The sequence below is a fragment of the Pezoporus wallicus genome, unplaced genomic scaffold (assembly GCF_028554395.1).
Source record: "Pezoporus wallicus isolate ANWC-B61680 ecotype Strahan unplaced genomic scaffold, APGP_CSIRO_Pwel_v1 contig_593, whole genome shotgun sequence".
In the NCBI taxonomy this organism is placed as follows: Eukaryota; Metazoa; Chordata; class Aves; order Psittaciformes; family Psittacidae; genus Pezoporus; species Pezoporus wallicus.
In genome coordinates, this window is record NW_026642342.1 from 4868519 (window position 1) to 5012697 (window position 144179).

The 144179-nt window shown below is 36.8% G+C and overlaps 1 long non-coding RNA gene across 1 annotated transcript; it reads left to right on the forward strand.

Moving 5' to 3' along the window:
* Nucleotides 1-61413: 61413 nt before the first annotated feature.
* Nucleotides 61414-118224, forward strand: LOC130609787 (uncharacterized). The gene is made up of 3 exons (XR_008974871.1): nt 61414-61855; nt 90794-90907; nt 118024-118224. It is a non-coding gene; the product is annotated as an uncharacterized LOC130609787 (long non-coding RNA).
* Nucleotides 118225-144179: the final 25955 nt, after the last annotated feature.

Genomic DNA, 144179 nt, shown 5'->3' on the forward strand with positions numbered 1-144179 from the left:
ACAAGAAATAAAACAAGTTGTTTCTAACAAGAGCTTTAGGAGAGACTTTGATGAAAACATAAATCTAATTATAACTCTCATTTTCAGCACAATAAACTATATAACGGTAGTATTTTCACCTCATACATTATAAGGAAAAAGGAGTGGGCATAGCATTACACACAGCCTAAACCAGCCTGTAGTTTGAAAGAGAATCATAAACCAAATTTGTATATTCCACTTGATTTAATTTCCTCCATTTAAAACTTCTCAATACTCAAATCGATCATCCTGAATATGTATCATCTCTAAATTTAATATTAGCCGCTTCAGGAAATGTCTCTCAGGCTAACAATCAGCATGATACCATAAGCACTGTGTAATATCTCATGTTACTGAACAAAAAACCAATCCAGCATGTGCTCTATACTCAATGGATAGTACAGATATTTATGATGCATTACTGAATGTAATTTAGTCTTGCATGACTTCTAAAATACATATTTAAAAAGATTCTAGCATACAAGTCTGCGGTTTCCGTAAGTGCCATGAACTTTTTCCTTGCCCCTTTTCTGGCTTATTTATTAAGCAATAAATTCAAGTACTGAGAGAACTCACAGTTTGTCCATCTAGCCACAACAAACATGTAACAGAAAAAAACATAACCATCTTCATAAAAAGAAAAGCTAAATGTTGAAAATTGCATTATACTCACTTAATGATGTGTTTCATCCATGGTGAAACTGCGTTATTACATAGGTAGGCTGATTTTCAAACCTATATTAAGGACATATACACTGGTTTCTTGAGAATAAGGCATTCAAACCTTTTGAGTGTTTAAACTGTTATCCACTTTATGAAGAATTAGGGCAAACATTGGTTGCCAGAGATAGTTTGCACTGCCAAAATCATTACAGTTCTAAATGTCACCAACATTCTGTTCTGCAGGTGTGAAAGGAAAAATTCCTATAGGAACACTATTTTGTTTGAAACATCCACATACTTCCAATAAAAATTCTTCAATTTTTCAGTATTACTGAATTATGCAAAAGAAATAACATCTACTTACCAACTCTGTTTGGATATGTATTGCACATTTTAGGTTCAAGTATTTTTGGTAAAACAGGTTTCCAAGCATATAGAGGCATTCAGAGATTTTGTAAAAGACAATACAGGGGAACATCAATGTTTTTGCAGGGTCTATTTTTTAAGAAAGCTACAATATTTCACAGTGTGTCATAAATATTAGCTCTAGAACAATTCTGAAAACCTCTTTTTTTTTTTAAAAAAAGGGATTTTCAATGCATGTTTTCTATTTCACATAAAGTCTGTCTGTCACGTATAAGGAACACTGTGTCCTGGAAAATGGGAATTTTATTTTATTCTAAACAAGAGAACAAGAATTTTCAGATACAATAATCAGTTTCCAGATAGCACAGTCATTAAAGAATGAGCAATTCACTAGGGTAACATATGCAGGAGCTTGCTTGTATATATTGTCTTCTGCCTGAAAAGAGTTAAATAGAGCATATAAATGATGAATACAGAGCATCTTGGGATACAAAACAACTAAAATGGGTTAATTAGTGAAAAACATGCATCAGAGTGTAAAGACTGAACTGTAAAGGTTATGTTTTTTTAAACCTATTATATCTGCTGATTGTATTTAGGATTATGGGTAATACCAAAATAAGAGATGTTAATTTTCTATCAGAGTTGAGTAGAACATATTAAAGAGTAAGAAACATTCATTGTCTGAATAACAGTTCAGATGCATTCCCATTAAACATACATTAGTGAATATATTTCTTTGACATGCTCATATAGAAGCGCAATATGTAAGTGACCTAGATAATACAGACCTTGTATAATCAATGACAAAAATACTGAGACAGATAAGCCCTGAGATCTTTGATCAAATATATTCTTTGGCAAATAAACAAAACATGTTATCCTGACAAAAAATATTCTTTGGAGTATTGGAACTATGAATCCCCCAAGCACAGTCCTCAGAGGCACTCTGCGGGAGGCTTGCTGTCAACACTAGATGGGTGAGAAGATACTGGTCTGGCTAACAGCATCCCCCTCAACTCCAGTCCCCTTGTGCAGGGGAGTGCCCTCATTCCTGTCTGACGCTGCCTATTGCCAGCTTTCTGAGTGAAGACTGTATATCCCTTTGTGCTTTGCCATGTTACATAGAGCTGACCCGGCTGCTGTCATTTTGACAAACAAGAAATACACTCTCAGGCTGGTAGAAAGATAAGTCTTATACAGAGAAGTAATAATCTGATTCCTCTCTGCTTAAGTGCTGGCAAGGTGTGTTAGGATTTTAAGGACTTTTTCCTTTTATCTAAAAGGGTCCTCCTCAGTGCTGTTGCTTCTAAATTGCTATGCTGTTCTCTCCACCAAATTAGTGAGATGTGTAGGTTCTCTGAAATGCATGCTAATATGCCATTTAATTCAAAATGCTCCAAGTTTTCTCCTTTGCCTCTCTGCTTGATTTGCTGTGTACATATCTGTGGGCTTTGGAAGGAAAAGTCATCAAAATATTTCTTTAGAAGAGATAAATCTCCTCAAAGATCTGTAGACTCATGAGAGCCCAAAATACACTAACTCAAGACAACAGCAGTCATTTGGTTAAAACTATCTCCTGGAATTGAGAAAATTTGCAGTCATAATACTGTTTTGTAAAGTCTTTGGAATGTAATGCATCATGACATAGTTGTGTGGCTATCCATTACCTGTGATCACCCTGTTAAATTTATCATCTGTATAATGAGCTCATAGAGAACCCTAAGCAGGAGACAAGAACAATGCTAATAAAACGTGAACTCATCAACAGAGCAGTAAAGTTTGCCATGGTTTAAATAAAAGAATTAGTGACGTTTTCAGTATTTAAGAAATACATGTGGTTTTTAATACCAACACTGAAGTAAAACTGTTAAGCCTTCTTTTTAACACATGCATTTTAAAAGTAAAAACCATATAACAATTCTAAACATGTAGACGAAGTCTTTTTTTATATGGATGTTCTCAATTTGGGTTAGGCAACCGATATTTTAAATAGGGGTTGGAAAAGGATATACATCAGAGTATGCAGATAGAAATGTTAAAATACATATTTTATTTTGACAAGTAAAAGCTCTGTCAGGAGGTCTTTGATTCACAGAGCTGGAATACATTCACAGTTTTGAAACATGATCCTCTATCATATTCATTTCTTAGACAGGTTAATGTCTTAAATACAAACAAATGTACATCAGACAGAATCCTAGCCTGATTGCTTGAAGGGCTGTAAGAATAATAAAAAAGCCCCATTATTAAGTAGATTTAGCATGAAATGGAGTGATAGGTGTTTTTTTTTTCAATTTTTACCTATTTCTCTGAAAAATGAACTCTGCCATTATTGTGTCTAATACAGGAGGTATCTAATAAATGCATACAAATTATCACTTTTTTCATTCAAATGTGCTGTCTAAATATTTCCTATTTCCCAGATATAACTGAATGGCAGTATTACAACCAAATATTTCAGAACAACCCAAATAAATTCACCATACAAAGAAAATAATTATGGTTTATACTAAAATATTTCCATTGGAGAAACAGATTGCAGCTAACATTCAGTAAGAGAATTATTTTTTTAGGAGAAGTATTAAATCACTGGTTCTTCTGAAAGTGCCACCTTCCAGTGCTAACAGTATTCCAAACTGTTTTCTTAAACACTGCAGATTTTTTTTTTGTTTTACTTCTTACTTTTAGTCATCTTGTAAATCATCCAGATAGATCCAATATGTAACTAAGTATGTATAAAATACATAGAAACTAAGAAACTATCAAAAGTCCAGGTTGTTTTTTTTTTTTTCCTTCTCAACAACTTTCCTTTCAAACAACTGAGTATTTACCACCCCCAAACACAGTGTGTAGCTCATTATTATATCCTAGGAAAACTCCTTTACTTTGAGTACCAATGGTGTGAGCTTTGTACCATCAGCACTAGCTGGCAGGTCTTCAGGGCCTTTGGACTGATTTTGTTGTACTTACTAACGAGCAAGAAAATCATGTGATAGATTTTCCTGCAAAATTCTGTTGATAAGCTTATGATAGTGTCCCAAAGCTACTAATTCAATTAAAACCACACTGAAAACCAAAGTGAAGCTGCAAAGTTGCTGTGAGTCGGTGCCTGAACAAGCTGCAGATCTTTTTCCTCACAACTATTTTGTGATGACAACATGTAATAAATAAAAATGGATACAACAGAGCAGAAGTCTACCCAAGGAATTTGTATTCCCAAAGCACAAAGTCACTAGACACCATTTTATCTGTGTTACTGTCAACATCATCCCGATAAATGCTAACATTCTCACTTACCCATGGATAATCTTTGAATCAAATACAGATAATCAGCACAGAGACTACCCAGTACAGTTTTCTGTAGTTTCAGAAATGTGATTATCTGTCAAAAATCTGTATCATTTCCAACCCTTAACTTGAGCTGGCTTGAGGCATGGCATGTTTTAGAATCATAGAATAGGTTGGAAAGGACCTTAAGATCATCTAGGTCCAACCCCCCTGCCATGGGCAGGGACACCTCACACTAAACTATATCACCCAAGGCCTCGTCCAACATGGCCTTGAACACTGCCAGGGATGGCGCATTCACAACCTCCCTGGGCAACCTATTCCAGTGCCTCACCACCCTAACAGGAAAGAATTTCTTCCTTTTATCCAATCTAAACTTCCCCTGTTTAAGTTTTGACCTGTTACCCCTTGTCCTTTGACTACAGTCCCTAATGAAGAGTCCCTCCCCAGCATCCCTATAGGCCCCCTTCAGGTACTGGAAGGCTGCTGTGAGGTCTCCACGCAGCCTTCTCTTCTCCAGGCTGAACAGCCCCAACTTTCTCAGCCTATCTTCATATGGGAGGTGCTCCAGTCCCCTGATCATCCTCGTGGCCCTTCTCTGGACTTGTTCCAACAGTTCCATGTCCTTTTTATGTTGAGGACACCAGAACTGCACACAATACTCCAGGTGAGGTCTCACAAGAGCAGAGTAGAGGGGCAGGATCACCTCCTTCGACCTGCTGGTCACGCTCCTTTTGATGCAGCCCAAGATATGGTTGATCTTCTGGGCTGCAAGCGCACACTGACGGCTCATGTTCATTTTCTCAGTGACCAACACCCTCAAGTCCTTCTCTGCAGGGATGTTATGAATCACTGCTTTGCCCAACCTGTAGCTGTGCCTGGGATTGCTCTGACCCAGGTGTAGGACCTTGCACTTGCCATGGTTAAACTTCATGAGGTTGGCATCAGCCAACCTCACAAGCGTGTTGAGATCCCTCTGGATGGCATTCCTTCCCTCCAACATATCAACCGAACCACACAGCTTGGTGTCATTGACAAACTTGCTGAGGGCGCACTCAATCCCCCTGTCCATGTCAGCGACAAAGATGTTAAACAAGACTGGTCCCAACACCAATCCCTGAGGGACACCACTCCTTACTGGTCTCCAGCTGAACATTGAGCCATTGACCACAACTCTTTGTGTGCAGCCATCCAGCTAGTTCTTTATCCACTGAGTGGTCCATCCATCAAATTGATGTCTCTCCAATTTAGAGACAAGGGTGTTGTGTGATGTTCTATTACAGTATAAGCAAACATACACTCAAACTACTAGCAGGTAAACTAGTGAAAGCTAACCCTTCTCCTGGTTTGCGTGCTCATGCAGTCAGCCACAGTATCAGGACTCTCTGAAAACAGCAGTGAAAGCACTTTCCCACCTCACATTTAGAAGACAAAGGTGAGCTCTGCCATACCTATCCCTCTTGAAGTCAAAATAAAAGCCAATATCTTTTTAAGTGTTACACTGGATAAAAAGGTTATGCATAGCCTCAATAGCAATATCTCTTTTATCCCTATACAATCAGACTCAGTGACCTGTTTTTTACTACAAAACTGCATAAGGACTTAGATAAATTCATATAAAAAATCCTTTGAGCTGATAAAACCATCAGCAGGTGTAGAGAACGAAGTCAGGGAAAACATGAGCTCGTATAAAGAGAGATTTGTCTGGTTTTATCTCCACTGCAGGGGACAGGGAATGCATGTGGGCTCAGGGTTGCAGGAGCCCCTGTAGCTACACCAGAGCTGCTCAGGCTCTTTGTCAGAGGTAGTGTTTCAGGGAGGGCTGGAGTTGTTGCTTGACTGGAAACATCAGATACCACATTGATACCATGGCTATGCAGAAGTCAGAAATAGGCAGGCAAAAAAGCAGGATATGACCTGTAGTGTGAACAACCAGAGGCTTCACTTTTGGGAGACAAGATGATGACAGCAGGTTATTTCTGCAGCAATTAGAGGAAAGAAAATTCCTGTGTACTTTCAGTACACAGGAATTGGATGTAGAGTACTATTACTCTATTATTGGATGTAGAGTACTATTACGGCCATGGAACTAGATCCAGTGCCTGTACATATACAAATGTACCTCAGTGTTGTTTTCTTGGGAAATTCCCATACCAAATACAGAGTAAACTGAAATTATTTCAAAGGTATATATGACAAATAAGTAATTGGTTTTGCTGTGCAGTTACACAGAAGTAAAGATGTCCCACACCTATATAATAAAACTCCACTGAGCACTGCAGCATATGTGGCAATTGGCCAATTGCACAGCTGGGACACATTGGCACTACGTTTCTCAGTAGATGGGTCAGTTAAGTTCTCAGGACATAAGGACCATCTGCCTTTTTAAGTTCATATTTTTCCTATCTTGCTGTCTATCACTCCATACAGCGATCATCTGTCTCTCTTAGGGTGCATTTCCCCACTTTTATGGTTCAGTAAAACTAGTTTAGGTTCTTAACCTGTTGCTGTCCTGCTGGGACTGAGGGAGAGCTCCCTGCCCTACCCCTTTACTTATCCCTTTAGTGACTGAGCCTATGAAGCTGCTCCTGACACTGCAGAAGAGGACAACCTCTGCAACTGCTTGTGGACTGTATATAGGTATAACAAGCTTTTTATATTCCTTTGTATCACAGCGATGCCCCAGGTATCACCAGAAAGACCCATTCAGATAGGTAACAGGAGTTAGATGTTTTAGGAGTTAATCAAGTATTTCTGGAATGGATAAAAACTCTATCACATAACAGAGCTAAATGACAATAGCCTTACCTTATTCTGGGCTAGAGACTTCAAGAATCTTCTCTTACACTACTACTCTAAATGAAGGAATAAAACAAAGCAGACTACGTAAATTGTCTACTAGAAAAGCTGCAATTAAAAATATGACCAGGCAGGAGTAACCCCGCCTTTAAAACATAATTGCAAAATTTGCCTTATTAAAAATCAAATATCCTAGCCACAGCCACAGAGCAAGAATCTGGATCTTCAAAATAAAATTTCTATTCCATTAAAAGAATATTTTCCATATTAAAAGCAATTGATTCGCTGCAATCAAATTTCAGTCTCTCATTAAAAGAAAATGCAAGAATCAATTAAATACAAAGAAAAGTTAGAGGGAAAAAAAAAACAAGATGGAATGTTAGCAGATGCAAACTCCAGAGTTTAACCTTTTCTTGTAGATGATCAATATGCTCAAATTATTTAATTGAAACATCACGTGTCCTACAACATGGTGTTCCTTAACCAGTGAACACATACATACTATGTTTGCAGGATAGAAAAATTCTTGGGAATCATGGCTTTTATAGGGAGATGAAAATAACAGATGCATTTTAACTTGAGGAAGGATACACAGATCTGGGGAATTAGCAATGGTCACTTTAATTAAAAGCATGGCCATATGACCTGTTTATATCACACAAGAGTATTATGAAAACATTTAGATAAATGTTTGCACTCTCACTTTTTAAACTTTGTCAGACTGCATATAAACTCTAATTCTAATAAAATACATTGTAAAACCTTGCAATCACTATAACAAACAGCCTTGTAAGTGGATGAGTAATTCCATTATTCCCTCTCATATTTAACTTCCCCATTAGCAGGGGTGCAATCTGATAGAGGAGCAAGATGTGTTAAATATTTTGGTTCAGCTTATTCTAAGTGCCATTCAAAAAAAACCCAACACCTCAAACAGTCAAATACCAAGATTACATTCCAGCAATTACAGAAGAAAAAGACTGCAGGTTTGATTTCATAATACTTTATACTAATTACAGTATGTTTTCATCATTCATATGTCAGAAATATGGGCCCTTGTCTTGGTGCACAGCTACATCAGGACAAACATGCTGCCAACATATATCCAGTAGTTTGACTTGAACCTGCACGCTCATGAAGTAAGCCAATAGGAATCTTCTCCTCCCCGCACGCCTTGGCATGTAACTGCCATTCATAACGGTGGGATATGTGCACAAGCTTCCAAGTGGGAAAATGTGTTTCTGCCTTTTATATTCCACACAGTGCAGTCTGTTTACTGAATATTGGTTAAAGATAAACCATCTTTCAGAAAGCTTTATTGCATTCAACATGTGAAGGCAAGTTAAATAAGACCAAGTAAATAATCCTATTTTAAGTTGGCAAAAGAAGGACTTGGGTTTTGATACTAAATTTACCATAGAAAATCAATGGTCTGTTTTTATCCTCTCTTTAGGAAGTTTTTTGGTTGCCAAGGATTTCCTTGTCTGGGTTCACCAAATACCACCTTCTGTAACTGTGAGTGAACCTTTACCCAAAGAAATCACCTCTGAACTATAAAGCAACCTTTCCATTCATAACTGGCCAGCTGGCAAACTCTGTATTGACCTCTATACTGATCAGTTCACTAAAGTAGATATGGAAGTTTGAAAGAAGACACAAGGAATAAAAATTAAATGTAGCAAAAGGAGGCATGCTTTGTGTCTACATAAAAGCAACAAACAAGACAACTCCTTTTGTGCTGCAGTCGTATGATGCTCAGAGAGCACCACTTCTATCATGTAAGAGGAGTATAGGGAGGCCCTAGATTTGCTTGGAGGTTACACTATTGTAAAGGGAGACGGGAACAATTAAACACACTTGGCAAATTCTGTAGGATCTGAGTATATCCTGAGGGCTTCTAATTTTGCCTAGTAATTTTATAATAAACTGTAGAGAGCCTTTAATCTGTGCTTTGTGTTCAGTGAAGTCACATCAAAGGAAAGAACAGATCATTTACAACCATATGGAAGCTACTCACCATACACCTGGGCAAAAGATACTAAAGCACTGCTAAACACCCTATCCTCAGCAACCCCCCTCCTTCCCTCTGTCATTAAAAGGAAAACTTGCGTACATATAAAATCAAACTTCAGGAAGTTTGATTCAGCAGACCATGCTCCCTTTGTTCACCTCTAATTACTCAAAGTCTGCAGCCTCTAGAACCTCTCACACCAATCACCATAGTTTGCACTCCCAAGCTTCTGCCCAGCCATTTCAACTCTGGGTTATGGCAAATTCTTCACATTCAAGCAATGAGATGCAACTGTGATACTGACACCTTCTAATTGCTGACTTAACACGTTTGTAGTGCATCTGGAGTCACAATGAGGTCCCTGAGCTCACTTCTTTCTTGAGCATGCATGCAACTCCATAGGAGAAAAGGATCAAAGTTTAGTGAGAATTTTCTCTTAAGAAGTTTAACAAGGAAGGAGAAGAGTTGATGTGATGCCATTTTACATCCTCTAATGAAACTCTTTGTTCAGTTCTAGGAAAAAGATGACTGCTTTTCACAAGGGAATATTTCTCTGTATCAATTAGCACTGATTTTTGAGCCTCCACTGAACAGGTGGAACAAGGGGGCTGTTATAACCTCTGTATATCTTCAAATTCTAAGTAATCTTTCTGGCCTATAAGAATCAGCTCATTAACTCAAATATCTCGTCAAGTTAAAACTGAGCTAGCTCATAAAAAAAAGCTTTCTGTGAGCTACAATCAAAACTTCAGTTAAAGACAAGAAGTTTCTAATTCTTTTAGTCATGAAGATTACATTCAAAGTTTCAAAGGCAGTGTTCTAAGAAGCATATAGCAGAGGTGATAGTTTTGAGAGGGATTAGTTCTGTCAATTCACCAGAGGGAAGAATTAACTTCAAATCCATTTGATCAACTGAAATATTGATGCTAAAAGAAAATACAAAATTAGAAACGTTGCTGCTCACAAGATCTTCATGCATTTTTGTTATATAATTTTCTCATGTACTGAAAAGAATTTGTAAAAGTTCCAACATTACTAAGTTCCATTAAAACAGATTTATTCTTTTCTACACAACTGTATTCTCTTTCTGTTTTCCTGCTTAATAATTTTTACATTCCACATCTACCAGTCAAAGGACTTATTGATTTAAAGAATACGACTGTTATCACTATTTTTCTTTTTTTAAACACACATTATTCCATTAACAGTTTCCCCACAAGTGTCATACCATATATATACGTGTATATACACATTATATATATAAAAAATAGTATTTCACAAGCTATAGCAAGATCTTTCAGAAGGGTTGACGACTTCCAGGGACAGAAAATGTCATACATCCATAAGTAAAATCACACCATGTTTACATACTAAAAATGCGGTAGGATCGATTTCTGATGTAGACACATGTATATATAATAGCAATCTAAATAATTAAAAATTAGAATTGCAACTTTGATATAAAATATGTAAAATGTAGACAAATATTATGCTAAATCTGATTAAAATAAACCAAAATAAAACTGAGTGACTATTAATCAACTGTCACTTCACCATAATTTTGTTTTAATAATAAAATATTAGAGTTTGAGAAATAAAAATAATCAATGACCAGAAGTATTAAATGTTTTAAAATGTTTCAGAAAGCGGTATGACATTTCTCCTAAATGCCAAATAAAACCATATGACTATGTATACTGTGAAAATAAGGCACCAAGTCTTTAAAAGCCAGCAACAACTACAGCAATAAAATGAGCTCTTCTATAATAGCAACAACTTAAACAATGAGCTTTTTTGGCACTGAGCACACGAGAAAAAATGAAGCTCAAGCATCTCCAGCAGTGTTAAGTTTTCACAATTTGGAAATGCAGTCATCAATTCTGCTGAAAAACAGCCACCGAATCAGGCTGTGTAGAACAGCGCCTTTGTTGCACTTGGTATGCACTGACAAAAGACTAATTCTTTGCATTGTTAGAAGGACTAGCTGCTTCAGAACAAACCACTACTATTCCAATCATCAGAACAAGCTTAGAGAAAACTAGATAAGAGCACTTGGGTGATCTGTACAGAGAGACAATTGAATTGGAAGTGAAGTTACATACACGAATGAACTGTTGTGTGGTACTGCTTTAATTGTCTGAAACAATTCCTTGGTCTTGTTTGTAATGATGATATTCTGTTTACTAAATCTCTTATTTGATGGATGTTTCAGGACATACAGCTTGCATGCTAATGGTCTTTAACAAATAGTATGCTGGCAACATGTGGTGCCAGGCACTTCCTATACAGTATGGAAACATTCATTTCTGAAATATGCAAGCTTGTTTGAGTTTAATAGTAAATGAGGTAATTTATGATTTTAAATACCTGTGCCACACAATCGCTACACAATACATGACATTCAGGAATGGCTATAAATGGAGATTTCCTGTACAAAAACCCAGATCACTATGTACTGCACCTGTTGCTACCAGTCAGACAACCTTGCACTGTAAGTCGAATTAGTATTTAGCTGTTCTTCCCCAACAGTTGGTATAAACTGAGGCACATACATCCCTTGAGATTTGAGCCAGCAGCAACCTAAGCACATACATTACTACATGCATACTTGTAGCCTCACTTGGATGTCAAACAAACTTGGAGCATAAAAGAAACAGGTACATTCATTTAATGAGGAGTCATCTTTGTACCTGTAAAACTCTGGCTGGAAGAGGCTTCCAGGGAAAGCGAGTTTTCTCCAGATGTAACCTAAGGGTGGAGATCTTTTTCCAAGTGACACAGAGAGAAGGGACGTAGGGGCACTCTATGTCAATGCTGTAAATCTAGATTAGAAATTAAGATTTCGAAATAAAGCATAATGACATGCACACAATCAGCCAAACATACTGTCCCAGATAGTGTAAGTGAAAATGAACATACAGGATCAGATTAACAGAAGTGGTATTTTGGGGGACAGCTTTCCAGTAAGAGGGCTCCAAAAATGCATAATCAGAAACACCAATGCTAAATAAATATGCTCCTTCTGGTACTGTCTATGTAGTTTACTCACTTCAGTAGAAATAATGGCTACCTAATCCCATGCAATATTTTCTGATATCAAATCATTCCTCGTTCTTCCTTTTCAGCAAGTACGAGCTTAATTAGTTTTATATTATGTGTATATATCTAACTCTGGTTGATATTTATCTGATTAATACTTATAATATTTTCTACTGTCCAGGTACTAACAGGTACAACTGGATCAAATAATAGATTTCAGTGCATCAGCACTTCCATACCAATAAGCACTTCATGCTTATTTTCATGTTTGGAAGAAGCTGAAATGTTATGTCAATAAACATCTGTAAATAAATATATAATACTCTATTGGGCCAAATGGGCCAAGAGTCCTGCACACAGAAGGGTGAAAGAATTAAGTCTGCTAGGAAGTACATTCTGTGTTTGATGTTTTTACTCCAAGCTTAGGAGATAACATCAGACACCTGTTGCATTTCTCAAGTTCTTCAGGAATTCTCATTTTAGCTATGAAAGGTTAATTTCCTTGCATTGTATTTCTTAGTATTTTTCTTACATGCTAGATTGATATAAATGCTGGGAGGAGGACAGCATGATTAAACAAATATATGTTTTTATCATTATAGCTATTTTCACAGCATGATGAATTATATTTTTAAGGGTAAATAATACTACTCCTGTAGAATTCCACATGCATAACAAAGGTTTGCTTTACAGAAATCCATCTACAGTAATACTAGTTGTGGTAGGGGTTCGTATCCTAATAGTTCACATGAATCTTCATCCAAATTAAATATTAATATGATTTTAAAAAATTAAACTCTCATGTTTTGTGCCAATTTCCTTTTGTGATTCTAATTTCCTTTTATTGTGGGAGCATAGTAGCTGACAGCTTATTCCTGAATTAGGTCCTGCATACTGTTTGCGACAGCCGTAGACTTGAATCATCCCCTGTGTGAGTAAAACACAAATTTCCTAGACGTGCATCAAACTGCGTTCAACCAAAATGTGAGATGACTGTTAAAACTATAGCCCCCAAGCCTTCAGCAAACATAAAGCCTGTCATGTGAAATTCAATGTGGATCTTAATGTGTGGTGTTCTATTGAGCTACTGTACTTGATTTGAAACTAAATTTAGGTATCGGAGAATAAAATTATAATCACAAAGCCTTAAGGGGAAAAGAGAGAACACGAGAATAAAGCAATATTTTCTTAATGTAGTGGTAGTGAAGAACCATTCCATATAAAGATAATGCCTTTCTTTCTTCCCTCCCTAAAAAATCTATGGCCAAATTTATTCCAGATATTATTCAATGACCTCATTGCTGCTGCTCCTATAGTCTTAGCTGACATTGCCAGCATTTGCCACCTTTGAAAAAAAAAAAATATAAAAAGGTATCTTGGTTCATATATGAAATGACTACACTTAGAAAGGGAATTAAAAAAAAAACAAAAACCCTACCTGATCTTAGTCATAGCAGGCAATAAACCTCAGGGATCAAAATGTCTGCTGAAAGGCAGGTTGAAAAAGTGTTAATGCACAAACAGAAACCCGAGTCAACTTTCTGAAGAAACCTTGAAGGTTTCCAGAACATCACTTGAACCTGAGATACAATATACAAACTTATGGTATAAACTTTCATTGGTTTATGTCTATATTAAAGTGCACAAAAACTTTGTAAAAGCTTACTGAGGCTGGAAAAGCATCAGTATTTTTATATCAAAGCTTCCTCATTGCTTCCAATAAAGGGAAAGAAGTTATCTTGCACCCTCAGCAAGCAGACAGGCATTTTCTTCAAATCAGCCATTGCTGTTAGGTGCTGGATAAAACTATGTGCTACTTAATTTTCCAATACTCTCGGCTTTCACAACTCTGATTCATTTACTCAGAACATTAATTTCAGCTTAAAAACTCTACATAAATTTTTAGTATATTTCAGGTTTGTTTGGTATTTATGTGCTTTTAAAATTTTTAAGATGTAAGCCTTCCTGCCATTTACACTATACCCATAGTTACCAAATGTATTAATAACTCTGCAGAATTATTTTCAGCCCAGCAAGTTTAAGAGACACGGGGATATCTAACATACCTGGGAGCATGGCAAAGGAATCAGGAATAACAATATAGGGAGCAGAGCAAGTGAAGGGATACAGAAGATAAGGGCAGAAGGAGTTTAGTGATGTGGGATGTAAATCCATCGGATTTACAGGATCCATAAAACTGGACTCTGCTCTTCATAGAATGACTTGCTTGGGTTAGCCATATAATGGATGGCGTCGCTTCAAATAAGTTAACATGTATAAATACTGCAAAATACACCAAACCACGCTAGATCTATACTAGCAATAACTTCTGCTCCAAAGCTATTTCCATCAAAACTCAAGAATCACTATATTTAGAAAGGGAAAGCAGCCACAGGCTATTGTAAAATTAGAGTTGGGTGATGTTGGAGTCCAATCCCTTTCAAATCTTAGCATTGGGCCTTTCTACCTAGAGGGGGTGAGCTGAAATCCAAGATGGAGCTAACTTCTCACACTGGGAAAGTCTGGATTCAGAGCTTCTGACCTTTTGGGGTTTTGGTCTTACACAGTTTGTGAGCTGGTGTGGAGATAATACAACAGAATTTAAGAAAAAGATCATAATGGTACTACAGTTCCTTTCCAGTGCTACTGAAACATTAATTGTTTAAGATAGCAATTAAAAAATTCCCATCTGAATGTAAAACCATTGACTTACATAGCTATTAATATGGGAGCTGAGAAGATTAAAGCCTGGGAAATGCCACAGTGAAGTACAGACCTGAATGAATCCAAGTAAAAGAACAACTCCTTTACCTAGCAACTCCATCACCTCACCCTCTGTCAGACAGAGCATTAGGAACATTTTCCCTTCACACTTCTACAGGATGCTGTCTCCCCTTCAGGCCTGAGGAACATTACTGGTAAGTTAGCCTGATTCAAGGTTTTCAAGCTGCCAAATCATGTTCACTCTCCGAGTATACACACGGAAACTCCTGTCTGCTTAAAAATACACTAATGCTAGAGTTTATATAAGGCTCGGATTAAAAGAGTTGGATTAAACAGCAATATATCCATCAAACTGAAATTAGGCCTCTTTCAACATCTGAAGCAGAAAGGAAGTGGGTCACTCAATGCTCTATCCTTAAAATTAGGCATTTAACTTATATCAGCTTATACCAAACTCTTTAAATCATTCATGGAAATTTACCCATCATTCAACTTAAATATCTGAAGTAATGAGAACTAGGCATCTAGAGACAGACATTAATTACACATCGGTTAATAACCAGGTTTTGATTTAACAATCAAACATGCATCAGACTTCTCAAAGGTACGTTTAAATTACCTGTGTTTTGAGAAGGAAGGAGTAAAACAATTTTCTTCTGTTTTGCTCAGACCTATGTAGCTGAGAGGAGAAAAACAGTCTCTGTGAGGAGAGCTAGGCTGCTCAGCCTCATCACATTCTCAGCACAACATGTTCAGGTGTGACAGAGAAATGGGAATGAAAAGTGTAGGGTATTAAAAGGTGCTCAACTTCATTGCTAATGCTACAAAGGTGGTGTTAATAAAGGTCTAATATAGGACCTTACCTTATGTTTCCTTAAAGTTCAGAGTACCTTAGAAAGACCAAAGTCAGGCTAATAGATACTAGTTTCAGTGAAGAAGTATCACTTAAAACAAGCCTATACTATTAACAGGTGTGATTAATCACCACCTTGGATAATTGTTGTGGTCAAATATTATTTACTCAGAAATAGGCCACTCAATAATATTCGCAAAAGAAAATACTTAATACTTAAATACCTCAAATTTGCCATTAACATTTATTTTTAGTTTTTTATTGCAAGAGTATTTCAGGACATGTTTAACGAGGAGACTGTCCTAATGATACAAGTGTTCTTGAATTCTGGTTTTGCTTTATGCAACCGTAATGGGAGCCAGCTGCTGATGTTAGATGTGGATTGGTTTTGATCTTTACCAAACACAGGAGAAGTACGCTTTCTACGTTTCTTTTTAGTTCTCAACTTCATGGTCAACAGAATCCAGAGAAACTCATGTGTCTGACCTAACTGCTCAGTGGAAAGGGGTACAGCGCACATGAGAGGCAGCTCTCTGCAGATACAGAACATAGGTACACTCAGTAAGGGGGTGACAGGATGGTTCAAAAGGACATTTGCAGCAGGATCTTGCAGCTTTTCTTTCCATCACCTACTCTCCACAAGGTGACGTAATAGCTAACTTCTGGGGTGTTTTTCTGTGGAAACGTAGCTGTGGCTAGAAATAAGAACAGAACATGTTAGCTGATATAAAGTCCCTGAAGCTTGTGTGATGCTTGGCTCAAGCATTTACAGATTGCCAGATTGCAGCCAGGAAGAAATTTCCCCCTAGGGCTGCCTGGCAGAAGTGCCTGAGCTGTTGGTCTCCCCTGCTAGAGCAGACCCTGACTTGCATCTGAGGCTCACCTGGAAATTTCACTTAGCAAGCTCCCTGCTACTGCCGTGTCCTGTGATACCTATAAAGCTTCTGAGGTCTCCTGCCTTCTTCCTATGGCACATTGTAATAGTGACCACAGATCTTTTATCATGGTTTTAAGCTTGTTACAGGGTATTAGAAGCGCTGTGCAGCCTCTGGGAGGAGGAGCAGATGATGTCCCCTGGGTCCGCCTGGATTAACTGCTTGTTACACAATTGTCAGTCTGACAGCCCAGTTGGTCCTTCTCATGCTCGGTTTTCTAACGTGTAAATCATGAACCCGCCCTAGTTACAAGAAAAAAATTGTTGATTTTTTTTGGTGATTTTGTTTTGTTTTCTCTTGGCGTGACCTTCTCTCGATCCACTTTCTTTTATTTCCCTCCTGCACAGCAGTTCTCTTCTGAGACAAGACACAAGCAAAATCAAGCTTAAGCCTCCCCCCCCAGCCTGTTCTAGTTAAACAGATGGCTTAAAAACTAAGGCTTAAAATGTCTTATTAACCAGTGTAAAACAACCTTTTTGAAAGGAAGAGATACATTTCATAACATTACACATATCTTGCAGAAGCACAGAAACTGAAGCTAGAATCCCACCACATAAATTATTCATTCCCTGCCAAGGCAGTTCCTTGTAAGTTTTGAATAGTTGAAAAGTTAAAAAGGTTTTAAACTTAGAAAAGTTTAGAAGTTAGAAAGGTTTTAAATACTTGCCAATATAGGACAGAAATCAAGCATTCCATAGCTTCTCAGCAAGATAAACCATACAGATATTAAAGCACTATTCTAGTCTCCCTGTTTATGTTTCTGTCTTGGACTGTTTTCTTTTGCTAAAATATAGTTTTTACTCAGAATAACAGATTATTTGTTGTTACTTTTCTCATAACAATGTAAATGAAATAGTTGTATGCGACAGATTTATGCTGCCTTCTCAAAGGAGGAGCAGTAGTTTGGATAACGAATTCAGGAGATGAAAAAAATACAAACTAAATTGCAGACCTCCCTAGTTGTGATAAAATGACACACATAAGTAGACCAGACATGCAGTTTCCTGTTCGTTTCATTTCAGAGAACAAGGAGGTTGACAAACATGTTTGTAAATATAATAATACAATGTTAGCCATCTTCTATCACTGGATCTTTTCAAGTCAAGTAACATTATAATGGCAAAAAACATTAAGATTGTACATTTTAATAGCCAGAAGTAATGATACTGATCTGACATTTACTTACTACCTGCACCCTTTTGTATACATGTCCATAACTTCTGCTCTATCTTTATAACATGGATTTCTGCATTGCAAAGACCATTTGCTTAATAAAATTTAAATTTCTGTCCAATGAATAATGAAACTGTATGCTCACACACTATGCAAAAACAGTGGCCAAACGAATTCAATTTGGGTAGCACCATTATAAAAGATTAAATCACATCTTTGTTAGTGGTCTGAGAAATCTTGTATATTAAGAACGTGTCTGACAAGTTTCTGTGTGTAGATTTTGAAACTCTGCTGTAAAGAGCCCTTTCCCCTGGTTAAGAACTAACAGTATTAGGACAAAGCACAAATCACTTTTATTTGGCAAATATCACTTAAGGGTGCCAATAAACAATAAACAATGTATATTTTATGTACTATTCTTCCAGCAGAGGCCATGCCTGCTGCACAGCAGTGCAGGCTGAATAAGGATCCCCATTTTAGATGCCAAAATGTTGCAGAAAATAGTATCTTTGAGGCTAATATTAATTCTAATTACAGGGGAAAAAAAACAACAGTATTTTCAGGGCAACAGAAAAGAAAGATTATTCCATTCCTTTGAAACTTTGAAGCCATACAGCTTTTTAACGTCTCACTACCTAGTGGGTGAGAAATCCTGAACAACCTGCAACAGTCAGCTTCTACCTGATCTGTATCTCGGTGCCTAAACTAAACAGATTCATTTTGGAAAAGCCTATACAAGGAAAGAGTAAAAACTATTGTGCTTGATTTTCTTCATGACAACTGTAGACAAACATGCTCCTCCCTCATTTTCCACGCAAGGAAAACAAGTCTGAACTACATGTCTATCCTGATGTATACAAATTGGAATAAAACTCTTCCTTGTTACCTTGTAAAACCTGGGAAATAAAGGGTGAGGAAAGAGCTAGTAGTATTGTACACCTCCCCCACTACATATTTCACAGTCAGGTGAAGGTGAGGCTGCATGGCTGCCCCTCTGCCTCACCCTCTTGAGCAATATGGCTAGTGACCACCTAGTGTGTGGTTCCCACATCCTTCATTCTTCTGCTCTAAGCAGGAATTGAAACTTTACCTTCATTCAGTTTATGCAGGGTGATACCAGGGTTTGTTTGTGTTTGGTTTTTTTCTTTTCCCCAACTCTTTACTGTTCCATTTAGAATTGCAGCGCAGAGACTGTATGTCTGATATTAATTATACAGTAGAATTTAATGCCCTTCCCAGACTTGTTACGTGACTGTTATCACGGAAGGGAATTTTATGTTTGAAGTCTTGTGCAGACTGAATAAAACTGCAGATTAGGTCAAAGAGAAGGTTTGTTTTAGATAACTTCTGTCATAACTTCCCAGCAACAGTGAGCATGCTCAAATACATCCAGTAAATTCCCTTTAATTCTCAGTAGGGTAAAGAGGAGTCTCCCTGTAATTGCAATGGTTAACACATATAAAAGATGTCTGATGCTTGTTAGAAAGGACAGTAAGTCTCATTCCTGGATTTTCCTTTTCAGGTTATTTATAATTCAAATATGCTTTCCTCATTCACTCATTTAAAAACAAGGGCTCTATCAAAAGGAAACAACACACTAGGAAGAAGCACTGTGCTACATAATCAGTTTTCAGCTGAGACTTCATTTACCATACTGAACTAGTTTCACACAATGAGACAACCTTATGACCAAATGAGACAAAAGAAAATCCCTTGTGGGGATGTAGCACTGATCAAGGGAACTCCTTTTGCCAGAAAAGACAGTTTCATCATGGCAGTTAGGGGCTTTCTGACTAGAAAGAAAATTATGTTGGACAAACAATTCTGCTAGAATTGCATGTACCGCATTGTTATGACAGGGGCTTTAATTTATTTTGTACTCTACTGTAGTGTAGCCCCACATAACAAAAGAAAATATTACGGGATATGCTTATGTTCTAGTACTGAAAGGAAATGACATCTTTACATTAAATGCTTTTCAAGTTAAATATATGTATTTTGATTCCACTGTGATAAACTAACACTATAAATTGTCCTTTTATTTCCAATAGTCTTTCAGTTCTTCAACTTAAAAAGCTAAATTTAAATAGATCCAGGCACAAAGACTCACAAAAATCTAAGTGATCCCAAATCTTGTGGCAGAATCCTCCTTCACAGCATTCCCATGGTAGAAGACAGACACATGTTGAGAGTTTATTGTTTCAGACTGCTTCAACCTTTGCTGCAAATTTTGGTAAACATTCAACTAAGTTACTAAGGCTTTGGTGGTGTGGACAGACATTTACCATGCCCAAAGGGGAACCTTTAACTTTCTAATCTTAACAGAAACACTAGCCTGCACCACAAAATAAAACCCATAAAAAAAGAACATACATATTTTATTGTAGGTTCCCATATTGTTCCTGTAGCTACATCACAACAATGAACTCTGTATTCTTTCATCACAGCATATTGTCATGCTGGTCCTAGCTCTTGGAAAAAGGGAAATACAGAACACACATGTGATATAAAAGTAAAAACATATGCTTTAGATTAAGCTGATCTCAAGATGTTAAATCCCAGACCAGCTTCATAGAGAAGGAAAAATGGGTATTAGCACTGTATGATAAGCATTCAGTTTAGGACTAGACCATAAATTGTAACATGGTGTATTTCCTAGATAATGCATCCTAATTTGGTTCCATCCTACTTCCGAGACACACCGTCTCGTCAACATTTATTCAGTTACATTCATTACACCAGTAAGAAGTGCAGCTATTTTTCTGGCAGCCTGCTGCTCCCTCTTTTTATCCAATGTTGAGTGAGATCATTGTTCTCATTTGTTGAGAGTCAAGCAGTGAGCTACTTATGTCTCTTGACATTAAATATTTACTGGGCTACAGAAGTTGATTCTACAGACACCTTTGGTTTGGTGTTCAATTATAATGTGTAAGGTTTAAATAATATTTGACATTTCCCTAGAAAAAAATTTTTGGTTTAAGTTCACTTTGCCTTATCTATTCTTCTACTTTGTTATAGCTGAAGAATTAAATATATTAGATTTTCATACCTTTTCTTACCATATGCATATTCACCCACAAAAACAGTATTTACCCTCATTATTAAATTCTTCTGATAGTTTTTTATATTTTTAATTGAGACTGTAAACTGGCTAAATCACTACTATATTTCTTAAATGCTCTTTGGAGCACTTCCCCCTCACAGTCCAACTTTGGGTGACTCATAAGGACAAATCTTCCTAAAACAGCTGTGAAACAATAGGTACATACGTATATCTTAAGAACGCGTGCGCAAGTAACTAATAGACTTTCCTAATTAGAATGACATAATTTGCCAGAAATATCATTAGACAATTCACCAGAGAAGAAGAGGAGAGGAAACAATAGGACTATATGAGATCTAATGTTTACCTCTAACTAGGTCCAGTTGAATATGACTGGCAAGATACTGAGATTACCAGGTTTACAGCATTTTCTGATGTTCCGTAATTTGTTCTATTACACAACAAAATAAAACAGACTCTTCACAATCAGTTAAAAATACAGTAAGATTAAGAGTGGTTCACTTGTTTTCTGGAGCAAAGCTTGGACCTTGTGTCACCACATGTCAGGTAATTAACACAAATACCTGGGCCTTCTGGGCTCCTCTGTTCCCCCTCTCCTTATTTCCAGCATAACCCCCACCAAAGTCAAGAGCTTCCCATGAGAAGCTCTGTTTTCAAGTAACCAAGGCTTCTGGACAGGGGAATGCTTAGTTAAAATATTTCTCACATAGTATGGTTTAGTTTGGAAAGGAGCTCTGAAGATCCTATGGTCCAACTCCATGCTCAAAGCAAGGCCAACTTACAGTAGCTTGTTATATTATTGGTTTAAATGTAAATGCTGATAACCTTTATAAAGACTTTTTACCTTCCTCAGCTATGTTCAATAATTGTGCACCCCCTTGCAACTGTAATTATCAGAAATAGTCTGATGACTATCAGTAGATCATTTCTAGTCAACACCTACGTAGAAAATCAGTTGAAGAGATTATATTTCAGGTAACACTACATCATAAATTTCCCCACTGGGTTTATTAGAATTATTGGTGCAGCCAGCACTTTCCAGTCACTCAACAACTCTCCAGCTGCTCCGTCAGGGTACTGTAAGGAACAGTTTGCGCTGTGTTCAAAGGGGTGTGTGTAAGAGGACACATTGGTGAAATTGGCCACAAGCCAGTGTTACACGCTTATCTTCTATCACACAGCTGGCCCAACTTTTGGACAGTGCTCTACAATATTATTACTCCACAATATTTACATATCCTTAAAATACATTCAGTCCTTCAAAATGTGACTATTTGTACTGGGAATGTTCAAAATTTTAGCAATGTGTAGGTACTTTCCAATAGATCCAAGCGCGAAAGGGGAACAACCACAAAAATTGCGCTGCTCAAAGTTTATGAACTGTTTGCAAACAATACAGCAAGAAAATTATTTATCCTATCCATTCAGTGAAATTGAGGAATAACAAATACATGTGCAGAAAGAAAACTCCTTTCCAAACCAGGCCCTTTAATGTTTGGTTGGTTTTTTTTGTTTAAAAACTAGCCAATTCTTCAGATAGCACAGTGACTTTAATAAATGAATATCAGCAGCTTGACAATCTAGTTACTCAGACTTTGAGATTTAAACATGACCTGCCTAGAATTTAAAAAAATAATTAAAAAAGCTTCAAGTACTAAAGTGTTGTCATTGTTGTTTTAAATGACAAATTAGTGGGATGGAATTCAAGACACTTAATTATCACATTAGTTAGCCAGATGGTTTATTTGAAATACCAGCAGATGAATATCTGATTTTTGCTTTAAGTTGTGCTCAGCAAGTTTCCAAAGGCAAAGGACAGCAAGAGTATCTGACTTCCTTTTGCTTGCTTTAACAAAAAAAATTTTGTCTGCTCATCCCCCTGAGCAATGTTTCAAAAAGAATTTATAGCAATAGTGGTAGCCAAAGGAATATGAATGTTCCATGACTTCTCAGATATCTTTGATCACTTAACAGTCTTGTTACCTCTCTGATGCTAATTTTCCACTAACTTTTTCAAAGAAAGGGATTTAGAAGAAAACTTCCATAACAATAAGAAGTGTTTTAAACAGTCTGCACCATCTTTTTACTGTCCCCTAAATGTTTTGGAAACAAATAAGATTCCTTGTTGGATGACTTCAAGGGTGGTGTGCAGGAGAGAAGTCATGCATCAATAATCACAGAATAAGAGCTGCTGGTATGGCTTGGCTTGACTATGCTGTTTCAGCAGTTTGCTCTCTAGTGGCTTGTTCAAAAGGTCTCAGCACATTCACAAGAGTTTCCATTAGTGTCTGCTCCAGACGTGAGAAGAATCCATCAATTTCATTTTCAAAATGTCATAGCATGTAATAACTGCCTTTGCTCAAGCTTCTCTTAATAAAGAATGTTAAATTCTGTCTGGTAACTGCATCCCGAATAAGTTTGTCTTGGGGAACAAGTCATTATTCTTGGAAGAGTTTCAGAAGTTTTTTGGCTTTCACAGGCTGCCTGAACTATGGACAGATAGCATCTGCTCTTATAAGAATACACATCTCCAGTGTATCATCATACTCATGTAATGAAGTATATAGACTAGACACAGAAGGGCAACATCTTAAATCCCATCTCCACTGTGAAAGTAAGTGGAAAAGATCTTGGTACTTGCTTTCATTTAGTGGTTGAATTAGAGGAGTTGAGATATTAACAGCAATTAAATGACCCAAAAATATTTCTCAGATGACCCTTTAAGAACAGAAGTGGCACCTGATGTACGCAGTTAGATGCAGCCCTTTACATAATCTCTAAAGTTATAATACTGGTACAATACATGGAACAGAATATATGGCAAACACACTAACCAAAGATATTTTCCATACAATCATAAATACGGTAGCCTCTGTAAGGCGATATTCTCAAGTAGAGAAATATGACAACATGCCTTTCCTTAGCGGATACATGAAGAACAGAAATATTAAATGACTTTTCCAAAATGACACGGGCATCTGTGTCACAGCAGAGTCATGCCTTGTTTCCCATGTTTCAGGCCACATACCTTTTGGATATCTGCCCAAAGAAGTTAAAACTCTTGTTTTATGTACTGCTCTGATGTAGTAACTGGTGGAATAATGAAAAAAAAAAACAAAACACAAAAAAAAAAAAACACAACAAAAAAAAACAAAAAGCCCAAACCAAAATAACCAACCTCAAAAATTCCAATCCTAGGGATTTTCAACGAGACTAAAATTTTTTAGTGATGAAATACAAGTACTTTGAGGTGTTGCCCAGGAGGAACAACACGTGGAAATATTAACACAAGCAAAACATTAACTAGGATTTCCAGTAAAGACAACACAGTCAATTGAGTTCTCTGTATCAAATAGCAACATCTGTACTAAGCTAGGTGTATACTACCCCCATCACTTTTATTTCACATAGAATGCAGATTGTCAGTATGAGAGAGATAGGGCAGGACATTAAAGTCAAGCTAATGCATACCAAATACATCATCTATGTTTTTTTATAGTGCTGTGGTTGCCTGCATAGTAGAAAAGTTGTTTTTCTCTGAGATTAAACTTGCAGAGGCTAGATATCATGAAGAACTGTAGACTATACCATGTCCCTTCTTTCAGCGGGGGGGGGGGGCCCTTCTTTTCAGTTAACATACAGGTGCTCAGTTTTGCCTAGTCACAACAAAGTTTTTTTGATTGCTATCACCCTTCAGGAGCTTTATTCTGAATGACTGTAGCATAGAACTCGAAGAACCATATCCCTGTAAAAGCAATATTACCTAAAACCCACAAGTACCTCACTTACTATGACCATAGTTTGGGAATAACCAAAGTAATCTACAGTAAAACCACAGACTATTTGAAAGTAAAATTTCCCAAAAGGCCCCTGTCTATTATTGCCTTGAGAACCTGAATTCCAACAATGTCAAATTAATCCTGTATGGCATTGCTGAGTTTCCCATTTTCAGTTAGGCTCCAGCTCCTGACTGTAGCAGTCTGCAGCTTTGCACCTCTCAATATCCGTGAACTATCATGTCTCTGCCTTCTTTTTCACCCTTTAGCATATGACATTGTGCAGCCTATTCCTAGCATGCACATTACTCCTAGATAAAACCTTTACCTGTTAAATTAGAAATATGCATCAATACAGGATGTCACAAGTATCTCGAAACCAAATATTATAAATTAATTTATGGAAATACACAACACACAGAAACCTGATGCTTGCACTATAGAAGGAAGATAAAAAATAAAATCAGTTTTGTTTAATATTTAAGACACCTACAAATCTTAGATCATTAATTAGCTCTTGGAGAATATATTTGCGCTGCGGTTTTGCTTCAGAAAACCTCTACAAACATGCCACCCATACGCAGGTCAGTTTTCCTAGCACTGGAGAGGAGCAGCTCTTCAGTGTGTTTAAAAGACACGTTGATTTGAGTGTCACAAAGAACAATAGGATGTAGCTTCTACTTAGAGGTAGGGGGAAGACAGTCTGTTCTTTACAGAAGAATGTCACTTTAAACTGTTATTGAAAAAAACATTTTTAAACCTGAAAAGAAAATGATCAAAGGTGGGACTGCAAGTCTTGCCATTACACATACACAAAGAGACATTCACTACACAAGACAATTTACTAAATGTTGCTCCAAAATATAGACCAAAAAAAGTAGTGACCACCCTTGCCTTGGAAAAAACAAAAGCAGAAATGTCTTCTCTAAGATGATGTAACAGGCCAGTAACAGAAGTAGGACTATAAAATGCACCATCAGTTAAGTGAATCATGCACTACTCTTATAAACTATCATATTGTTTCCCTTAAATCTTACTTGAAAGAAAAATATTGGCTTAAAGAACATGCTGGCCTGCTTTGTCTCCAAATACATACTTCAAAGAAAACTTGCAAATATTTATTCCAAGGGTGCTAGTGGGCAATATTTTAGAACCAGAATAGCTACCAACAATATGTCATGTGAAAGAAGTGTTGAAGTTACTTAACGGCAGAACATTGGACATTTATGTGGGAAAAATAATCTGTCTAGTTTTTGAGACAGACTAGCAGGAAGAGGAGGAAAAAAGAGGAACTCCGAGCTCTCGGCTCAGAACCCTTGTAGGTAACTGAATGACTTGAAGACAGAGGGAAAACTTGCCCAGTCAGAAGCAAAATGTAATAGCTGAAAGAGTAAAGAAATCACGTGACTGGGTGAAGAGGAGATACTGTCATAAATGGTTTTAAATGTGATTTTTGTGTAAGTTTCACTGGCATTACTTACTGGCAAAAATGTTTGTAATAAATTAGGGAGCTATGTTCTTTTTCAAAAATCAAAGATCCACCATTTAGCTTTCACATTTTGTCATTTTCTTTGCAAAGCTTGAAGGCCATCCTGTAGAAATTTGATTACTTATTTGCAATTTATTGTTTCCTTATTGTTAAATCCATCTTTTCTGTGAAAAAGCTGAGCCTTTGTGAGAGCTGTAAAAGGACTGCAGCTAATCAGTCCTTTTTCTGGAAGGACTCTCTTAGCTAGAAATGAGGTATAAGAACTGTGGCTTTCAAGTTCTACTGCCTAAATTGTTCTTCCGCAACAGCTGGGGAAAATGCTTTCAAGAGTTTTATGTTTCTTCCTGTGTGGTGATGCAGCTTTCCTCTAACGACTATTTCCCATCAATACCCACAGACACCTACCTTCTTAACCACTGGTTTAACGGTTTGTTACCACTTCCACCTTTCCGGAAAAAAAGATAAAAAGACAAGACTTGTCTGGGAGAAGGTTTACAAATATCTGCACACCAGGCTGTTGAGGGAGATAGTATCTCGGTGAACTTCAAATTAGGTATAAAACTCTTGTCTGAAGAAAATAAACCAAAACTGTCCTGAACGTGTGCAGACAGCAGATGTGAGCAAAATGATCAGTATATGCTCTTTCCCATGCTAAGACTACAGTGGTCTACACTGAAAACTACACAGCAAGAAAAAATAAATGACCTTTTTCCATAAAGGTAATTATAGAGATAAATAGAGTGAAGTCTATTGCTCTGAATTATCCCATATTCTTTTGATTTACAAGAAACTTTGAAAAGTAAGTGTTTCTTAAAAGCAGCAAAACACATCAAAGCTCTGTTTTTTTTTTCTCCAAAAGCCTCTTGGAAAGCTGCTACTGACTTGTCTGGGAAAACAAATGTTTGCTTCATTTTCCAGAAGACTCTGGAAATCCACCCAATAAACTCATCCTGAATTAACAGAAGTATATTTAACCTTCTTAGGGTAAAATTTTCACCTACACATTTATTAAAAATTGGAGTGAAATATTTAACTAGCTGGTGTTTCTTTCGATAGTAACTGAGTGTACCATAACAGCCCAGTAAATCAGTGTGTTATAATACTGACATATACAATATTTGAATAATTAAGAGTATGCTCTCTCTCACATCTGGTTAACTTGTTGTAAAGAAAATTAAAAAAGACACCTGCATCAGAAGAAGCCTGTACATGACAGTCTGGTAACCGTTCATACAGACCACTCTTCCGCGAAGCATGCCTAAACTTCATTTAGGGTCAAAGATGATTACATGATTCAAAAATTCTAAACTATCATCTGTTTTTAGACCTGCTTCTAATGAAAATACAAACCAGTTTCTATACACAATGCTAAGGATTGCCCCCCCCCCCCCCAAGAAAAGAGAGGCATTTCTATTTAAATCAAAACATGCAGAATAAGAGTGATGACAAAATATCACAGAAAAGCTTTTATGCTTTATAAAATCAAAGGCTAATTAAAAGAAAGAATATAAAGTCACTGCTGATATCCTCTGATCTCATAGAACACAGATTGCTGACGTCACTAAAAGAATAGTGAGTAGACAGTAAAGACTAAAGCTGAAAAGTGCTAGCATTTGCTGAGTAGTAGGGATATTTTCTGCAATCAAAGGGGAAATAAATATTAAAATACCTATTTTAAAACTTTTTTTTTTCCATCTGAAAGTAGAAGGTTGTTCACAACCAGAGGATTTCAGTCAGTCAAACTAATACAGAGAAGTGGATTAAATGTAGATTAAAAATAAATTCTTATTATCCAGAAAGGTCAGTTTTGAGACAAAGAACAAGACAGCAAAATGGATGATCAGGGTTGACAGAGAATCTGTAAAGATCTGATCTGTGCATCTACATCAAAACAGTCCAGTACTCTGGCATTAAAAATCATGCCCAATCAAGAACCTCAACTGCAGCTCAGTAGCTACTCAGCTACTGCCAGTGTGGCAGCTGGGAGCACTTTCAAGGTTGGTCTCTGTGGCTCTTACAGACTTAAGGGGGAAAAGGGCATTCTAATCAGTTTGTGTTTATTAGCATCACTTGATTATGGAATGCTTTTGCTAGTGCTTAAACACAACAGTCAGCATCTCCTCTCCCTCCAACAAAAAGCATTACAGAAAAAGCTTTAAAGCAATGTGTCTTAACATTAGAAAGAGATGCTGCAAATTCAGTTTGCCAGGCTAGAGAATGGATTCAAATTTATTAATTCCATTATTGTAAGAGGCTCTATATTATAAGAAAATGGGAAAAATGAAGAATGACTTTTGTAAAAATGACAAGACCAGAAGTTAGGTGAATTGTTCAAATCTAAGTGGAAATTCACAATGAATTGAATCCTTAGAAAGATTTTTATGGTCTAAGAATGAGAACCATTTGTGCTTGCTTGCCTACTACAGCAGTTCAGCAAGGTGTGTTGGATACTGATTTGGGGAAGTTAGTAATAGAGAAAGGACTAAAAAACTTATAGTAGGAGGAGAAGAATCGCTCAACAAATATTCAGCAAAGGCAATAATATAAGTAGGTCACTATTTTTATTCCCTCTACTTATTTAGGAGGGTATCTTGAAGAAAAATACTGAAATCCCAGGTTTGTATTTATCACAATAATTCTTATCATGCAAAAATCTGAAGATGATTAGCAGCAATGTTTTCATAGCACTTAATGACAATAGATCTACTTCCAATGCATAATTATACGGTATGATGTCAAGGTTATTCATCTACATTAATGCTTGTGTTAAAACATCAGACAAGTTCATCCTATGGTTTATGTTTTCACTTTTCTAATTCTTAAAACATTTATTGTTTTCATGTTAGAAATTCAGATGAGATACTTAGTAGAACTGACACAGAATTTTTCTGTTGCAAAAGTCTGTGTCATTTTCTGCCTTTACTACTCACAAAGAAAGCAATTCATTATTTAATATTTGCTAGTTTTGTATTTTTTTACATTAACTAAAGTTATGGATATGACCTTAATTCAACAGAAAGTTTTAACTTAGACACTAAGACCTTATTTAAATATTATTTTTAAATAGAAATTTTATTTTCTAATCTTTTTCAGTGAATGAGAACATTTGCTAGTTTTCAGAGACAGCAAAGATCATAGACATTTTTTCTTGCAAAAATCTTAAAAATTAGGACATTTTAATTATATTGTGCATGCAACTAGACTTGTAAAGAAACAGCCACTTTATACATTTTTGTTTCATTTTTTAAATAATAAAACTATAAAGTACTAGAATTAGAAATAGCTCATTGTTTTGTGTACAAACCATATGGCTGTAACAAAATGAGAATCAGTTTTCAACATGCACATTCAACAAGTAAATTTATGCCCTTATCAGATCATAAGCATTTGACTGTTTAGCTTTATACTTCACTAACAGCTTATTTGAAAATTTCTTATACACAGATATGCATATATTTGTCAGTGCAAACACTAACCACTAGCTTGCTAGCTACCAGTTCTTCTCTTCCTCCATGACAAAACATGTGCAGAAACAAATGGACCCTTTTGTCTTTCCAAGCTCACCAATGATCTGCCACAATGCACTTTGTCAGAGCACAAAACCTAGATTTCCTTCTGCATTTCCATACTTTGTGTAAACTCATTTTGCAATTTGAAGATAGAGTTTAGATTTTGTAAACAGCATTAAAAAAAAAAATTAAGATTACAAGAATGTAAAACAATCTTTTCTCATTTCTTCTTGTGCCAGCAACTGCAATAAGATGAGGAGCTTTCACTGACACTCCTTTCAGGCCTCATTCACTGCTCCCATACACTGTGTTATTCACAATTTATCCCTGCTTTCATGGGTAACAATAGCATCAGCTGATAGTATGCCAAACCAATGGAGTCTTGTTTCATTCACTTAGGGATAGCGTAAAGTCTTAACTGGTGGATTTTTGGTTTTGGACTAAAAAAGCAGGGTGGAGGGAAGGCTGGATTTTAGAATTCACATTTAGGATTCACATGCTTTCTTTTGTGAAGCATTAGCAGAAACTGAGATGCAAGCAGTTTTTGAAAGTAAAAAAATTAACATACATAATCCAAGGAGACAACACAATAACTTGAATAGCACCCATTCACACAGAAAACTGAGTAAAGATAATCCGCCTGTACTGTAGATATTTTATGCCTCCATCTGTACCTGGTCTTTCTGTAGATGGCTGATACACCAACCCTTATTACATTTCTCTAAAATCTCATGGCAGAGAGAAAACTTCTGTTTATCTTTCAGCTCTCTCCCCAAAACAGCCTGCAGACATCTCCATGCCTTCAAAACTGTTAGGAGATGACTGACAACACCACTGCAGTTTTAAGGTGATTTGTCCAAACTGCACCAGAAGGAACATCCATAAACAAGGTGTACAGCATCCCAAGGTAAATGTGCCAATACATCTCATAAGCTTAGTCTCCACTAGGATACAAGCATGACAAATTACAAAATAACTTGCAATTAAACTTCCTTTGAATGTGTAATTTGAAGTTGAAGAATTCAACCTTCGGTCATTCACACTTGCAGATGCTACTTTCAGCTCTCACTGTATGAATCAAGTCAGGACTCAAACATCTCATGTTACTGCCTGCCACCACAAGAAGAACTCAAATCCAGAGGCACAAAATTCCAAATAGGGAGGGTCACAAGAGTTTCTGCCATTCTACTGTATATTTTACGTTAAGTTTTCTACCTCAATTTATTCATCTTTGGTGAGATGAAAGGTCGGTGGTAAGATCTCGTGAATTCTCACAGGCCACCAGGCTGGCATATACAGCTGACAAAATACATGGCTGCCTTCCTCCTTCTCCTCCCATTTGAACATAAACCAAAAATATTACCTTTGTATTACACAAGCAATCCTTTTCCTGCAGAGTCTAGAGCTGTAAGCCTTCCATCAGTCTTTTTCACCACACTTTTAAAGCCACTTCAACATCAAGGAGCTCCATAACTGCATGGCAACTGGCTGGCTGCCAACCAGCTGCAAAACAAACACCCCTTGTATTGACATTAGATGTTCCTTGATCATATTCAATAAAGCACCTTTGATGTTAGCACTATTGGCTAATATCATCTTACAGTCTTGAGGGAGAGCTTATTGAGTCTGTAAGACAAATCGTAAAGCCAGAAAGGACCCTATAGTGTTAGAATAAAACAAAGTTTGTGTCTCTTGAGGCAAGAGTAGTATTTATAGGTGAGAAAATGTCAAAATACACACATCACCTATTTTTTGTGTAACATTTGGCAAACCACAGATACTAAGTCATATTCTCTTGATATCCAACCTTAACAGAGATCTCCCCACAGGACACTAAACAACCAGCCATGCTTGGGTTCTTTTCTGTCACTTCATATCCCCCTGACTGTCATCCCATATCCTCCTGACCTTCTTTACTGTAGCAAGGCAGCTGCCTCTTTCTTCCCCTTTTTGGCATGCTCTCAGAGCAAAATCTGTCACCCTGCCCACAATGTGGGACTTCAACACTCAGCAGACACAGAGCAAGACTTCTAGTGCTCTGGCAATGTGAGCTGTCCTGTTTAGTGACACCTCTTTAAGTACATGAAATTGTAAAAGCAGTGAGACTGACAAACCTCCTGAAAGTTTCCAAAACAAAAGGAACGCTGGCCCAGGAAATAAAAAGACACAGTGCCTTGCTTCAGCATCCTCTGGTCTGGGGAATGACCTCTGGAAGCATTGAAATCTTTCCTCATCATTTACTGAAATATGGAACCTAGAAGGTTTTGGTGGTGGCAGAGTCGGCTTTATTTCTCTCTTGCTTCATTACCTTGCATGCCCAGCCCTGTAGTGGAAATCATCTCCACTGACAACTCAGTGAAATCATCATCATTTCGTCTCATTTTCGGTTTTCTGCTCTGCTGTGGGAAACACCCCAGAGGTACAGGCTTCTTGTCCTCTTTTTCAGCTATCACAAAATTTCACCTTTCCCAGCCCTCTAGACCTGGAACAACATCTAGTTAAATGTCATTGCCTGGAAGATTCCTTCTAGTACTAAACTGGAGAAAACAATTTCCCTAAGATATAGTATCTTTTTGGCCATATCATTTTATTCTGGGCCAGGTCTGTTTTCAAGCAGGTAAAACGACCCTAATGGAAGAACCTGAAGTGTTGTGGCCTACCTCCAGCATTGCTATCAACAGATGTTAGTGAACAAGTACCAAAACAACAGGTTTTCTGTTATATGCTTCTATTTTGCAATAACCAGCGGTTTATTAGCTCACAGACGACAAAAAAAACAAAAACAAAAACAAAAAAAAACAAAAAAAAAAAACAAAAAAAACCAAACTAAACCTCTTTTCCTTTCTGATAACAGATAAAATTCAGGAAAAGGCTGTAATTTACAAGAGAAAATAAGACATTCCTTTTTGTGAAGCTACACAGACACAGATGGAGATCATCATCATCTGTTAAATGCTGGATTACACTCTCATATAGGCCTGATTTATTCAGCAAGGCATAGTCATTCTCTGTCATTACACCTAGCCCCATATGAAACAACTGACATTATTCTGTTCCTTGCGCCAGTTCCTCCCTCTTACTCCTCTGTCTCCCTAGTTTAAGGACATCCGTTTTGCTTTTTCAGTCCCACCACCTGTCCACATTCAGTGATTTTTTCCACCACAGGCTCAGCACCTTGGGCACATGTGGGTCTGCAATACCTCCCACCTCATGAACACTGATAGCACAATGCTGTCCACTTCTCAACACTGGTGAGTAAAACCCTGGGAACAGCAAACTCTGCAATATAACTCACTCTCATATATCACAAAAACAGTAGAAAAGGATTTCCAGCAATAAAAATATTTCCTCATAAATTTGCACACTGGGAGGGGCACCTGTGTGTTTATTTCCCAGCCTCCTAAATGAGATGTTTAGCCTAATGATTTGATGCTATCAGGCAGATATTGTAGAACAAGTAGCAGGTGTATGCACTTCAGACATGAACTATTCAAGTTATTATACTGCATCAAGCCAGCATTTAAGCACTGTCCCACAAAACAATCTTAGCAATGAGGAATTTCCCAGTGCTGCAGCCTCTGAAAGAAGCAATAATGCCTCATTCCTGCATTTTTGTAGGATTGTTCTCCTTCAACTACATTCTTCAGGTGAACATGCGAGTTATTTTACATTCACTTTGGTGAGAATTTCTTAATAGGACTTGCTTTCTTTGAAATAGAAAACTGTTGAATAAAATAATCAGAATAAACTATGACCATACTACAATTAAAAATCCTTTTAGCAGAAAAAACAAATCATAAATGAGTAAAATTTCTAATTTCTGAAAGAACTGAGTAGGTACCCATCTCCACAAAGAGTTAAAAATGTAAGATTACCCCAATTTTTTTTTATACCATGACTATGGCTCAGTTGCCCTTTAGAAGTGTGTATTCATGAAATCATTAAAAGTTGTCAGTTCTTATTAAAATTCATTAAAAAAAAAAAACCAAAACACAACACCACCAACAACAAAAAAATCAACAAACAACCAAAAAACAACAAACCCAAAGGAATAAGAAATTTCCTGAGATTCAAAAGCAAGTTTCTTCAGAAGAGGGGAAAAAGGAGACTTTAGGAGTAGCCAGCAAATTTTATAGATGGAAAGAAAAACAAATGGTACACCCAATAGGATTATTTCAACTTCATAAATTAATTTTAACCACCCTTTCCAAATATTCACTTTTGAAGTGACTCTTCAGGAGGAATGAATTCACTGAATGTTCTCAATAACTCAATACTTGGGTGCTGTTTTTTAAAAATTAATCTTCTCAGGCTACGTCCATGTCCCCTTGGCAACCAGCTCCATGTAATAGTCTACAGGACTTTAAGCTCAAATGCTTGCGGAAGATAAGTTCAAAGGCACACATGTAAGTAGTCAAGGAAGGTATTCAGGTTCATCAAAAGTATTTGCAACAAGAGTACTTATCCACTTGAAGAACAGAAGCTTTGTTACAAAGATTAACTGACCATCCTAATTCCAACAGCACACACCAATTGCTTGCACAGAACACCTGATAGTAAATCAAAACAGGATATTGCTCCCAAACAACTCTAATTCTCCCCTCCCCATAAATCAATACATTCTGGTAAGCAATTTTCTGAGCACCAGAAAACACTTCTGGTAGGGAGGAAAACCCTTAGAAGAAGGAAGAGAGGGTTGCAGTTGAGCTGTAGCGGAAAAAAAGGGTTAAAGAACAGGAACCTCTGGAACTGTCTTTTTCAGTATGTTTAAGAAGGGGTATAGAGGCATAAAAAGGCAAAAATCCTACGACAGTATCAAATTGCCCTGACCTGCAATAATCATTAATGATTTCAACTGGTAAAAAAAAACCAAACCCACATGTACAAAATAATAATGTCTCTAATGGTTGGTCTCCTTTCTAAAGGAAATCAAAAGTAAATAGCTTAGAGAACATTGACGACTACTTCTAATTGTGAAAGCTTATTAGAGATCGAAATGAACAGCTGAAAAGTCTAAAGAACCCAAAGAAAGGTACTTCCAAAGGCAGACAGTTTTCAGGGGAGTAAGTGAAGAAAGAAGAAAGTGGAAGAGTTCGAGTCCTGATACTTCTAAATAATTTAACAAATTTGAGTTGAGCCAAAATACAGCAACCAGTGTGCTTTCAACATTGGGTGAATAAAATTAGATCTTTTAAAAATACTGAAAACGTTCCCTGCTTTTTTGGTATTTCTATATCTGATTTGTGGCATATACTAAGCTATTATTTTTGTAATTCTGGCTTTACACACCTGATCTCCACTGCTGCTAAGACAGAAAGAAAACCAAAGGATCCTCCTCACATTAGACAGGATTCGGGTAAAGGGTTAGGAGCAGAAAATTCATTAAAAAAACTTAATGAAGTGAGATAACCATTTTAAGTATTAGTGTTCCAAGAAATTCAAAGTTGTCTAGTTTATATGAGACTTATCTGTCATTACAGGTAGTAAATGTTGAAGATAAGATGCCTACTGCCTACTTTCATTTTCCTATTAAAGTCTTTACAATTTATAGTTGTATTTTTTCTTTAATTTTCTTTCCATAACCCTATAAAATCAAAGAGGTATCAGTGATTTAGCACATTGCTTATATCTGACAAACCTTAATATGTAAGAAATAAATGGTATTTGAGAACATTTTAACAGCTAGAAGGATCTGCACTATGGACATTTAGTTTTTCACATTTCTGTAAACCAGACAAATTTCCTTTTTAGAATTGCAATTTAGTATAACAGTCATTTAATATTAAATACTAATGTTAATAATGGAATTTTAAAAGGCAGGACACTTGTCTTCACTTAAGTAACTACACTAAAGATGAAGATTTTTGCTTCTTTAGTGCAAGACGAGTTTTTGGTTCACAAAATAAAAAAGCTGAAGCCAACAACCTGGGCGTTTTTGTTGTTGTTTTTTTTTTTTCCAACCTACTATAGGTTTTTCTAAAATAACAAATTTAACCCTCAAAGATGAGTATGGCATAAAAGAGGCAGTCAACTGGTAGTTTACTTTACTTTTTATAGGCACATTACTCTTTATTTTCACTGAACAAGGCCACACAGCAATTTTAAAGCCTGATGACTGTCTTTTTTTAGTGAAAACCCTCAGCCCCTCCCTGTCTCCTCCCCAGATCCTCAGACTGTCTGGTGACTTGAACAAAGTATTGCTTTTTCTGCGCAAGCGTCTCTCTCCTAAGTCAACAGCTATATACCGATCCAAACACCGCAGCCCAGCCTATACCCTGGTGAAGGTAGCTTGTCATTTCCTGTCATAGGATACACTTCTAAATTACACTTTTCTTTTTAAGAGTTCAGAAAATCATGCTTCAAGAAATGACCATTTGTATTTCCTTTCTGATTTAACATGTTAAAAATAAACACCAGCCATTCCTGTTAAATCCAGAGCTAGATGAGGTTATTGTATATCAAAAAAATAAACACCAAATTATTTCTTCTCCCAGCTATAACAACTTACATTTGAAGTTGCAAAAGAATGCAGTCTCTAGGCTGGATATCTTCAAAGGTATACAGAAAAGTAGAAATGGTATTTGAACAAATTGCAGCAAACTGTTTCCCCTCCTTTTATGTTGGAGCATGCATTCTTCATTGATAAAAAACAAATGTCTACAAGAATGCTTAATATACCTCAATTTTAAACTTTAGTAATCCAAAAGGTGTTGAAAGTAAGAGTAGTTAAAAGTTGCAGGCTTTCACACCAAGATGTTTTGCCTTGGAGTGGCCATGGGTTTAGACTCGGATGAGGAATTGCCACATATGCTGTACAGTTTTCACAATTTTCATCTCAGAGGAAAAGTTACAGCCTCAAATTCCAAGCAATGAAACTGAGAATGGAACTTTGTGAAAAATGGATCTCTCAGTAGAGTGGCCAAACCAAAAACTTTTAAGCAATAACAGATTTAAGCCAAATGGTAATAAAATATCTTCATTTGCAAATTAACTAACCTTTATTAAAGCTTCATTTCCACTATAGTTTCAACCTAAGAACGTCCTTTTTAAACCTGCAAAAATTTACTTAAAATCAAATCATATCATTACAGCAAATGAGCTATTCTTTCACATTTTCCTTGACAAGGAAGTCGGGATACCTCTTGATCCATTTTATTACCAATTTACAGGTCACTAACAACACCTGGCCAGGCAAACCCTGCTGCAGCAGAGCCAGCTGAACTTGCCAGGATACAGGCTGGCCTGTGCCTCACGGTTTGGTGTGCAAACATTCATTTAGGACACATGCTTACCCAGAAAAGAGAGATCTTATACAATCCTAAAACCATTGGCATGGCAAATTGAGGACTTCGATGCAACTTTCCCATCTCTACAGTTCTGGTCATGCAAATATGTCAACACATGTTTAGCCTCTTACGTTTGAGCAATCCTATTTATTACCAAAGTTAAGCACATGTAGATTCTGATTGTCAGTTTCCATACACAGTTAATTTTATGCCTGTCAAGATAATTTTAGAAATATCTATGTTTTAAATAAGGTCATTAATAATCATTCACCCAAAATTACAGCTTTAAAATACTTGTTGAGGATTACAATGGAAACAGAAAGTGTTCAAAGTTCTCCCATTTCTCAACTCTAACCAATGATGTAAAACTAATAATATTACAAAAGTCTTTGTTTACTAGTATCCTTAATTTCTGAATAACTTGGTTTTTTGTTTTCACATCTGTTTTATATTGACCTTTCACTAGAGATTCAAATGTGGTGGTGGGACTAAACAAATGGTCATTCTTTCTTCTCTAAATCATAAGGCAAAGCATCAACATGAACAGTAAAATGTCTCATGCCAAAACAAATATATGCACACATTTTAAAACAGGGGTGTTCTGCACAGTCCCTAATTAGTCACCTCATTAATTCATCTAACTTTTACTATTAAGCCTGCTTTAGTGTGTTGGTCAGTTTCTGAGGTCTCTAATAAGGCCTCCCATCACAAGAGTGGAATTTTTCTTAAATCTGTTGAAGGTTATTGAACATGAACCTGACTGCAGGAAATTCCCTGTTATAGAAAAGCACACAGACAATTTTCCAGAAGTGAGAAAAAGCATGGGTTTGATATACTGTTAATTTAGGTTAAGGAAATCTGCAAATGTGTTAAAATCAGATCACGACTACAGATGTGTTTTCCACCTTTACTGTATCTATCTAGGTCTCACATATGACAGATCTTCATTACATTGGCTGCTCCTTTGTTATTAATGAACACTCCAGTTTTACCTCTTGTTGTATAAGAAAGGCTCATGAACTTGCAGAGACTGCTTTTCTTCTCTGAGATAACCGAGGTCATTACTAGCACACTTGGACTAATGCAGTGCTCTGTATACTTATTGCCTTTGCTTACATTTGACAATGTTGAGATTTCAGTAAAAACATTATTGGTGCAACAGTAAACTCGGCATAGGAAAACATTATCATTGGTGTTTCTTTTCATTATGAAGTGAAAGAAAAGCTTTAGGGTAAAATACAGCTTTTCCGTTAAGCTCCTTTTCCAGCTATTCAAAAATGATTTTGTAAAAACTACAGTGGCTTTTCTAATTCAGTGACTGTTAATTTACAATCAGATCAAAAGGTAAGATAAGGTGTTTGAATTTTCTCTTTCCTCACTGACATATTTTAACTAATTTCACCAAACAAAACATCAGCCTTACTTTAATAAAACCTCATTACTTGCTAAAAAGAAAAGTTGAGTAGTTTTCTATTTGGATCCTCTCATTAAGTTTAAAACAGGTTCCAGCTCAGGCATCTGTATGTTAGTAACTAAACAACCAAGAAAGATGGATGGCTCTTATAAAGCTGGGGGCATTTGGCATGAGCTTTTTGCCACTTAGCATGTTAACATATGGGTATCAATGACTTGGAATACAAACAAGAGGCATCACAGTATTTCACTGAAGGGACTAACAGCTACTGAAGTCCTTAATTGATTTTGATGAGAGGTCTGCAATTTTTAAACTCAAGAAACCTAAACAGATAAAAATCCCGTTGTAATATCTGAATGAATACGGTCTTAAATTCAGAATAACTGCAAATATTTACAGATGCCTTTTATTTAACCTTTATCTTTAACTGTACAAAACCCAAATGTTCTGCTGTTTGTTTCTATCCTTCCATGTTCTCAGCTTTTCCTCTACACTAGAAGTCAAGCATTACTTCCAATAAGGGTTAATAAGTAAAAACACATAACTGGCTTTTTTTTTTTTTAAATTAACACCAGACAAATTCAAATTTTATTACAGTAAATTTTACAATAGAAGATCTAGCTTTGAGCATACTTTAGCTTTGCTTTTTAATTTCTTCAAGAGAGAATTTTGTATTACTATTTAGAAAAGTAAAATCCTGATGTGATCCTTAATTTTAAATCACGAAAAATGCCTTTGACTTTAATAAAATCCCACATGCAATTAAGACAATAATTGTGCATTACACACCCTAGACTTTGTCACAAAATTTCATCCTAGTACTGCATGTTCACAATAAGCCACTTATACATGTTGACATGTCAGGTTACTTTTGGGTTGTTTGTTTTTTTTTGCTCATGCATGCAAGTACATAATTAATATTTGAAAATTAATGCAATCTACAGCCATAAACACAATGTTTTCTACACCTATATTACAGCAAAAGAAGCTGTCCATGCAATGTTAATGAATACCTTCTAGTGTGACCAAAATAATTTCTGAAATGATGGAATGTGAATTAATAGGCATCACTGTGATTTACATAAACAGGCTACAGACACCAGCTACAGTGAGCAGAGGCTTGGACTATGCTTCATAGCATCCCTACAGAGAAGGACTTGGGGGTGTTGGTTGATGAGAAACTGAACCTAAGCCAGATTCAGTGTGCCTGAGCAGCACAGAAAGCCAACTGTATCCTGGGCTGCATCAACAGGAGCGTGACCAGCAGGTCGAAGGAGGTGATCCTGCCCCTCTACTCTGCTCTTGTGAGACCTCACCTGGAGTATTGTGTGCAGTTCTGGTGTCCTCAACATAAAAAGGACATGGAACTGTTGGAACAAGTCCAGAGAAGGGCCACGAGGATGATCAGGGGACTGGAGCACCTCCCGTACGAAGACAGGCTGAGAAAGTTGGGGCTGTTCAACCTGGAGAAGAGAAGGCTGCGTGGAGACCTCATAGCAGCCTTCCAGTATCTGAAGGGGGCTTATAAAGATGCTGGAGAGGGATTCTTCATTAGGGACTGTAGTCATAGGACAAGGGGTAACAGGTTCAAACTTAAACAGTAATAGTTCAGGTTAGATATAACAAAGCTCTTTACTGTTAGGGTGGAGAGGCACTGGAATGGATTGCCCAAGGAAGCTGTGAATGCTGCATCCCTGGCAGTGTTCAAGGCCAGGTTGGACTTAGCCTTAGGTGACATGATCTGAAGTTCCTTTCCAACCCTAACCATTCTATGATTCTATTATCTATCATCATTTGCCATAGACTAATTCACCCGCTGCTAGCCACATACTAATAAAAGCACTAACATGGTAGCTAGACTTTCAAATCTGCAGTGCTTTTGCATAATCCCCTCTTGCACTGCCAGCAGTGTGCAAAATAAATATATAAAAAGCTTACCATGATTAATGGTAGCCAGAGGAAAAAAAGATGTAAAAGAGTGGAAGGACAGAATCAAAAAGCTTTAGACTTGAGGGAGTTACCTACAATTTGCAAAGTGAACTTTTTATTTCAATTGTGATTTAAAATTATTGGTAATCAAAAGACCGAGCTGCCAGTGTGCTCTTCCTCAAAGAGGTCCCAGAAAGCATATAAACACTTGCTCAAAAGCCTTCCCTCCCTGTCATCAAGAATTCCTTTTCCCGTCACATTCATTTTATACCACTCCTCCATTTTTCAAGCCTCCCACTTTTCCTCTTTTATGGTGGTAAGCCCTCAGTGTCCTGACATTTTCTTCCTAGTCATCGACGTTTTCTACCAAGAGGTTTCTCATTACCTCTAAGGCTCACTTTTTGCACAGACAGCTCCTATGCTGCCCTCCCTTCTCCCCGCCCCCAAGCTCAGTGCCAGTCAACTGTGCTAAACCCAGACATTCCAGATGCCACAGATACTTGTCCATTACATTATCTCCCTTCAGCCCATCTGCTAAAATCAAATTCGCTGGACTGAGGACTGAACAAATGCTTCCCCTTCCCTGGCCTCTGGTAGCACTAACAGCAGAACTTTGAACTCTGGACTTTTGGTTTTGCCTGAAGATGACCAACTCAACAGATTAAAATTAAATGAACAAATAAGCTCTCTAATCATATTAAGTACTGTTATTTGTTTAAAAATATTTCCAAAACCTCATCTTTGCACTATAGTAGGATATAAGTTCAGTGTTCAAGCCCTAGGATGGAATCAGAGCTTCTTAAATAAGAAGTGGCTGTATTTGTCAATGCAGTCAACTTCATAGTCCTCAATAACCACACTACTATTTTGTATACACATACACTGCATACCATCTGCTGATGCTTATTGTAATTCACCAGGAAAGGTCTGTGTTTAAGTTGGAATTTAAGTGACAGAATCAGAACAAAAGGAAAAGGGCAGCAGAATAAACTGAATAAATTCCAAATATGACTTGTAAAGGCAGACAATATAAAAGCTATAATCTTAGTTTAATCCCTGCACTTTTTAAACATAGTAATTACTAGACATCTGCTGGTAACACAGCCTTGCTATTGGATAACCTTAATTACCCTGTAATATTTCCTGACACTCCCCAAAATATGTCCTATGGATAATAATTAATTCACAGTTCAGCCCCATTATTAGCTACTAATTCAAATAATCAAGACAAAGACAATGAACAGATGACCTTGAACAATTACCCACTCACTGAACAGAATTTATTTCATGCTTTTCAAAGACTTTACTGCTTTTCTGGTTTCATAAGTACCAGTCAAAAATTAACAAAATACAAGCAAGAAAAGAGCTGCAGAATAAAAGGAGATTTGCTGGGGTACCCCTGTTCCCTTAAACATCATTTTCTTGCATTAACAACATAATGGCTACTGCAATAGATTTCATTTTCTACGATTAAATAGAGACCTAGGCAGACTAGGTGCAAAACCCAATATAATTGTTTTATTATACTGTATTTGTAAGCTTTTTACTTATCTGCAAGAAAAGTATTGGGAAACTTGGAAAAAATAATAAAATAATTAAATGCATATAGGTAAAATGAATGGAATTCAAGCAACTGTTGCAGAAGCAGATACAGCATCAGTGCTGAAACAGATGACTGCAAATGTCTGAGGCTTCTCTGTGGGCTGCCCAGGAAATATTTCAAGCCACAGATCACACTTTTTCCTCATTTCAGCTGCCATAACTTCATGCCCTTCTTTCTGATTGTATAGATAAAATTAAATCCATACAATGAACCATTAAGCCAAATAAAACTGATCCCTAATATTTTGGATGATTACTTGTCTTATTTTGAGAAATTATTGTTTTAATGAACATTAAAGGGGAAATGGCTTTAAAAATTATTATTATTACTGTAATCAGGTTTTGGACATAATTTCTTCATCTTAAGATAAGGATAAGGTGTGAAAAGTTATACTTTTCCCTGTACCTCAATTAATTCTGTCTTTGAGGCTCTAGGAGGTCCGTTGCAATCTATCTGAAAGCCAAAACATTCAGGTTCAGCTGGAAATAGGACTTGAATTGCTGAACTGGTAGGAAAATAAGGTTAAAACAAAATCCAGGAAGAAAAGAAAATGTAATTGAAAAGTCTAAGTCAAAATGACATCATCATTTCTGAAGTGGTTCTGAGAATGACACTGTCATTGTAGGAATCTATTTGAATTCCTTAAACACTTAAAGTAAATGGCAGAAAAAAAGATACTAGAAATAAAATAAAAATATAGATGCTACAAAAGTTCTCCTTGTCAAAACCAAAAATATAGTAACTTCTAAAACCAATTTATTTTTTTATACACACAAGTCATAACTACTTTAAAGATAAGATTTTTTAAATGTAAAGTACCTAAGAATGAACAACCTTTTGGAGCTTAGAGCAGCAGCCAGTTCCAGCCAATCTGAAAGCCACAGGTAAAAGGACAGCTATAGTTCTCCTTGATCTTAAAAGGTATGCAGTCTGTAAACATAAACCACTCCAAGAAAGATGTAGTGGAAAAGGATTTTCTTCTCCAGTGAAAAACACGGGACTGCAATATCTTCAAAGAAAAATAGTTGTGTCCACATGGCTTTACAGACTACTTGAGGCTTCTTGTTGAAGCTATGGCCCTGAGCATGCTTTACTTACCAAGAATGCCTAACAAAACTTCTAATATTTAAAAGTCCACCTCCCAGAAACGAGGCATAGGTGATGAAATTTTTCTTCTAGTTCCAAGCAGATTTTTCAACTTTTCCACTGCACATCTGAACATTGTTTTTAAGGGCAGCATTGAAGTGTTAGCACACCTCCCTATAGTGCTGTACTTTTCTACTGTAATAAGAAATGAAATTCTCACTTCAGGACTGGACACCCTAATAAATTATTGCTTTCAAAGCATTTTTAATAGCAATACACTGGATTATATTTGATTAATTTCTCCTGGCCTCAAAATTGATTAATTATACCAACATTCCTCCTAAACTTTTCTTTTGGCCATTACATGATTCACATACAAGCATTTAGAATTTTCATGACGAATTACATATTTAATATCTAGAACTTCTCTGGTAATGGACATTTGACATTTCCTTTCTCGAACTAAAAGTAGCCTTTCAGGTCATAATCAAGCATCTAAGAAACAAACCTGTTATCAAGACTTTGTAAGAACATTATGCTCTGTTTCAAAAATCACTCATGTAATGGATTGCCAACATCAAATATTTTCATGTGGATAAATCAACAAAACAATCTCTTGGCCATGGGTCAGGAATGGCCTTTTCTAATGCATAAATATTCAAATTATTATTTTTTTATGGTAAAGTTTGAAGTACACTTGTTATTAATTTCTATACAGACCAAATTAATGCAACTTGCCTGAAGCTCATGTCCTTGTTCATTCAGGAACTGAAATGTCATGTACAGAAGATAATCTTTTCTTCTAATTAATGTGGTCATGAGACAAATGAAACACAATAGGCAAGTAAGAGCTATGATAATTAAAGAAAATGTTGTCGCTCCAGGAACAAAACACTCAAAATAAACTAGATTCATATAGTTGATTTTGAAAGGCCCATCTGTTAAAACTGAAAGTGTTTTGCTTAAATTACTGGTTACTAATAGGTATTGTGTTCCAATTATTTCAGGGAAACTTAAAAGTCTCTGTTAGAGTTCAGGTCCAGAACAAGCTGCACAACTAGGTTCTTGTGTGTTTAATCTTAGATGCTGGGCCAAGCTCAAAATTAAATTCACATTTCTCTTCACATCTAAGAAGCTTCCTAGCAAGTCGATATTAATCTAGATAATTCCTCTAAACAAATGTGATGCAACGAAAAGACACATTAAAGAATACAGAACCTCATTTTTAAACCCTTAATCTTATGATTGCTACAAAATGGCACAATACCAACACAAAACAACCAAACTTATTTAGAGTGAGAGGTCCTTAAAAAATAGGATCCTAAGAAAAATTACCATTTTGCATCAGTGATTACATTGTTATTTAGCATGTTTGACCTAATATCCTGGAGCACATAATAGTGAGTGTCTTCACAATTACTTTAGAAAATACCCATTTATTAAATGAATGGTAGAAACAGGACAGAAAAGTGACCAGATTCACCATCAGGAATTCTGATTCAAGCATTTATTTAGCCAACTACTTCAATGGCGTCCGCTCAGACTGGAAAAGATCAAGCTGGTTACTAACATCTTCATATCAGGAATTAGACCTTCCTCCATGTTATCCAATGTGAGTTATGACAATGGATCTACAACCAGTTTTACCTACTGAACCCTTCTGGGGTGGGACATCACATACTTGTTCAGTAATCATCTGTTCCTCACTGAAGCCTCAAAGAAAACGGCTCCATCCTGTGACCCTGGAAATTTTTGGTTTTAAAAATATTCCATTTCAGTGATCTCTTTCAAGATGAAAACAAGACAACTCCATTTCCTCCAGAAAACCCAGAAAGTGACTCCAGTTGCCTGGCATACAAGAAACTAACATTTCCTGGAATGAACCAGATACAATAAGACCTGGCATGCAAATTTCTCCATCATAATCACTTGTTCTTACCACCAAACTGTGCTCTTTGTTTCACCAATCTAGACAGAGAGACCTTTTTGAATACAACCCCCATCAAAACTGTGATACTCCCAGGAGAAGTCTTAATGTCAAATTATTGGTATTTTTCAGTAACATACTTCTGCTTGGTTTTTCAAATGAGAATACGAAGCCACTTAGAAAATTACAGGTACAGAAAACAGTCTCATTGCAGTGAGAAATTAACCATCATCAGTATAGGCAAAGACAATATTCTAACAAAATATACCTTTTAGGTGCAAGAGAGATGTCCAGACCCAGAAAATGCTTTGAGAGCAGCACAGTTTCTTTTCTTCTCAGCTAGACTGTTAAGCAATCAAGGCTTCAGATCTACTAAGGCCTAATCTACACAACTCAATGAAAGAGCTGAACTTCAATTGCTACCACCTGCTTTTAATTTCTTGTTTGTTTTTTTCTTGTTTTCCCCAGCTCCCCTTCACATGAAAGCTTATTTTTCTTTCTTAGACTCCATGTTTTTTCCTGCTTATGGTTTGGTTCTCCTTCCTGGAGTCATGACTGCTTTTATATATAAGGTAGCCAATTCCTAGTTTATACTATTACAATGTATGTTTTTTAATTGAAATAAACAAACCTGTCTACTTTCGCTTCTCACTGCTTCTAATATCCCCTCTATGGTGCCAGATTCCATCCTCTTTTCTTAATTTCTACCTTTTTTTCTTGAAAAATTGATTTGCTATATCATGTACACCATTATTCCTTATTATCTTTATTATATTTTTCTCCCCACCTTTATTTTCATTCACTGTTTCCAATGTTCCAATTTGGTTTAGATTTCAAGGCTGTTTGGGTTTTTGTATTTGTTTGGAATTGTTTTTGTTTTGTTTGTTTTCAAAAATAATACTTTCAATTCCTTGGCTTCATGTTGAAGCAAAATATGTTTGGTTGTTTGAAATTAGCAGATATCATCCCACCTTCTGAATGGTGGATACCAGCTTGAATCATTCAATCTTTCCTCTCTGAAGCTGTGTGCTAAGATTTCTGAAGCATATTTAGAAGTTGTGTCTTTTAGTTTTGCCACTGATATATCAGTCTGTTTTCTAGTTTTTTATCTGATGTGAAATCTCCTGTGTACTAAACATTCATAATTTTAACCTATTGAAGTCTGACTTGAACATTTCTTCCTGAAGATTTTTACATCCGCTCACTACAATATAACCCGTACCACTGCAATGGGCAGAAATTATCAATATCAGATTTTTATTTCATATATTTTCTATGTGAAATAGCAATTATGACCATGCATAAGAAGCCATTGCTGGTATAAGGAGGCAGTTTTAGCAAAAACAATGGTTTTTCCACTGCTTATGTTACCCACTGAAGCTCAAACATTGTCTGGCAACTATCCTCGAGGGCAATTGTTTGGCCAACTTAACAGTGGGCCCCCTGCCATCCTAACAGATGGGCACCAAGTGTAAGTAGCCATAAGACCATATAAGTGCATTTAGTGTGAAACTTGGGGCATAATTCCCAGCCTTGATCACCATATGGCTTTTCCATACTGGGTTTGTGATAAATGGGATGTGCAGTGCTAACCTAACTTTTAACATGAACAGCATTAAGTAAAATAATAAGAATAGCTCTCACCATGTAATATGCAGGGACTAAGTTTGGAATTAGCAGGAGCAGTAGAAGAGTAGGATTATTATATGCCAATATCTTTCCCCACCCTTTTATTTCTGTTGATCTGCTAAGCTTTCCATGAGAATCTCAACTTTTTAAAACAAGGAAATCTGCTCCTTCACTTCCTCCATACTCCTTTTTCAGGGAAAGAGAATGCAAAAGTTGTGAAAAACAGCGCCTTCAAGAAAAAACCTTGAATTGATTCACTTAGTCTTGCAATTGGACTGAATCTATATTGCACAGTAACTTCAATCTTGAATTCTACAGGTCAGTTTTACAAGAGAAGCTCAGGATAACATAGACTCATTTACCACCCACATATTAAAGCTTTTACCATGTATACTGATTGGATATGGAATCCCAACCATGTCACTTCAAGGAAATGTTTTTTTCCAATAACTGCCAAGTCTAATGATCATGTTAAAAAGAAAGCCAGTATAGCCTATGTTTGCGCTCACCATCTTTATTCTAAGTAATTCCAAGTTGTGTATGCCTCAGTGAGTGTGGATTTCAGTTATTGTAAAAAAATTCATTTGGATTTGTTAGCAGGAAGGATTGAAAACAAACAGCAAGTAGTGAAACACTGATTCAGGTCCAGGAATGTGAATCTTTTAAAATTTATACATTGGCTTTGAGTATTTTTAAGCAGCACTTCTGAATTCTAGTTACTGTCAAAAAAGATGCTGTTTGTGACCTTTGAAGAATGAAAATGATAAAATTTCATCAAATCTTGAGAAAAGAGTGGGAACTTGGATGAATGATTCATTCAGATTTAAGAGTTTAAATTACAGGAAACCATATAAAAAAAATTATCTGGTTTTGTTCTTGCCTTTTCTCTCTATCACACCTTAGGGCAGAATTCATGCTTGATTTACACCAATTTAAAACCATTAAAAAGGAGAAGTCTCACTTCTCCCATCCCCAGTTATATATTTCTGCTGGAAAGGGCAATGCTGCCTTTCAGTGAGGCATGACTTGAGTAGTTTCAAGTATTTGCAGAAATATTGTCTTAGATAAAAACAAAAGAAAGAGAGGCTTACTCTGGTGTACAGTAATATAGGTGGTGCTGGAAAGTTACAGATGTGCAGCTGGAGGTCTAACAGAATATATCTCTCTAGGTTCACTTCCTAGATCAGAAAGAACACCTTTCATGAATATTCATGTGAATTTACTTGCTTTCCAACTATACTCAAATAGTCAACTCTGTTGGCCTGAACACAGAAAGCAAATGTCAAAGTTGCTTATGTGAGCTTTTCTGGAAGAAAAAAAATAAATCTGGCCCTCCAAGAATGTTGGCTGAAACATTTATCTAATTAGGAAGAGAGATAACTGACAGGCAGCATTTCATCAGAATCCTGAAGCAATCATAATAGAGAATCAGAGTCATGCTTTTGGTTGACATATATGAACCCTTTCTGAATTAACATCCTACTTACCTGAAAAAAAGAATTAAATTAGTGCCTATTAATGTACTAGTTACTTAGGCTACCAATATTTTTTCTCTTATATGGTTACATATGACTAGAGCTCATTATGTTAATTTCCTCTTAAAAAGACTGGATCTTCTCATTTTCTTTTTAACTATTAACATATAAAGCCTGAAGCTGAATCAGGTTATGTTTTGAAAATCTGGGAATTAACTGGGCATAATTAAATAGTATATTTTTGCAGACCTATGCATCAACAAGAGGCTTCAAATGCTTATTTAATAGCTGAACAGGTGGGAGAGACAAACCAAACATACCAATAGAATATGTCCTAGTCAGCATCAGAGTACAATTAATGCTGTAATATCTCCTTGGAAATACAAGCACTGGGAGATCAAGTTCATGACAAAGAGCACGTCTGTGTGCTTCAATTCCGGCTGTGTTGAGAAATGTGTCTAGAAGTGTCACCACTTCCTGTTTATTATCTTTCAGAAACTTCCAGGTCCAATTCACTCAGTTTATCTGAAAAATATTTTCCTCCATTGTCAGCACTTGAAGATTGACCTTAAATATGAGCCAAATCATGGACTCCTCATGATGAGTGCAGCAATGAATGCAGTACTGAAACCCATTGCTGGAATTACCATTACTCCCCTTTCCTGATATAAATTGCTCTATAATCTGTCCATTGTGAAGACTTAAGCATGCCAATTTTGTTACACAGAAAGAACAAAAGAAAAAGGACTTGACTAAGATAAAGCTAGGCATGAGTGAAGTAAAAATAAAAGGCAAGAAATGCTGTAATAGGCATTTATTGGCCTATAAAAGCACAAATACTGTACTTCTGATAAAACTGAAGTTACAGAAGTTCTCTTTTGGTTACAAAGACAGGTACTTTTCTTACAGCATAACTAAACCTGCAGAACTCACTACCTACAAGTGATTAAGCAAACCAAGAGTTTCATTTTTTTAACGGCTCAGATATTTGTCTATATAGTGAAATTAAAGAGGGTCTTTGCAACAAGAGAACAGTGCTCATCAACCCACTGTTCCATGTCATAAATCACAAGCTTGTGTGAGGCCAGGGCTGAGCATAAATTTCCTCAGTGGACAGCTGACGTGCAGAAGTTTCTGACGTTGGCAATTATAAGAGCAGCGAAAGTCACGCACTGAAAGTCACACACTTCTTGGCTGCATTTACAGGGTTTCAGCTTCTTCACATTCTCCACTTAGTTGAGGTGTGCGGCTTCACTGCCAGCACAGATCATGATACAAAGCAAGCCAGGAGGGACACAGTCCTCCATCTGCACCCTGTTGGGCATCTGCAAACCAGCACAGTGTACATGCGCTTTCCAATGCCCATGTGACCTCAGAGGTCCAAAATCAGAATTAAAGTTATGAACCTGCTACAAAAGTAAATTATAAAATATTGTGTGCAGCAGATACATTCAGAATATTACCCACATTTTCAGAATTAAGTAGCAACCTACTCTCTTGGAGAAAGCAATACATCTTTGAATGAAATTGCATTGCATACAAAACTATCAGAAACACACTTACAAACTTGTGGCAATTGTAGAAGTCTCCAAAATGCCTTATTTCTGCTTGTGTTTGCTAGTATGGTTTCAATCGTTGTCAGCCAAAACAGCAATGCATTGCAATTTAAGCCTTTAACTGCTGGGATCCCGTCAGTGGCCCGCTAACACTGACTGGCTGCCCGTTTGCTTTCCCTCACTCACAGCTGTACCGAGGGGCTCCTGAGCGCTGCTCGTCTGACCCTTGACACAGCCGGGAGCTGCAGAGCAGGGGGGCTGAGGAGGCTGCGCTTGCCTTGCTGATGGCAGTGCTGGGCCTGGGGCTCTTCCTCCTTCTGCTGCCCCCATCCCTGCACCAGCGGTTCACAGCAGCACAATGTCTCCAATGCACGCCAACATCCAAAATGCTGTAGGTTGCTGCTACTCCTCACTAATACAAAACACAGTGGAACCCTCATCAGACAAAACTAGACCCATAATGGAAAGAATGAGGGAATTCTAGTTTGTTTCTTTGTTTTGCAGTATTCATCTCGGGTCATAGTTTTATGTAGTCTACTGAATAACCTGGTGTCCTTTGCTGTAGAAAATAGGAATTAAACTTCTTAAAGACCTTTTGGAAAATTAATTTCAGAAATAATACTTCCTTATTGCTCACCTTATAATAAATTGGCAACATTTTAAAATGTGTCCAGATTTCTCCCTAACAAGTTTTGGTATAAAGTGTTAAAGACCCTGAAATGAGAAATAAAGGCAATAGAAGTAAGGTGATTGGTTGTTGTGTTTTGGTGGGGGTTTTTAATGACATTTTTCTTTTTTCCAAAATATTTTATTTTCAAAGGAATTGATCATTTGTTAAAAATTGCAAACTGGACAGTACACTGCCCCTTTCAGATTCCACTTTTATAATCCACAGAATCTTTGTGGTTAATCTTCTGTTAGACCCTGAAGTTCTTTGATGCATGCACATTATTTTCTAGAGATCGCCACCACATGAAAAGGGTGTTAATCCTCTACTAATTAACAACTTGTTGAGGTCGGTGGGGGTCAGCACTTTACATTTTTGACTTGGTGAATTTTTTGTTCATTGGAACTTCTTGTTCTCAGCAGTTCAGCTATTCCATCTTTTTTTTTTTTCTGGGTGTATTTTGTTCCATGTCAGCGATAGCATCTCCCTGTGCTGTTAGCCCACTAAGAACATACTAAAAGCTATTGGTTTGACATGGGATTCAGTTTCTTGTGACATTTGAGTAGCCATAGTACCTATTCTACAATTACTCTGATTACAAAGCCTGTTGCTTCATGCAGTTTAGGTGTTTTGTCTAGTTAGGAAATGGAGTTTCCACTGCTTTTGACAGCCATACTATGGACACATTTCACTGCATGCAACATTCCACAATAAAAATATAATAGAATACTTCCTCAAAATCATTAACATATTATAAAAAGTATAAAAAATGTTGCTATGGTAGAAACAAAAAAGTTAAAGGTCATCCCTTTTTATATAATTGGTGATATTTATATAAATATTTATTAACCTGAATTTAGTTTAATTAACTTCAGATAATTCTCTTTCACCATTGCCTTCACTGAGTGCAATGGCTTACACATACTTGAAATTGTATTAATCAGATTTCAAAATCAGACTTATTTCCCTTGGTGGCTTTCTTTATGGAAAACGATACATGGCAAAAGTGTTCTTATATAAGCAACATCAACAAGATCTACCTTAGTTTTTCCATAACATGCCAGCGAATCCTGTTTGTTTTCCAAACGACCACATAACAACCTTTCAGAGTACTGGCGAAATATAACTGCTGCCCTATCTGTATATATTTTTTAAAAGGTTCTGCAGTTTGAAGCAGTGTAGATAGCAAGACAGTAGATGTTTTGTTTTGCATTCAGATCCCTCAAACTGAGAAAGGTACGTGAGAAAAGGCATCATAGACGCAGATTAACAAAACTTGATGGGAAGGGGCGGGGGAGAGACTATGAATGAATGAAGAACAAAATAGAAGAGCATCAAAACTGTCTGTATCCATACAGTAATTAAGAAACAGGTCTAACCTATGACTCTTCAACAATTTAATTACACATTTTATGAAAAAGCACATCCTTTCCTAAGAAAAGAATTTGATTTTTCTATATTCAGATTAGATAGAAGACCTCTCTCATCCCTTTGGAGACAGACAAGGAACATAGGCATTCCCAATCTCTCTCCTCTACAAGCTTCAGTATTTGGCAATTTTAGTTTCCTCATGACTCATTTTAATTCTTCTGCCTTCTTAAATAATCAATCATTATCTCTGCAGTCTCCTTCACCTAACTCCCCCCCCCCATTTACTCGATTGCTTTCGTCATTATTTGAACACCCATATTTCTAAAATAGCCTAACAAGAATGAGGAAATTCGTTTTGGAAGCTTGTTTCTTGGTCCAGCTTAAAATAAATGGAAACTGCTTAGAAAGAAAAACAAACAACAAAACAAAAACACTAAAACAAAATTCAAGGGAGCCCTGTGGCTTTCACTCATAATGCCTTCAAAAACGCTTTAAAAAATACTAAACCATCATCTAAAACTGAAGTACAGATGCAGCAACATGCCTGCCTAGACACTGTGACTAATTACATGTTATGTAAACGGTATCTCGCAGACAGCACTGTATAGATGATAGACCATTAAGACAGTTTACAAAGGGAAGTGAGTGATCTTACCCTTCTGAATCTTGATTAAAGGAAAAAGAAAATTGTATAAATTGCTTGTCTTAAAATGATTTTGTTATCTGAAGCTCTGTAAGATCTTAGCACAACAGAGGTGACTCATGATCCAGAACTTGCCCTTTCTTTTGTTTTTGACAAGCAAAATACCTCCAGGGTACTGAAGCTCTGTGACTCTTCCTCAGGCATTATGAATGATGGGAGAATGAAGGTTTCCCTGAAGTACCTCTTATGAGTGCACACCTTTGGCTCCTATTACACAAAGCACTAATTATCTCCATAATTATTTTTGAACAGTTAATATTGGCTGTTGAGAAGAAGCAACTTCTGAGATTCCATTTATGCAGATGTATGTAAATATTAAAATAGCTGAAGAAAAAAAACAAAACACTTGTCTTCCTTTTCAGTATTCTCTTTGCAGAACTTCAGGAATTTCCCCTTTTTATTTATCAGCATCACTTTTCATTCCTTCACCTATTCAACAGTAGTAATAGATTTTCATGCAGATAAACTAATAATTCATTTGAAAGGCAATTCTTTCCTCAGCCTGTTAACAAAGTAAAGAATTTCCGTGTAAATATTGGCATTAAAACAGAGCTATCATTTCAGCATTTTAAAAAGTTTCATTACTTGAGGAACTGAAGTATTAGATAAAGTTAAATTAGGCCACAAGAAAATATTTTTTTTTAAAAAAGACGATGACCTAAATGGTGAATTGCGACAGCAGCCAAGTAAATAAGTTAACAAGAAAAAGCTTTGCAGAATATTGATTTAATGCATCACTTAAGCAACAGAATATCTCAAACCCACATTATCCATGCTCTATTTCCCTGTACCTTGGACAGTTTATCTATTCACCTCTCTCAAAGGAACAAGCACATATTTCTACATGAATTGTTTGCCTATGATGTACAGTTCTTAACAGTATGATAATTTTTAGTAGAATTCTACTTTTGTGAAGGATATTCCTTTATACCAATTTTAGCATACTGGAACAAAAAAGCTACAGAACTTTAGCCAAGATACCTTATATATTAATTATCATCTTTACTCCATGAAAAGGTATCACTGCAAAATAAGGATTTTCACTATGTCAAAGGACTGTAAACCGCATAGCACAGAGTTTCTAAAAAGGCATTAAAAGAATGCCAAAAATCTGATACAAAATTACACTGATTTTAAATCATGGCTTGAAATGTTACATTCAGGACAAAGACTGTAAAGGCAGTGCTGTCTCACAGGAGGAGGAACCAAAAGCAGGAAAAGGTACTTACTGTTTTAATTTTTTTCTTTTTTTTGTTTTTTTCCCTCCTTTTTTTTTTTCTTAAGAAATTAAAGATTTTTTTTCCTAACAGCCTGTATTATTACCCAAAGTAAAATCTTTCTGTAAAGATTTTTTTCAGTGGAAATTCACCATTATCAATGTTAGGCCATTTAAAATGCATAAATGACAGCTTGATAGCTGGAGAGGCATCCAATCTGAATTCTCTGGTTTCCTTTCTGTGGCTGCGGAGCTGAAGCTACTACTGCCTGACTCCATGGCACCCAGCTGCCACATCAGGTTCTGCACGTAGACAGGACTGCTCTAACATTATACAATAACATAGTCCTACCAAAGCCCTACATGGATGATGAATATAATGAGTGAGGCCCTTTCCTACATGCCTGTCCTGAAGAAGTGTTTAAACCACCTTTTATCCAATAGTTTTGGTTTTCCCTGATTAACCACTCAGTTTTATGTGAAATGGGCTAAGAAGATGAAGTTACTCAGCAGGTGATACAGGAATTGCACAGGGCAACAGAAACCCAAAGGAAACTATCATTTTTATGGCATTTTGCAAAACAGTAAACGGTCAGAACATTTTCCCCAGAACAGGTTTTGAATCTCTATTTGTTCGTAACATCCTCAGTAATTCCCATCACTGCTACCTAGTTTAAAGATTTCTTACCGGAAACCAGCAAAGAACATGGAGGTAAAGTTAGTGCTGATGAAATGAACTGCAGCTGAACTCGTTTTTAGCAACTCCCATTTCACCAATAGAAAAACTGGTTTAAGTTTTCAGGTCTCTTCTCACTCTTAAATGAGGTACACACAAGATCTTACTTATTTCCCTCCCCCTTTCCCTCCATGCTGTGGTAAAAATCTCCCAAGCTATTTGTATTCGACCCTTCGTGATATCTGCTAAGCAGATTTAAGGAATTACAGAAGTTACCTCCTGGTCAGTTTTATTTATCTTTTACAACTAAAGGATGCTCCAAGAGTATTGTGGGAGCCTATTTGACCACCCTTAGTGATCTCCCCAGCTGAGCAAGGCAGGGAATAAGACTCATCTGTTCACCTCATGTTGATTTGTCATTTGACATCTGTGTCAGAACAACACTCTCTAAGAGCAGACACTTTGATGCCACTGCAGCTTTATCTCTGTCAAAACTAGAGCTGGGTGGACTATTACTGTGAATAATTTATTCAGCAGATTTCACCCTTTCTTCAGTTTAAGAGTTCTCTATACACATCCTAATTAAAAGAGATAATTGGCTTAATACTCAAGCACTTCATTCTTGTTCTCTTTGTCCAGAGGTGTCCTGAATAAAGGCAGGGGTGAAATCCTGGAGCCACTTAAGACACTGAAACCCACTTTCCTCCTTGATTTCACTAAGGTCAGGATCTCGGTCAAGGTCCCTCAAGCAAGAAGCTTCCAGTTTCTACTGTGATATATATGAGGTCCATAATTAAACAGTGGGAAGATACAAAAGAAATGGAGCAAGGGATACAGTAATAGGATCTTTAGATACCATCATGTCAGCTATACTTTAAAAAAAATAAAACCCAAACAAAAAAAAATAAAACCAAAACAAAAAACCCCAAACAAAACCCCAAAACAACGCTATAGAGATTACTTAAATTAGGAGGACATTTAAGAGGGCTCAGGGTTGGATTTTGTTACCATACAAGAACCAGACAAACGTGTGAGAATACTTTGGTGACTGTAATTATTTGAACAAGTGCAGTTTGAATTGACTTCCCCCTCTGCCTTCCCACCTTCCTTCCCTCTGCCAACAACCTATTTTTTAACTAGGATCAAAACACCCCTGTTAAAGGAATTATGTGGTCTTTAGTGTATAATAAATTCATTAATCAATATAGAATATATAATGGAATATATATTTAAAGATTAAAAGTCATTACTAGAGTAGCAGTTCTGTTCAACTTTTCTGTTCAACTAATAATCTATTTCTGAAAGCATCTCCACCCTGCATGCACCTAGCAAGGATCAGTGCCTGAAGGCAGCATTGAACTATATTCTCTGAAATGTCTAGTGTTTTGCTAGCAACTTCAAGCTCCTCTGTTCTTCAATATTCAGTCACTAAACTATTCTGCTTAAATTATTAAATCCTTTTAATTTAAATTTTCATAAGCTACTACAGGAGAAGTGCACATCCTTAAAGTAACAGGTCTGGCTTCTTGCAGGAAAACTATGGTATTAGTATTGCATTTATGCAGTATTAACTCCCCTTAAGAAAAGAACAAAATAAATTATTTCATTAAGGAGTAAAATGTGGAGGGCAGATGCTTAAAAAAAAAAAAAAAAAAAAATACAACCCTTTTGAAACTCTCTTGGTTTAAGACCACCCAAAATTGGAACAGAAATGGGACAAACTAGTTACTATCTAACCCCTAAAAGACTGAGATATCCAACAGGAATAATGAATCAAGAAGTCACAGGTCTCTTTAGATCAAAATTATTGAAAAAGAAGAAAAATCATTTCTAAGATGTATTATATTGGTCCCTGAGCAAAAGCTGACTTTTAAAAAAAAGTTGTAATATATTTTAATTTTAATATATACCAAAGAAAATGTTGCAAGTGCTAATGATGTGTTTCCTTGCAATGCTTTAATCTCACCAATAACACTGTAATTCTTTTGCTGACAGTACTATAGAGGTAGGACAATGGAAGGATTCCTCTATTAAATTCTGTTACATATAGTGTAAAATACATTCATCTATTTCCTCAGTGAAGAGATTATTTATCCCAAGGATTTATATATTAAATAAAAAAAAAAGTATTCAAAACTAGACCACCCATGGCTTTTGAATGAAAAGACTTCAACATACAAACCATGACCTGCTAAATACTATCATTCTTCACCAAATACTGAATAACACAAAATACTGATACAGTTCAGATTTTGAATCCAAGAGAATATCTTAGAACAGAAGGAAATTAGAATATAAAATGCCACTTGCAGACTTCTATAAGGAAGTAGCAGTTTGATAGAAAACTTATAAAATACATATGTTTATTTATTATTATGGTTAAATTGGGAAAGAACTTACTTGAAAAGCAGAAAAAGCTATGTAACCTGTAAAAGTAGTCTAAAGAAAAAAGACCTGTTGTGATCACCAAGTCAGGCTGCTCCTACAGAGTCAATTGGTTTTGTTGTTGCAAAAATTGGGCAGGCTGTTTCAGGCCTGTGTATTTGAGGGAAAATAGTTTATCATGAAAGGAATTAAGGGAAAAAGATGACCAAAGAAAAAGAATAAAAACGGAAGGATTCAACAAAAAAAAGTCACAAAGGAAAAATAAATATATAAATAAATAAAAGGAGCATCATTTAAAAGAAATCATTAGACTTCCTGGAATATGCAGATGTGATATAAAAATTGTTCAAGTATCTTTCATTTCAATAGTACCTTAATGGTAACAAGGGATTTTATCTATTTTAAGCTTGAGGTATGTCAGCTTAAAAGCATGGCTGATAACTAGCTTTACTGATCAGATCTTTATGGGTGTCATAATTCTATGGCGCCCTAAATTTAGCCAAGCTTTCAGATGTTTGCATCACAGTTTCATCTGAGCAGTATTGCAGTTACCAATCCACTATTTACATAAAATTCTGTTTTATCTAGAAATTTTCTCCTCAAATACATTTGTTAACAGATTATTTTAATATTCACTTGTGTAAACGTGTAAAAATTTTAGAATCAAATAGCTGAAAATCACGGATTTTTCCTGATGTTATCAGTTCGTCTGAATGAGATGTTGACGAGATATGAATTCCCCACCAACAGTCCTGTAGCCAACATCAGGTTTATAAATACAAAACTTATAGCTCAAACTATACATGAATTTCAATACATAAAGTTCAATAACCTACTGAATCTGATATGGTTTTTGTAGTAGGTATATCTAGATTACCTAAACTATCCACCAAAACTTGGCCCTAAACAGATCATGCAGCTAAAACAGGAATACATTTGGACCTTCAGTAGTAACTGGATACTAGTTTCCTCTCTACCTGCTAAAAATCTTCCCAGTATCTCACATGGTTTCATTCACTTTGTCTACTGAAACAGAAAAGACAGAGGTATAAAAAAAGTCTAGGTTGGAAAAAACCTCTACACACAAAACAAACTCCCAAAAGCTGTATAAAATCAGTTATGATATTGACAGCTTTGCTGGTGATTTTTCTTTCTGGAAATGGTAGATATTGCAACCTGGCCAGCTGGTTCATGTGCAGCACAGATGACTTCGCATTTCAGCCAGTTTCACCCCTTCAGGTGCAGTAGCAAACCTTCCTTAACAGCCCTCCCATACAAGATGCATTTGAAAACCTCCTTATGTTAGTTTAGGCTTGTAATTCACTAGTGTATAAAACCATTTCCAGGACAAATGCACACATGCACACACTGCAAGTGATGCGTCCTCCCAGGCTCTGGTAATTCCTCTCTTTGAAATGGCTTTTGGGTGCCCTTTGTCCACTTGCCTGCCCTCAAAGATTTTCATTGACTTTGCTTCTTCTCTGCCTTTTTCCAGCTTCTCCAGTATCTTCTGGTTTGGGTTTTGACCGATTTCTTCCTTCCTTATGCATTACCAACACTGAGGGATTTTACTAGCAGTGACTAATATAAGATTTAAACTTTAGCAGATACCACCTACTGCTGAATTATAAAAAGCAAAGGTGTATAGAACAGCAAGAATTCTCTGGCAGAGTTGCAAGCAAATCTGTACAGTAAAGTTCAATTATTTTCCACAGAAAGAAAAATGGAAAGGCTTAAAAATGCTGGGCAACATGAAATCTACATCACACACATTAGAACTGCATTTGATTTTCTGAGGAAACAGTTAAAATGTTTTCAGAAGAATCCATTTATATAACGCAACACATCAACATGCAAGCTGTGTAAGTGCCTTCATTCTAAGCAGCTTCTGAAATAAATTTATCTGACTCTTTTGATTTTTTGCCTTTCTAAATGTAGCACACATTCCTAAAAAGAAGCCAAGAGGCAAATCTCCTCCTTCCCCCCAAACAGTCTTCGAGCTTAGATTTACACAAGAAAAAAAAAATCACTAGCTTTTTTGTAAAGTTGTGTGGGAATGCCCTCTGTATGAGTGAATAAAGGCCATCCTACTTTTGTCCCCTCACACCCTATGCTTTCTAATAATTCCAAAGAATTAAGAAGAACTATTGTAGTGACTACCATTTATAACTGCTTTAGTTGTCTCCTTATTTTCCTAGAGTTCCTGGACAGGGGACAGTGAAAATTCTTAGGAACAAGATCCCTATTAGGCAGAAGTTAAATGTTTTTACCACTTTGCTACATCAGAGGAAAAAGCCCAAACCCATAAATAGAAGCCTGTTCTGTCAGTGGATGGAATCACTGAGGACCACATAGCAGTAACAGTACAGTCTCCATTCTAAGCCAGCCCTGTTCTCAGAGCAACATCTTGGCTCACATCTTAAATGTCATCACAATGATGCTTCAATTTGCAAATTAATGCTATTTTCCACACCATGGTAATTTTATGATGCTCTCATTCTTTGTCTCTTACAACCATGAATGCTTCTCTAGTAACCAATAACAGACAAAGCGGTAGTTTATTTTTCAAGAAGAGTGAACATAACTTTTTAATTTCTTTTCAATAGAGATAATATGGACAGTAAGATGTCCATTGAAATACATAAATACATGTAAATATGCACTTCTCTCTGCAGGCAACAGCCATGCTAAGTATTAATTTGGAGTCTTAAATACTATGAGTCACAAAAGGATCTGCTTGTATCACCCAAGTCTTTGATTCATGCCTCAAGAAGCAGAGGTAAACAATCACTGCTCCAGATTCCCTAAATTTTCCTGAAATTCACTCATGATTTGTTTGAATGAATACTTCAAACAATATTTGTTTGAATACTAAATGAATTCAGATGTTTATTCCTTCTCTTTAAATAGCTTTTCAGCATTTTAAAATCAGAAATTGACATTCATGACAAAGATGTATTTAAGACGAGACCATGTACTGGTCTTAAAACCAAAGAGTTTACAGCTCTCTGGAGTAAGGTTTCTTTTATTAGTATTTCTTCCCATTTTAATTGAATTAAAGAAAACCGAAAAAAAAGGAACCAAAATTATGAAGACCACCAGCGCTGTAAAAAAAGAAAATGTCTCCCAGGGTTTCCAGTTCTCTCTCCTCAGTGTTCTGGAGTCCAGATGTGGAAAGCCCAGTGGAGCTGAAAACATTTTTGGAGGGTGGAGAGAAAGTTTTGATGCTACTGCTGTAGCCTTATTTTATCCAAACCAGACAATTACCTTTCTTCATTAAGAATAAAAAGCCAAAGGCAACCACCACCAAACCCCACCTTTTGTATATTAGTACACAAATTAATTTTAATTGAGCCTGGTAAAGAAAAATAAATGCTGTGCAACTTAGCACTTACAAGCAAAGAGGCCTTGCAAGGCTGCTGCCTTAACTCAGACCATATATCATCTCTGAAATCCTCTTTGTCCAGCGTGCAAGTATATTTTTAAGATACATATTTTTCCTGCTCCCATATTGAGCAAACACATATTGATTTGCTGCAGTGACACCAGGTCACAAGCTATGTAGGAGCATTCCCATATCTTATGCAGCTACACCTGGAATATGGTGCTCAGCTAAGTGATGACAAGGGTGGTCAGTGAGGTGATGATAAAAGTCTATAAATAGCTCAAGAGGGTGAACTCTAATGAGGAATAAGTATTGTTTTAAGGTGGTCTGAACAAGCTTGATTGGTAGAAACAAAAAGATGTCCTGACACCCGGGGCCAGGCACAAGTTGCTGAATAGGAGCTTGCACATGGTACAAATGCCAGCAGTTCATTTGGGCTTGGCCTTGCATGCACCACAGGCGTATAATGAATTTACTATTTCAGAAAAATCATTATGGTAGACTTCAAATATAGTAAAGACTTTCAACTGCTAAATTAGTCCCTAAATTCAATAGTCCACCAACAGGAGCCACATGTTCAGGGTATTTAGCTACACCAGACAAAGCCCTAGAAACAGAGAAGAAGAACTAAACCTGCCCAGAAAGGAGAACAGACATAAACCCTGACAAATCTGTCATACCTTCACTTTCCATGGTTCTGGAAAAACCTGCACGTGGGACTACTTGGGAAAGGTCTTTTTAATGAGGGTTAATTGGAGAAGTATGTCACACATGACTGAGTACCGTTTCAAATAACTGCTCATGCTGGCATAACTAAATCAGGCAAATGACAGAACACCAAAATAGGGAACACTCAATCTTCTTCCCTCCTATTTAATCTTTATAATTTCATTATTCTCAAAATATCCAAATATCTGACATTATAGATTTTTATTGAATTTATTGCTTCTTTTAAAATATTATGAGCACATCAGTATATTCCCCAGTGACCCAATAGTTCTATTAAATATATTTTCTATTGTCATTCAAATTATTAGTCTATGCTAATTGGAACTGCTGGATTTGTTTGTCCGGCTTCTGTGATGCAAAAGCTCCAGTTATGTGATCCTGATAAAGCCCTTTCTGGGCTTAAAAAAACAAAAAAGTCTAGAAAGGAGAAAATAACCACACTTTAGCCAGCCAGAATAGAGTTATTCCTGCAAAAATCATTGTACAACCTGTAGCACTGCATTACTTAAAAAGTCAAGTCCCTAGCCCTGAACGAAGTCACTTCAGTTTCTCTGCGCTGCCCAAGTTAACTGCAAGCATTTCCTGACACCCAGAGCGCAGGCAGAAAAAGGAAAAACGTCGACTTGAGAAAAGCACAGCTTCCAATCCCCACCCACCAGCTTCAGTCAAAGGGATGACTTCAGTCCCTTTCTTAACTAATCCTGTCACTGTAAAATCCTACAGTCATTCTTCCACACATAAAGGGAAAACGGACTCACTAGGAGGACTTAGACTCTTTCAGCTTGAACTGTTAGCCAATGGTGGAAATGCAAGAATGCTGAAGTTGTGCCTTCGGAGCCAATAGAGTGGATTTGTGTGTCCCACATGACTGTGTTTCCCCTGTCTTTCACATGGGCAGTATTTAGTTCAATTCAGAACTGCAGATAGTATAGCGTGCAGAGCAGCAATGGGATGTCTGAGCACAAGTGGCTGACTTCCAGGCGACTTCAGGAAGCGCATTTGTAATATTTCTCCTGAATTAAACTGGGATTCTGCACTCTTGACATCCTCCGACCCTCCTTGTCTCTGCAGAAGGAGACAGCGACCTGCACAGCACAGCAAAACTGTGAGTACGGAGTCTATTTTTATTTTTACCCAGAAAAACAAATCTCTTCAAATTGTTAAAATGCTGTCTGCAACTGAACTGATGGTTACTTTTTCTGATGAGACAAACAAGTAGCTAAAGTGTTATTCAAATTCAGACAGAATTTTTGCATTCTTCAATGAAAAACAAAAAAGAAAAAGGAAAAAAAAAAGAAAAAAGAGAAGAAAAAGAGTTATCCTCCAGGGCAGTGCCTGCATGCACACTGCATGCCACACTGCTTCCTGACATAGCCAGCATGCTGCTTTGTTCATAAAGAAAAACAAAGACAAAAAGCCCGACACACGTATGTTGTTCACTTTTATTTGTACTCTGTGTCTAATCAGGCCTGATCTGTCCCCAAGGGGCAAAAAATAAAGGCAAACTTTAACTCTGCCAGCAAGGGCAGCCCAGACTTTCCAGACATCTGACAGTTATTATAATTAGCTATGAAAGACAGCGAAGACACTTTGGGGCAAATAGCTCTTACATTTGGAACAATGAAGTCGAGCAAGGTTCCCATCCCACCCCTTCCACGGGGGGAGGGGGAGAGGCGAGCCAACGGAGGGGAGTGTTAGGAAAGGGTTATGGCTGGACTGAAAAAACACAACTAACATAATATCTGGACTCACTCAGCACAAGGAGAGGCTTTTTGATAAGCAACTTTACCTCTCGATAGCAGCTTGCATTCACTTGGATTCCTGGCAGGGTGGGAAAGGGTGTGGGGTTCTTGGCAGCATAACGTCAGAAGGTCGGGGTGGAAGGGGCAGCGGGGGCAGAAAGAAGAGAATATCTATAACAAGAGACATTGCAATTGCTTCCCAGAGCTTTGCTGGCCAGATCTCCTTAAGCCCAAGTTGCTTTCTGGGCAAGATTTACGAGAGTTCTCAAACAGAAGCAACAGACAAAGCAGAGTTGTTTGGATTTTTTTTTTCTTCCTTCTTCTCAGGAAAAAAAATTGAACCCAAATGGGTAACTGTGTAATAAGAAGCACTAATTTGCATTTTTGTTCATTTTCTCTGCCCCCACATGTTCATGAGACCTTTAATAAGATCTCACACCCCCCCCCACACCCCCCCTCCCCCCGACTGCATGCTTCTTCCCACCCCACCTTCCCCTACCAAAAGTTAGATCCTGAAAACTACCATCAGAAGGGAAAAAGCAAAGACAATAGAAATCTGACTCTGTCCTGGCTGGGCTGGATCTCTAATAGAGCATGAAGTAAAAACAGTTGCTAAGTGAAAGATGAGCAGAATGCTTTAAAAAAAAAATAAAAAAATGAAAAGAAAATAAGTGCAATAAGGAGAAATTGCTGAAAGACTCCAGACGCTACTAATTATGGCTTAAATAAATCTTCCTGGACAGATGTTTGCTTGCTCCCACTGCGGGAAAAGGAACGTTAAAAGAACCCCCCCCCCCCCTTTTCTTTTTTTTTTAAAGAATTTGACATGAATGTCTTACCTTTTTAAAAAAAAAAAAAAAATACACCATTTTATTCTTTGTCTGCCCTCCTGTTATCTCCCCCTCCCCCAACCGCCGCCCACTGTGAGCTGAGACACCTGAAGGCTAGACACAATGATCAACAGAGCACTGCGCTCGCCTGTCTGGATTCCAGCCAGATTTCTTTTTTTTTTCCCCTTCACAATCAAGGAGCCTGCACGCAATGCATGGCAAGCCCCTCACTCTGCTACGTGCAGATCAGACAGAAGTCTGAACCGCGTTGCAGAAAGATTAAAGGCAAACACAAGCCTTTCTTCCTTATGTCGGCCAAGCTCGGTTTCAACTTGATTGTGATTTGCAAGAAAATATGAAATAAGAAACTTTGCAAACATAGATAGGCACCTTATTGTAAAAAACATGTGCGTGTGTGCACACACGTTCTAACACGGTGTAAATAAGGGCATCCACTGTTCCCCATTTTACAGTGGTTTACACTCTAGCTGTACAGTCAATGCAGTATTTTATGTTAAGTTCATGCATCACTTACATAATTTGCCATGTAGCTCAAATACTACGAACAGATTTTGTGTATGTACAGATTACACTACAGGCAAATAGATGGTGTACACAGACCTACATCTAAAAGGCAGTCAAACTGAAATATTTAAATATATTTGGGTTTAGAGAGATTAGCAAGATCTCCTAGACAGTTTTGTGGCAGTTTTAAACAAGACAGTAGTAAAATGCTTCACAAGTAGGTTGTCTTCAAGCCACAGAAGGGGAGCGTAGCAGGGGACTAGCTAGCTGGCCTCACAAGCCTCCTCCGCCTTCCTGTTGCCACAGCCCAGAGAAATGCTGACTGGCCCAGTGCCATAAAGTTGTTCTTGGGAATGCAGTACTCCCCAAAATAGTTGCTCTCCGTTTGGTGTGGCTATGGGTGGGGTTAGCAGAAGCATACAGGGAAAAGGGAGATTCAAAGCATTTATTCTATTTAATTTTTAAATGTATGGTGTGCAGACCTATTTTCTAAAAGTTCTTTGAAACTGCATTGTCTTTTGGTACAAAGTATGGCATGATGCACATGGCAATTATTTTCTGCTTTTCACTATGTATTTTGGGCAAAAAAAGACTCAAAAGGAAAAACATGTTTTAAACACATGCATACGTACACTGCTTCTAATTTAGCCCTGAAAAGGCTTAAACTATATTTTAGTCACATTAACAGGTATTGTAATACAAAGATAGGCTTTGTTTTGTTTTGATATATAAAACAAAAATGTATTGCTTATAAGCAATATTAAAAAAAGGAAACCAGTATAAGTGTCCCATAAATTTAGTCTTAGAAAGAACTTCCTTCCAAATAGCAGTAGAAACATACAAACAAAAGGTTACATGTGGTGGCAACAATATCCACAGGCAAGGTAAATATACTAGAAAAGAGATTTCAGAGAAGTGGATGGAATGAATTTTCTGCTGTCAAATTTGTATTTATGGATTGTTTGGGGTTTTTTAAACAACAGATTTATCACTTTTCTGAAGGAACATTTACATACCTTGAATGAAATATACAAGCAAACTTAGTGCAGTGGTCATATGATAAGTATATACTTGCAAGTTACATGTATATGCATATACACATGTTCACTAGTATTAACATGCTAAATTCCTTTCTACTTTTGCTGGCATATTATTCTTGAAAAACAAAATTTGTCACTTATGTTTCACAAATGTGTTTCAAAATAATGCCTGCAGCTACATTTTGAAGTGCTGACACTGAAGTGTATTTTCTTAAAGGTAATGACAATAACCAACCATATATTTTTATCCATTTCCTAAGACTGAAATCCTATGCAAATCAATTCCTCTAAACTTTAGAAGTCATATACATCCTTTTATTATAAGGGATTTCAACTGGCAACTTATTTATTGTTTACCAGTGCAAAAGCAACAACTAATCACATAAAAGCATTAGACCTGAGTATACGAATACAGGGCCCTTGCCTTCATGTTTAGTTCAACACTCTCCCCTTCTTCCAGTAATGTCTCTTGGGTTTCGTGAATGCTGGGAGTTCAACAGTTTTGGCTTAAGTAGATAGGAGATATAAATGCCCAGTGTTTTTTGCAAATACGATATTATCCTCCAGCTGCTGTTTTCCAGGCACCCGAGATTTGGAGCTGTGTGTTTTAGCTTTTTATACAAACAGTTTATTCATCTAAATGTGAAAAATTCTGACCTGTGTTTTTGTGCTGACTTATTTAAACTTTCAAATAGTTGATGTTGAGACAAAGCAATCATAGAAGTTTATGCATATTTTTGACTCCTTTCCCTAAGAAATTTATGTCTGTTACAGCTCATCTCTTAAGTCTATGGCCTTCAATTGGTTGTGCAAACTCGATGGTGTTACTTGCAGAAACCTCAAGTTCCAATTTCTGTTTTTAAACTCTTCTCTCCCCTCTTCCCCCATACTTCCTCTGTTGCATCTGCTTGTTTGAGCTTTTCCTAGTCTAAGCAGAAGTGTAACTTTTAGCCATAAGAATAAAGAGCTCAGGATTACTTCCAAAACTTTCAGAAAACTGGTTGTTTCACTTATACCTTTACACAGCAGAAGTAATTTGAGAGCCTACCAGAAACATCCTCGGTCTCAATAAGGTAACAGGTCCAAATAAGCTCATGTAATTACAGATAGGAAGAGAACCGTGCATTGCATTTTTATAGATAAAAAGCACAGAGTGCTTTAATGTAAACAGATTTCTCTGCGATATTTTGCCAAACTGCTGCAAAGCTCAAACTACAGTTGAGTCAAAATGACTTTCAGCATGGTACAGTTAGACCAGATGGCCACGTGTTCTTTTCTTATTTAGATGAGACTTTTCCTTTCAATAACATCTTTCTTCCTGACCTGCTTAAAAATTCCAGCGAATGAAATCAGCACAGGATTTTCAATTCTAATTGACCATGTGCAGAGGAAGGGCCAGTAGAGAAATCAGTAGGGCCATTGTAAGGCACACTGCATCAATCTCCCCTTTGTCCTGAATCTTTTCTAGCATGAGCTAAAATAATTAAGATTATTTCATTTATATTATTTGTACAGAAGTAAATCTAGTCATGTTCCGGCAAAAATCATTGCAAGTTCCTTTTTTTACAAACACATGTAACGAGGAATATGTATGTCTATTACACACCAGATAAACAGGTACCCAGCATCATTAACAATCAAATATTTAAAAAAGAAAAACAAAAAAACATACCAAAACTCAAGAAGAGTGAACAAAAGAAGGAAAAGTGTGGGTTCATTAAAGCATGAACTGCTTTGCCTTTTCTAATGAAGTCAGAAAGTCTGAAATAAAAAAAGCCTAAAAACCAGAATTATTTTTTTCACTGTCCAAAATGCTCACCCTTAAAGTGTCTGTAATCTTCAATCTATTACTTTGCCTGCATAGATTTTACACACACCACCCACACTATGTGGGATGGTGAACATGGTCTCACTTGTTTCTGTGTGATCTAGATGCAAAGTACAGATTGTAAATACTGTATATATCACACACAAACACCTATAGAAATATGAACACAGATGACATATTACAGTCTTACCTTACTATTTTATTTGGATTTAGTGAGATTATCTGTGAAGCGACATAACAATATTGAGATTTAACAAGTAGTGTATGCTAAAGATGCACAAGGTCCTATCCACATGTTTACATAGCTCACGGATAAGGTAAGTGGGTAAAATGAATCCTTTAAAGGAAAAGTTGGGGGGGGATCAATTGAAAGCAATACAGAGCAAATTGGGTTGGGTTTTGGCTTGGTTTGAGTTGTTTGCTTTCTGGTTTGTTGTGGGTTTTTGTTTGGGGAGGGGGGTTGATTGGCTTTTTTTTTCTTTTTACACGAGGAAATAACTTAGTAACAGATTTATTATTCCTGTACTATTTTGAACAATTCCAGCTACCATTCACAGTTTAATTTTGAGGGCCTGATGGTTTCAGATTGTAACTAGAAGCCTGAATCAAGAAAGAACCAAACAGCTCTAAAAAATAATTTCTGAAATATAATTATGGAAATGTTTTCACTAAGGTAGCCTTCTTCAGTTTAATCAATTATTTTTTTTCTGAAAAAAAACAGGTTTTTATTAAAACCCTGATCAGTTTTTAAATGTAAGGTGAAAAACAATCCAGAATAAAATGCAGTGGGTAGCATGGCCTTTGCTGTATGTCAAGCATCCAGTCCAAGTTACACATGCATGAAGAAACATGCCTGAGAATATAAAACAAAGCACAGACTTTGGAACTGGCCAGGCAGACATGGTAAAAGGTCTGGTTTCAGCTCTCTAGTAAGATGTTTTGTTGCCTTGGGCAAATCATTTAACTGCCTGACTTCTCATCTACGTCATATTAGTACAATTCAAGTTTTGAATTTGTGATTATTATTGCGAGTTCAGCATTGAAATACCACAGCAAAGGGTACTAGAGACACCTCAGATGCTTGAAAAGACTATAAAATCCCAGACAGAACAATAGCATTTTTGTTGCTGTTGTTGCTATTAATTGGGTTATATTTTGTGCAATATTTCTATAACTAGACAAAATACAATGACTTGCTCAAGAGGTTCATATAACTCAATTCTAGTTCAAGTTCAAGTTTTTCCATGTACTCGAACACTGACTTTTTATTTAACATGCAACAAAACATGAGAATCAAAATAAGTGGAAGATACTACTGCCTGTAAAGATGCTCTATATTCAAATTAAGGGCTAAGACTAAGTCATGCAAGGCCTAACACTAAGAGGCTAACTTTTGTAGAGTAATAACTTGTTTAACAGACTGTTCCATGGTACCAGTGAGACTAACTGCAGACTGAAGTGCTGCACTGCATGACCAGGAATACCAAGCCTGAGCCTTACGTAGACATTTACTACCTCTAGTATTTGTGCACTAAGGATTTGATCTTGTTCACAGCATTGATCATATTTTCACTTAGAAAGCCTGAAGGCCACCTAGAGAATCACTTCCATGCTCAAAGTTCAGCACATGTGTGAAGCATCATGTTGAAATAGGTTTTTGATTTCTAGAGAATCCTATGCTACCCAGCATTTGCTGGGTACTGGCCATTTTGCTGGTGGTCATTATATTGCACTCCCAGTTTCACCTTTCTGTTTCTCTTGACAATTCTTTGATTCCCCCCATTAGACAGACTGAGTTAGAAACCCTTGGGCAGCAACTCTAAAAATCACAGGAACAGAGACCAGTGGGCCTGAAACAATGAGATTTCACAGAATATTTTGAGGCTGCCATTTTGTGACTACCTGAAGTGATAGTATCACACAAATGGACCCAAAAACTTCCTTTTCCTTCAATGAGCAAATACAGGGGGTCGCTGTGCAAAAGAAGAAAAGCAATTTCTCTGCTGAATGTTTCTATTAAACAATGCTCATGCACAGTACGAAATACATACTCAGACGCTCAGCTACGCTGTGTCAGTGCTGTTCAGGAGTTCAGAAAATTAATTAAGGCAGTGTGACAGATCTGCTGGTCATCTCGGCAGGTTTGCAGAAGCGTAGGGGTAGTGAGATGCAGGAAAAAAGAAAATATCCTCCGTGGAAGTATGGCCTCATAGTGCTTCTCAGAACAAGGAGAGGAAGTCAGCAAAAAGCACATGGTTACGTGCAATTGATGGACTGTATTTCATCAGCCTATTTTTACTGTCAAGGCTCCAGAATATATTAGGACTCTATCCAGTCTCTTAAGCTATTGGATGGGGATGATGAGATCAGATAAAATGATTAAAATCAGCTTGGTTTCATGATTTCAGATACTAAGAGTAATAGGTACAAAACAGTTACATGATAAAAGTACAAACACATCTTTGTGTCTTACCTCTGCATTTTTCCAGTTTATAGGAATTGATAAGTTTTGTTTGGGTTTTTTATTTAGCAAACCTCCAAAATGGCAAGCAAGATTATTTTCTGAAGCATCCCTTTTGAAACTGGTTTCACTCATTCAAAATAAAAAAAGCTCAGAAGATACTGTAAAAATAAATTTTATGTTGCATCCCCTGTGATATTTTATATAAAGTCTGTGGTTAAGCAGCTTTAAAATCCCCAATGTATTTAAGTTGTTTACAGAGTTTGATGACTGCCTTTTATTTAGAAATAAAAATCTGATTATTTTCCATAATGTCTTATCCATGCAATGAACTTGTGTTACTGCTTTCAAGCTTTATTTTTTAGTTGATGTGAAGCCACTTTTCTAAGAGAATAATTTGCATAAAAGTATTTTAAAAGCTGGAGCAGTGTAATGAATGACAACAGCGAAGAAAAGCCGTCCCCAGGGCAGAGAAAGGGTTAAAATTTCAGATCTTTATGTAAGAATTAAAAATGAGAGTTAAAAATGGGATGGGGCGGAGAGCTAAGCTGCTGGTGACTTGAGTGTATTTATGGATTACTATGTCTTGAAAAGAAGAAAACCAGAGTTGTAAGATGACACTGCAGGGGTTGTCTGGACTTCTCACCGAGTGTAAAGTCTGTTTAGTCAGTGTCTTAATGCCTAATGCTGACCTTTGCCCTCTTCACTCCTCCCTGCTCCAGGTGCAACAATTTAGCAAGTGCTTTAGCATTACTGGGAAGTTTGTGCAGGTTTCACATGCTGCAAAGTGCGCAGAGCATTTTGTGCAAGGCAGCATCCGTTACACCCACCCAATATCAAGGCTTAGCACATTTGTATTATCCTAAGTACACAATGACTTGCTTTCCCCGTTTTCCCTTATTAGTTATTACTCCATTAAAGTAATAAAACCAAAAGAGTCTTTGAAAGGGTATTCGATTGGCATAATTCTATACGACAAGATACAAGATTAAGCTCATGTCACATACTCCCCAGCACCATGAATTATAGCAGGAATAGGCAACGTGTGCCAGCAACGCTATTGATCTCTCAGATTAATTCTCTTTGCTATGGAAATGGGAGACAAAACCAGAACCCATTGCTACAAAATAGCCAACGAATTTCAGCTCATTTTCCTCCAAATAAATTTATGGTTTTGTAGTTATTCATTATATTAGGACTGATAGAAATTTTAAAGCAAAACAGTTTTACCGACTAATATTATAAAGAGCTAAATTACACAATGTCTGTATAATTTCAATTTTTATAAAAATGAGTGTAGCAAAATGCATATTAAATATGAGATGCTGTAAATTCTCCAGTTGTCAGCGATGCAGATAATATAAAAGCACATGCATGTTTAATGTTTATTCATTCATGTCTTATATTTAGGCGGTGGTTGCTAAGATTTCTGAGGGCTTGCAATTTGACATTCCTGGGGAGAAAGTATACATAGGTACCATCATCTCTGAGACCATTTCAGGTTTCATGTTGTTTCCAGAAAGCTTACATGGACATTCCTCGTTGCTGTGGGCAAGGAATCCATTTTTCCTATTCATATTATGCTGTGGGACTGATGGCTTCTTAAGATGTGGACCCAGCGTTAAAGATCCATAAGTTTTCTACTGCATGATACAGTGTACTAAAATGCACCACCGTATAAAACTTGCTGGAAATAGAAGACTGTCCACTGCTGCACTTTGTGATTTATTCCAGCTAAGTCTGCCTTAAAAATATTTAGAAATTATGATTTAGACACTTAAAAGCTTTAAATAGCTGATGTCTCCCACATTCCTTCCTCACTGAGCTATGCTGCAAAATATTCATTAAGCTGAAGGAAAAGCACAGTGGAAAAGGAACGGTTTAAGAGGTGAACAGCAGCAGGAGTAGGCACAGGTCAAAGGATCAAAATATTCTGGGAAGTGCCCTGAAACAGTTCTCTTATACTACTTCATTTCATTTATAACATTTGGGCTACAAAAGAATAGAGAAAAAACATATAAACTGTTGTTTATTGCATGATAAACTATTTCTAGAGCTGGGTAGCTTTATCTCAGCACAAAGAGAGCCCCTGTTCACAGTGCAGCTGCTAAGAACTCATCAACACCCCTTGTTTAAGAGTAGGGTACATAAGAAGTCAAAACTTGAAAGCAACCTGAAATGTTATTATTGTAGTAAGCTATGCAACTGGATTTGATTTCTAGCCAGACTGTATCCCTTTGCTCCTGACACTGTTTACAAGACATATTTAGTGCAGGTGGTACTCTCCTTAATTTCACTGAAGGTCAAGTGTACTTGTCATAACTACTTTTTGCACAGCTGAGAATTCAACTACTGTAGACTGAAAACAGACATTGTTTTTGTGAAGGAAACACATAGTACTGAAGAGCTGGACTTGAGATAAAAAGAATTAATTTTTCACACTGTTTTCTCCTACTATCTCATCAAGATCATAACTTCTGAGCTTGCTGTGTATCCGTAGAAGCAGTCATTGGGGCACTTACAAAAGCTTCAGAATCCTTTGCCTGGATGAAGTGGTTTCATTTGTCTTGCTTTAGGTGGCTACTATGAATCTTTTTCAGGACTGCAACCTGAGATTATGCTCTTGTAATGCTTGTAAATGACTGATTTTAAAATGATTTGTAAGTATAAAATAGACTGAAATTTGAATTAGTCAAGTTTCTAACTTAAGCAGAAAAAAAAATAGATAACCAAAAATCTAAATTCATTTAGTATCCTGCTATTTTGCAACAGCAAAGTCACATCTTTCAGAGACTACTCATGTAAAGCTTATTCTCTGTAAATTCTAAACTGATGTTACAATTGTTACCGTACCAAATCCTCAGAAAAAATAGCAGGGTAAAACACTATACTTGTCCTGATTCATTTGCCCTTAATAATTAACAGTTCCTGTCTACATGCAGTAAGCGCATTTAAAATACAGGAAATTGTCTATGGAACCTGCTTTTTCTGTTAATACATATTTCCCTTTTCTGACTTAAAACTGTTCCTAATGCTTTCCCTATGCGTTTCACCTGAAGAAAGGAAATTAAAGAAAACTATCTTTGAGTTGTGCTTGGTTTTAAAGGGTTTTTTTCCATGTTAGTTGAAAAAAAGCCATTAAAAAAACCCCAACCAAATCCAGGTGTCTCCTGTAATTCTATACTACTTTGGTCTTGCATAACACAAATTTTCTTCCAGTAAACGACTCCTAATATATCACAGATATGGAAGAGATGAAAACCTTCCTTCCAGATCTGTGTACTGCCAGAATCGGCACCCAGGTGTGCTCCAAAGCATCAGTTCACCAAATTCTAAAACTAGAGACAGATTCCCCTGTGAAATCCATTTGCTGGTGAGCTGCTGCTTACCCATCTCCTCTACCCCCATCCAACCTTTTTCAATCACTCTGCCCTGAATCACCATATTCCTCTGCAAAGAGTAAGGAGTAAAGATGTAAAAATTGGAACTGCCTGCCATAAATATGGACACTTACTCTAGATAGGAATAGATGGGTTGTTTTCCTTTTTTGTTCTTTTCTTTTTGGGGGGATTTTACTTAAAAGCATAAATGCAAGTAAAATGCAAATAAAACAGTGCCTTTTGTAGGGCAGTTAATTTTCAGAGATGGATAAATATTGATATTCAACTGACACAATGAAATGTAGATTCAAAGTCCTAATCTTTCTTGTTAGTGGAAACCCCAAATAACCAACTTGCAATCTGATTAGCGTCAGTTTTCCTGCTTGCAAAATTAGAGCCAAGTTTCCTCAAAACACAGAATAGTACGGTAAAGCAAGCATTTTCTCATGAAATTTCACTGAGGGAAAACATGGGGCATCATTATTTCAATTTGTGGGATTCACTGAACATTTGTTTCTAAACCCAAGCTTCCTCTTTCCTCATTTCATCAGTGACTCATGAACTTTATTTTTTCAATTGAAATTGTTTAAGTTATGATTATTTTAAAGGTAAATCCACATTTTTATTCTGCAAATCATGAAAAAAAAAAAGGAAGAAATTCCCACTAACCATTATTCTCTGCCAGTTTTGTACTTATATTGGGGGAATAAAGTTTACATAACTTCATTTAGAGAATCATTCATCATGATTATTCTCTCAGTACCAATATTCCAGCTGATTTTTTCAGGCTCAGTTGCAAAATGTTGGTAAATTAAGACCTTCTCCATGGGAAAAAAAAAAAGGATTGAAATCTATTGGTCATGTTAATGAAGGAAGTGAAACCTGAGTTACTCAAAAAGCTGATAAAGTTCATGACCTTTTCAAAGCAGAATTCAGAAGTATTTTTCTGAAAGACTGGTTTAAATTTGTAAAAAACAAATTCCTGAACTTTAAGAAAGAAATAGCTCAAAGGAAACAAGGACGAACACTGAAATATCAAGTTCATTAATATATCTTGGTTGCATAACAGTTTAAGTTGGTTCTACAAGGGAGGTAACACACCTGTACCCATGCAGGTCATGTTGGAGCAACTAACACAGGGGATTACATTTAGAGTCATCCTATCAAGCTTCAATGGCTTAGGACTCCAACATGCGTTTCCAGCACACTCCTGGTGGAGGGAAACTGATGCCTTGCATGAGCAGGTTTATGAGAATATCAAGGCCATTGAGATTACTTTTCTGAATTCACAAATTATTTGTTGTACTAAGACCTAGCTCTCTACCCTGTTCTACTCCAGTGCTTCTTTCATTACACAATGCTTATGTCCACTCCTTTTCTTCTCTTCTTTGGAATTTACGCAGAAGAGACAGCAATAATTCCCTGCTGGATGCCCTCAGGATTCACTGCATGCTTTGGACATCGCAAAAGGACAGCAGACAGTCAAGAAAATTTGGGACTTTCATAGGAGAGGGAGTTGTGGCCTTTGGCTACAAGATCTTAATGAGCTTCCTACTCCTTTTTTCCTTAGCTCTCTACAGCAGGAGGTGGCAAGCATAACGAAGGCTAGAATTGTTCATATCTCTCTGCCAAAGATTTCTCATCCATTACTTTTAAGTTTAGAAACTTAACTTGGCTGGCATTTCTTCTACCACGCATGTAAAATAAGTGAGGTTAACATAGCATGAAGGAGAAATGTGGGAGAGACCTACTTCTCAATTGTTCTGTTTGAAAACTCATAACTTCAGTTTGTGACTAGCAACAAGACTCACTAAAAAAGGCATTCTGCATTGAAAGATAGTGGGCATTCTTCATTATATGAGAATATTTCTGAATGAAGACCTCCTGTATTGTTTTCCATTTCCTTAAGAAGGCCTCAGACTGTACCAGCTGTCTAAACATATTTACAGTCTCTCCAAACTGCTGCAAGCCCACTGTAGTGGAATTTGTGCAAGGGTCAAAGGTAGCATGACTGAAGAGGTTTTCTTTTGGTTTGTTTTTAAGACACAAGATAGCCATGCATTTTCTGCAAACATAGCTACACATACAGCTGGCTCACTACAGAAACATTTGTTAATCCAATGTAGACATAAAACCTCTCTGAATCACTACTAACTGCTTGGCATACCTTTTTCTTTTTTTTTTTTTAATTCGGTGCTACTTTCTGCAGCTTACATTTGACTGATTTAGTCAAATTTTTATCTCTCAGTGTACTTGCCCAGTTACATTCACTTTTACTTACTCATTTAAGTTTTGGGGAAAAGAAAAAAAAAAAGAAATATTTTGATCCCATAATAAATCCACATCTGAAGCCAGGAAAAGCAGATAAGTACTAAATAAACAATGAAGTATATTTATCACCTGAATCAGTTTCTCAAGGTTTGACAGTTAATATCTTTTCTGAAATTGCTATTTGGACAATCCCTCCCCCATCTTCCAGAAAAGACATCTGGCTAGTACTGAATGGAGTTTAGTGTTTGAACATCCCATCTGGTTTCATCATGTTAACACATGATTCCAAGTCATTCAAGAAGTATGAACAATGGATATTGTATTCCACATAGTGCCATGTGGATTTAATCTTTAAAGGATGGTGGCACTGTAGAATCAAACTTTTTAGTTAAAAGTCAAAACATTTCGCATACTGAAAACTTACTTCTCATAGCCTCAGAAACTTCTCATATATTACCCTACCCCAAGAACAACAAGCAGACCATGTCTTCCTCACAGTGTCATTTCCATTCTTACTTATCATAGTACCTATCTTAATAAATCAAGAACACATTTCCTAAACATGGCAGTGAAAAGCAACATTAAGATAGACTTTTTAACGAGAATACTATTTTCATCCTCAGATTACTTCCAGATTGCTTAAAAACATACTCAGAAGTTTGCTATGAGGCAAGTGGAAGTTGGGCACCTTTGCCTCCAGAGCTACCAACTCTACCTTTCACTGAGATTAACAAAATCTATAGCCACTTTTCAAAATAGATGCTAAGTAAACATTTTCTTCAACAGACCATCACTAATCTGTTTTAATGATGCTGAATGAACATTCAATTTCTCTATCCTCTTGAACAAAAACATAACCAAATTTCAGTTATTAACATTTCCTATTCAAACACTTCTTTTAAATTTTTATCTTCATAAGGATTATTAACCCATTGGGCTGTAACACTGATCTTAACGTATATTTCTGTATTAAATGAATTATCCCTAGAAGGAACAAATATTCAATAAGTAGCTTGTTAAGAAAAGTTAATAATACTGATTTCAGACTGAAAGAAAATCACAGAAACTTCAAATGTAGAGCAGGTATTTTCTAGCTGTCCTTTAAGCCACCTAATATATTTGTTTCATTTGAGATCCTGGGAAAGCAAATGGATTTTGCCAGCTAGGGCAAGAAGATGGGGGAAAAAAAAAAATAAATAGGTTTGTTTGTATGCTTTTAGTGGAAAGAAGCAGGGCAAGTATACTTGAAAATTTATACACTTGTGATCATGTCCTTTTGCTGAATCTCAGCTCATTTTATTTTTGAGTTAAGATTCTAAAAGATTTGATTTCTCAGAAACCGCTGAAACTGAACCAGAAAGAGGGACTAATTTATCCTCAAAATTGTTAGGCCAGAATAAGATCTGTGCAACAAGACCTTATAGCTTTGTCTGATGAAAAAGAGACAAAGAATTCTGTAAAGACTGATAAAGAAGATTGAATTACACCATCCAACTTTTTCTGAGCTCTGTTGAACTCTATCCTTTCTTTAGTGTCATCTTAATTACCAGCCAGCTCACAGGGTGAAGTCAGATAAAAATGGGCAAGAAAAGCAAAGTGGCTCTCATTACATTAGTATTTTCACACCAATACCTTAATCAAGCATATTCAAGAGGCTACTGATGATACCTAAAAGCTCACTTTGCATTGTCTGGAAAACTTGTTTACCCACTATGTTACTTCAGTTGACAGAACTATCAGGACTGTATTGGGAAACAGAAGGCATGAAGGAGGAAGAGATTTACTCCAGATTATGGAAACAAATGAGTTCCTTGTGGAAGGAACTGGATATGTTCACAGCAAAGCTGGGTTGAAGGTTAGCTATACCAGGTGAAGATTTTACTTAAACTTACAGAGATCATATAGACTGATAAATTGGTGGATTGTAAGGATTCGACAGTGCCACCGCTAGTTGATTGCAGCAGGAAAAATACTGAACTCCCTAATTTGTAAAGAACTATAAATTGCAAGACTGGAATAGAGATGACCAAACGGATTTTTTTTAACAATATTCCACTGTTCCTATCATCTCCAGTGATTAAATCGGAGATAAATTAGTGACTATGTTTATTCAGTACCACCTTGGATTTAGAGAACTGAGAATTGTTCATTTCATTTGGCAATACTTCTATCAATACTTTTCAAGTAATACTGGTTGAGTACTCGGCAGATTTACACAAGCTATAGCAGACAGTCTGTGTTAGAAAGTCTGGGGGGTCTGTTTGCTTAATTCAGGTACTCTGTCTAGAAAGACATTGCTTTACTCAAAATCTATTCATTCAGTTCCTTCCAGGCACAAAGCCTCCAAAAATGCACAGTACTTTTCTGCCTCTAATTAACATCAAAAGTATTAGCTACCTCCAGCATCTGGAACACCTGAATTACTACAAGCACTTGTCTTGCACTGAAGAAAAAAGGGAATGAAATAAGGGAGCTCAGGAAACCAAAGTCCTGAAGTGAGTCTGCCCGAATATACTTTTATGAGATCTTACATTTCTGTAGCCTTAAGACATTAAAAGCATGATTTTGCTTAGGAAAAAAGAAAACAAAAAAATCCCTGTCTTCTAGAATTTAGGCAGTTGGTTAAATCTTGTTGGCTTCATACAAGCATTTTGCACAGCTTGACTTTTTATAGTGGAAATGCCTGACTTCTTGGACAAGATCTAGAGTTACAGTTGGTTCTACTCATGATCAGTTTCACTTAAGATGTAGCAAGAGAAATTTGAAGAGGTAACAAGATCTTCCAAAGGAGATAGTCTAACTTTCAGTAAAGCATTTGAATGAATTATGTGCTGGCCCAGGTAGTCAACGCAAACTTATTAACAAACATTTTTAGTTCTTAAATGGAGTATTTATTTTCTAGAACACTGTATTCAATAATCTTGCTCCTAGTTATGACTTTTTAACGTCATAAGAAATAGAAAGCTTTCACAATTCTATTACGCACTACGAGGGAGGAGTATCTCGGCAGTTAGAGTTTCAGCATTAAGAGAAAAATAAATGGCTTGATCAAATATATCTGCTCCTGCTGGATATCAACATAGAGCTACCACCATTAACTGAAACTAGTGTGTGGTCCTGACATCAAGTATTGCAAGGGCAGTCTGAGTTCTAACCTGGACTTTAATAATTTGTAACTCATGGCCAGCCTTACAGAGGCTTTCAGTGTGTTATGATCCAAATCACTAAACTCGAAATGTAACTAAGGTATTTGTGCACTGCAGAAATTTGATATCTCAGTCTCTCCTTCTTGCTAATACAATTTTATTTTCCACGCACAAATGGCAAGCTGCCAATTAGGGAAGTACACATCCTGTAATGCAAAGAAAAATAAGTAGATATGTCTATATGTATTAACTACAACTCAGTATTGTCTAGTGCAGCTGGAATGAAAAACACACCAAAAAAGCAAATTACAACTCCATTATTTATATTATAAACAAAAGTTTTTGTGAGCTAGAGTTACATTCCTCACTGCATCTTATTTCTTGGTTTTAAGTCTTACTTTGTTTTTCTTCCTCTGATTCAAACACTTGAAAATAAAATTGTGTCAAAGCTATCAAAACAGCACCAAAAATATTACAAGGCAATTTACTGAAGTATAGAACAAAGAACAAAATTCTCTTCATCCATTCCACTACCTCTGTGGTTGAACCTTTTAGTTGCTTTTAGCCAGATGTAGAACAATTCCTATATAGACACTGGAACGTCATTAAAATAACTAATAAACAAAGCCTATTAGTACTGATTGAAGCATTTTTATAAAGCTTTCTTACTCCCTTCTTAGGGAAGGAAAGAGCAAGCTACTGGTGAAGCCAGTAGGAGACCAATATTCATCTGGGCTCCTGTTCCATATTCAAAATGATATATCATGAGAAACTCCACTTATTCCTAATCGTCAGGCTGTGGGAAGGAATATTAAGACTATTACACTTCATTAATTCCACTATAAAACAAAGTAAATTGAGACCATTTTGGACACTGCTATACAGTAACAAAAATATAGGCAATTCTCTATGACATATCATACACACAGCTGTACATTACCCTCAAAACCTAGCAGTAGTAATCTAGATCAGGATACTGGTCAAAATATAGGACTAACAAAACTAAAACTAAAAAAAAAAAACCAAAAAACACACAACCCTATATATTATCTATTTGTATTTACTGTCAAGGTACTGAAAGCATCTTTACCATGTACAAGGTTACCATCTTAGCTGAGCCTGCTGAAGTATAAATATAGCAATAACTTTATTAATCCTCCTCCAGATTTAGCATAACTGTTTTGTGGGCTCTATAATCTCCACTTGACTGTGCTGCATTCTCTCTTCATGAAATGGTTGGCTTCTTCTTGTGCCACACTGCTCAGCTTAAGCTGCTTTTCTGTAATTCATACACCACTTCTGTACAGGACTGCTGTTGTTTTTCATGTGCAAAAGCAGCTATAGGAAGCGATAGAAGTTTCAGAAATGGAAAAAAAAACCATGTCTTTTAACTTAACAGAAAGTGGCATTTCATCTTCTAGCTTTGCCAGTGTGCTTGTTAGTAATGTGATGTGTCATGTAGGTTGAAGCGAATTTGTTTGCCTCAAGGATCAAGTGCCACTTCCAACCAAAAATGTAAGAAGATTTCACTTCATGTTTGACTCCTAATTCACAAGCAGTGGAGTCTTTGAATATCACACTTTGTCAAGCTGAAAAATATTGATTCACGAAGTTAAACTTCATGTGGGTTTGTACAATTTTTAAAGAAAACTCCTTCAGAAAATATTTAAGGATTAAAAGGGAGTTTATAGTCAAAAACAGAAACATTGACTCCAAAATAGCTGTTTCCAATTCAGTAACAAATTGACTGCTTTAGACAGATCTCTTCATTCTGCCTAAATATCACCAAAATCTAACACAGAACTAGTTTTGAACTCTAAAGTTTTCTGGGATGGAAAAAGGGAGTTTTCTGCTTACCTGTGGTCATGAAATATTTATCAGTTTGCCAGTTAAAAAAAAAAATGAATGGCTTACAGTGATTCATTTCTATATCTGAAACACCTCACATAAATTAGCAATCTACCATTCAAGAGTCACATGTATTCAGAATCATGTTACATTATATCTCATCCTTATAAAAGCATAACAACATGGCCTCCCACTAAGTTTAGTCTTTAATGTAACGGGCCAGAAATACCTCAAAGTTGATTGGCATAAGTAACAACCCAAGACAGAACTAAACACACAATTTGCGGGGAACTTCTACGAGACATCCTACCTGCAACAGTACCTACCACATAATTTCTAAATAAAAATTTCTAAGTAAAAAGCCTTTATTGTATTCTGGACAAGTGCAAGTCCTGGTGCAAACTTTTTAAATTAAATACCCAGTAAAACCATTTAATAAAGCATAAAAATGTCCTAACCAGTCCCTCTAAGTAGTTAATTTTAATCATGGAACTATCACTATCCCAGATCCAAACCCACTTCAGTTATTTAAAAAGAGAATTGCCATTGTTAAGGGGTATGGACATCTATTAGTCAGAGAACAACAACTTTTAGACTGACTAGTGCAATTTTGGGAGGAAGGGTCAGTTCTGTGTTTAAAATAATTCTTTAGCTTCCAGAAGATTCTGCCATGACAAAAGAGGTAATACCTGGAACAAACCAGGCATGATAAATATCTCAGCCTCTGCTTGTGACCAGAGCTGAGCAAATGCCTAGTTGATGAAGGGCAATTGATAACCTTTTCCCAGGTCTTTGAAACCTTCACCACAGTATTATATATAACAAAGCTTAGGAAATAGTATTCTTGTTTAAATGCATCTTCAACAGTTATCAAAATTATGTCAGTTACAGTACTGTGCTGTTTGGATGTCAGGCATTGCAGGGGACTTCACACAGAGAAAGTCCCCAGGTTTCACAGGAATCCAGCAGGATAGCCTAGCTATTACCAGATCCAGTGCCTTCTATTTTAAATCTTTTAGAAGGGCTAGGTACACACCTGACATGGATTTTTATAGAAGGTTCTCTATGCTTTTTAAGGCAGAAGTATCAGTATAATAATTTTAAAAAATAATCACTAAAAAGACATGTAATTACACATTTAAGAGGGGAAAATGCTATTAACAGTCAATCAAAATAATAAGAGGAACACAGAACAGGTCTCAGCTCACTAAGTACTACTTGTGTTTGCAGAGAGAAATTTTGTCTAGTAACATGCAAAATGCAAAGAGTCATAGCGTTCTGCAATGTCAAAACTCAGTGTCATGAGGTACAATGTTTTTGCTAGATATAGACTTAAAACCTTTTTTTCTAATTAAAAGAATTAAGATGAACTGTTACCACCTCTTCAATGAACCAATGTCACTACAGCAGACTATAGTATCTGCAGCAGCAGTGCTATTTGCCAGGACACATGCTGTTTTCCCACCATTGGAGCAACCTGTGATGGAGGAACAGAACCAAAGGCCAAATTCTTTCAATCGACCAAAATTCAGTATACAGCAATATATGCCCCCCATAGGTTTTTGTTCCACTCTCAACAATGACCCTATTGCAGACAAAGAGCAGATTTAAATTCTGGAAGTAAAACAAGATGAAGAAAAAACTAAACATTGTTTCATATCCTAACTTTCAGGCATGGAATATTTACATAATAAAGTCCATACATGCTATTTTAGTTAGTAAAATCAAGGTATTATATACCATACTACTCAAAAGCAAGACTTGCTCCATGCACCAAAATATTTGGCATACTGTGAAGAAAATTCTTTACTAAAAATTCCTTGTTGAATATTACATTTTCTGTAGTTATGAAATACATTTGCCATATCAGTCCCTCTTCCTATGCTAACTTCAGCCAAGAAAGAAGTATTCTATAGAACTTGCTGCTTGTAAGAATGGAAAATTATAATCCGTTCAGAAAAAAAAAACCCTCACAAAAAAAAAAAACAAAAACCAAAAAACAACCCCACAAAAAACAGAAACCAAAGAAACCACACGCACACAAAAAATCAAAACCAAAAAGCCTAAACCCTAAAACCAAGCCACAAAATAGTGGAAGAGCAAAGTATCCCTGACCTTTTTTTTTGTCTCCCCATATTCTGTACTACAGAAAGCAAAAAACTCATTTATCTAGTCACATATTTAGGTTACCTGGGAGAAATAATGCTTCCAGAAAGAAGCAGCCTGAACTAGTTATAAAAACCTTTGAGAACATTCAAGAAAAAAAAAAAAAATCCAGTTTCATCATCACATAATCACAAAAAGCCTGGGTGTTTAAAGGTGTGAGACTATTATACACCTTGATTCGATGACTGAGATTAAACTAGGACATCAAGAAATAATAACAGTAGCAGGTATCCCCTTACTCTGTACCAAATGAAGAGGCAACTCCTTACTGCACCTTATTGCTTCCTCCAACTGACAGTGGTAGATGTAAGTTTGAGTCTCTGATGGTTGCAATAGGTATCACAATTTTTTTTTCTTTTGTTTTTAAACTTTTGTTATATGTAAAGCAAAAGAAGTTCTTTCCAGAATCAGCACTTGGAGTACTGGAATTTTTCTCTTTGTTGGACACTACTACTGACTATCATGATAGAACAGCACAGCAAAGACTCCCAGGACATTGATCCTCCTTCTTAACGCCTTCTAGGATGTATGACAGACAGGAATATTTCAGAGAGCCAAGGACCTTCTTCACTCTATAGCATCAGCTTAAGTAAATACAGCAGTAAGTGTCAAGCACTTCACTGAAAAAAATAAAAAAATAAACAAGAAACCAAACCAAACTCCAAAACATTTAATGTTCCATGTTTTACAAACAAAAAAAACAGAAGTTTAGAACTTTTTTTTAATTGAATCTCTAAAAAGAGGATCTTTGAATATTAAATGCCTGAACTCACATCTTAATGATAATCCATGGTTTTTATTACCTACTGGTAGCCTGGAACACTTTTTGCTTTGCACTGCTTACTGGTAGCCTGGAGAGCTCCTACACACAGTAGGGTAAACTTTCCAAGGGCATGTTAAAAGTACATTTTAGGTAAATTCTCTAAGTCCTAATCCATTTGCATGTAATTCCACACATTCACAGTAATTCACATTATTTTCACCTATACAATCATCATTTCATTCAAAAGGAAGAAGAATGGAAATACCTTTTTTAAGGCATGTGCCAAACTTTGATTCTTGCTTAAAAGAAATAAGCAGAGCTTCCTGACTTCCATGAATTAAAGGGATTTGCAAAAAAATTCCTACCCTGATGTGAAGCTGTATAGAAATAAACTCTTAGAATACTTAAATAACAACCTGGAATGTCATTAGAAACTTAAATATTTGAAGTTGAACGCAAATGCATTTTCCTTCACTTTATTCTACTTCAGATAAGGAGCCTACCACTGAATCAGAAATAAACTTCTCTTTACCCTTGATTAAATTAGAAAATAACAAATATTTAAATTTTGGTGAAGGAATCCATCAGGTCCAATCACAAACACTCAATGAAAAAATGCTCAAAGTAATCAAAAGTCATAGAAAAAAAAGAGAAATTGTGTGTTAAAAGGGTGTGGTATAATCACAGTACCTACAGTCACTTTGAACCTGTGACTTCAACAGTGTGAAAAAATAAAACCACATAAACAGCCTTCATCCTTCCAGAAGAATTCACAAGACACTTCCAATTCCATATAAAATAAACAGAAATCTAGATAATGTCTTGGAAACTGCTCATTATCCAGAGAGTTTCACTCAGAAACTATGTACCTGTAAAGTTTAAGATTCTGTTAACAATATCCTGTGCTGTTAGGACTCTAGTTTTTCATATTAGACTCTCTTAGATTAAACTGGGTCTATGTTAGGAACCTTATGTTATACTACTTACTATGCTTGCTGGTCTCTGAATTATGCATTTCAACAACCTAAATGCATTTGTGCACACAGCACCAGTCACATATAATCTGACAATCCAAAGAATTAAAATTGTCCACTGATGGACCACTTTTCTTTCTAAAAGAATCACTCCTTAGTAATTCAAAATGGACATTGAAAGCTGAATACAAAGATTAGCCTTGATAAGAAAATTCTCTCTGGGATGTGTAATTGAGGATACTCAAAATGTTTGTTAAAATGTCTTGCATATGGTTCTATTAGAGACATTTCTTACCCTAAATCAATTATGTGCAGCATATAAACATCTGATGTTCAAAGGTCCCAAAGAAGTGAAAAAATCCATACAATTTTCTTCCTAAGCTTTATTGTGTAATGTAACTTTTTTGTGGTACAGAAAATGCATTTTCACCACAATAAACTTCCCTCAGAAATTGACTAGCTGTTACAATTCTGAGTTAGGGGAATCTCTTGACATACCTTATAGTTACCTCAAAAGTGCACCTTCAACAGTTGTCTTTTTGACTTTTCCCTATTACAGTAGCTGTTTGAAGTGACATCTGAGATATTTATTTGCAGTAAGAGAACCCAAGCATATGTGTCAGGTATCACCATATTCCATAAACTGTCTCATTAAGAGCTGTGAGTCTAGCTGACTACTGGTATGTATGAATCAAGGTGACAGAACTCAGAACTTAGCAGGGAAGGGAAATGCATTTAAAAAACAGCAAAAGTCCAACTCTAAACTACGAAAACACAATCTTATGCAGTTGAACAGGAAAAGCCTATGCTTAAAGTTAGGTTCCTGAGCTCAAATATCTCATTTAATCAGTCAACAGCAAAGGAACACTTGCATGTAAACATTTTAACCTGGCAAAATATAAATACTGTGTTTTTTCTTTGGATATACTCTGTTGCTTTCATAGTATTAGTTACAGTCAGTGCAAAAAAGTAGATAAAGTTATGGAATACAGTGTTGCGGTATTACCTTTGAGTTTACTCAATTCCCTCCAAAATGCCTTATGGATGGGCTATTTAGTATTCACTGCCATGCTCCTGTACAGCAACGGCTCTTAATCTTCAAAAATGTACAGAAAATGAAAAGCGTTAGCTCTACAATCAGGCTTATTCTGGCCTATCCTGTCAGTTTTAGTAGACAAGCTGTTGGGCTTTCTGCGGGGGGGGTAATTCCTGTAGTTAACTGTAAATTAAACAGGTAAAGTAGGAATTTAGTGTCTAATGTAGCGAAGAATCAGTGAAACAAATTCACTTTTCTCTTTTCAAGGTCAATGCTAAGGTGACATGCAGTTGTATCATAGTCAACATGCCAGACAATGAACTGCAATTCAACAAGGTCAGACTTAAGGTGCAGCTCAAACATGGAATTAAACGTCCTTGTGCTTCTGAATACTGCACTCGGCCATTGCTGCTCCCAAGGAAAACAACTGCTTCCCGCCACACACAGAAACCTCCTCTTTTTCCTCCTCCTCCAACCTTTGCCCCTGCAGTATAACCTAAAAACCAAAGCAGCTCATAAGTATGGCAGGCAAGACTGAATTTTTGTCATTTCAATGTGGAGTTGCTGAAATGCCCTTAGCAGCTCGGTGAGATAAATAGCACTGCTCTGGTTTTACACTGGTAGAGATGGGGATCTAACTTCCCTTTTGTTGTTTAACTGATTTTAACAAGAGGAATTGGGAAGGTGGAGGGAAGGGTTTCCATCTACTTTCTGAAAAGCTGTCTTTGGAGGGAAAATACAATCTTCGACAAGAAGGCAGAAAATTAAAGGCTTTTCCTCAAGTTTCCTTTCATTTCTTATCTTCCTAAAATACATATATACAGTTTGTTCCAGGAAATGTCTGAAATGCCTTCTGGTAGCTTTTAAATAAACATGAAAATCTCTTTTTGAGTTCCAAGAGTTTCCAATGCTGATGGGGGAAAAGTTCTTGGAGTATAACACAGATGTAAACAAACATCAGAATTCACTCTCAATAATTAAAAAGCATTATCGTTACTTTTGGACTTTTAGTCTGCCATCACATAACTGAATTAGACTTGAGCAAAGCTCTAATGCGCTTTCACAGCAATCTTTTCCGGTACACTAAAACCAACAGACCTCAGCTACATTTCTCAGCTAGGAGCTAATGTTTCTCTGCACATGTTACTGTTGCAGTTTCATTTGTCAGTAAAGCCCTATTTACTTGCTTCCTGTTATTAATAATGGGAAACAGGATCTCTTCATACTGTAAGAGAGGCTCGTTTAACTCCTGTCTAGACTTCTCAAGACAAAATATGGATGAGCCCTTTAATGTTTGTGCAGAGACACAAACTGAGCAAAAACCCCACATTACCTCAAACAGCTTAAGACTCCTTATCATACATGCACAAAAAAAAAAATCCTTTAAATCACTTGGGCTCACATCTTGTTAGCCACTAAAGTAAGGTTTTCTTTCATAGTTGGATACTTTCTTCATCTGTCACACTGATTAATTAACAGTTCACAGTATGAGCCCTGAGCTTAAATAGCCTACTAAAATGAGGAGGAGAGATCAATGTTAATATTCTGTAGAAAGCTGAAGAGGAAAAATGCTTTCTTTAGTATGAAGGGATATGTCTTCTAATAAAAAAAAAAACAACTAACTTCTGTTTGGTTACATTTCACAAGGAGATGAAAGCACACAGCCTGCAGAGGAAGATTGCAGAAGAGGATTAGGACATGAGTTAGAGACTTTAAATGTTTTAAGTTAAGCTGTTGGCTGGAAACAAAAAGCTCTTGAACAGCAGTGAAATATTTTCATTGCCATTAAAAAAAAAGCTAGTTTATCAACACGCAATAAACCAGTCTATAAACACAGTACCATTCCTGTACAGATACATGGGGGAAAAGCATGCAATTACTTGAAACAGAGTTGCTAAAACCTTAAACCTAAACCTGGTTTTAGCCAAAACATTGGAAGCCCATTCTCTCCCCCCCCCAACACACCTTTCCCAGACTGTTACAGTCCAGCAAATATTTCAAGAGTTTGACTTTCAACAGCTATGAGCTCTCCCCCTTTTTTAAGCCCCTCCAGTACTGCTGAGTGGACGAAAATTACAGATGCAAGAAAAGCTGACAAATGAGTGCAAGGCCCCTCCTCTCCAGTGCCTCGACAGTCAGAGCTCCTGCCAAAACATGCCTGAAAGCTAGCGAGGAGACAAAGACACAAAGATTCCATTTTCTCAGGGAAAATACATTCCATGTAGTAACTACCAGGGAAAAGAATAGCACCCTGGCACATGTGTTGTTTCAAAAATGGAGCAGGAATGAATATTTTAAAAAATTAAAAAATAAAAATTTAATCCTATTTGATTATTCAGCAAGCTCAAACACCGTTTAACACAGCTCTTTTTAAGCTGCTAAGTGCCACAGGGGGTGGGAGGCGGAAAGCTCCCATAAAGCTGGAAAAACGTTTTCAGTCATGGAGAACCATCAGTTCAACGTCGTCCAAGCAAGGAGTTCACGGCTGTTGCTCTAAATCATCTCCTGATAACGCTGTAGTATACACACAACCAAAAGAAAGCAAATCCAACTTTTTTAGCTCAAATCCGTTTCAGTGTGTTTACTATTAAAAGATTCTTCCCCCAGGGTGTCATTAATAAAGTTTCAATGAGTTTGAAACCCTGGCACCTAAGCACTTCCAAGTTTGCAAGCTTTTCATAGCAAGTTTACTACTTTTGGCTTGTTACGCTATCATGACTGGCATTCATCACTGAGCTGGAGCAGGACTGCCTGTGAGCAGGGAGATCAGCGACCAGGTGAACACAGGCAAGCAGAGCAGACGCAGCAGCAAGACCATGATTTCTCTGCGACTAGTCAGGAGGTTTGAAGTGGAACTGATGGTGGGAAGATTTGGGATGATTCAAGTTTCTCACTAATTTAAAAATAAAAAGGATATTGACAACAGCAACATATGAGATTAAAAACTATCAATAACTTCAAGCGTGATTACAGTCCATTAAGGCTCAGTGGCAAAAGTACCTACTGCTAAAAATAACATGAACTCCCACTTGACTGGGAATTTGGGACGGAGAGTTGTAACATGGAGGCTTAGTCTCAAAACACTCCCAGCTCTGATAGTTACTGCTCATCAGCATGTAACATTATTACAAGCTCTTCACTTATAATAACCCTTTTTTCTTTAATGAGAGGCTGCTTCTACATATCTGATGGCAGACCCACACCCAAATTCAGCCAAAGTTTTCCAATCTTTCAGCAGAAACACTAAAGAAGCATAACTAGAACATAAAAAAACATTGCATAGTGAAAATATTAAAAAATGTGATTGACAGGGTTCAGACTGAGGATAAAATACAGCTGCTGAGAGCTCTCTGCAACAGGACTTTCAAGGGGTCCCTGCCCTGCAGAGAAGACTGCAGGCAGTGAACCCAGCTCTCCATCTCCTCATCCTCCCATTACCCTCCCTTCAGCCCAGCCACACACTGTGGCACCTTCTCTTACCCAGCCAGATGCAGGCTGTGAGCATGTGGCTGGTGATCACCCTGACCCCACATGCTGCCTCACACTCCTGAAGACTGCTCCCCAGAAAGTGCTGGGGATCCTTTGACTAACTAATAAAACCATTTCAGGAGATCAGCACTGGGCGTAATACGGGGATTGAGATAATCAAGAAAAATATATGAAAAAGAAAGACTGCTGAAATACTATCTCCTTATGACATCTGAGGTTAATCTTTTTTGTACTTTTTTTTCCCCATTAGATTTCTTCACATTCTTTGGTTGATCCCACTATCCTCCCAATTGTTAAGACTATGCATATTTTCCATGTCTCCATAGCCAGACTGTATCCAAATGCTTTTGGGTTTGTTTTTTGTTGTTTGGTTGGTTAGTTTGTTTTCTTTTTAAACGCATTTTACCATCCAGCTACCACTCGAGCCCCTTCTTCATCTCATGTTCTCGCTGTCACAAAATACTCTCATCTACTCTGAGAAAATGACACTTCTTCATGCACAGCTATATGCATTTGGTCTCCATTCTCAACCAGACCATGCCACCATCAGGTTTTCATTTCATTACTACAACAGGATCCTAAATTTTGGCTCACAGAGATGTGGATAAAGTTTGCATCTACCAGTTTGATCCTCTGATACTTTCCCTCTTCCTCCCTTCAAATTCTTACGAAATTGATCCCAACATCCTCCTGTACTCCTACTGAAAACAGAACCACTGCACTGTAACACAGAGATCAAGTGATTTGATTGACCAATTTCCAGAAATATTGTAAGCGAAGGAAACTTAATTTTAAGGTCAAACTCTAGAAGGATTACTCATAGCAGAGCTATATTTTAAAAAAGGAGAAAAAAAAAATAATGAGCTGCAGTTACTGACTAGGTGAGAGATACAGAGCAGGAAAAAAAAAAAAAATCAGGATTTATGAATAAAGTTACAAACATGCTTTCTTTTATACAGTTTGTAAACTCATTCCTCACACTGCCATTACAAAGGAACCTTCTGAGAAAACTCAAGTCATACCAGACTATAGAAATACTGCAGCAGCTGAAAAATATCATTGCTTGATTTCACATATCTAGTGGCCTGTTCCCTCAGTTAGCACTTCCTATTTGAATGGTTTTAAAGACTATTTGAAGACCAAATCCTAAAATTATTTTAACCTATAAAAGGTATTGAAAATCCTGCATCTTTGTCTAAATTCTGTTGTTACAACCTAGCTCATTTTAATGACCGCATGTCCAGGCAATATGTGGCACAGAGCTTGTAAAGGAAGGAGACTTATGTTTTAGTTGGCACTGGTACAACATAGGTCTTTAGCATAAAATTTATTAGTACTAATGGGCATTATGTAATTAAAGCACTGTACTTTAATTCCCTAAGGGGTGGCAGGGTTAGGTTGGTTTTCTTCACATCCTATAAAATAAGCAAATAAATGTGAGATTTTTCAAAGCTATTAGAAAAATTCCAACTTGCACTTTCCTCCATTAATCATAGTGGAGAAGGTGTAGCTAAACAAGATGGATCTGAAATTCTCAAAATGTCTTCCATGGAACTACTGAAGTTTGATACTACATAGCAGTCTTTTTAAGAATGCTGTGCAATTACAGTATTTTTCAGACCACAAACTCTTCAAAAAGTCATCATTAGACCACTGAAAACCATAAAATTAAAATTCTTTTTAGATTTAATATATACCATATTTACTTGATACTAGACTTATTTAGATGATCCCAACCTAATAGAGTCACTTCAACAAGCAACTGAAATATTTGTTACTTGAGCCCTGGCATTTTCAACCCTGAATGCCAAGAATTTAGAGCTTTGGGAATCCCACATAACCCACTGCACTTCAGGGAGAGGGGGTAGTCATTTATGTAGTTCCTTGGGTACTTTTGAACATTGCAGATTAAGGCTGGAACAGTTTTCAGAGCTGAATTCTGCAGGTTTTAATCAGAATTGGTGCATGGTACCAATAAAGATCAGATTATTACTGAGACCTGTATTTCAGTATTTAAGTGAGATTATTTTTCTTTAAGACAGAAATGAATTTAAAACTATCTTGTGGAAGAAGACCAATGCATGCAGGTTTAATATTTGAGCTTTCAGAAAAGGATTTTATCAACACTAATCTGCAACACTGAAAAATAAGCCTACATCTCGTTATCTGGTAATTTTTTGTTTCGTATGTCTGAATAATCTCACAAGAGCAGCAAACCAGAACAGCCTGAGACAAATATTACAGGGCTATGTATTTATAATGCTTAAATTATTGAAAAATATAAGGCTTATTCACAGCGTTGTGTCTCAGTTTAATATGCTAATAATATAATTTTACTCAGAGCTAACTTGAAACATATCTTACCAAAACAAAAACAAACATATCCCATGAAGAAAAGAATTTGTACAAATAGTACTGAACCACTCAGACCTTTATTGCAAAACTAGCAATTTTTCCTTGGGTAATGTCAAGGCCAATTATCAGCTGATCTATTGATCTTATCCTAAACTATCACACAAAATCATTTATTTCTTTGTCTTCTAGACAAATCACTGCAGAGCTGCAGACCAGCAAAGGAAGTGAACTGAGGGCAATTTGACCAACATCGTCTGTGTCAGCTCCCCAGAGGTTGATGAAACATGTTATCAGGTCTCCAAGGTACATCCCAGAGATTACTTGGTTGTGCCATACAATTAGTAAATGATTAAAACAAGCTGTTTTTTTTAATTACATTAAGATACTTGCAGCAGTGAGAACTATTATCTTCTACAGAAGAATGAACCTCCCCATATTATGTTGTTTATTAGCACCGCATTAACAATGAGCCACCTCAGCCAAATGGTCAGGCAGCACTGTGGTCTCAGGTACAAGGAAAAGATCATTATGAAACTCCACCTGCCTCATTTGTGCAAATCAAGTAAGTATGTACTTGATACAAATCACTGATTGAACAAGAATACTTAAATGCTAGTTTTCATCTTGGGCTTTGTGTATTTTGTGCCAAACCCATAAGCCTTCTTCAGAGGAATCAACAGAACAGTGTAGAGACTAGATTAAACAGATGAGTTTTTAAACAACAAAACTTTGTTTGCTTTTGACAAGAATAGGACCCCAGGTAAATGATGTTTTCTAATATAGCACAAGAAAATCTCAATTATAGCAATCATTATTCTAGGCACTATGTGCCATTTTATATTCCCAGCAGGATGTTTTTCATCTCATCAAGAGTTTCCAAGGCTGTTTAGTGTCTCTGTATACGCAAAATACATTTAAGCCCCACCCACCCCCAAAGATCTGCTAATTAAAAAGCCTAGTCAAGTGGTCAGACAGACTGGAACTTGGGGATTATAGGTAAGAGGGATGAAATGAAGGCTTGGAAACTATAATTTCTCTGGTAGCAGTAGAAGCAGCTGTTATAGACCAGGCAAATTAAAGATGTGGCTGACTAAGCCAGCAGTTTGGAAACAAGACATTGCAAAACCATAACAGCAAGTAATCTACACCCCACTTTTAAGAAGCCAGAAGTGCTGGCCGTTTCTTTTTCTCTCTCTCTCTTCCTGTTATTCTTATCTGTCACAAATATCCTCCAGCTGGTATACTTCCAAGCCTTTGCTCACCAGTTTTAATTTTCCACCCCATCTTGGGGAGTTAACAGTAATTCCTAGGACTGCAGGCAAGTGCTCCACAGAGGGAGTTGTCAGCAAAGAAAGGACACTTGTAAAAGAAGAGCAGGTGAAATAACAGTTGCAGTTCTACTCCCCAACCCCCCCCCCCGAATGTTGCTCATCAAACATGTAAAAACAATCTGCCCATACCAAAAAATATTGACCAATCCTTGAAAGAAGTTTCTTCTGTCCTCTAAAATCAACCTCTAGATACAGAACGTTTAAAAAACAGACAGACTGCCACCACATTTTTGAGATACACTGATTGAGTGTCCTGTAATTTACTATCTTCAGTAAGAAGCTTCTCTTCAGCTTCTAGTCTGTTTACCCTGATTCTTCTAAAAATAAGTTTAAAAAATCATTGTGCCATGAATTAATGAGGCTGTATATTGTTTTCCATATCAAAAGTGATGAAGGATCTATGAATTACTGAAAAAAGCTACCTAAAAAAAAACACCACTCCAAAACAACCTTCTGTTCCCTCAACAGCAGGTATAGACTTCCTATTAGAAGGAGAACCAGCATTAGTAGCCTTAAACAGCATTTAGGTCAGTGTTACAGTCCTACGTCTCAATTTATATCAGCACAAGCCTGTAGACTATTTTTGATCTCAGTTTATACACCATTAATGAATATCACCCAATCTATTTCCCCTGTTTATCTGCACCCAGAACAACTCATAATTTCAGATTTGTGGTAGATACTGAAATGGCAATGCTTAAAAAAATGTATTACTCTAACAACTTTGTTAATAATGTTGCCATATTGAAACACTGCATCTGATTTCAGGTCTTTGCTAACAATTATTCATTAAATATATCTCAAATCTTTGAGATCCATACCATAAATCATTAACAGACAAAGCTGATACAGGCAAAATAAGTGCCCCATTTTTAATCAGAAATTTATTTCAGATTGCCTGGGGCCTTTATCCAATACCTTTACCTGAAACAAATCAATTGCCAGTTTGCATTTTCATACAAGTCTAAGAATGCGATAACAGCAAAAGAATTCTAAAGGTTAAAACCCATAATCAGTACCATCTCCCCCGCTGCCCCTCTGTCAGAGTGGGTATTTGAGGAGATTCTTTACATTTCCTCCCACACGGTTTCTCTGCTTCATAAGCAGAAGCCAGCTGCTGGTTCTTTCAAGTCTAGCCGTTAGTTGACATTTACCATTAGTTTATGGTTTGCATTCTATCTTAGCAAGCAAAAGAGCTAGAAATCTTCACTCTTTAAAAGTAATTAACGCTTTATATTTCTAATTCTTCCCAAACTGGAGGCTCCTCGAGCCAAGTTTTTTTTGGTGAGGCATAAGGAAGGGACAAAAAGACAATGCTGTGCACCAGCACAATGAGAAAAACCAACAAATCCTGGCTTTAAGGTTACTATTCTTTCCCCTGGAAAACACCTCATTGCAACTCTTGACCAGCAGTGTTAATTTTGTTATTTCCTTTTCAATCTCAATCGCTAACAGTGCTGCGCAGAGTGATTACATCTCTGACTTTGCAAATTGGACAGCATTATTTAGTAACTGCCATAAAAAGAAAAAGGCCCACATACACACCTATGATATAGTAATTGGAAGGAAGAGATGGGAGAAATGAGTTAAAGGTCTAGAAGGTCTAGAAAACACTTTATTTTTACTTTTTACTTCTTTTTTTCCTATCAAATCCAGCTCAAACCTATACAAAGTAATATATCAACTCCTGCAGACAAGCCTTGCATTACATACCCATGGAAAATACTGCTGCTATAGCTCAACCCTCCCCCTCTAGACACACACACAGCTATGATACAGGTCTGACATCCAACTAGTTTGCAGATAAGTGCACTGACACAGGTCTGTAATCTTTTTCCTTCTGAAATTTATTTTGAAAACAGATTCAATTATGAATTTTATGTATATGATATTTTGATACCAAAGTAAAAAGAGACATGGCCACTATTTTAACAATAGAATACAGTTTCTAAAATGATTTTCAGATTAATAGATATTTTTAACTCAATGAAGAAAATATTTAAAGATTGTTTTCCTTTAGGGCAAGCTCATACATGAAGGAATCAGGAAAACAAGTGCTCTGACAAAGAAAATTCCTCCCCAAATTAGGAAGTCAAAAAAGCCATATCTGTAGTTGTTAAAAGCCCACTATAGCCTTCAGTAAAACTAAGCTCAGAAGTTGATCAGCTGGTAATACTGTGTTTGTTTAATGGACTTTCACAGAGCAGAAATCCATAGTACATAGCCTTTTATCTGATGATATGTACTAATAAAGAGCTTTAAAAGAGGTAACGTTAACAAGATTGCTGTAGATATGGAAAGGGACTTAGAATGTACAATTACTGGAAGGCTCCAAAGTTTATCTAATGTGTTTAGGAGACACGGAAGAAAGCCATCCAATAGCTCAGTACATAGCGTGCCAGAAAATACCATACTGTGTTGCTGTAGGTCTAGGTCAGGACATTTGAAGACTTCCATGACTTAATGGGTTTTTTCTCTCCTAAGTCAAGGCTTCCATGAGTGATCATTGTTAACTGTAGTTATAATAGTCATACTGGCTCTCAACATCTGCAGGAACTCAGCAGTGCAGCTGTTCATTGCATACGTTAGACAGCTCTAAACACTGTAAAATCAGGTCAAAATAAAACAAACAAGGCCCCAAAACTAAGAATATCAGACAGGTAACTGAGATAAAATGTAGAAACAACCTTTTCCCCAGGTCAGCAAGCTGAAAGCATTAAGAGAAAAAGCAGTTTGCAGCAATCCACACACAATAGGTTCTGAGCATTACTTCCTTTTATTGTGCATTGCACTTATGGGGCACTAGATTTTTCTAAACACTATCCAAAGCATACTTTCAAGTCCAGCCAACAAATATCTCAATGTCACAGCAGCCTTTCAAGAGAAAGTTACAGCTCTCAGTTTTTCAAAAGACAGGATGAAATATTTCAGGAGACCAAATATACCCCAATGCTATCTCCTCTTGTTCCCTTGAATTAAGGGAGGAACAGCTTATCTGGATGGCAGAATCTAACTAAAAATTCTCATTTCTAAAGAATAAAGGAGAAAAGTACCAATCATTTAACAAGGTGGGAACCCATCTGGATGGGACAGAAATGTGTGTTTCTTTTTCTAAAACAATGATTCAGAAACACACCTGAAAACACATTAAGTGATGAACATTAAACATTAAGTACTAAAAAATGAGGTGCATCCTGTGGAAGCATGATCCAACCATCACCTTTCTTTTCCCACTGATTAAAGCTTTAAAGCAAACCAAACATACCTGTGTTCAAGTACAAACAAAAATAATCTACAGTATTTTACCATGCATGCTGACCTTACGGAAAGACACTTTCCAAAGTTCAGTTAGCATGTACTTCAAAAGAGCTGCTGTGATAACCAACAATAAAATTAAGCTAAAGTTTTGCATGGTTTTATATCTGAATCTTTCTTTCATTCATACATCAGACTAATTATTTTTTACTCTTCCACAGAGTCACTTCAGCCTCATGACCGGGATTTTCCCCCTGCTCACACTTTTACTCATTAGTTTTGTATTTTAAGGCAGTCCTCACTTTTTTAACATTAGTTCCAGGGTTTTTTTTTCTAGTTTATTGTAGTAAAAAAAAAATATTAAATAAATATACAAGTACTCAGACAGCAAGATGCTTTCTGCAGGACTCAGTGGAATAAACACAAGAGTTTTCCATTGCTCTAAACAGAATTCTTCACCCACAGCTACAGTGCTTTTCTCTCCATACATGTATATGGTGATTTCACATCACTGCTAAAGGAAAACTACCATTGTAGTTTTCTTTACTAGAAAACATGAACATTGAATTTATGCATTACTGTTACAGACTGACTGGAAAAGAATATCTATTTCTTAAAGGGAAAAAAGTTTTTGAATTGTTTATTTTTTTTTCCATTTGCTGTTAAAGAGAGGTATGGCTAAATTATTTTAGTTTTCTTTTGGGGAGAGGAGATTGTAGTAAAGGAATGAGGAGGAGAAGAGCTAGGCAGCATGATCACTTTCCAGACAGATAGCAGTCTGATCGGTAAGACTTTCACACAGAGTATCGGAAACCCAGATTTCCAGGCCCCTCTCTGACAACAGAGCTCTGACATTCCAGAAGCACACCAAAAGCACCAGGCTGTCAACCATTTCAGGGCAGCAAGGGGTCTTTTTGCTTCTTTTCACATAAAAGGCCTTTCCAGCAAAAAGTCCAGTGAAAAATATATTTCTTCAAAACATCCTATGTTTTCCCCGCAGGGGAAAAAATTGATTAAATTTTCAACCGAATGAAACTAGTTTTGTATACATCTGCAATTGCATGGAAAAACTAACAGAATCAGAAAAAAAACATTCTTTCTATAAAGTTCTAGTAATACCTTTAATCATATTACAAGCTTAATGCATTACATTAATTTGTTAAATTAACACAGTTGGACTTTTAGATCAAACAGGAGAGAGAAGATTGTGATCCAACAAAAGCACGTTATAAAAGCACTGCTGTTCAAAACAGGCCAAGTATTTTCTTGTGCTTGAACTCTAACAAAGGGGTGTTTCCTTCAAACAGTTATTAGGTGTTTCAATTTTGTTACCTTTTTTTTCCTTTTTAATGGTAACATTTCATACTGCATTATTAAGTAGACTTTGTTCTTATTCCTGTGAATAGCAATTTTCTTAGGACAGTTTTTTGGTATTAGTAATAGTTGTGGTAGGATTGCTTTCTCTCAAGTTTGTTTTTTTACAGAAGACCACAAACCTCAGAAGATCACTGTGTGGAAGAAACACACTGGGCCAACCTATCATGTCGATAGTACACAAAGAACAGCCCAGTTTGGTATTCTTTCTACTCTGAAGTCTCATGTCAGGTAGTGGAAACTAACTCACTCATCTCTTTACTGATGAATGTTTATTTTTTTTTCTCTCCAGCATCTTCCCTTTTAAGAACAAATTACATGTACAGATTCTGGAGAGATACCTGCTGGTGCCTAAGGGCCACATTAGATGCAGTCATTCCATCAAAATGTGGGGAAAGAGGCACTTGTTACGGGGTCCCCACACCTCTCCTTTTTCACATACCCAAGTAAACTCAATTATAATTGATGCAGTATGCAGAAAACTGAAGAGGGCTGATTGAGTTTAAAAGCTATACAGTTGCAGCTTCATTCAGGAAATCCCTCCAGGCATGCTTGAATGTTTAGTAATAAACCTAGACAACAAAGCGAGTATTCAACCCTACATGCCCAGAAGGAGGGAAGATACTTTTCTCTATACTCCTAAACCCATGTTAGCCCCTCCAGTCTTTCTCCAGCCAAGCAGTATTCTAGGAATCCATGAATTGTCATCTTCACATTTTTATCCTGAAGGCAGAGCTTGATTTGTAATCTTGATTACAAATTTCTATTGCAATGATACATCAGCATCATCACCTGGAATCAGGATCAAGGTCCTATTTTGCTACACCTTGTAAAAAAAAAAAAAAGAAAACCACAAACAAAAAAACTCAATCAAGCAAAAGCCCCTCAAAACAAACAAAACACCTTTTTTAGGCTAAACAGATAAGGAAAGTAGAAATAGCCACACAGAGTTTAGGGACAGAACAAAAATTCATAGGCTTTCCTCCTCTTCCACAAGTACCAGTTATAGCTAGTAGTCAAGAAGCTTTCTTCCCTTGATTAGCTGCTCACTAGGGCACTGAAAATTATTTATGTGATCTGTAGTTATGATTTAAAACAAGATAATCCACAATCAGAATATCTGCAGCATTTAATGGAATAATTATGTGTGATCAAGACTGACCCAGTCATGAATATGGTTCAAGAAATTTTAACTCATGCAATTTCAACCAGGGTAGAAGATACCCTAAAATACCCCCAGATGTGTATGCAATGGGTACTACTCAATTATCTGTCTATTCTGTGTGAAGTATGTGCACACCATCCTAGCATCTCCAAATGCCCTTAACTAAATTGTCAGTTAATCCTTGAGCTTTTGGGTTGTTTTTTTTTTCCACTGATTACATTAAAAGTTCTCAGAGTACAGAAAAGGAGCAGATGCAACATTACTTTAAAGACTCTAATTCCTTCTTTGATTCAGTCTTTGAGGTAGCATCAGCAATCATATTGCAGCTAAGAGATCAGTACCCAGTCCATCACCATGAAGTATATATTGTCTGATCCTGAAGGCAGAAGTTATGGTGATAGAAAAAAAAGCCCAAACAATGAAATACTTCTTCTGTGCTATTCAAGCTAATAGTTTCAAAGCTGTTAATAACTTAACATGGACAAACATACGACCATTTCTGAAATATTTAAAATAATCTTAATTTCAAAGTTTCCTTCTGAAAAATCATCTAGTAGTCAGGCACAGCCTCTTGAACATTACAAAGAACATTAAGGTCAAGTGTGTCAAACATACTGCAAACTTCTCTAGCATTTCTCCTAATTTTCCTATCAGAACATGTTGCAACTGAAGGTTATGGATATAATATTAAAACATCAGGCTTTTTTTTTTCCTCAAAGTTTGTGACCCATCACAGTTATTAGCAATTTGGTTTGTGAGCACCTGTTACAACACCACTAAGCTCTTCCATAGACTCTAACTATTCTTAAAAATACTTCCACTAACTTGAAGGACAATTTAGCATAGGTGGTGAAGGCACTACATAAATTCTAACTTTCTGTGGGATTCAAAATGCAGGGAAAAGAATTCTAACCTTCCAGGCTAAGCTTTTGTGACAAGGGTGCTAAGAAAGAGATTATTTTTCACAGGTCACAAGCAAACCTGTAAGAATTTTGCAAGTAGATAGTGCCCTTCAATGCTGCTTTCAGCAACTGATTTATACATAAAAGTTCTACATTTAAAATAGAAGCATATCTCAACATTTTAATCTTACATGGAAAGACATGATGGAAATTAAAGAAACTAAAGTTTACCCAAAATTCAAACTTGTAGGTTGCACATCTGTGTAAATAGTACACAGCAAACCATGAGCTACTTGCACAGACGCACACAGGTCTGTAAAACACTGAACTTGAGAGGTTTAGCATGAAGTCAGAGGCCTCTAGGTATTTCAATTACTGCGTTGGGTTTTCTTTTTTTCGATAGTGTGTACACCTTAGGTTGGTTTAATCACTGTGACCAGCCATAGCAAGAAATTCAGTCATGCTAAGCCAAACGATAATGATTCTATTCAGACAGCAAGGAAAAAAAAAAAACACAGAAGAAACCAGAAAAACAAGAATTCTCATTTCTGTTTGCATGATTCCTGTTGCACCATCAAGCAGAAAGACATACAAAAGTGCAGGGCAGTGAAAAGAGAAACTAGCAGTAAGTGTAGGAAGAGGAAATGAAAGGAAGACTTGTTTTCAATATTTGTACCTCAAGACTCAGAATTTTGATACTTAAGATGCTTCAAAATAACAGTAAGAAAGAAAATTATCTCTACAAAAAAAAAAAAAAGCTAGAAGTGGTGCAGTTCCTTGACATACTTGAAGGTTATACCTGTTACATTCGCTGTTAGAAGTTGAGAAAACTTAACCTTATGGAATTTGTAACTTGCAGGCACTATTTCTAGTTAAAGTCTCGGACTGTCTGACAGTAAACTTTATTTAGAGCCACTAAACACTTCTGCCCACTCTGTCCCAAGTAAACTCTTCTGCCTTTCTGGATATTGGTGAAGAAAAGCAACAGACAACTGCTTTCATTTGGTCAATGTATCTTTTTGCATTTTACTTACAGTCTTCTTCTAAGAGGTAGCTACACATGACAAACCAGGTAAAGATATTTTTCAATTAATGACTTTTGCTGAGATACTGCTTAATTGATGCAGTAGCTCAAATTTTCTTTACTTCTCTTTATCTTCAGTAGAAAGTAGATCCATGTCATTTTTCAACAGACAAATAGGTATAATTTGTTTTAAAGTGAGAAAAAGAAAAGCATACATACCATGCAACATTTACCACACTTAGCCCTTGGGGCTTATGCAATAAAGAGACAACTTTTCTGAAGCCCCCTAATTATCCCTTCTGCAACCATTACTATTGTAGCTAACTTTGTAAGCACTGCATGAACATTTTAAAGAGTCCAGCAACTTAGCTAAAATTCGAAACAGCTAGCATTTATGTGGTATAGCACCAGACATATATAGAACGACCCAGCTGAAATTAAAAAAATGCTCAAGTGCAATTTACAAACAGTACATTCCTCTGTTTGCATCCTATCAGTGTAAAGAAATAATGCAACTATTATGACAGTCTCCTGCTAGAAATGGAAATGCACTTTAAACAAGTTCCACTTACATGGCATTTTTTTCTCTCCTCTTTTGAAATGCATGCTTAAAGAAAGCTTTACAATTAACATATTGTGCACATTTTGCAAGGTCCTCAAAAATCAGGAACTGTTTCTGGAAAGACTCACTCCAGTTTGGCAAACAATTATAGCATACATTACACTAAGGTGCATTAAACGTTTGGCTTCTGCGAGGGCAAAGAAACATGTGCTTACCCACAGCTAAGCTCAATAAGCAAAGTAAAGTAAGTTATAATTTAAAATGGGGTTAAAAGAGAAAAAAGTAGAGAAAGGGAAGGAACAACAGATCTAAAAGGCAGAGAATGTTACAGCAGTCAAATGGAAACAAATGAGATATTATAATGCAGTCACAGGACTATGTGTAACTCTGTTACAGCTAAACACCAATAGCTTCTGGTGAAATTAGTTCTGTGGGCTACTTTAGTAAAAGTATAAAGAAACATATTCAAAAGCCAACAAGCACAAAGAAAACATAGTCATGACTATTCACAATAGCGAATTCTGCACCGAATGTGTGAATGGGACATGAGTTAGGCAAAATACAAGCTGCCTCCCTTTGCCTGGGATCTTTGTAGTGACACAAGCTAAGCAATCCAAACAGAAAATGTCTGTCTGTGCTAGGAGGAGGGGAAGAAATAAGCCACTACAAAAACAAAAACTGCTTTCCTCATGGAAGAATGGTAACTTTGGACAACATTTGGCACCACAAGTTCAAAGGGCTATTTCATCTGCATTGTAAGTACAGACCCAGAGATTTTAGAGTATTCCTGTCTCCGTGTTATTGCTTTTTGTGCCGTTAATGGCATTTAAATTATAGACCTGCTGCAGCCACGTAGTCAAAACACCACATCCCCCGATGAGACACTGTATCATAATGTCAGTGTGTCTAACTGTTCTTTCGTATACTGTACTTCTCGTCAATCACCCTTTTTCTCTGCCAAAGAATAGATACAAGAGACAAGTCTATCTTTAGGCTTCACTGAAATTTCTTAGTCAGCTGCCACACACTTCATTCATCACATAGGCAAGACTCCTGTTTAGACCAACAAAATTTTTTGAGGAACAAGTAGCACAGAGCCAGATGGTCATTAAGAATTTTAAATAAAATCATAGGACACAGGGAGTCAGATAGAAATCAAGTGCTTTACAACAAACTAACATCTAAACTAGATCAGGTGGGATTTCTTTGTTTCTTTGGGTTTTGCTTGTTTGGTTTTTTTTTTGTGGGTTTTCTCTTTTTTTTTTTTTGTTTGCTTGGTTTTTTGGTTGTTTGTTTTGTATTATTTTTTTTTTAAGTATTTTTTCTTTCCACTTTCAGTAAAATAGTCCAGATGTCCTGTAACATTCTTTTCCAGAAGCAGGTATATATTGACCTATACAATAAGTAGTTATTCACAATAACAAATATGGATTAAACAACAATTTTCAGATTGACAGCATCTGGAAAAAGAAAATTCAAATTTCTAAGCAATTGTGTGACAAAGTCTGAGGCATTCCTTTTTCTAAATTTTTCTAACAATAATATTAAACTGGTCATATGAAGTCATTAATAGAGCTAGGTACTCAATTCAGACTTTTGGTCTGCATTTATAAAATTTTCTCCATCTCAAAAGACCATGAAAAGCTGTTTCAAAGTTACAAAACTTTTCGGGGGGGAGGGTCTGCTCCTATAAGTTCTTCTGCTGCTTACAGCTGTCAAACAGCCACATCCACTTAGATGAAAGCATTTATCTAATGATGAATTTTCAGGATTCCATAATTACCTATTTTCTGCAATGTAAATTACATGCAGTTAATCAGTTTGAACGCTCAAACCCTCAAGTTACAGTTTCAAAGTGTTCACACTAAGAAAAAAAACTAACATTATTAAAATACAGTCAGCCAGTTTTATTTGGTATTGGCTTATTTCTGATGCCCTATGCAAAATATGAGTGATTTTTGCTTTTTGAAGGCATAATCCCAACTCAGAAGAGCTAGCTATCAGGAATCCAGGAAGTTTTTTGCACATATTTAAACTTGCCAGGGCAAATCAATATATTCAACAGTTCAACTAACTTTTTAAAATTGTTTCCACCACAAAAAGGGGGGGCTGGGGTGAAGGAGCAAGGGGCATGAGCCTACAATTTTCTTTTGAAATGCTAAAATAATTTTACTATTTACCTAGAGGAAACCAGTATCTTTTAAGAGTGACCTAGCTTCTTTATTTCTTTTATTTCCCCCGTGCACTCCATTTTATGCCATCCAACTCTACAGTGATTTGGCATTGGATAGCAGAGTATGTAAGCAAAACAAAACTTCCCCCAGCTCATCACCCACTCCTTCTCACAGGCAAACTACTGCAACAAATACCCACCACAGTACAGTCATTGGAAAAAGTCATGCACACACATGAAGTTCAAAAATGCTGGGTGGTTTTGTTTGCTTGTTTGTTTCCAAGTGTCGATAGTCAAAAAGATACAATTATTCTCCCTGACCTTTAGAACAGAAAGGACTGAGCATCCTTTGGATATACAAGTTTTTCCTCAGCTGACAAAACCACATCATAGAAGCAGATTTAGCCTTGAGCTGTCTGAAATATCTTTATCAAGAGAAGTGCCTCTGAAGCAGTTCTATCAAGACGCATCAATATATACTCAAAATGACTGAAATAAGAGACACTTGCGCATTAAGTGAGGTCAGAAGAGACCTCAGCACCTCACCTAGGCCAATGTCCTACTCAAACCAGAGCACAACCTGGCATTACCCTGTGCTAGGTGTCTTGTCCCATCAATTTTTAAATATCACCAAGAATGGAGAAACCAGCCTCTGCTGACATGTCAGTGACAATCTGAGGCAAAACCTTAAACATTTATTAACCCTACATACAGGTTTACATCGTCAGCCAATGACTAAAGTGAAGAAAATCTATGTCTTAACTATAGCCTTTAACTGTTCTTTATGAATTATCTCCTTTGTAAAGAGAAAAAGCTGCAGTATGTCACATACTACCCCCATGGTAACTTTTGGTAAATGCCCTCATTTTAGTTTAGACCACTACATAAGGGTATATTAAACGACTTACTAATGATCACTGAATCTAGCCGTGGATGACCCTTTGAAGATACTTTCAGTTTTTTGCACCGTTTTAATCTAAGCACACTCATTAATGCCTGAATAATATTTAGTTCTTTTAAATTGTCATCCACTAGAACTGCCTCAAAGGGTCTTCAGAAGTTCATGCAGTCAGCCTGGGCTGGATTCATTCCAAGTACTGATGGCTTGTTCCGACAATTTGATCTGAAAAATCCTCCTGGAACTGAAGTACTTTGCCTTGCCTAAATTCAACTCTAAAATCCAGCATACAAATTCCCATTTGCCTTGATTGAGAGCAAAGTACCTGCCCCTGGAATACCTCAATATTTATAAATGAATATGACAACACCCTTACCCCCAAAATCGTTATTAAAAGAAACTAGATTTGAGGACTTAACAACTTGTGATCTTCCACACAGAGTTTGCCTCCTTTAGTTGGTTCAATAAAGATTTTGATCTCTGGCCTTTAAGGGTGAAAATACTAAGTATTCTTTTCAGATACCTGCTTGAAAAGATGTGGGTTTGTGTGAAAGCTTTACTTCATGCTTGAACACTACCTGGCTGTAATTTGTGTTTCAGGTATAATATGAAAGAGCTTACTGGGGCTCATTTGTTTTAAGTATTTCAGACCTGTTTGTCTGTTTTCTCTAAATTAATTCCTCAACCTTGTTCCATTTTTAAAATTGTGTGCAGGGGTAGCACAACCACCTATAATACCCAATTTGTATATTCAAAAATCCAGCCATAGATAGTTAATTTCCTTACATAGTCAAGTAGCAAGCACCAATATTCAGAGACAAGAGATGTGACGGGACTGAAGGAAACAATAACATAGAAGCTATGTGTCCACGCTGGGCTTTTCACTGCTTATCATCACCCATGCAAAGGACTATAAAGGAACATGTAGCAGGGATACTGTACATATGTACCTCTTCAATATTGTTGTAAATTTAATGATATGAAAAAAAAAGGTAAAAATTAAGCTACCATAGTAGAGAGCAGAGAGTTTCCATATCAGTTTAATTATTACTCTTATAATCAAATCTCTGCCATAGACACTCTCTGGAGTTAACATGAATTAACATAATCTGTGACCTATTTTGCTGAGCTCATCCAGACACCTCAAGATGCAAAATTTTTAATGAAATTAATTACACATTTTTAATCATGTACCTGGCAGATAGAGCATTATTTTTTTTCATTATTATTTGAAAAAAATATTGAGGGCCATACTTCAGGAGCAAAGAAATCAAAACCAACCCCAAACAACTTCCAAAACCCATAACAACGTCTATGCCTGCATACTGGTCCTGAGAAAAATGCCTCTATTGCTTGTCCTAGGACAAGCTTTCTAATTCCTTCCCCCCAAACTTCAGAAAACCAGAAAACAATGAGAATGCAGTATGATGAAAAAGACAAATCTAAAGAGAGTTACACCTCAATTGAATATCCATGTCAAGTTTAACAAGAAATTATATAAGTAGCTCACTACGTTATCTTCAGTTTATAATTACAAACTTGTCAGAAGTCACAGACATGTAACCCCTTGCAATGCAACCTACATTGCCACAGATCACAACAGAATACCTCCTGAGGTTATTTCCCTTTTTTCCTTCTTGCAGTGTATTTCTGCAACATATTTCTGTGTTCTATCATTAAAGTCCAACTGGAAGCACGCTTCTGTTGCCAACTAGTATTCCCCCACAAACTATTCTTCCCCATGAAGTAAAGATGTAAGGACAGTACTGCAAAGGGCAGAACAAGAAGTAGGGAAGGTGAAAGGAAGAAACACATAGTAGTGCTACCAGACTTGTATGAGGCAGCATCCATCTTAGTCATAACAGCCCTTCAACTGCACCTCATCATAAGCTATTGCACACCACACCTCTTACAAGAATAGGCATGTTTTCCATGCTTCTGCATTTGTTTTACATAAGCAACATTTGTTCTCCTTCATTTTCTCAAATTAAACACTGAAAAATCAAATGCAAGAGAAGATTCATACTATAGTACATTTTTACAATTAATTTTCCCAAGTATCCCCAAAGGCAATTAGAGAGAACTAGATTATTTTCAGTTACCTGATCTTCTGAATAATAAGCAAAAAGTTTTTAAAGCAGCCTAACAAGATACTTAAGCAGGTGAACGTGGATAAGGAAGCTCAAAACACAGTTAGCTACTTCCAGAGTCAATTAAAAGTAAAATCCCTTCTTAAAAAGTTCTCATCTGAAAAGGAATACACACACACTTTTTAAGACAGACTCTAGCTGGCATACTCAGAGCAGAAAAAACTGCTTCACACATTTTAAAGTTTGACTTTGTAGATAAGCAAGGCTTAAGACTCCCATACAGTGAAGTTCAATCATAACATTATCAAAATCAAGGTTATTAAACAGGGCTTTTTTTTTTAAACACAGAAAACAAGCTGTCTTGAAGGTGACACATTGCTTGCATTAAGTCTCCACATTAACATTTTAAAAACAAGAAATCTCTCAGAGCTGTTTCCCACCATTTTAACTGCAGAAAAGAACTTGTAACCTACAAGACTTCTGTTTCTGTCTGAGCCATTCAACTACTTGCTGGCAAAGTAATAAGTAAACTCTAACAATTTAGCACATAATGAATATTATTTTCTTTTGTCTTCTCAGGTTTATTTTCAGTGTGGCTTAACTAAAAGTTAATTTGTATTCTAAAAAATAAAAATAAAAAATAAAAATCTTTCTCAGACCCTGAAATTCATATGGTAACATTTTCAATTATCAAAGTCACATGCACAAATACTGGGTTCATTCACTAGATTTCCAGAATTAGCAGCTGAAGCTAATTCTTTTGATAATGGAAACGGAGTTTGTGGCTCTGTCTTACCTGCTAAACCTCTTCCTGGAGAGTTATCAAGCTGGAGAAGACATAGCCTGTGTAGAGATTTCCTGGCTGCGCTGTGTTACACATCATGCAGGAGCTGTCACTTCAGTAGAAGGAGCAATATCATTAGGCCTAGGAAGAAAGCAGAACTTTCAGCAAATGATACATCAGCCTTTTAGTTAAAAATAAGAGGAGTCGACCAAAACCCACAATCATGACATCCATTTCCTAATGAGGGGGAGGGCGAAAAATAAGAAGCCCTAAAGATAGATTAAGGCAACCAAATGACCAAAGCCACAGAAATAATAAATGTTGAAGTTATTTTCCAAGGGTCTATACCCAAAACATCCAAAGATTTATATCTAGGCAGCTATGTGATATATATTTTTAGATATATTGCTTAAAAAACTATGAATGTAAAAGGACTCTCAGAAGTTCACAGGTTGAAAAGAATGCTCCTCAATCAGGTGGGAGAATGTTTAGAGTCACAGGCCTGGAACAGCACCTTGAAACTTTGGATTTAATGTTGCTGCCAGTACAACAATATCACCAAGAACTGTCTCTTGGCAGTGAAAATACTCCTATCTGACAAGGTCACACTCATTTTTACTGCCTCCCTCTCATGTAATAGTTTACCACCCAGGGTACGGAAGACCTGGATTCAAATTCCAACTTTTCCAATGGGATTTTGAATACAACCCTCCCCCCTACTTGTGACCAGATATCCTAATTGTGAGAAGTTCTCAAATGTCTCCTCAATGAGCTTACACAATTTGCAAAGAGCAATTAAATATTCAAATGGCAATAGAGAATATGCTCAGCCACAGCTCGTTAATTGAGATACTAACTTCCCTTGTCTTTAGGATTTGCTCCAATGGCTGCTCATAGAAGCAGAAAGCACAGGGGAACAGAACCACATGCTTCTTCAGCCTGTTGTGCAAGACATGCTGAAACAAGGCCAGCTTGGCCTTTGGCAAGAATTTGGTTGCTGGGGGATTTGGGCACTTCCACAGTGAGATAAGCACAGAATAAAATCTTTTGAAGATTCACATTTTTAATGTAGGCACTATGTGCTACTGAAGCACCTAAGTCAGCTGTGCAACACGTTTAAGCAAAACAATGTAGCTTGATCTCATTTACTCTAGGCTAATTTTGTAATGATTAGTTTAAATGAGTACTAAAACTTGTTTGCATATTGAAAGGGCGATTGTAAAATTCATTCTATTCTTTCTTATACAATCAAATGCCTCTTGGTTTTTCTGGAAGGTTCCCTAGATTCTAGAAAAACTGGAAATGCCATGAAGATGCATTTCAATTCTGAAAGGCTTTGTTTGTGCATTAGCTTCAGCATTATGTTTTCCAAGTTTAGTTTTAACGCTATACAATTTTAATTTTCAGTGTGCCAATTCTGTACAGGCATCATGTGGGTGGTGAAAGCTGGAGGTAGCTAAACTGCTCTATAGGCATTCTCCTGGCTGACCTTCTGTGCATGTCCAAGGCAGTTTAATATTGATGTTTAGACTGATTGGCAGCAAAGCACTTTGTTTAAAATAGAAGAATTTCTAAATTGACTAAACTGAAGTCTTGGCAAGTAAAGAACTCAATGACAAATACACAGTAGCTGTGCATCAAAGCATTCCATGTAACATAAGACACCAAAAAGAAACAAAATAGGGCCTTGCTACCACTTGAGACCTATAGACCGGTTTAACTCCTTAACCGCGCAGGATAGGAAGACATTTGTTACATAAAAACACCATCGGAAGCTGCTGTTAATTCCTGCCATCTTTTCTCTGAAGAACAGAAGATTAGACTTCTACAGACTCTGAGAGACAGGGAGTGGAGCCAGCAGCAATATTTAGCACAGAATGACTGATTTCTGGCACCATCTAGCTTCTCTACATCAGGAATCTGACAGCCTGGTAGATGCTTTACAAAGACGCTCATTGAATAGTTGATACTAGTGCTACAGAAAGCACAAGAATGAGAACGAGTAAGTCCTAAGCGGCAGCACTACATTATTCCCTCCCCCACACCTTTTTTTCCTTTTAGTTTTCCTTTAAAATAAATAAACAAATAAAATAGTGATAAAGAAAACCTGGGCTGAATGCCAAAGTCAAGAGAAGGCCGACCCTGTTCATCATTCAGCTTCTGACTATGCATCTCTGACAAAATATCTATAATAAATATCAAACATGCCAGGCACAAAGAAGCCTGCAGAAAGACTTAATTTTTATGAGACACTGTATAACCTGTGAAGCACAGATTTTTTTAACAATAAAACTATCCTTATTTCCACTCAGAGCTGTAGAACTTCAATGAGTCAGTGTAATTAGAAAAATAGTGAATTCATACTCATTCATTACACTTAAGGAATTTTGAACTATAGAAACTCCAGTTCATCAACTACCTTCCAGCGCTGCAGGGAAAACTGCTGACAGTTTGAGAATAGCAGCCATGTTTTGCTGCTGAATGCCAAAATGGAATCAATGAGATGTACAAACTTTGAATGCTCATGCGCTGTGAAGTTTTCAAGAATTATATTTACTCATCAGCATAAAAACAGGCTTACAGACTTGCACCTTGGGAAAGCAAAAAGGAAGACAAATGAAATTGATTTATGTCCTCAGTAGAGAAGTAAAAGAGAAAAGAGGAAAAAGGTTAAAAAAACCATCTTTGGACTATATGAGGCAAGCAAGCATACTCTCTCGAGTTCGGAATGTTTTTTCTTTTTCAGTTTGCACAGTTAAACTATCCATTTGTCTGAAATCACCTGGAACATGCCTCAGGCACTAATCCCTTCACATTTGATTTACTCAGCATAGACCAAATCAAAGCAAGGATTCTTAAATGTGTGACCAACCCAACTCACTTTATCATTTACTTGGTCTTTTCAACTACATGCATGAGCAGATACTGAAACAGAAAGTTAGCTACATTTACACACAACTAATACATCAGAGTTTCCTAATGGAAAGAATGGAACATAGTTATATGCTTTTTCCCAAAAAGTGATCCTTAAAGTGACATTTCTCTGCCTCTCCCTCAGTGTCTTGGCTTAACGTACTCAGTCTGTATAGACCCATTTTCTCAGTAAGGAGGTCTAGGTTTATTCTGCTGTTGATTCATTCATGATCTGCCTTTGCATTTTGTGCTTTCATCCAATAACTGAAGTGTACATACAAGGCAGACATTGTTGCCTATTTGTTTTAATTGTATTGCAAAGGTGTTTTGTTTGTTTGTTTTTAAAGAGGAGTCTTACATTCTTTTCACTCCAGGTATTTATGTTTCTTTAGACTACATATTTTCCACTTCTTTTGATTATACAAGACTATAAAGGACAATATATTTTCCATGGCAAAGGGGTAGTTGATAACTGAATATTAGCAAGTCAGTATTTGGTGTGACATGAATTAAAGTGTCCAAGTAGGAAGGAATTTCAAGACTTAGATCTGAGTAAGAACTCAGATGATCACAATCTGAACTGCAGGCAGAAGTCCAAAATGAACTTTGAAGCTACTCTCAAGAGTTAACACCTGTTATCTGAAGACACATTAAGCTCATTGAACAGTTACAGATCAAAATGGAAGAGCAAGTAAAACAAAATTAGGTAACAAGGGCAAACCAGAAAACGTTAAAAAAGAAAGAGATCGGAAAATTGAGACATCTGTCAACAGCCCGTAACTTGGATGTGTTAATGGACTTATATTCAGTTATTCAACTGTAATTACTACAAAGTGTGAGCGTCTACATAGTTTGGATAAGCCTCAGATACTAAAAGAATTTTAGGCTACTGCATAGTCTTCAAAGATACACTGCATTGAATTTAGCACATTTCTATGATACTCTTGCACTCAGATCACACTTTTCAATGATAGACAAAAAACACAAGATTGTTTAGCAGAAATGCCACTGACTGTCAAGGGAGAGGATCTTTCAAAATTCATTGGTCCTCTTGAAGATCCCTGCATGCAGTTTCAAGGTAACATACTGGTTTAAAAAACCTGGTATGCAGTTTCCTAGAAAATAGTAAAGCACTTGCACTAAGTCTTTCTCACTTTCTGTTTCCTGATGAGCTCTTATGCACAGCTATCCTGAAGCAGAGTGACTTGCACATGTGTAAACACACACATGCTCTTGGCTGTTTACGTTTGCAACCATTTTTTTTAGTGGCAGCATACCCAATCTGAAGTTGCTTGCCCTATAGCTCAATAATCTTTGTTTGAAGATGTTATGGCATTGCTCATGTCCTCTTTCTAGAGCGCAGCTCTGCTGTTCTCTTCCCCATGAAATTAGATTTCCTGGCACGCACATATGCAAGCCTTCCCCTCTCCCCTCTTCCCCCTCCCCCCAAAACCCAGTCAAATGTGACCTTCCTCTCTCTTGTATTCTCATAGACCAATAAAAATATTAAATATAGGAAAAAGATAGGGGGGACACATGACACAGACAGATAACCCACATCCACCAAGTACTGGGCTTATGTAAATATTTTCAGAAGATACTTATGCAGATAATCCAGTATAATCATAAACAGCTGAATGATTCTGATCCTAACCTTCAGGTATCCAAAATAGGCGGTTGAATGTAAACATTGGCAAGAAGGCAATGAACAAAAGAGAGGGGAAAAACTGTTAAAAGTATTATAGTACTGGGGTAGTGCTACCCTTACTTTTTATATTCAGGAGGAGTTTGTCATGACTACAGTAGCCCACTCCCTTTTTGCACTGAATAATCCCCAGCATTTCTGTATTACCACATCTCAGATACAAATATCAAAGACTTAACTTTCTAATCTTGCAAGTGTGGGCAAAGAAAAGGCAAGGCAGGGCAGAGCAAGAAATACCAATAAGTTTCTCTCCCTTTTGCTCTCATGTTACTGAACATTACTCCTTTTTGTCCAAATACTTAAAGAACTCACTGCTTCTGCAATAGAGAAGACTTAAAGGTGACAACTGATTTATAAATGCATGATGTTCCTTTATAATTTGAAAGTATATTTTATATGTATATTTTTCCAATAGCAGGGGTGAAATTGCAGTTCCAGAGAAAAAAGTGACCAGGATTTGTCACTCTTATTGCCTTATTAAATGGCTTTTATATATTAGGAAAGAATCTAGAGCTCAAACAATTGGTTTTCAACTTCCTTCCAGTTTTTGCCCTAGGAAAGGTGGGGCAAAATGCTAAGTATTTTAGCTCTCCTTTATTCTCCTTCCTCACTTCATTGTGTCTTGCATTTTATTAGCAGTGCTGTGAACAGCATATGACAGTAATAATGAGCTCTTACACAAGACACTCAGACTAGACCCTCATGCTAATTAAGCATGATCCACATTTCACAACAAGAAAAATAAGTTCCAGAGACATGAACGGACTGGTTAAATCCTTTCTTTGGCCATATTCTGTTATTCCTTCCTTCCAATTCATGAATTTATTTCTTCCTCAGTCTCATTCTGTCTCCCACAGCCTTAAGGGACAGCATTTGGAACCTTAAACCATGGGACCAGCAAGATTAGAACGTATTCATCCCAAGTCCAAGTGCAGTGCCCTATTCAGACAACTATGCTGCCTGCTAGTTACCAGGTTGAATTGAAAACAAAAGTTATATTAAAAGACATCAGGATCATTATTGCTCCCTTCTGCCTACCTCCTCAAGTGCCTGAGGTTATTTTCCACAACAAAAATGAAAGCCCTTCTTGGAAGTGTTTTTGTGCTAAACAGCAGTGGTTAATTTCTTGCAACTAATTAGTTATTCAAGTGAAAGTATAATGATCCTCCAACATGATTGAAAGTGCTTCAACTGAGTTTCCTGCTAACAGCATACTTCTAGAAAAGATGCAATAAATCAGCAGGGTTATGGAAATCTTTAAACAAAGCAAGTCTACAACAGGAATCCATTAAAGATACAGCCATGTAATATTTATGTACGTAGCTGACTTGTGCTTTTAACCTAGCACTTTCAGCTATAGCTTTTTAGCACCTGGGTCAAATTCACTAAGAATGAAATCCACCCTATCTGCTAAAAGCCAGCATAATGTCTCCACATTAGGTGTTCAGAGTAGAGTTACCACAGGATTTAAGCAATGGAACCTTCCCACCAAATGGGATTTCATCCAGATTTTTCTAAAGAAAAGTACAAGCAGAACACCTTCAAGCACCACAGAAATTTTAATGAGAGCCTCAAACTGCCTGCTTACCTTGAGCAAGAAAAATCTGTAGGTACCCTAAAGAAAGGGTTTCTAAATCTACGAAGGCACCAATGCAGAAACAAAACTTCCCAAAATAGCCAGACACTTATGACTGTTCACATCACAATTTGTTGATTAGGAGTGGTTACTGAGATGGTAATAGCAGATCTCTAGAGATTCTTAGAGAAGGTATAGACTACATAAAATACTATCCACTTACTCCAAAAATATGAATTTATTACAGGTTGCTATTTAAATGTATTAGGAACTACTGCAGAAAGGCAAGACCCAGGGGTGTCTTCTTTATTTTGTTTGAGCCTTTTGGATGTTACAATTCTGATCCCTTTAAATCTCCAAATCAAAGACATTTCTTTATCTTCCATCACATTAAATTACATCTACATGTGCGTTTATATGTATTTTTAAAACACACAAACATACATGAAGCAAAGCGAACAGTTTAATAATCACTGCTTTTGCTCTATATGTTTTCCCTCATCCCATTCATTCATTTACTTTATTGCCAATATCTCAGTCAGTCTTCCCACAGCTTTGGGACGCATGATATGGAGTCATAAACCAGATTCAGTAGAGGCCCCAAACACTACTTCTTGGCCTACTCTTCCTTACTGCAGCAGATGGATGCTGCGGGGCTGGAAAAGGGAAACTTCAGAGAGGGATGTAGGAACTACACTTTTCAGGAAGCCTGGAGGAAACAAGAGGGTTATAAGTTAACAAGAGAAAAGGATTGAAGGACAGAGAGAAAGAAACCAAACATCACCCCCCCTTCCCAATAAAACCACCTTTGCTCTCACTATAGGTTTTTGGGCCAATGACCACTTTCAACTCACACTTTCTGCTGGAAAAATAAATTAGGAGTCCAGCTTAATTTTGTCAATAGAAAGCTTAAAGTGGTCACTGGAGCACAAAGAGCTTTTCGAAAGGAAGCTGAGTTCAACAGGGACAAGGAAGAGGAGGTTGAAAGCACCACAAAAATACAGGCAGATTAAAAAACATTAAGGTTGCACCAGTTTTGAAGAATAAATATAAGGCTTTTGTAACAGTTCCCATAATCTTGTATCTATCTATTGCAGGCTATTTTTCTTTTGATTAATATCTATTACTTAAAAATAACTTTGCCAGGGCAGAAAATAAGTAGTTCATGTTGGTCTTTATAAAGACAAAACCCAACAACAGAAATTAGTAAAAGAGCTAGGCATTTTCTCCCTGAATACACAGGATTATGCTTCGCATTTATGCTGTAAAACATTGGATCCAGTACAAGCAGTTGTACTGCAATGGGGTTTGCTATGCTAAATACTTAAACTGTGTGCCCAGTCCTTCAAAGTCTGAGCTTATTCTCTCTTCAGAGCTTTGTAGCGTTGAGTCAATAGCGTATTTGTTTTGAATGGCTGTTCCTAGATAACAGTAATAAAAATGAAAAACTTGTTTATGCCATTTAACATGTCTAAAAGCTTAGCTCAGGACACTAAAGAAAAAAAATACCAAGCAAGCAGGAAACTGCAATTCTTTAGAATAGTCTCCGTTATTGAAAATAAGTTACACCAGCAAAAAGAATGTTTTGCCAACACTGAACCAAATCCAGTCTTGTTTACCAGCTGGAGCAATGACTGGCATAAAGAGATTTCAAGGAATTTCTTCTTCCCCCTGCAGATATCCATAAGCTTTTCTACTACCCCAGACTGCATGTTGCAGTTATTGCAAGATGGGTCCTAAGCAGTAGCCTTTATTTACCAGAGCACATAGAACATGTGATGGAGAGGCAATTCTACCAGTCTTATGAAAACTTCTTCCCCCATTTGAATAGTACCTTCAGATCTAATAAATGTTAGATCAGCCATTTAGAAAGTGCCCCTCCACTAGTTTTTTAACTTTTACTAGAATTAAGATTTCACCAACATTTATACACAGATACCCATGGACTGTTCAACATTCTCAAACTGCATTTGTGGTTCAATTTCTGTAAAGTATGGTGATATTTTCAGGAACAAAGAGGAGGCATAATCTCTCATCTGTTTTAAGTTACACATGAAAAATACTGAGTATATTAGCAACAAGTAGATTGGCATGCAGAAATTTCACAAAGGAAAAACATAAGAATGCCAAAAAAAAACAATTAGAGCAAAGGAAATAATGCAAACAGGCAATGATTTGCCATCCTTGCATTTTCAAAATCACAGTTCTAACTGAATGCTGCCTACCCTCATTTAATATCTGCTACTGTGTAATAAGCACAGTATTTGAAAAAAAAAAAGCAACAACCAAACACATACATCTTCATATTTACATGCTACCTAGAAAGCTCCTGATAATCTGGAAGCAGACAGAACTCAAAAAGGTGCCTCTTTCCCAGTAAGGACGTTATTTCCCCTCTAAGGGCCTGGGGCAGTGTCCCTCAAATGCTAATAGCTTGAGTTGTGTGTGCAATAGCCCTATATTGTTTATATAGCACTTCACATGTTCAAAGCACTATGAGATATCAGCCATCACTACACTTTTATGAGGCTGTAAGTATTACCCACTAAACATTAGAGTTCAAATGACTTGCTCTTGATCAAAAGAAACTTTGTGCAGCAGGACCATAATTATTTGAATTTGGCAATTCTTGCAGTCCGTTCCTATGGTGACTCCGAAAAAAGAGGGGGGTGGGATATTGAAGCCAGTTGCTACTGCACTCTGCTCCAGCAGTGATAGGCAGACACATACAGAATCCCTAAGGTATCTTGTGCTCGAGCAGCACCTTTTCTGGTAGCTTCCAGAAATAATTTTAGGAAATCAAAAGCACAAATTAATATACGTTAAAAGCCCCCAAACATGTTTTTCTGAATACATTTATTTCATATGATCAATGTGAAGAATGTATAAGACAACATACAAATTGTACTGAAACACTCCAGAAATCCTAAGACAGGGGTCTCTATTCATGTTGAAGCATTTTGGGCTTTTTTTTTTTTTTTGAACAAAAAGGATTAGTGAAAAAGGTACAAGTATTCAGCCCATTTTCTGCAGGTAAAAAGCTGCATTTCGTTTTCTAACACTTGACTACAGGAGAATTCAAGAACGTAGAAATACAGAATATTTTTAATCCCTATTTTCATCGATACTTCCACTCTATGAAAACTTAGTTGTTATGCTAACATTTATAAATATAACCTTATCAAGTCTCTATTCCCATAGAATACATACAAAGACAAAAAGAAATGTTGAAAAACAACCAATGGATCCAGTCTGAAATATATAAATGGTTAACACAAAATGGGAAAGATGCTAAAGATTTTTTTATAGCTGAGAACACTTAATGTGATGCAAACACTGATATTGAAGACAGAATAAGAGAACTCTTATCCGCTGCCTTCCCACCCAGCTCCCATCCTATCATGCAATATTGTCTTTCCCACATCTTACATTAACTTGTATGGAAGTCTTGGTTTCCACATGTACTATGTTTTCTGAGCATAGCTTCAGTTACTGGGCTTTAGAATCTTGCCTGTGGGATCACATGGGAAATAGATCATAACACTAAAAAAGTAGACCGCTACACACAATCCAGATTTGTCAAGTAGGTAAAAGATGCCCATTCAAGGCTATCACAGGAAGAGGGAAGGTAAGAAATACCCTTCAAAGGTAGTAATAAGTACAGAGAATTACTAACAGAACCTCTAGTGTTTTAGCAGAATTGATCATGTTGCTCTTAATATTTACACCACTTTGTCACACAACTTCCACTTGATATTTTTTGGGTACAGGCCACACAGAACTCCATGCCAGCGTGTTTGCAATTTCTACTGGTTTGACTTAGATTGACTGAAAAGATAAATTACTGAAATGTTTGCTAAAACATTAAAGTTTAAGCATAATGTCAGTAGGTGAGCATTACTTCATAGATATTAATGTAAAAAGCACTTACCATACTCCATCTAGTGATCTAAAGAACAGATGTTTGCATATGCTTTATGGACACTGAAATACGTGCATACCTTCCATAAATAGTAATGTGTTCCAGTTACAAGGAGTGGAGAATTGTCATCCAAAAGGCTGGGAAACTGCAGGCAGTATTAGAATTTATTCACCAATTTCTTGGCTTTAAATAAAAAGCAAAGCTTACAGGTCCGGTCCTGCAATCCTGTATTACAATTTCAAACAGGACTAACAACATGAAGTAATAAAATGCAGAGTCAAGCTCAATAAGTCAGATATAAAAGTATGTTTAGAACACATGAATGAAACTATGATTTGTTAAATAAGAGTAAGAATTTATATCGATTGAGGTACAAAAGCCTAAAGCAGTAAGCAAAAAGCCAGTATTGCCTTGGATATTTTTACATTAAATTTGGTTTCGGAAGTGCCTTTAATATCAAAACGTAGCAAAATACTAATCAAGCAAAATTCTAATGGGCAAAGCATAGTTTTGAACTCTGCAATTAAATTATTTCTGGAAGTGCAATCAAATATTTGATTGAACTAATATCATTGCTTCTCACATTTGTTCTGTTCCTAAATTAGCTTGGCTAATCAGCATCCCACCTCATAGCCTGTGTTATAAACATGTAATATTATCTGATGGGTTTAACTTCAAGAGCACAGTAAATTTTTGGACAGTAGACTTGCTAAAAAACTTATTCAAAAGCTACAAACACACAAACTAGCATACTTGGAGATGTACTGGTTTCTGGGCCACCAGAACTCTGATAGGACTCAATGAACTGCAGATTGCTGTGCCATGGTTGTGTCAAACAAGTTTTGATTTACTTTAAAACAGTCCTGTGTTCATTATTTCAACTAAAAATCTGTTCTATGGTGTGCCAACATATTCCACCCCCTCATGCCACCCCCCTGCCTTATTTCATGAGCAAGAGCTAGGATGATTCTGTATAACTTTAGATTTCTTAATGCCATAGTGTACAAAAAAGCAGTCTTGTAGAATGCAGAATTTAAACAAGGCAATCACAGTTTTTCCTCCTGTCTCAGGCTGGCATGCACTGTTGCTTCAAGATGTTATACAGCTGCTACTTTTCTTCAGAGATGGCCGTACTCCAGTAAATGGTGAAATACTCCCTAAAACATCTTTTTTTTATTTTCCGCAGAGGTTTAGAGTGATGTTTCCATAGGTTGAAGTTAACATGAAAACATTGTGATTGTCTAGTTGGATTTCTTGAAAAACATTGGCCTTAGAATTACTGCATTAGTAATTAGGATACCAATGCTATACTCCAGCACACTGTAGAAATAACTGCAGTTAGTGTTTGTAGAATACAGTAGTCTTGGATTACAGTAAAGGTTATTTGATTCCGTTCTTGCCATTTTTAAGACCACAAAAAAATTAGCACATCTCATGGTCAGAAAAATTACTTCCTCTTGATAGCTGCACAGAAATTTTTACTTCCAGCATATAACTCAAAGTCATCCAAGAATAAATTGAATCCCTAATAACAACAGTCAGCTGGATTTAATTCCTTTTGGTGGAAGCACAGCAGTGTCAATACTTACTGAGATTTAGTATTAGTGCTAATTTATTGCAGGTGAAATGTCAATACAACATGGAAATTTGTCACTTGAGAAAGGTTTAATAAAAAAGATGAACACAACACAAAACAGAAGAGGTGATAAGAACCCATAACTGATCATTCTACTTTTTTTTTCCAGATGAGCAGCCAGGTGCCAGCTGGTGTAAAGGCAGATGCCGCTGACGTCAATGGAGCAGTGCCAGTTTGCACTAGCTGAGAATCTGATCCCAAGTGTGTTAGAACCATTTTTAGATGCTGACACTGGAATTGATTTTTGCAACACAATTAAAAATACATCCATGCACTGTATTTCTTCCTGTCTCCAGGTGTATAACTGGAAGCCTGTGGGAGAGTTGACAGACTGTGGGAGAGGGCAAGTAGGAGCTAGAAGTAGCCAACAACTGTATCCGTGAGATAACTTTGCAATACAAGTATTAATACTATTGTTCTGTTGGCTGTTATGAATATTTGCCTTTAAAAAGCCTTAACTCCACCACCCAGAAAGAATTCAATGTCAAAAGAACAAAAGATGCTGAAAGCCACACAGATTATATTTATGTATAACCATATAAACATGTTAATATACTGCTTTAATCAGTGTGCAAACTGAATAGAATGTTTTAATACATCATGAGGGAAACTATCTAAAATCATAAGTCCCCAAGCCCGAGATCTGCGTATTCACCCAAGTATTTGCTCCTACGCAATCGCACAGCTTCATAAACAGTAATATTGTTAAAGTACTAAAACAGCTCTTTGAAGTAGGTATCAGACAGGTCTGGCTCACAGACTATCATTTATATTTCATCAAGCATTTATGTGGCACAGGGAGAAGTAATGAAGAGAGGAAGAGGTAGGGGGATAAGCGAGGCACAGTATCCCTTCATAGTTCCGGGAACCACTCTTGGATTATTGTTTTACACAAAGCAGCCATTAAACATGTGTACTGCATGACAGTTGTCAGTATTAACCAGAACAATGAAGGAGAACATTGACCTTGATATCTTGAATAAGAAGTCCAAAATGGAAAAGCTAACCAATTAGAGTTAAAGATGCAGTTCACATAGCACTGAAGTAAATTGTCTGTGCAGCACAACACCCATATCTTCAATTTAGGTCAGGCCATCAAAAGGAGGAAGAGGAGTGAAGACTGAAGATGAGATGCTCTACTTCACACAGTTGCCCTCTGGAAGGACTGGCGAAGGCAGTCACTTAAATTAAGTACAGGTCATCAGACAAGATATCTAATCTATTCCAAAAACAGGCAGCTCTAGCAATCCAAATCCCTATGGCCTTTACAGCGACACAATGAACTACTTCCTCACGTACCTCTGTCAATTCATGTTAGGTTCCAATTTTTTTAAAGTGATATTTCATGCACACCATGACCCTATTGCTCATAGCAAGGAAAGTGCTTTGGTTTATTTATGACCTACTAACCTTAAATAAAAAAAAAAAAACCACAACCCATACATCCAATCTGAATGTTCACATGGGCCTGCAGATCTGAAGTGAAATTTAAAATAAAGCTGGCATTTGTAACAGCTAGCTAAGCCCAGTAAGGGATTAAAAAAAAATATATATGAAAACAAGATGAGAGAAGATGAAAGCATTTTTACCCTACATAACCTGCACACATCAGGAATCAGGCTGAAGGCTGGAGCTCAGGAATACTTTTTGTGGTTTTGTACTTATAAGTTCCATCCTGTTTCAAGAGAGGCTAGGTAACTGAGGAAATACTGAGGTTTTTCCATTATAGAGGAGTGGGGAGAGAGCAGTAACAACCTGTGAAAGTTATTCCCTAAAATGCAATCCACCCTACCTCAAGTTCTACATCACTACTCACCTTCTCCTACTCCACATCCTAATTGCCAGGTATCAGCCAGGCAAGACCCCATACTGAAAAATGAAGTGACAGGTAAAAACAAGGTAGAAGAACATAGGAATGAGTACTGAAAGAAATGGCATAAAAAAGAAAGCTTACAATAGGATAAATGTTAAATAGGAGCCACCCTAAACCATGAAGTCAATTAATTTGGCTGAAACAAGGTGAACAGATGCACGAAAGACTGCTGAGTTGGAAAGCCTTATTCTCTCATCTCTTTTGCTGGTGTAAAAAAAACTCCTTTCTTAACATCCATGGAATTAAACTGTGAGAAAGCCAGTAAAAATAAATGGAGGGTAAAACTAAACAAATAAATGAAATAAATCAAACTTCAGAGATGCTGCTGTATCAGAGAAAAGTTAAAAAAAAAACAACTGAAAAAAAAACCAAAAACAAAACAACCCGCTACCACCACAACCACAAAGGGTTTGTTTTGAATTCCGGTATATTCATGATCACTGTGGCCTTTATAAACAAAATATATCTAATCTACTATAAAAGAAAATCAGTTGATTCCTGTCTTGTCTAGTTCTCCAACAGGATATATTAATGATTCTGTCCTTTAGAGATATTTGACAGAAAATTCAATTGAGTTAAGTGATGCAATAAAAACCTCTACATGCAGAGCAATTAGCTGAAAGAGCTAAGACAGTCCTCATCATGGTTTGTTTACAAAACAGCATACTTTTGACTTGCAATCTTTTGGTGCTGGTTTTCTCTTTGCAAGTACAAAAGAAAATAATACCCAACATTTATAAAGATTTTGAAAATAACTAGAAATGGACGAGAGTACAAGACATCTTTTACCAAAGGTAAACTAGCAATTCACAGAAACCAATGCATTAGTTGCATAATTTCAGCGCAGAAAGCTAAGAGTGGACCTAGCAAAAAAGAAGTCTGACCAGCTGAGCTGCGAGACCACCTTCTGCAGAAGAACCCTGCTCCCAAACGTAAATCAGGTAAAATTTCTGTTACCATGTTTTGCCTTCTAATCGAGCTTCCAAAACCCTTCCCCTATAATGTGAAAACTGCAACACTGTTTTATTTATTTACTTTAAGAATTAGGACAACAGAGTTTGAAAACTCAGAAGACTGGAAAAAAATTGTTGTACCACTGTGGAAATATTTAGGGATAAGCACTTGTCTTTGCAGTGATTAAGTTCTGGATATATACAGCATGCTGCCACCTAGAAAATGTGTGTAAAGAAAATTAAGGCCATCAAGCCTTGATGTTAGTTTGCCTTTTTCCCCTCCCAAAAACTGTCATACCAAGTTCTTCAGGTATAAATTTGTGAGGAAAAAAGGCCTTCTGTCCAAGACACTCATTTTGAAATTAAAACTTCTTAAAAGGAAAATGTAGATTTTATCAATCTTAAGCAAGTTTAAATCCGATTGAACATGTCAGCAGAAGAAGAAATTTTACTCGGTAATCTATAATTGGTAACACTAATTCATAAAACTCTTAGCCATCTCTGTTTATGTATAGGATCTTACGTTTTGGTTTGCTATGAAGTTCGGATTTGTGCAACAACAGACAACATTAATCCACTTGTGCCTGGATCCTAACATATAATGTTGAAACCTGAATAAGTGAAATATGTTTTCTTTTCATAGAAAGAAGTTTAGAAAAACTGGCAGCTCCTTTCACAGAGGCTCAAATAGGATGGACAGAGAAGGTTGTTGGTAAGAGAAAAATGAGTGAAGTTGCATCATCTGAATAATTAAAATCATTGTGCGAATTTTGATTTCCCCCCACCCTCTTTTCAGACATTTGAGGATGCTGTCAAGTCAATGAAGCTCTGTTGTAGTGGTTGCTTCAGTGAACATTCAACGCTGTCGGTGAGTTTGGAATTAAAGTGAAAACCATCGACCGTTGATTGTACCCTCCAGCTAACCATCCTCCTCCTTACTTCATGCTTTCAGGCCTTAACATCGAAGATAGCAACCTAATCACCACATGATGTTTCTTCCCTACTCTGCCAAGCTTTACAAAAAAGGTCACAATCAACATTCATTGCTGTCGGTGGGTTTAACTATGTGGACAAGCTCACTGAACAATGAATGCAACTGTGGCCCCACATTTTGCAGTTACTGATGAGAGGAATATCAGCTCTGAAAGCAGTAGTGAGCAGCAAATATTTATAGGCTACATTTTTCTGTTAAAAAAAAAAAAGTGTAGTTGGGATATCTACTTTTTGCTTGTTTGTTTTCAAGTTTAACTTAGCTGACTAGAAAGAAAAGCCTGTTTTTTCTGGAATATTGTCCTCAGTATTGAAACCATAAAATCTGTTATTCAGTATGTACATGGAAATAAGTAACAATACAGGGAGCTTTGTGTGTGTCCACTCCTGATGTCTCTGAGCACAAGAGGATAGAATATTTAAATGTTTTAACTAGGCATTGTGAAATAGTTCAGAAGTTCCTTCTATATTTGTCATAATACAAAGGAGTGCCCAAGTTCAAAGATACAGATAGAATATTACATCAAATGAAATATTGATTTTATGTGAAACTGATTCAGCACTTAAACACTATTAGATAGCAAATATTATTACATTTGCCTTTTTTAAGTATCTGAAAGATGACAAATACATATCCAGAAATAATAATGAAAGAGTAGTTAAATTGTAAAATTGCTGTAAACTTTAGGTACCTATGTCACATTCAGTATTGCTAATAGTAATAAGAAAATAAAAGTGTAAATAAAGCTCAAGATTTGTCCTTATTTCCTTACAACCCTTTGTTACCCTGGTCAGACACGCAGGAGGACCAGCCTACTTTCTTATATTACATGGTTATGCAAGGTAAGTTCAGCCTTTAGACTTGATTCAACTCGAATATTCCAAAGCAAGAATTACTTTCAAAAGTTAGGTAATCATATATCATTCATATTGTCATAATGTGGGGTCCATTAACAATACTTAAGTCTGATGATTTACAAAGCTTATTCAGCACATCAGTTAAACACTTGTCTTGTGCACTGTGTTTGCTCGATTTATCCATACGTCACAATAGAGGAACTGAACAGATACAGGACCTTTGTGTCAGACTACTTAAATTATAAAAATATATTTCAGTCATGAAAGAGATCAGTCCTCAATCATATGAGAGACTGATGTTTATAGGAATAAAAAAAATAATCAGTTCCTCAAAAACAATCACACTAACAAATTAACTCCTGGAATTGTTTGGGGATATTTTTTAAAATTGATATTTGGGAAGATTATATTTTCTTGTTGTAATATTTACTAGAGAAGAACCCACAGGGTCTATTGCTCACTGAATATTATTGTGATCAGAGGCAGAGAAGTAGTAAAAGGAAGGGTTGCTATGGATGTATGCATACATGCATAGTGTCTCAGGTACACTGTTCAGAAGTAAGCCAGTAAGTTTACACATTTCTACAAAAATGTGAATTTGAATTACTACCAACTTATGTATTACAGATGAAGATCATATTAAAAGCAGGACTTAAAGGTATATACTCTATCTAGAAGGAAAAACTTTCAAATTAAGCTGCTCTTGCAACAGTCTCTGTCAAGGTGTCTTATTGGAACCTAAAAATCAGGTCTTGTTTCTACCATATATTTATATTATAATTGTATTATGTATTTTTAGCAAAGAAAATGCTTATGAAGATAGAAGATTCTGGAATTTGGCAGCACTGGAAAGAGCAAATGTCCTAGAGCATGAGTTGTTTCTCTATATATGTTTTCTATGCTGACAATGTCTGAATAATTAGCATCGGGAGAGATAGATTCCAGTGCAGGAAAAAGGTAAACTCACACCCTTTTCTAAAATAGTATTTTTCCCCCTAAATACATGTTTTTCTCTCATTTCTATCAATTTTCATACATTTGGTAATATCAAACAGTAACAACTCAAACCCTACTAGAACAGGGTGCAGAAACTTTAGCCAGCATTGACCTGGGCACAGATAATCAGTTGACACCCATTAGAAATACAAAACAAATATTTTCACCTGGACTGCAATTTTTTACTGGCTTCTGAAGAACAGACTCCACAATAATAATCTCTTCTAGTGATGCCTAGGCTAAGTTTTACTAGTAATTTTCATTACATTGTTTTCATATAGATACAGAAAAATGTCTTAATGTATGGATATATAATTTCATATAATACTAAAAGCCAACTTCTACAGACTAGTAATTTACAGAATGTTCACTGGCAAAACAATACCATTATTCCACAGCCCACTAGAGATGCTGGTTCACACACATCTTTGCTTATGCTGTAAAGCCACAGAACAATCCCAATTTGGTAACGATAGCTGTGAAATACTGTAGAAAGGTTTCACGGTCATTTTCATGTGTTTTTGTTAACGTAATACATATGTACCCAGTGCAATGCCCACAGGCCCTAGAGACATTCTAGAAAATTGTTCCTCAATGTCACTGTAAATAATGCACTCACAGCAGTATTTTTAGGTCAAGCCTATCAAAGTTGCAGTAAATGCAATGGACCTTGACATAATAGGAGCACTAGCTTTGCAGCAGCAGCAGAGGAGAAGAAATATACTTTCTACACACAGTAGATCAGTTGCTGCTCCCCTTTGCATACAGTACTGTGCTTGAAAACAGTGGAGGTAGTAACAAGGCCTTGCTATAGGGTTTGGAGTTACTGGGTTTTTATTTATCTCTAAATGTTCTTTTCTTGTTCTTGCCTGACTTCTGGCATAAGATGGGTCAAAACATCCAACTTAACAGTTTCTACATCAAGTCTATAACTCCTGCTTAGCAAGTACAGAAGGACACTTGATTACACCTCTAAAACTACAAGTTAAAGAATTCCTGGGATAGAAATAGTCTGCTATTCAGGACCATGGTAGGATGAATACACTAGATTCACTTTCTGGCACAGCCTAACACTACCACACTAACATTTCTTGCTTTACAGATGGTGAAGCGACATAGAGCAAGTTAAAGAGTCAAATATAGTAGTAGTCTATAATTGAACTGGAAACAGTTTCTAGATTATCTTGGACTATAACCGTGTGTCTTCCTGGGAAAAATATCCTATAATCCTGACTTTTCCCTAATGTGAACACCATGTTTCTGTTGCTGACCACCCCCTTTTTCTTTTCTTTTGATGTATACTTTTGTTACTTGAAAGAACTATGATGAAAATGAATTTTTATTTTAAGCACTGGCATGCTGACACCCACTCCAGATTAATTTTTATAGCTTGCCCTTTATTTAGGTTTGTGCAGTCTTTCCTTAGCTTCTTCTGGTTTTTACTAGTCTTCCTGTACATCTTCCTTAAGTGCGAGTGCCAGAAACATAGACCACATTCCAAACTGCCCAGCCAAGGCTAGCTGAACTAGTCTGATGTCTCCTTTTTTACAAGCAATCACTGGTCCTTTTCAGCCAAAAATAGCATTTGCAATGGTACCGCACAGTTAACACATTTAAATTTATCTAACATTATTCTATAGATACATAAACCTCCAGAAGTTCTTTCCTAGTTTGCAGCAGATTATTTCATCTCCTTGAAATGCAGCATTTGTAATTTTTTGAACTAAGATTTGTTTTTCAAAATACAGCTCCTCCTCTCCCCAGAAAATACTCACTAGGGTTTCAAAACATAGAAACCGTGGCAGCATTTAGTAGAAGGAATGGGTTTCAAATATCTTCAAGGTGCACAGCCATAAGAGAACCATTAACACATTTGCAATTTGTCACTATTGGGAGATATTGCAGATATTGCCATATAATTTAAGAAAACAGTTTCTGGAATGCAACTACAAAATTTAACTCCTGTTCAATAAGAAATTTATTAGATATACTATTGCTATAGTAAGCAGAATAGTTAACTACCCCCTCCTGATATCTGCATCCAAAATGTATCTACAACCTCAGTATTTTACCTTTACCTTCATAAAAAAAAACCTGTTCAGATACCAGGTTAGGCAAAGAGGCAGAAGAGCTGCAAAACATTCACCTGGCCATTAAAATAGTTCAATTTGAGTGCAAAGAGAAACTTCCAGTACAATATATACTAGTTATCTAACCTAAAATATCACCCAATAGGTAATAGCAGGTTATCCCAATAACCATGTTATTAAGCTGATTGATTGCATGGATCTATTATTTAGTGATTGATCTTAAAGTATTTTATCATATTCATTTTGAAACACTGAAACAAAAATACAGAAATATTAATTTTAGCTAGCGAGAGCTGAGCCCAGGTGGTTTCCCTCAAAAGTCAACGCCACCATCTGATGTGTAAAACATTATTAATTATCATAAAGTACACCCCATGCTAATCGTTGCGTTTGTCTCAAAATAACAAGCCATGATAAGCCTAGAGTTCATGACAATAGATTTACAATTAAATGTCGTTCAGTTCATTGTCAGTGTCAATGTGTTGCTGGGTATCACACTGATAGACATGATGAAACTACTCCATCCACTGTACCACAGTGGGAGGCCACAAACTGCTAGATGAATACCAAAACTAAAAGAACTTTCAGACAGACATTCAGGATATAACTTTAGAAGAGAACAGGAAAAAAAAAAGACAGTACTTTGAAGACAGCAGCCAGCTGTGGCCTACAAAACATCTTAAAGTCTTTGCAGTCTCTACAGGAAGATCTCTCTATATCCCCAAAACAACTGTGATAGGTCATTCCAGAAGTTCACATGGATCACAATCTGCAAACTAACGAGTTCAGATTCTCTGCTGGTTTTAATCAACATACTTCTGTTGATTTCAGTGGAATTATGGCAATTTGTACAAGCTGAGGATTTGGCAAGTCAACACAAGAAAATGTGAAAGAAGTATGGTCCCACACATCCTACACTAAATAAAATGCAGTCAGAAGTAGATGTCACTCTTGAGAGGGCAGAGAAAGAAACAAAAGAACATGTACTTGAAAAAACACATGTTCTCACCTACAGAGAGTGCATTTCTGCCCACAGATAAACTGTGGGTGGTCCCTGGACACACAACACTTGGACACCTAACTACTCCATTTGTGCAGATTACTGCTTTACAGGTACAAATAAGGAACTTTGGAACACAACAGGCAGGAGAGTATTTTGGGGCAGAAACATCACACCCACATTATGATAATCTGGCCTTTGCCACCACATGACAGTCTCTGCTTCATGAAGCTTTAGGTATGTGGGTGGAAAGAGCTCACAGTATATTTTTGTCTGACGATGGCTTCCACAGCACAAGTGCGCATACTTGAAGCAAAGGTAGCTTGTTTTCTCTCTCCCTTCACGTTGTGCACTTTACATGATTTCCAATTGACACAGAGCTAGTAAAACTCTCCCAGTCATTGACTGCATTTGAGGAAAATAAGAAGATCAAGGAAAACATTATCACATAATTTAAAATAGCTTCTGTCACAATATCCAGGAGCATCTTCGTTTGCTGTGCCTATTGGCACCCATCTCTGGCCTAGAACTATGCACTGACTTCAGACTTATATCAGCCTTTACAAAAGATGATTTATGTTCTGCAAAATTTTAGACATTGGCTGGTATATGTACAAATGCTTGTAACTGCTGACTGGAAGTGTCTTCTGGAACCATATGACATGCATCAAGAGAAAGATAACCAAACCACAGGTCTGTTCAAAGCAAATACCACAAACTGACTGTTAAGAGTCAAAGACCCAAAACACCAAAAATCAATATCTTTGTGGAGGCAGACAGGCCTCTAAGACACTGCATACTTCAAGAAAAAAAAAAAAAGCAAGCTTTCCTTCCTCCTTATAGAGACAGTCATTGTGTGGGAACACAACTTCTGCTTTAAAGCTTGCACTGAGATTTTGGGGTACAACTGTACCGATTGCTAGTCAAGAGCAGTGCTCAGGAGTAAACTACATCTGAGACATCCATACCTGAACAGATTCTGGTTTTTTTGCTAGAACTTAGGGGCATACCTTTCCAGCCAGTATTGACCAATCAATGCCTAGTGCTACTGGTTCCTCTACTTAGATGAGGTACCTCAGCTATACTTGCCTGAATGAGAAACCTTCCTGCCTTGTTTTCTGAGGATGCTATGAGATTAGCTCAGGATAGCCATCATAAAATTATTTGCCAGGAGGATATACCAGCTTTTGCTGAATTGAAACTGAAAAGCAATTCAATAAAGTGCCTACACAAAATACACCATGCTTTAAGCACTCCTTTTAGTCATTACTATTAAATAGGCTTTTGTTTTGCCAGCTTTCTAACCACAAACTAATTGATGCAGGTCACACCTACAAAGAAATCCCAGATCAACAATATTAGTAGCTTGCTGTGCTTGAGCTGACAGGATACTGGTGTCACTATCCTCCCCACAACAGGAAGAGCCACAGTTATAACAGGCCCCCTAACTGCTTGAGCAATTAAGTTGGTATCTCTGCATTGCACAGACAAGACTGGTACATTCCTGAGCTGACTGCAGTTTATATACCTTTATTATCATCAAAAACTGTAACAGTCAGTGTTAATACAGAGCCTGCATAGTCACAGGCACAGAATACTGCAATATGTGCTAAAGCTCTATGATCACTTTAAGACTGTTGGCTGCTACATTTTATCATCTCTGCTTAAAATAAGGTTGCTCAGTAACTGCTTTCCAAGCTTTCACATATGTACAATTTGCATCAGCTACAAGTGTAAATTTGCAAGCAATTGGAACACAGGCACTTGCACAGCCTGATGGAATCTGTATAGAAGGTAAAGCTGTCACCAGATGGCATTTTTAAGTTTTGTGCAGCCAGATATTCAGATGCAGCTTCTGAATTTTGGATGCTTCATTTTTATACTCCCAAAACACAACATTTGCCCCTAGAAATAACTCCTGTGATATCTTGTGGATAAACCTCTAACAGTTCATTTTGCATGACTACATACCTAAACTGTAGGAGCCCTAAATTAGTACTTGGGCAGAGACCACTCAAAAATTCAGTCCGTAATGGCAGTAAATAAAGTTTTTATGAGTATAATTTTGAGCCAGCCCTAACAGTAGCAAAAATAAGTAGGTTGCGTGTTCCTTTCCTACAGGGAAATGTTGCCAAAAATATATAACTGTCACTTTTCATCTTCAGAATAATGTTAGCTACTGGAAAAAAAAGATTCACAGTGAGCAATTATGTCTTCATCTTCAATGTCATTTTACATCATTTCACTATCAGCCATCCTCAAAAGCTTAGAGGCAACATTCTAGGTCAGTGACTTCTGCAGATAGTTTATTTGCTGTTTGGTAATTAAATTAGATACACTTTAAATACCAGATTCTGAAGCAGACAAGCACTTACTAACAGGCAACCAAATGTATCACTGGCACTGTTGACACTGCATGATGAAAATTATACACGTTATCAATCATTAGCTATCACTGAGGATTATAAATTTAAGGATTATGATATTAATAATAACTGGATCAGCAAATCACTGCAGAGAAAAATCTTTTAAATGTAGCTAAAAGCCAGACTGAAGGCCTGACCTACTTTTCAACACCAAGTTTTATTTATGCATGTATAGAATTTTCTTATGATTATCAAAATAGCTTCTATCAAAAAAGCTCTTAACTGTTAATAAAACTAAATAGAGAAGGAAATACTGCAGTGGGTGTTCAGCTTTTAATAAGGTTTTAGCTTGCACCTCCTGCAAATACCCCCCCCTAATTCTGTCTCAGATAAAAGTTTAAACAGCAAAAGAGACATTTTCATTTTATATAGAAATTTTTGCAGATAAATTAACTCTTAAGATAAAACTTAAAATTGGAAATTTAAAAACTCATATCAAACATGGTTCAGAGGCTTCCAGTGTGTAAAAAGTATAAAGGTTTATTATTTAAGCCTTGCAATTGGAAATTAACATTAAAGAAGTCAGAAAAAGATCTGATTGGTCCTATAAAATATGCTTTTTTTTTTTGCAAGAGAATTTCTCATAACTCTTCAAGGGACAACAAGTAAAAAATCCCAAACAAACAACAACTAAAAAACCCACAAAATTAAGCCATTTAGAGAGGTACTATACAAAAAAAAAAAACAAACCACGAAAGAAAACAAAAAAAAAACAAAAAACCCCCACACATTTGTCCTTAATTTTGTGCGTTTAATGAGTGATTTTAATGGTTCAAGGCATGCAAATGATAACAGAGCACCAAAAGAATACAAGTTCAAGCTGGAGTCTGCTAAGTCATGCAAGCGGTTCCACAGCAGAGGCTACTGGGGTTCCACTGTTTTGTGTGCTTTCTTTGGCCTTTTATTTCAAGATAGACACACAGGCAGAATGTACAGTCACAGTTTATTAAAATATCCTGCCCACCTAGCCATGTCTGCAGACCACTGTAAGGACATTGAAGCCAGCCCCACAAACTAAAGATGACACAGTATAATCATAGCATTGCTATGGTTACTTCTACAGCACTGAGCTGGAAAATTAGTCTTAATGTTTGCAGGTATTACTTTGGCTCAGACACATGGAAAAACTGGCTTCAAGAATGAGGAAAACTCAACCCACCACATATATATTTCTGACTATTATAAAACATGAGACAGAACAAGGGGTTTCTGTGTCCCTTCCAGTGCCACGGGTAGAGGTTTGCAGTGGTGTCACACAGCTGCCAGCAGGTGTTGCAATGGGCAGCCATGTAAAGCGCCTATTCACTGAACTCTGTCACTCCAGTTATGTGCTCTTTATGGCAAGGAAAACAGAAAAAACAAAGAGGCTGTTATGCTTTAACTTCAAAGCCTTCCTACCCCCAGGCTTCAGCTCTGCACCTCAGGCAGTGCAGCCCAGAAGACAAGCAGCATGGTCTCAGGTAAAGATACTTTTCTGCTCCAATAACCTACTCTCTGTAGTGCTTACAAAAGAGATTAGATTTAAAAAAAAAAAGGCTTAGTATAGGCACAGTGATAGCAGAAGGTCATTGGACAGTTATCATTTGACTGAAAAAAAAACACTTTTATTCTTAAGCTTTCCAAATTCACAAGAAGGTTTTTACTGAAATGTCGTAGAGGAATCGTGAGTTTATCCATAAACGCACAAGAATAAATGAGCAAGAAGTCAGGAGATCTTGATCTTCCAAGTTTACAGTTCCTTTTGGAGTTATTCTTCAGTTGCACCAATTTCCTCTTCATGATGGGTAAAGCTTTTATGAGATCCCTGAAGCCTGCGTGAAATATTTACTCTGTTAGTCTAATTAAAGGTATTATGATGTACATAGTTACTGTATCTGTGGCACTTCACATCATAAATAACGGATGTGAAATGTATTCCTACTGGGACAAGCACTAGTATCAATTCTTCTTATGCTATCTCTTTAACCATTACATCACCTAACAATTCTTTTGGATTTTTCTTTTGAGGAAAAAAATTACCATTAAGATAATATTAGCTCATTATTCTTCCACTGTAGCTAATAGATAACTTATAATGATGTTTTTAGGATCAACATTTTTGGAAGTTGCACATCCAAGAATTTATGAAGTAACTTGGATGATGCTTTCTTGTTGCTGAGTACAGTAGATATGCTTTCCAACAATTTCTTCAATTTCCCCAACATACTCGTAGTCACAGCTCCCCTTTTCCCAATTTGATTCTAATCTACAAAGCTAGTGAAGATGCTCATGTTCAAAACCAGGCTCTCAGTGAAGCTGTTGAATAGTCTTGAAATTGGGACAGAACTTATATATCCTCATTCAATAACTTTTCATTTTGAAAACAAATAAGTAACAACTACCTTTAACCCTCATAATACAAATCCTGGTATCCCATTGTAGTGTAAATTGACAGTTTGCTCCTTACATACCCATGGTGACTTTCATTCTCCCCACATTTCAAGAGTTTTTAAAAAGTTGGATAACTTAGTCCAATATTAATTCAAGGAATTTAACTTCAGCCAGCAGACAGACAATTCTGTGACTCCTCTTAACCTGTTCCCAATTCTTAAAGATGGGAAAGACTGCGTGGTGTTTTTTTTTTCCTACCCATCCACTGTCCTCCACAAAGATCTTTCCTTGGAAACACATTTTTTCAGGGGAAAAAAAAAATTGAGAAAGAAACTAGAAAGTTTTACAGATGATTGACACTGTAAGCACAGGACACTTCGCAGTAAAAGAGAAAAATTACTTGAGCAGAAGTATACCAGAGCTGAAGAAAAACTTGTAAACAAAAATGCATAATCCAGTTTCTCACTACAGACCAATAGTGAAATGGAACAAGTGACATTCATTATGGTGCAAACTTGAGGGAAGTCACTGCTGGTCTTAGGAAGCCTTGCCTTGGGACAGCACAGACGTGAATGAGTGATTTGGGTACTGTGGGCATCAACGAGACAGCTGGAAGACAGAGGGGATTAGGTCAGGAGGGAATGGTAGGAGGAGGCACATGATCAGGATAAAGAAAGTGTAGCACTGGCAAATAAAAGAGCACTTCATAGACAGATTCCAAGTAGGAAAAGTTTGGAAAGTCTGTGTCCAATGAAAAAGCCATTAAAAAGCCATGAGAGAATACAGAAGCATCAGATGGTATCTCAGTACAGATCAAAATATAATTCAGAGACATTTCGCAGGAATGGCGAAAACAAGTCAACACATGCATCAGGAAAAGGAGCAGAGAGACATGCAACAAAAAGTACGCAGCTATTGTACCCTTCTTGCTCACCTTTATATTTGACAGCATTCCTCTGTGATCATTAATCCCTTTGATTGTTTAAACACGATGACATATTGGCAGCCAGCTGGGCTTATCCAGTTTTTTAGAACTAACCATCCAGAGGAATCCACCTTCTCGAGACCACCTCATTTTCCAAGTTAACAATCTGGCTGAGCTGCCTTGCTGTGACTCTAAAGGTCAGACACTGGAATGGAGTCCACTGCAAAGGTAGACTTATACTGGAGTACAGACTGGTAATGTCTAGCATGTTAGTGGCATTAGTCCCATATAGCTAATGGGGCCTGTCCCCTGCTCCCAGCATATCGTCTGATAACATAGCACACAGAATCTTTGCTAGCTCACTTTGAAAATAAGCTTTCCTATTTCTAGTATCACAATAGGAATAGAGAGTTAGAAGGATCAAAAATATGATTAAAGTCTGCTTGTATAACTACCAGATTTTGCCTCTTTGTGAGCATTTTTCAGATTGAAGATTTTAGCTGTTTTGAAAGAAAATAACGTCTCAGAAATGCATTGTGAATTCTGGCAAATAAACAGCCTTTTTGTAGCCAGGCCAAGGATAAAATTCTTAAACATTTCATTACTCTATTAATTGAAATGTTTTGTTTCTGGGTGGATTTTTTTGAACATCCTATTCCTGCCAGTGTGCTCAGACAGCTATGCCCAGGCACAGCTGCTGATTCAATGTCTTCCAGTGGAGTTGTCTGCACTGCCACATCAAAACAAGTCATTAACATTTTTCTTTCCCAATTTGATTAATCAAGATTTTCTCATTCCTTTTAAGAAATAACTAACTTTTTGTACTGTGTCTGTAGTAATAATGCTCACAAGTTGGACTTCTCTTATAGCAAATCTTTGTGATCTTTTCATATGCACAAGAGGATTGGCCTCATCCAGACAGTATACCTTGTGAAACCCCACTGGCTTTAGACAAGCTGCTGCAGTACCTGGCTAAATTCTTTCATCCTCTTGAAATAATATTTTCAAGTTGTTCTGTCCTAGGACATTAGAAGCAAGACTGCTGTTGCTTTGAACTTCAAAACTTAGCAAGAACATAGAAACACACGAACAACGGAGGCATTTGTGATATTCTTGCAAGTGACAAAAAATGTTTACCAGGAGTTAATTCTTTTCATCTCATTTTCCTTTTCTGTGAGCCAACTTTTTTTTTCCCCCTAGACTGTTAAGAGTTCATAAAAAGAAGTCTTCTGGCTTCCAGCAAACTTATGTTCTACTTTCATCTAGAAAGGCATAAATGTGTTGAGCCAAAACCACGGTATTCACTGCTCTTTGAAACAATCTGTGTAGCTCTTTCACATGCTGATTTGCAGAGTCCCCTACAAAATTCTGTACAGTAACCACAGCACTAACTTTTCCAACTGTCCATACACATCCTCCAGGTAAACAGAATAATATAAAGCATCAATCTGGGTAGTCCTTTATGACTGGGATTAAAATAGCTCCAACTAGCACATGTGAATACTGTCTTTATCATCTATCCAAGCGAGATGCCAAAATTAGAATTACAATGGGTTTTTCTACTGATCTGAAAGATTTAGCATCTCTTTTCTTATCAACAATTATATTTGAAAAAATTAATGCTTCCAAACCTAGTATTACTGTACACAATGTAGAGAAGGTATTAATTTGCTATCTCAATAAATTTTTAAAAATAATGTTGAGCCAAAAAACCTCAATTCCCACCAATAAGACATTGGGGAAAACTAAAATAAGGTTGTATGACAGGTTCACTTTTTGTATCTTTTGATATGAACAGATTCACATTCAATACAACTCAAAATTGGAAATCATTTTTTTTCAGATCACAGTCTTTAGAAACATGTAACAGCAGTTAAACAGGCCTTTAGTATAACAGCTGGACTTCCTGCCCCTCTCCCCCCCAGTTAAATAATGAATTAACCATAAGATACATTTGCTCAGAAGAACAAGTATTTTGTGATCTCCAGTTTAACTGCATGATCAATGTGAATCAAACAGACAGGAAAAATCAGAACTCAGAGTAATTTGTTAGAGTATTTTCAAGCAAAAACACTGAATATTTTTCATCTAAAAGAATAACCTCTTTTAATAAAGATTAAAAAAATATAATTCCTACATTAAAACAATTTCAAACCATATATTTGGGTTCACCTAAAACACTGATGAGAAAGCTAATCCCCACCTTCTCCCATCTGTTTTGGTTTGTCCTGAAACCATTTCCCCTCTCCCTTTCAAATGTATTAATTCAGTCACTGAACTGAAAAAGTCCAGCTTTATTTAACATCTGTGCTTTGATGCACATATAACTGGAAGATTGCAAAGCCTTTTGCTAAGCACTATTTAATTATATTGCAAGGAACATCTTTATATTTGTTAAGATTTTGCTAGATGTTGTCAGAGATCATTTAAACTGGCTACAAGATCTGGGACAATTTTCTCTGGACATCACTATAGAAATTTTGGTAATGGAAAAACAGTCACTTCAGAGAACCTGCTGCACAATAAATACAGACAAAGTTAAGTCACTTGTTCTGTTTACACTAATTCCACACCAGCAGGCTTTACTGGAGTGAAGGAAGGAACCCTTGTTGCCACCATAACAGTTCTAAACCCTCAAACCTTTTTCACCCAAGCAGAGATGCACTACCCCCAAAAGCACAAGAACCAACATCCACATTTAAAGGCAGAACTATTCCTAGACAAATTAAATATTGCATGGCAAAAGCTGGTTCATTGGATCTAAAGGCTACAATTGAGGAAAGGGAAGTAGATGTATTTTATAAACATTGTGTATAAGCATAGAAACAGGAGAAGAAAAAAAAAAAGACTGTGTCAATGCAGATTTCCTGAAACATTTCAACTTTCCCTTATACTGAGGTATTACGAGAATCTATGCATTTTTGGTGTACACTTGAAAATAGCATATACTCAAAATGGAGTCCTAGAAAAACGTGCAGGAAAGGCAATGAAAACCTAAATGGGAAGATAAAATGATAAATTACATGACTCAGTGACCCCCCCCCCCCCCCCCCCCCATTACCACTCTTTCCCTTTGCAATCCAAAAATAACCAGGCATATTGAGAAGCAAGTCTTTCCTTCCTGTATGAATAATCTATTCAAAGGCTGAGGAACCTGTTCAAACTACACAACACCTGTTAATTATTCTGTGAATCTTTGAGGTTGAGGGGAGGTGGCATGGCACAAGGTGGTATACAGAAGCATTTTTATTCACTTGCAGCTTGTTCAAAATTAATTTGGTTTCTATGTTTGCTAGTTTTAAGAAGCTATAAAAAGTAGTGTCCCTGTGAGAGTGAGCTAAGCTTGTATCATTCACAGGAAGCAGCATGGAAACATGCCTCAAAGTTATTTGTGGGCAATCAGGGTTCTGCTGTGTTAGATAAAGAATGAAAGCAAATGGTGTGATAATGAAAGGTGGCAAATTGAGAAATATTTTGCAGGGTAATTGTAACTACTAAGGTGGTCTGTGAGACAAAACTTGCTGTTAGTTTGTTCAGTTGCTTTTGGGGCTGGGATTTGTATAGTTTCAGAAGTAAAAAGTGAACACATGACTATCTTAGTCACCTTTGAAAAATCTAAGTAATAATACAGAAAGCAAATTTATGTAAACACAATCCATGATTTTTGCCCCAAGCATCCAGTCTTTGGAGTTTCTTTTCCACCCGGATAATTGCTCAGATACTCGAAAACTGGCAAGATGACCTGCTTGCTTTCCATTATAAAGGCAAAAATACCCTATTCAGTCTCATTCCAGAACTGTTACCCTTACTCTTAACAATGGAACCTGAAATGGGATCAGTAATACTTCTTTCATCACTGCTTCTGGAAAACATCTTTTTTTTTCCTGATGCATAACATCCAATTCAATATTAGATCTGAATGCTTTTGATGTGAAAATGCCAAAATGATAGTGCATATGAGCACAGAACAGCTAGATCTGCACAGCAGAAGACAGAAGAGAGCACGAACTGGCATCAGAAACCTGGAGTGGAATTTACATCTTGGTTAACGTAACATAGTTCACTGAGGGAGTTGTTTGGGCTTTTTTTGGTGGTGTTGTTAGGTGTTAATTTTAGGGGGACTCTTTTTTTTTAATCTTAAATTATCAAAGAATATGGCTTCAAAAGAAAATGCTTCCCAAGAAAATAAATAAACCAAAAGCTGTTGTAATTCCTTAGTGCATCCTGAAAATAACAAGTTCAAAAATTAACAGATGTCAGACACTAGAACACTGCTCAGAGCTTGGGTTGCAATGCAGAATTTATCAGGCATACTTGTTGCATATTACCTCACTACAGTAGCTGTAAGCTTTACTTAAAGCTGTAAAGTTGCTCTCCAAACTTACACAGAATAAGATTTTTAATCTTGGAACACTGATGTTATTCATTGCTGAGATTTAAGAGATGCCCCAGGTATAACTGAGTGCGACTATACTGGTTTCAGCAGAGCCAGCTATGTCAGCTGAGAGTTTGCCCTTACTGATTAAGCAAGCCAGCACCTAAACACTCTGGGCATTCAGGGACCTTAAGGACATGAGTTTGCAGTTTAGGCCACCTTCTTCAACTTAAAATTAAAAAAAAGCCTTACTAAGGAACCACAGCAAGTGGTGACCTTATGAAAGCAGTAACTGAAAGAACCTGGTACAGGATGCTGCTAACTGGCATCCTTTTGCTGCATCTGTCACAGCCCATACACAAAACAGAAAAGGGTCGTGCAGATCTCTTGCTGGAAGATGCCCCTTTCAGTCCATCAGTAATAGCACCAGTACTTTAACACATTTCAGGTTTGCTAGCTGTTCAGTCAGCTCACAAACCACAAGAGGTGATAAAGCTGGCAGGATGTGTTCTAGAGAAAGTCTCAAAGCTTTTTAACAAGAATAACATGGATATTATTACAAACTCTAAACCCATAACAGACATACTGAAGCAAGAGCACATCGAATTCAGAATGTTAATTTTGGAAACAGAATTTGTGCTGTACACTTAAGCCTATACTTTAACATGTCATTGGAGGAAAAAAGATATTCCTGAATAGCTTCCCCCTAGAGAAGTGGCTGAAAAATGCACATCGTAAGAGAAGTTGCGTAGAGAAAACACAGTAAAGTTTCAGTGTCATTTACAGCAATTTTAATGCTGCTCAAGATTCAGGAAAAAAAGTTTAATTTTTATGTTGAATTAATCATGTTAGTTTCAACAGAGTATGAAAATTAAAGTCTGAAGTCTCAAAATCATAGTTAATGCTACATAAGGCTTCCTCTTGAAGAATAAATTACTACTCTTTGATAAGTCTAAGAATTTCCCAGGCACAGAAATTGACCCTATTAAAACACACATATAATATTGATCGTTCAGCTTTCAAGTATTATCTAAATACATGGTACATTGAAGTAGTTGAGTAGGGAGCCAGCTCTTTATTGAATTGCCCACCAGAGTTCAAATGGATGTTATTTAAAGTGAATCAAATAATGAATTAGTTTAAGTCAAATTACTGCAGATTATTATCAACACCAGATTTTAGATAATGCAACATTCCAATAAACCTTTATTCAAGAGCTTAAAAGTTCCTCATCACTCATCAGGCATGCAGAGTTAGGGGCTAATTAAGAAAGGCCCGCCCCTTACACAACAAGAGCTGTTGCAATTTAAAAAAAATAAAAGTCTCTAAAAATAAAGAATTCTCACTTGATATCTTTAAGCAGCTGTTCTAAACCTGTATCTCAACAGCCCTCAGAAACAGAGATTGGTACTTCATATCATATACTAGAAAACTTCATCCCCTAAAGCAATCTTTCACACATTGTTCATTATATTTATAGATAAGCATAGCAGCAATCAGCTCCCACAGTGGTGCCCTGCTGTCTGTCTAGAACTACTCTTCTATTGTAAAATTTTCAGACAGTGCTTTTGCCCATTAATAAACAAAGCAGTCAAGCTCGCCTCTTTTCAATAGTTTGATCAGAGAATATCCAAGATGCACACAAACCCATATACCTTTATGAACAAATATTTGGAACAGAAACAAACGGTATTGAAGATCCGATTTTCAAGCTACAAATAAGAAATTAACTTTTTGATGGTCTTTCTTTATATCCATAGTACAAAGTACACCATTAATAAACAAACGTACACCTTAAATTCCCAGTCAGCTTTATGCCAAAGCTGTCTTTATGAATATAGTATCTCCCTCAAAAGCCACTTTTCTTAACGAAAAGAGCTGTGGTACATCTGCACCTATATTACCAAAATGCACATATATAAATTAAAGGCTACTGCAAATGCATATTCACAAGGATGCACATATTCACAACGAGGCCTTGTGATAAAGTGTTTAATTTCATATCTGTTTGGCCATCTCCCCTGTGAGGGCATAGCTGTGGATCTCTTCATTTCTCTTGAGCTTGTTCATCCCTGTTCTAAACCCAGTATCTGCTTTAAATTGTTTTGACTCTAACCCACTAGGGATTAAGAAAGCTCTTAGGAAGAGGCTTTTCAAGTTTTGACCATTGGAGATCTCACTGTTGCACCAGGAATTTGGTGGCATGTTAAATGGTCACAAGGTCAGATATAGACACATTCCCACTTGAGTCAGAAGCTGGGACCAGCTACAGGAAAATATTAATAGGCAAAGTCTGCGGATTCAAGCAGGGCAGACATTGAATGCAGCTTTCCACTTCTTGCAGATGCATTTAGGAGAGGCACCACCTGTTTCCCCAGATGTTTACATGATCCTTTGGAAGACAACTAATCAACCAGCTAATCAACCCTGATTGTGTTATGAGAATTTTACAATTAATGGCTACTCTACATAGAAAACAATCCCCACACTTACTGCATTTTATCTATGCACAGTAGTCCCATGAATTTGTAAAAACTACCATTGCATCTATGCTTAAAAGAAATGATAATGATGAGAAGCCAAACTGAAGTAAAACTGTTGAAACTTCCTGAGGGAAGCTATGCTTTACAGAAATTATTGGGCAGCTTAGCCTTCTTTCCAAAGGCGTTTCTTAATGCCAAGAAAGGCAGTGCTCTGCTCACTTTACAGGGACAACAGTTACATATTATACACCATTCTAGTCATGCAGACTGAATTCAGTGACATCATTCAGTTTGTTTCTGCTATTTAAGGCAAGCTCATATGTAGTCTGATATAGCCTATGGCCTGATCTAATGAAGTCAAAACTATGACACTTTGGTAAAACAAGCAGAAATACCTTAAAAAGATACAAAAAAAAAACAAACCCACCAAAACCCAAAACACATCAGCTAAACAAACCTTTAATGCATATACTTGGGCTTAGTACAAGTACTACCATTAAAGTGTCACTTAGGCCCCAGTTTGAGACTATTCTGTAGCTCAGGAATCTATACAAATATTTCCACCCTGTACTATGAAGGGCCAGATGACATACGGGTACTTGCAGTACATTTTTGCTAATCATCCAAACAGATCAAACTATTGCTTTCCTTTATGGCAAACAACAATATGAAATAATTAATTGGTATTTGATTGAGGCTATTTTTGTATGTGTTGATACATTGCTTCAACACCCTGGATAATTTTTTTGACCATTCTTTACTATAAGAGGTTGGAACACTGAGACATACTGAACATATACCAATTTGTCCACACAGGTTTTTTGTACTTCATGTTCATATCTAGTTTCTAGATGAAGGGAAGCTTACAATGGTTAACAAAGAAGCATAGCCTTTACTGTCCCAAAAGCGAGCTTTCACAAATACAGGAATACTCAAGTTATATATTTTATTTTCTTTAATCCCCATTTCCTCTTTTTTCAGAGCCCTTTCCTGTCCCTCTTCAGGTGCCGAGTTATATTTTTTCCTTTAATTTCTGCTAAAGAGAAAAATTCAATTGGTTTTGCATTTGAATCGGACTTTTAAAGCTATCACTGCCAAACTGGGCTCAACATCAGATAAAAGTAGTTTCCCATGAACAGAAGTTCTCTTGAAGCTCTATGTTAAAGAGACACAGATTTAACAGACACAGGCTGTTTGTCTTGCATATCATAGGGCATAAGGCTTTTTCTGCCATGTCTGTTTGTTTTATCTACAGCCTATTATTTGTTCCCATAGCATACATACAATGTTTAATGACCGAGAGATTAAATTATTGCACTAATTTCACAAATCAAATTTCACTGATTATTTTTGTTGACATATTGCTTTTACTTCTCTAATTTTTATAGCAACCATTTTATGACTGAATCTATCAACAAAAAATGATCTTCCTGAAAAAAAAAAAAAAGTAGATTTTGTCCCGCACACAAAGTGAAGACTAGGTTCTTAAACTTGACTTGATGATGACCTTCATCTTAGGGTATAAAAACACCTGACTCCACAAAATGGAATTAGCTGTCTCTGACAGACCTCCCCCCCACCTTAATCCAAGCAACTGCCAATAAACAATTTAAGGCACAGCTGTGATAGGATGCGAATGCAAACTATGCATTTACTTCACATTTCTTCACCCATGCTACGGAGATAAGTGATAAAAATCTAGAAACATAAGTAGAACTTCTGGTCCTACTGGTAACAAAAGGAAAAGAAAAGGAAAACTTTCTAGTACCAAGACAGGCATACTGTATATGCAATTGGACTGTCAACATTACAGAAGGAAAGCCAAGCCACTGAAGAATTCTCCACTTTAAAAAGCAAATAAAGCAACCAGAAAAACGTATCCCTGTGCGACAACCACCGACACCAAGAACCCATATAAGAGATAACAGCACTATTAAGAATTCTCTCATGAATATTTGCTAGGAGCAACCCTGCAATTAGAGCACTGCTTCAGCAAAACCTCTCCTTACTTTCCCTATACATACCATTTAAATGACCAAGCCTCCTCTCTGCATCACAGCACAGCCACACAGTCCTCAAACTAAAAGAGTGGATGAATGAAACAAAGCCCAGGAACAACAGAGCAGAGACTGCATTTACACAGGGAAGGTCCCACAGGCACACACAACTGCTGCAAGAGCAACTTTACCACAAACACGAAGCAAGGGCCTTTAAAATTGCAGACTCCAAGTCACCCTGAGGCAAGAAGGAAACATTTCCTTCCCCTTGCTCCTACCACCCACGCCACACTCAGATCCAACAGCAGATCCAGGCTGCAAAGGAGGGACGTTAACAGAAACAACCTACCCGCACATACACCAGCACTTCCCAAGCTGCTGCTGGTGCTGGAACTCTTTCCCCAAGAACTTATTGCTGGCTGGAGACTGCCCTATATGGTACTGAGGGGAAGGTTCTGGGCCTGGGGGAGGGTAGGCTCAGGTGTTGCCCTTGATGATGATGGGCAGCACTACCATGGCTGCCAGCAAGTGGGGGCCTGTGCCAGGCCTTTGTTCTCTATTGTGGTTGCAAAAGGGAGATGGCCTGGGCACTTGGGAGGTTGTGGTGGGGAAAGGCAGAGCGCGGAATTAGGCCATTTGCCTGAAGTGTCTAAACGTGAATTGTCTACAGGGACCAGCTGCGCTACCAGGTTCCCTAATGTGCAACCCACTGGGAATGCCCAGGACAGGCTTTGGAAGAAGCTGCTTGCCCTGCCAGTCTTTGGGATGTATCTGTGCACATTACCTAGCTGGGGACGTGTCACCAAAGGGATGGCAGTAGGGCTCTGCCTGGGCAGGCTTGATTGTTCTTCAGAGACTGTGTAAAACAGATACTGGGAGTGTCTCTGCCCTTGACTGACCACAAGGGCTTGGACTTTTTTAAAGGCAATTCCAAAGCCCAATGCCTTCTGTACTAAAATGTTTAAATGCTCTATCACTGCCTGTGCCCCTCCCGCAGCTTTTGCTGGCTTTACCACCCTTCAGCTAGCTGCTATGTACTGGTCAGCTAAGGCAAAGCTAAGGAGTAGGCTTTTTCACAACGGGACTTCACTTCAGATAATAAACAGCCAAAGAAGAAATTGCGCAGAAATCTATGGGTATAGTGAGCTGTTAAAAGTTTTCAGAGCACTTTTTGATTCATGCGGACAAAGAATTCCACCTTCTGAAGTCATGCCTATGGGGTTGGGGTGTTTTGTATGTGTGATCAATCTTTTAAGTTGCACCAATTCTTAATTAAGTACGTAAAGAGTCTGCACTGCCTGGCAGCTCTGTCCTGCTGTGACTTTAAAAAGTACCAACTCACAATTTTGTGAGCACTGCAAAGAATTCAGAATGTTTCTGCTTCTAATAGTCAGCATCTGTCTAGAAAACATATCAATCATATGATCACAAACAGCTGTTGCATTAGGCTTTTAATCAGCCATGATTTTCAAAAGAGAAAAAGAATGTTGGAAGGGATGATGGAAAGTTACTGCAGAGAATGCCCTACTTGAGAACTCCAAAATCCAGTTTTGGGGAGACAGAACTTTACTAAGCACTGTAAAAACTCTTCATGGATAACATATTATATTACGGACAGTATATCTATCAGCTAGAAATAAAATACTCTGAGAGAATGCATGCACAAGGATAGTGTAAATGGTGCTCTGGGCAGTTATTTTGTCATTAAGTATAAAAGATACATATCACTAGTTTGCACAGATTGAAAAGGATAAAGTTGCTGCCCAACAGTCTATTTTCTCTTTAAGTTTCATAAATCCCATTAATAAAGGGTTATGAAGCCTTATCAGATGTGCAATATATCCCTTTGCTTAGAAAATAATGTCCAAATCTGGCCAATTTCTCCTCTCTGTGATGTTAGTGTAAATCTGCATTAGCTGTGTTGGGTTCGGGAGACATTATAGGGTAGCTCCAGACTCATTTTGAACAGAACCTGCCAATTTGAAATAGTAATATGACTACTCCATGGTATCCATCTGCCATAAAACCACAAGATTGAATAAAAGAAAGGCTACTTCTAGAATTGCTTTGTTTTTTAAAAAGTCACGAACTCCTGACATTCAAGTATTATAAATAGCTTCATAAAGTACTAGAAGGGATATATCATAAACCCCCTTTAAAGTACTTTTGAGTCCAGAGCCAAACTGAGCACCATTTTAAACTTTTCATAATAAATATTGCATATAATAAGTCAACAGGTAAAATATGCATCCTTGATACCTGTTATGATGTTTGACATAAAAAGTTTTACCTTTTCTCCTCAACCCTTACTTAAAACTCAGAGAGAACTTCCAGGTGAAAAAAAAAAAAAAAGAATATTACAAAATTTAAAAAAAAAAAAATTGAAGATGAAACAAATGAATATTTTATTAATAAGATACCTAAAAGTTAGTAAAGTTGACAAAAATTCTTGAAAGTCATGATTAATTCCTGCTTCTGTTCTGCAAAGCAGCCCCAATGAAATAAAAGCACAATATTCTCAGGCATTGATCAATCACATTCCGGAAATAAAATCCTATCACCTCTTTGGTTCCATTACAGTAAGAAAGTGATCTATGAATGAAAAATAATGAAGCACTCAGAAAAATAATAGGAGATTGTGTGTGTATTTTCCAGGTGCAATTAGCATTATCCTAAACTGCATCAAAAGAAAAGCAAATACAGGAAGATGGGAATTTCCATATCAAAACTAGATCCTAGATCCACTGTTACAGACAAAAGCTTAACAGCGTAAGCAAAAAGAATTCTGCACTAGGAAAGTATGAGATGATCTTTCTCAAATCCCAGGGTTTTTTCTTAAATCAAATCACTTGATTTGAACTCCATCATGTCTGGAAGTCATTTATGTTTTCCCTGCTAATGGGCATTACTTTGCACATGTATCCCAACT